The following is a 116,122-nucleotide window of genomic DNA, read 5'->3' on the forward strand; positions in this document are numbered from 1 at the left end:
TCCAGGAACAGATCACTGGTAGCCTCAGCCATTGATTACAGCGGCATGCTTGTCGGTGGTATACCATCACACGGAAGCATGCCGATCGCTGGCGGGAAGGCCTCATGGTGGCGAGAGTTGTCACGGCACTAGCAGTGCCCCGGAAGCAGCTAGGTGTAGTACGACGCCACCGGTATCACAGTGCTAGCCATGACGTTCGTCGAGGTCACGGGCGTCAACACGGCGGTAGCGGCCGGTTCCCCTGCTCCCCCTCCGTGCAGCTCCAGGGCACCAGAAGACTAGCGGCGGCATAGCGGCGGCAGTCGATTCGGCGGTGTGCCGTCATAGGTCCGCATTCGAGCTGCGATCTGAAGATACAGGATTGGAGTGACAGTGCTCATGGTTATTTTGCCCCTAAGAGCAGGTGCTCGCTGCGCCACCCCGCACTGTCGTCGAGAAAGGAGCCAGATGGGTGGAAGGTGGACGTCTAGGCAGCGGCTGGCATTTCGGCGGCCGGCTGCATCCTAGACATCGAGGTCTTCTGCGAAGCCGTCGCTTGCTGTCTCAGGTTCGGCTACGTGATTCTGTATGGCTTGTGTTGTTGTGTTCTTGGGTAATGGCACATACCTACGAGAGGGATTGACCACACATGGCTCCCCACATGAAGCAAGGTAGATCAGCACCCAACAAGGGTCCCCAGACATGATCTAGCAACATTTCCAGTTATTAGAAGCTCATCGCATCTATATCCCTTCGCAGTTCGCCCCTGCCGTAAGATACGCTCCCCCATATGGAGTATTCTTGGAATTACGAAGAAAGTTGGAACGTCATCACCTGGCCTTAAATAAAGGACATTGGATTATCTGCATTTTAAGCATAACATCATATACATAAATGCACAGATGGCTCAGTTAATCCAACCAGTTCCGCGGGGTCTGTGGTAATGCCGGCCAAGTAAATTTTGATAAAGGCTAAGACGTCATATATTACTTCTTCTACTGGTGCTGAACTAGCTGCCCTACGCGCTGCAGTTGAATTCATTTGCCAAGAACATCCACATGACCGGATCATAGATTCTAAAGCAGCCCTTCCAGGCCTGCAAGCTGCACTACGCCCCGGGTCACATGAACAGTTCGTTGGAGAACCACGGTGCCATATCGAAAGGTCACGATATTATTTTTAGTGGCTGCCAGGACACGACGGTATCCATGGAAACCACCAGGCGGACGAGGCTTCCCGTTCTGCCCACAACGACGTAGTTCCAGTCAAAATCGCCACATCAAAGGTTGGCGCAGCATGTGCGTAGCACCGCCGCCTCAGGGCGCTGGACCCTGAACTGCGCCTTCGCCTTCCCCATAAGATATTATTATTTACTGTCTAACTTCATCAACAATGATCCTGATAAATTCTGGAAGCTTATGAAGGGAAAAAAATAAACAAATTTCGCAATTAACAGTGCATGGCAGGCCTATAACTGATGACAGAAGCTTTGCACAGCAATTTAATGAATATTTTGAAGTTTATTTTCAGTATCAAATGTTATTACTCTGTCTTCTGAAAAAAGGTATATTTGATGCCAGTTTTGTTTCTTATGCTGGTATTATCAATATGTTGGCCCTGACGGAATCCCAAACATCTTCCTAAAGCAATGTCCTGAACATGTTGCGAAATTTCTTGTAAAACTTTTTCTATTTCTCTTTTGTCGGGAGAGCTGCCGGGTGACTAGAGAGCGGCCCGAGTTGTTCCGGTATTAAAAAAAGGAGTCGAAAAATACTGTAAAATTATCGCCCCATTTCGTTAACATCTCAATGCTGCAAGCTCTTGGAGCACATTGTGGCAAACTACATCAAATAATGCTTGGATGAAAACAATGTGCTCACAGAGTTTCAGCATGGCTTCAGAAAGGTTTATTCCACTGTAACACAACTGGTATCAGTAATTAATAATTTTGCGTAATCCTTCGACAGTAATGGGCAAATAGTAGTAACGTTTTTAAATTTCACCAAAGCGTTTGATAAGGTTTCGCATGAGTAATTAATACTTAAACTCAAAATGATTGGCATACCTGACATTTTTGTAAACTGAATTGTTGCTTACCTTACTAATCGAACACAGTGCGTTAAAATTGGTGAATGTAGCTCGGCTACTCTTCCAGTCACGTCAGGGATTCCCCAAGGCAGTGTTCTGGGTCTCCTGCTCTTCCTGATATACATTAATGACATCGTGAATGTTGCGAGTCCCGGTGTGCAGATCAGACTGTTTGCTGATGACTGTAATTTGTATAATAATAATAATAATAATAATAATAATAATAATAATAATAATAATAATAATAATAATAATAATAATAATAATAATAATAATAATAATAATAATAATAATAATAATAATAATAATAATAATAATAATAATAATAATAATAACAATAATAATAATAATAATAATAATAATAATAATAATAATAATCTTTGTTTAGTATATTGAAAACAGGATAGAGAAACGGAAGCGCCGAAGCCACAAGTGGGCTTCTGCGGCGGCAACCGGCAGCCGCGGCAATGTACGCGCTACATCCGTATTCCGTCAGAGGCAAATAAATAAATAAATAAAATAAAGGGAAAAAAAGGATACATTTGGCACAACATATTATCAAAACTGCACTGATAACATCACTACATATTAAAGGTTCTCTAACGCTTGAGCAGCAACTCTCAGTGTTAACAGACTCCGTATGACCATATTGTCCTTCAAACAGATTTAAACAGCATATTGAAGTGGTGCAGTGAATGGGGGGAGGTTGACATGCGCTGACAAATCAGTATTCCTCCGTATGACTCGTAAAAAAAAGCCCCGCTTATTTTTTACTGCCTAGGTACTTCACCGCTGCGCGGTACTAACAGCTACAAATACTTGAGTTTTACCTTAACTTCTACTCTGTCCTGGAGCTTGCATATTGATACAATCTGCTCCTTTGCCTTCCACAACCTCTGTTTTCTGAGACACAAACTAAAAAACGCCCCTCCTTCCGTAAAATTACTCTCTTACTTCTCACTTATTAGACCTAAGCTAGAGTATGCACACATAGCATGGGATCCTCACATTAAGTCAAATATTAACCGCCTTGAAAAACACAGAGAAAGACAATTGGTTTATATTTATTAAAAGCGCTAGGTTTGAGTAGCCCTCTCAAGCAATGATAGAAAATTCTATTCCCACACTTGAATTCCGCAGAAGAAAGCTGAGGCTTGAATTCCTTCCTCTCCTGATTAGCAACAAGCTTGAAATAAACCTGTCCTCTTATATATTTCCTGCAATAATAACACGCCACACAATACATCATCATCCTGACTCACCCACACCCTATTATGCACATTTTGACACGTTTAAGTTTTCCTTTCTCCCTCGGACAATATCAGACTGGAACAATATTTTGGCTATACAGTGTAACTAAAGTTGTATATATTTGTATTACTTTTTTGTTTGTTATTGTTTGGATGCACCATTGCCCACTGCTTGGTCTAGAGTCTGCAGTATGTGATAAATAAATAAAATAAATAAATAATATAAATAAACGTACATGCCCCGATGACGCTGGCAGCCCGGAATATCGCGATGGTGGTCTGGTCAGCCGAGTCTGTAGAACTAAGCATGGTCTTCCCAGTCCTGTCAGGCGATGAGGTCCAGGTCCTCTAGGGGAGGGTCCACCGGACAGAGGGTTAAAATATGGATGGCTTTGGCATGGGGTTCAGGACAGACGGTACATGCAGGGATGTAATAGAAGGGATGATAATATGAAGAGGATAGAGAGGGTGGAAATGTATGCGTTTGGAAACGTCTCCAAAGAGTGACGCGTCTGCGTTCTAAGAAAGATTGAGTGAGGGTAGGGGTGCTAGACATGCGCAAGCTTGCCCACTATTTATTTAAGATTTATGTACACTAAAAAAAATCACATTTGAACACTACACAAGAAAAATTAACAAAAAGTAAAAATGAGCGAATTTTTAAATACAAACACTGTCTAAATAAAAAATGTATAAAGAAACTCGACGTCAGCCCCTCCCCCCCACTCGCTCGCTCTCTCTCTCTCTCTCTCTCACACACACACACACACACACACACACACACACACACACACACACACACACACACACACACACACACACACACACACACACACACACACACACACACACACACACACACACACACACACACACACACACACACACACACACACACACACACACACACACACACACACACACACACACACACACACACACACACACACACACACACACACACACACACACACACACACACACACACACACACACACACACACACACACACACACACACACACACACACACACACACACACACACACACACACACACACACACACACACACACACACACACACACACACACACACACACACACACACACACACACACACACACACACACACACACACACACACACACACACACACACACACACACACACACACACACACACACACACACACACACACACACACACACACACACACACACACACACACACACACACACACACACACACACACACACACACACACACACACACACACACACACACACACACACACACACACACACACACACACACACACACACACACACACACACACACACACACACACACACACACACACACACACACACACACACACACACACACACACACACACACACACACACACACACACACACACACACACACACACCCGTACATCACGATGATTCCGCGGAGTCCCTGGAGAGTTTAGAAACTGTCGGATAGGCGCTCAGGATGAAAAATTTGACTTCCTTTCTTCACGCGTTCAGGCGAAGTGACTTTATTCGACACTTTCACAGAACTTTTTCTGGGGCAGACGACCGGCGACTATACGAACCATGACTGAACGGGAAATGTGTTCCGCAAGCCAACGAACGACCACATCGTGACGTGTACTCCGAACCAAATCTGTAATTTTGGTATATGTCTCGGCGTTCTATAAGCACTACGAAAAGAAACACTCCACTGTGCACTCGATGGCCGTTCTCCGTAGTAGAATATCGGGGACCGATGTTTTGGTTATTTAGATATAATATCTTTGCCTCAGTAATCGTGTACTATAGCGGACGAAAGTTAACGGCCCACACACACTCACAAAAAAAAAAAAGAAACTCTGCGCAAAGGGCGTACTGTCTTTTAGCGTGCTGTTGTAGCGCACAGCGACGCTATAAGGCTTTACACATAACGGTATGTCTTTGCCGTATAATGCCATCGCTACAGCCTCGGAAGGTATCATACACGCGTGATTCCGTTAGAATATCGCGCACTGACTTGGCCGCGAGGCAGGCGAACATTAAGCATTGCGGAGCACTGCGCGCCTCATTTATTTCACTTAAAATTCTGTGCTATGACAACGCGGGCGACCTGATTCTGATCGGTTGTAGCGGGATCTACCCTCTTGTAGAGCTCCTGCATTGTGCGTATATATATATTCGAGGAGGATTTCCTCTGGGTGCTGTGTGCGCAACGCGAGCTCCTCAAGCATCTGGCGCTCGCAATCAGGCGGTAAGAACTCGGCGCAGAAGCAATCTGTGAAGTCTGCCATCGACAGGAAGGCCGGCTGGCAGCGGCTCCATCGCGCCGCGCTCTCAACAAGTACTACGGGAATCACCTGCGCTAGTCCCACGTCGTCGGGGAACCCAGTGCCCTCTGTTAATCCTCGAAATATTGTAAGAACTCGTGGACTGACTTCACGTCTGTGTAGCCGGAAAAGGAGGGGACCTCTGCACTTATCCGCGGAAGCGAGACTGTCGTCGCAGCTGCGGCTTGGTTGGTGCTAGCCACCGAACCGAGTTTAAGGGTTAACACAGACAACATTGCGGTCATGTGTTGCATAAGAGCGGCTACGTCGGGAACCTGTGCGGTCTCTGCCGCGTCCCTTGCCTCACTCCCTGATGCACCGGCATCCGAAGGGGCGACCCTATCTGCCACGTCTTTCCTCGGCGGCATGCCTCACCGATGGTCGCTTAGAGTAACAAACTGGATTCCAAGGGAAGGAAAGCGTAGCAGGGGGGCGGCAGAAAGTTAGGTGGGCGGATGAGGTAAAGAAGTTCGCAGGGGTCAAGTGGATGCAGCTAGCACAGAACCGGGTTAAGTGAAGAAATATGGCAGAGGCCTTCGCCCTGCAGTGCGTATAGTCAGGCTGATGATGATGAGGATGATGATGCTTCCCTCAAACTGTGGCTAGCCGAAAGGAGCTAAACTGCTCGCGCGCAAATACTAGTCCGCGTCAGCAGGCTGGTCGCAAAGACTAATCGCGGTGACTTCCCTCACGTCTTTGTACAAGATATGCAAAAAAATTCAAACACAAACCGGCTGACGCTAAAAAACACGCACATAACCAAAAACAAAATTAAAACACTACAAACATCACTATACTACATTCCGTCTCATCTACACACACGATAACCCGAAACTCAAAATGGCATCGCGCCTATCACACAAAGGACGCCCGCCGTGAGCCTTGCCGTGCGCTGCATGTCGGCAGAGAAATCGTCCACATGGGTGCTAATTCAGCTCCAGTTGGGTGCCATTTTGTGGGCGATTCTTCTGCCCGAGAGAGACGCAAGACACACGCGCAGCCAGCCGTGAAATAAACGTCTTTATCTCACAGATCAGGCAGGTCCGTCAAGACAGGTCCGGAGACCAATGGGTCGTGGTCGGGAGCCAGCAGCAGGAGCACCCACACTCAAGACGATCCGGCCAGGAAGAGAGAAAGGTGACGCCGGCCGCTCCCCTTTATAGCTCCCGCGTAGGGACCGGTTATCCCGTCGACGGGAGAGCGAAAGGTAAGTGGGGCAGTACACAGGGGGTGCCGGCAAGCGACGCGCCCTTCAAATGTGGTTGGCGCGCTGCGCTGCCTCGTACGTTGAGCAGGGCCCCACATTTTATAAGAAAGGAAGGGCACAGTATCTGTCTTTGACCTTCAAGGTTTTTCAAGGTGACATTGCACCCCCCCCCCCCCCTCCAACTCAGGGCTGCCTCTCCGTTTAAGTCAGGTTTGGGGAAACGGAAGGCGCAGTATACACCTGGGGGAACTATTGTTCACCCAGGTGCATACTGCGTCTTCCTTTGGTGCCCACGATTAATCTTGGACACCCACACTTAATTAGGCCAAGGTCCTATGAACGGCAAAATCATTGTCACACGAAGACCTGCTATAAATAGCGTAGTGAAGGTTTCGCTTCCATTGTAAATTTGTTTATAAGAAAGAAACGATGCAGTATCTCAAAATCATTTGAATATGAAAACTGGCGCTACGCTGTAGGCTCGAACTATACCTCCCGTAGTGAAGCTTTCGCGCCAAAAATGCCGTGTGAAATTGGAAGTCGTAGTAAGAGCAGAAAATATGCAGCTGAACTCGAAGCTACGCCCCAAGCGTGGCCGATTAGGGGCACGGCGAGCATTCGACATGCAGTGAGCGGACGTGTAGGCGGGCGTCAGCTTCCCTGGAACGCCCCATCCGGCACATCGCGGAAGGGCTTCAGAGCCGGCAGCGCGCTCAGCGCACTTCCCCTATTCTAGCCATTGTACCGAAGGTTCGGTGGTTGCGTTAGCGTCGCCCATTTTGCCATAAATTTGGTTACGATCACATAAAAACCATAGTAGATGATAGTGGAGATTAAGGTCTCTACTCTATGGGGTGTGCCAGAGGATTGGGACGGAAGTAGTGCGATTTGTTTCGCGTAACAAGGAAGGAAGACATTTCTTATGGTGTATACATTAAAAGATGCCATTTTGTCGTTTCGTTTCGCCCCGCTGCGGTGGTTCAGTGCTTAGAGCGCTCGACCATACTGTGGCCAATGGTACCTGGTCGAATTCCGGGCGAAGAGGGCGCTTGTTGATGGAGGCGAAAAGCAAGGCGCCCATGTGCTGTGCGATATCAGTGCACGTAAAGAAATCCCAGGTGGGCTAAAATTCCTTAATACTTCATTAAGGTGTCTCTCCTATTGACTGAATCGCATAAATTGAAGAAATTGTTCATGTTTGAGTGCATAGAAGGCTTTTCCGCTGTCATGCCGATGGCCCCATTCTGCTTCCAGGACAAATTTAAAATGCAAAGGGGGGGGGGGGGGGGGGAGGGGGGTACAATTCTTACAACCCTAGTATGGCAATTCGTGAATTTATGCGAATTCTTGCATTGCCAGCCAGTGCATGCACCAGCGAAAATATGGTTAGTGGTCGGAGTCATTTAACGCGAATAAGGAACGTGTAGAAACTTCATAGCATCCATCCAGGAGTGCTTGCTGTGTAGGTTGTCCAATATTTCGCAGCGCCTGATGTTATCGTGTTTCCAGTTTACGTCTGGCACCAGAATGGCGCGTGAGCATCGCTTACGATCGAAGTCTACCACCTCTTGTCTGCGTTGATGGACAGTTTGCTTTACAAGCCAAACATGCGCTGCGCCAGGAGGTTGTTCTTGTCTATAGGTAGCGGAGAAGTGAAGTTGTATACGCTTTCTACACAAAGTTGAGTGCGCTCGATAGCGGTATACGCATATAGATTAGCCATGGTAATTTTTCTCTGGGATTTGGAAATGGATTTCATGTCTGCTGTTTTCTCTTCTTGCAGTAATGTCCAGGCGCAGCAGCATTAGTTGATACATTTCACTACACATTCTCGGGTTTCCATAGCTGAAGGTAGCAAGGAGCCTTCTGTGACCTCATGTCCCGGAGTAGTGCTACTGCGTATTGTCATGAGTACGACTGGTATTTCACTGGCATTAAAGTTTTGGTCGAGATCTCTTTTACAGTTCCCGCCGTAATCCGAAGGGTTATCGATTAGCTTTAGAGTTGCAGAAGTATAGGCGTCGGCAAGGATGTCGAATAACTTGCATCTCTCCATAGGAAGGCGTTGAGGGCCTTTCTGAGCTTATGTGGCTGCTCTCTTCGGGACTTCCGTGAATATATCAGGAAATTTGACTGCCAATATGCTAGAATCGTTTCATGAGCCAAATGTTTTGAGCTACGCCCGTAAGCATAGCCTTGTGCCTTCTACGTGAGGTACGATATTTCGATTTTTGAGGCGTTGCTTTTTCCGCCGCCATTTTAGAGTTCGGCTGGCGTCTAGGAGATGTAGCTAGACTGTGTCCGGATGTTCGCAGTGTGCGTGTGAATTTTTCCCCCGTCTGGTGTCGATGACTAGCCTTCGGGACCACGTTTCGAAGTTTTCAAATTTTAGGGTTAGGGTGTGGGTATCCGCAGCGCGGAACAGCGTCCAATAATTAGTGCGAGCTTGCCGCCAGCGTGTGCATTGCTTGTTAGAGGCGAGGCTATTGTGGAGTAGGTAATATTTGATTTCTACGGTTACCTCCGTATATTGCCACTGTGTCAGGTGGTGCGTGGTTATCTTTTCATTCCTGCAGCCTGTACCCATTACACGAAGACCGAGTTTTTAGAACTAAAATTATAAAGAAGTTTTTAGTGCGAAAGCAACTTACTACTCCCATTTTGATCCTTTCGCGTAGCCACGGTCGGTAGGCACGTGATGGCTATGACGTCATACCAGCTGCGAGAGATGGGCTACCAAGTCGAGTTGTCGGTTGGCGGCGGTCGGTAGGCACGGCGCACTGCAGCCGGAGCCGCGCTGCTACCGATTGGAGGCGCTGGTGTCACCTCTTCTTTTAAAGTAGAGAGAAAGAGGAGTAATGGACGCTTTGAACAGTGAAGAATCTTTGTCGACGTATTCACGCAGCAGTCAGGAAAGTTGGAATGCAACAAGATGGCAATGACGCGTTCAGGAAACAGAAGAGGACGGCAAAACGGCTTGAAAAGGAGCGCGGTGGTCGTGCCGCTCGACAAGTAAAGTATAACGAGACCCGGAGGAAACGGCGTGCAGAGAGACGTCGCAAGATCGAGCTGTACGTTTGAAAAATAGATGGGAAGCGTCACTTGTGAAGGCATAGGCTTGAAGGACCCTTCAATGTGTATCATGTGTTAATCGTACGGTCAACAATTGTTAACATACGCCTAGAACTGGTGTAGTCTTTAAAAATACTTAGGTGTAACCCTATCTCACGATTTGTCTTGGAGAACACATGTCACTAACATTATTTCCTCAGTAACAAAATCTTAGGTTTTCGTAAACGAAATCTGCAGAATGCCCCGGCACATGTAAGGCTACTAGCATATAAGTCAATTGTTAGGCCGAAACTCGAATACGCATCGCCCATCTGGAATCCGCTTCAAGCATATCTCTCCAACGCGTTAGAATCAGTTCAAAATCGCGCTGTAAGATTTATTCCTGCATCATACTCGTATAACATCAGCGTTTCCTGTCTAAAAGCAGAATCCGGTTTATCAACACTTCTATGTCGGCGTCGCATTTTCAGCCTTTCATTGTATCACAAGCTCTTATTTTCATCCCTTAATCAAGCACCCTACATCAGAGCAGCAACACGCATATCTTATCGAACCAGCCATCCGCTTCAAGTTGCGCGCCCGCGCGCCCGAACCACCACCTTCACTGCTTCATTCTTCTTCCGAACCGCCACAGACTGGAACCGCCACTAAATCGCTGCTACTACTTTATCTCACCATTTTTGTCAATAATTACTTACCATTATACTTACTCTTTGTATAAGAACCCACCCCTTATGTAATGCCCCTACGGGGGACTTTTAAGGTAATAAACTGAACTGAACTGATCATGGTACACAATTGGCTACACTACGATCTGAACTATAGCGTAGCCATGCCATTATTGCTTTCGGAACCTACCGGGATTAACTAAAGCTAAGCCCCGCCTAATTTTTATGCATTGATCATTTACCGTTCATACTTTGACCCTCGGTATTATGCCTCCCTTCCGTTCAAATATATCTCCTAATAAGACCATATGCGTGGTACTTTCTGTTACAAATGAGCAGATATTTCATTAAAGAAATGCTAAAAAAATTGTCACTTGGACCCCAAACGGACTAGATTTATCAAAAAAACAGAAAACGACAATTCTCGCCTATAAAAGTACAGTCGACGAAAAAAAAAAATAAAATAAACGTTACGTCTTGAAATAAGGAAAAAAAATATGGCTCCAATTTTCATAACATGAAATCTGTCTTTACCCAGAATGGCTCTGCCATGCTAAGTGTGGCCGCGAAGTGCATACATAAATTCCGGCTCCTGACAACCTATCAATCGATTCCTATAGAATCCAAGCACCACAGTGGACTGTCAGTTTCGATTACATTTTATCGAGCCCGAAGGCGAAGAACCTTGATGCTGAGAAATACCACGAAGTACTAAAAAGTGAGTTAATTTGGCGTTCCAATCGCTGCGTGGTCAATGACATGATCGCAATGTATATTATACTCACGCAATAAAACAAACAAATCAAAGCAGGTGAATAGATTTTTATTGCATTTCACTGCTTTCAAAAAAAATTTACGCTTTTGGCCGAATATCCGACGTGCCGAATAGTTTGTTAGATTTTGTATACTGGCTTCCAACCAGGTTACTGCCAATAAACTAAAATCGCTCTGCCTCAATTTTTCATTGCACCTTTGGTTAGTTACTTCTGTTTAGCTTTACGCATTCCCCGGCTGCTGGCATGAGAGTTGGAACGTCCCCGTTTTTTCCTCCCCTTCTTTGGGGCGCTGCTTTGGGAGGACACACTGGTGGAATAGTGACGGCGCTTTGCTCCGTGCTTCCGCCCGCCGGACCGCCTTGAGGATCGAGAACGGGACCTGCGACGCCTCATCATCCCAGATCGCTTTCCTGCCCGACTGTCGCGGGATGAACTGGATCCCGATCGGCGATGGGAACGGGAGCGCCCCCTCCTGCCACCGCTGCTTCGCGATCTTTTGTGGCTTCTCGCCGAGTGTCGTCTGGCTTCAGCAGGTGACCGGGACATGCTGCGTGATCGACGGCGCCTCCCACTTCGCCGTCCACTCTTGACGGTTGTAGCTGAAGAGGGACCTGAAAAGGTGCTTGGAGAATGCGCCTTTCGACGCACAGTGTTGGCCTTTCCTTCAGGGGGCGACAGCTCTGACTGGTTGTTGTCTGGTGAGTCCGCTGCCTTTTTTGTCAAACGGCCCTTGGCAACAAGGCCTGCCATCTTCAGTGGTGACTTGCGTTTAGGCTCAGCAGTTGTTTCCTTGGTAGTTTTCTTCGGTCGACCCAGTGTAAGCATGTCAACGGATGTCTTTCCTGCATCAGCCGGCGAGTCGATCCCGACGGGGGCTGTCTTGGCCGCATTGCGTGCTCGCCTTTGCTTGGGCTCCCTGGTGTCGCTTGCCGCCGTGCTCCGACTCGGCTTCTCGGCTTTCTGTGAACTTTCGCGGGCGTCACTGTCCATGCTGTCGCCAGGTGAGCCTCGACCGATGAAGTAAGCTCCAAAAGGTCTGTCTGGTCGAAGCCTAGGCCAGTCAGGTCTCAATGTCTGCTCAGCAGTGCCCGTAAAGCCTCTGACTCGAGTGCGTCTCAGAGGGGCCTGCCAACGGATGACAGCCGTTGCCGCTGGAGGTCTTTACGGCGAGCCCCAGGCTCCTCAGTCATGCCGGGCCGCTCCCTCGTTGATGCATACCGGGGATTGGCAAATCTCTTGGCCAGCCGACGCCAGACGCCGGGGAAGAGGGGCGAACCGGTAAACGCCCGGCCGAGCGTTCCAGATGATGTCGGGCAGGGTTCTGCTGCGCGTGGCAGCACGCGGGAGTCGCTGCCTTCCTCGTGCTCTTCGTCTTCTTCAAGCCCTCGTGCTAGGCCTCTGCAAATGGCATATTACCGAAACAATCAGAATGCTCGGATCACCATGTTTAACCAAGCGCATTCCACACCCCGAAATAAACTACTAATGCTGAATGGAAACGCCATGTGTCGACAGTCCCCCGAAAAAAAAAAAATTAGGGAAAAATTTCTTTTCGCCTGCTGATTTTAGAAAAAAGTTGCCTTGGATGAGACCCAGTATAAAGAACGCAAATGCAGCTTGTGCGCTTTGGCGTACAGTCTTTTGTATCTCCAATGCATCCTGGCCAATCCTTTACCGTGAGTATGAGCCATACGATTGATGATATCATCATTATCATCATCATCATCGTCTTCTTCTTTTTCTTACGCCACTTATGCGAGAAGCTACCGGCTACCTGTACAAAACATGTTCTTTCCCTATTGACCTAAATGTCATTTCACGAGTTCTTTTTGTCATTTAATTATCCACTGAGTGCACTATTCATTTCATCCAGCTCTATGCTGCGTTTGCTGCTTGTTTATTTGATAGGCTCTTCTATTGAACGAAATAACTGATATTCCTTCTGGTTATCCCGATACGTCTAACACGGTAGCGTTATTGTTGCTAAAAGCGTTTCTCACGTGAGGTATATAGGCATCAAAAGTTTTATTCTATCCACAGTTATTTAAAGTTTCAATAATGCCCTGATTTGTATTTTTAGCTAACAAACTCTGTGCATCTTGGTTAGTGTGATGGCTTGTACTTACACAACAATTGTTGTGAACTTTATTGTTGAACAATAAATAGCGAACGACATATAGATTTATTTTCAATGGTATTAAGTTTTCGCTTATCTTGATTCGAAAAAGGAGCGGTGGGGAGCCCAAATTTCCACGGGCTCCATGAAAGTCCGGAAAAAACGTTAATGAAGATCTGCAAAGGCTTTGGAGGGTGGCGGTCACCAGCCACCTTCCCCCACCTTCACCCCCACCCCCCTCCCTTAGGACCGCCATTGGGTACAGTGCACCAATATGCTGGTTAATTGTACGAAAGCGGTTTAAACGGCAATTTTTGCTTCGAAGCTCTCGAGAAACCTAGCTGAAAGTATAAGGAACGCCCCGCGAGAAATTGTAAATGCTTTTTAGGCAGCAACTTTCGTTTGAAAGAGATGAAAAAGACGTTGAAAGAATTATTTTTGGTCGCGCAATTTTCTATTAAAAGCGTGAAAACGCAGACTAAGAGGAAACGCAACCTAATGAATAACAGGTGCGACTTTCGCGTTGTGTGTGCGTGTGCGTTGTGTGTGTTCGCTTGGATTACTATATAGCGTAATCCTTTACTCAATCATATACAAATACCAAGGAGAAGAAACACAACACGCCGCTACCGGGATTCGAACTCATGACTTCCGAATTTCGCCTGGGGTGCCCTCACCATTCAGCTGAAGGGACGGATGTACAGCCTTCTACTTGTTTGGGTATTAATGTTGCTTGTAACCGAACCTTTGAGAGTACTCACCAGCGCCACCTTCTTTCATAGCGGCGGTCGTGGAACGTTCCTTATTCTTCCAAGAAAAATAATTCTTCTGGCTAGTAAGTGGTAAGTGCATGACGTAGATCACAGAGTGTTGGCCACACTCACGGTGCCGAAACACGGACCACACAGCTGGGCATTTTCTTCATCAAAAACTGAACAAGCCTGCATCTACAAAGAGACAAGCGAAACGGCCATTGGGAAAGTGACCACGCAAAACAAATGTAGCAATGCCCCGAATCCCGCATGAACAAATATGCCCCAGAAGACACGCTGCACCACACATATTTCGGTTACGTTGGGGTTAAACTCTGTGAGCGAGCAGTTCTGGCATCGCTACAGGGTGTCGCGAGTGAGTAGCACAGCCCAATCGAATCTCCAAACAGACTCGTAAGTGGTCCGGTAGCGATTACGACGCTCTGCGGCCCATTGGACGCGACGCATTGGCGAACGGCGATTTCACGTTACAACACGTAACACTATAGCTCGCCTATATAGTATCGACTGTATGGTCCTCAATAAAATTGTGTCAGGGCAGATGGACTGAACATAGCTATATGAAAGGCAACTGTAGATTTGGCGTTAATGAGTATGAAGAGAAATTTATTAAACAAGAAAAATTTTACAAGGGACTGTCACCCCTCGTGGAAACTAAATATACGACTACCTTCTCCAATCAGCAACACGTGGAATCCAGGCGAGTGTCACTACCATTCCCGGTTCTGTGTGAAATGCATGGAGAAGCATTAACGCACCTCACACACTCGCACCGCTCACATCACACCATTAATGCACACAGACACTGCTCACAGAAGTGAAATGGGTGCTGCGACGCCGCATACCAGGCATACATGTTCGACGCAGGACTGTCCGAATAGGCGCGTCCGCGTGCGTTGGGGCTGTGGAAACATGGCCCGCTGGGGACGTCCTATTGCAGTGATGCGACACCTCTCTGTCGCCATAAAACCAACGCTCCGACACTGAGTAACAGGCGAATAAACACATCACTCGGTCTTGTGCGGGCATTCAGCCTTGTTGAGAACATGCGACAAGACTCCAAAACGTCCTTGAAACATGGCAGTCAAACATTGCTGAGGGCAACGGTAGCTGCTCCTGGCCATGCGGGGCTGGGAAACAAACTGCGAGGGCTCGTTTGCCACCGGCGTTTGTACTTGCTGTGCAGGCCGTCATTGCACCCGCCGCCACTTCGGTGGTGGACGACGGCTGTTGCGACGCACGTCTCATGTCCCCCACTTTCTTTCACTCTCTTCTACTCTTTCTACACGAGGCAGTCAACAGGTTCGTGACCATTCTTTCATTCTTCCTACAGTCGCAACAATAACAACATTGCATACATTTTAGTTCCCCGTTACGGACACTTGCTCCGTAGAAAAGAGCGGTACGAGCTCTTGGAAATTTATCATATCGTAACAGCACTGCAGACCGGTTTCTTAATCATAATCTACTTAAATAGTGCAAGCCTATAAGTAAAAATAGTAGTATATATCACGACACTTATGAATGAAAATAAAGAGAAATTTAGAAGTTAACTTAGGAGTTCACAGTTTCATGTTCCTAAATCCCGCACAAATTACGGGCCCCAAATGCTTACGCATTTAATTCCAATGGTTTTTAAGCTGTTACCTACAACTTCTCTCTTTTTTTTTTTTTTTTTTTTTTTTTTAGTGGTAATGTAAGAATTACGTACCCCCGCAGACAAAAGTGGTATATTCCACGCACTGCGAGAAAACTGCCCGCCGGATTTTTCCGACAGACAAGCAGTTATTTCTGAGATATGCATTACGTACCCTCCTTGATATACTGTCCATCTAGTCCAAGCAATTATGTGAGGCCTATCTTTTATACGGAAAAAATGCAATCATTGCGATTCGCGTAGAGTATACCACTTTTGTCCGCGACTGTACATAACATGATTCATATATTCCTGCCAGTTTTTGTCTGAGCCCCTTGTCATGCGAGGTGTTCAGTTTCCGCCTGAAACACGTGGACTCAGCGATCACTTTCTTTTCGCGGTGACACTGAGGTGCACACCAGGTCGTTCCAATTAGGCAGGAAACATGGCATATGGATTTCTTTTTTTTTTCTTTTTGTGGCGCGATAATGCCAGTCTTCAAGATATTTGAGTGGCATTGTCAGTCAGTTTATCAGGTGGAAACACTTCACTCCGGATATATGGGACGCTCTGAAGGTTCAGTGGCATTCTCTTCTATGAAAGCTGGGAAAGACAGGTGTACGCGCCGCACGTCGGCTCTTAACGATGTCTTGCGCCGAATGTGCATTGTGAATGAGGGCGACACCCTAACCTTCGCAATGAAAGAATATCTGCAGATTCTTCGCCTCCGGTACGACCGCATCCTGAAGGAAGGATCACGGCCATCCAGTATTGCCGCGATCCTGCGTTTGCCTTCTTGATGTAGACAAAAAATAATGAATGTAAAATGGTCGGCGCGTGTATGTGGCGGTGAAAACAGGAAGGTTGAACATGTGGGAGATAGGGTAGGGGACCAAGGTAGAAACCTGTCATCAAGTAGAACAGAAACAAGGGGAGGAGGCTGGGGGCTAGAGCCATGGGCCTTGAGAAACACTGCCCCTAAGTTGAAAAAAATTGATTAAGAATATTCGAAAAACGTAAGAGAGAGCGAGAGAAAAAAGCAAGCAAAAAAGGAAAAGGGCTAAAGAAGCACAATTCAGAAAAAAGACTAACGCGGACACTATATTTACAAAGCGCACGCTGCATTTAAATTACACTTCAGGCTCGCCCCTGAGCGTGGGTCACCCAACCACAGATCCCGCAATAATTGTAGTAATTCATAATTTAATAATTTAGAAAAACTCCTCAATAACAAAATCACAATTTGGTTACCAGCAACACAGTGCTAAACAAACTAGGCGACGCTGCTGGCTAGAAAATTCTTGATGTTACACTAGAATACCCACTAAAAGGTGCCAAGTAAGCAGGTACTCATAGTGCTCGCTGTACCGCTCCAGAATGGGTCGGTGATATTCGTTTTCCATTCCGGCTTGAACTTTACGCAAGGCTGTTATTTTCGATTCAGAAAACGAGGTTGACCTAATCAATATATACCTTGTGCAATTTCAGCTTAAAAGTGTGAAAACGCAGCCGAAAAGGGAACGCAACCTAATGAATAACAGGTGTGACTTTCATGGTGTGTTTGTGTAAATATGGGGCTTGTTAGATACAAATCTTACAAAAGCCAGCAGAATTAAAGCAATGGGTATTTCTGCTGTTGACGGATTACTGTAGTGCAACATTTACTCAGTACAACACACACACACACACACACACACACACACACACACACACACACACACACACACACACACACACACACACACACACACACACACACACACACACACACACACACACACACACACACACACACACACACACACACGCACGCACGCACGCACGCACGCACGCACGCACGCACGCACGCACGCACGCACGCACGCACGCACGCACGCACGCACGCACGCACGCACATACATACATACATACATACATACATACATACATACATACATACATACATACATACATACATACGTACGTACATACGTACATACGTACGTACGTACGTAGATATGCCCCCGCCGTGGTAGTGCAATGTTTAGGGCGCTCAACTCCAGGGATGCGGGATCGAACCCGGCAGTGGCGGCCGCTTTTCGGTGGAGGCGAAAAGCTAGGCGTTCGTGTGCTGTGCAATTTCAGGGCATGTTAAGAACCCCAGGAGGACGAAATTTCCTGAGCCCTCCACTACGTCGTCTCTCATAGTCTGAGTCGCTTTGGGATGTTAAACCGCGAAAACCGAACCAAGTAGAAGAAAAACAACACGCCGATGGCGAGATTAAAACTCACAATCTCCGAATTTCGCGTCTGGGGCTCTTACCATTTAGCTGCAGCAACGGCTGTTCACTCTTCTACTTGTTTGGGTATTAATGTTGCTTATAACCGAAACTTTGAGAGTACTTACCACCGCCACCCTCATTCATAACGGCGGATATCGAACGTCCTTTATTGCCGCGAGTGTCACGTGAGATGCGATCGACAGGGAGAGCGACAGCTGTGAGAACCCTAGCTCTTAGTCTCGTGACGTCGCACAACTTGCCGACCAATCAGTGGACGCGTCTACGTCACCGTCGTGATTTTTCACTCACAACGGCGACGCCGACGACGTCGCGGGTTTTATGGGGAACGCGGTCTCCAACGATGTCGCCTTAAAAAAAATTATTACGAATGATGGGGGTGCACTCAGAAAAACAGTGTTGGGGAAATCCCCTTAGTGTGTAGGAAAGTCACTGGATATCGGCAACTCGCGTTTTCTCTCGCTTACTAAAGGGCGCCTGCACGTTTAGTGCACCCACTCGCTGATTCGGGAGCTTAAAAACACTGAGGCAGCACTTTCAACTGCCTCAGAAGAAGACTTATTGTGTCAGAAAGATGGCGAAATATCAGCGCCACGAGCAGAGTTCGCGAATAAAGAAAAACATGCCATTTGAAGTAGGTCAAAGTGAGCTTGTTTCATGCTGAGTTCAGTCACTTCAGCATAGCATAAATAGCATAACTAAAGTAAGCTTATCAAAGTTTTCATATTTAGCTTCACAGCACAGTTCAGTTCAGTCGTGTCCGACTCTTTGTGACCCTATGGACCATGTCACGTCACGCTTTCCGGTCTTCACAGCACAAGGTGATATCAGAGTGGCCTTCGACATAAAAGGTGAATTCAGTTTATAAAATATCTGAATCAGCATCTTACTTTGTGTATGAAATTAGAAAATACTCTTTTGTTACAGCGTTAAGTTTTTTTTGTTTTTGGTGGGGGGTTAACGCCTTAAAGCGAATCAGGCTGTGACAGACGATGTAGTGGAGGGCTCTGGGAATTTTGGCCACGTGGGGTTCTTTAACGTGCGCTGACATCGCACAGCACACGGGCGCCTTGATCGAAAAGCGGCCGCCGAGGCCGGCGTTCGACCCCGCATCTTTGCAATTACAGTAGTCGAGCGCCCTAACCACTGCGCCTTCTGGCGGGGCAACAGCTTAAGTTGGCTTTCCTGCAAAACACTAATAAGTGGTGACAATGTATGTGGCATCAAAGCGGGAATCCAGTCAATGTTATATAAAAAAACAGAGATACATCTAAAAAAAGCCAACTTGAGCTTTCAAAAGTTATTTTTTTTTTTTTCCACGTCCAATAGACCCATTTCAAAACTCTAAGTCAGCTTTCATCGCAGAAACTTTCTTTATTACGGCAGCACAGACAGTCTAAGGGGCAAAAGTTGAGTGCAGTATTGAACACTTTTATATCTTGCCTTACCTCCGGTACGATCTTCGCCAGCTACTCCTTCACAACTACAACCCAGGGAGGGTGAATGGGTACCCGCTTGGAATGGCTTGTGATGGCAGTAAAATACAGCAGAGTGTGGGGAATGGGCACATCACTATAGACGTATCCAGTGCTGCATTGAATTTCTGCCCCTTGGAGCAGGTTTGGCCACCATGGTGAAGGCATCTGCACTGTGCACATATGACTTCTAAAGAAATTTGGACACGGACTACTTCTCGAAGCGCTATGCCGATTCAGAAAACTTAAAAACTGCGCTCACCTTATATTTTGGTGGCCTTCAATTTTGCAATACTATTTTTTCGAGCCCTACACCTGAAAATAAAATGCTCATTTTAGTTCATTACTAGTCTTTTCATTGCACTCTATAATTTAAATGTTTGCCTTGGCATAAAATCAGACTACAGAGACTGCAGTGAAGTATTTGTAGTACCTCTCAAAGCGCTGAAAAGAAATATCTGAAATTTAAAACACCTGGTAATATACGCCCCGTGCACTGCTAACAGGGGCGCCACTGAAAGCCACCCAGCGGCCGGTTTCAAAAGTGCTTCCAGGACGCTGCTCACGAGTCACTGCGAGAATTGCCGACGTTCATGGCGGCGATTTTTGTTTTTCCAGCTCCTGCTGGTTCTTTTTTTCTTTTTTTTTTCACAGTGACCTGAAGCGCAAAATTAGGGTAACCTTTTGTGTAGAAGTGAAAACATTGTTGATGATGCTGCAGCCATCTGACAGAACATAATGCGTACATGCGCCAGGTGCCTCCTACAATCAAGCGCAAAATGACCAGTTGCAATGCTGAGCCCTGTGGGTGTATGCTGCATCTACTGATCGATTACTCCAACAGAATATTTGCTGTTTTCGTTTTCTTTTTCATTTGCCACGCCTTTGCTTTGCAAGCTCTCTTCATATCTCCTCATGGTAATGCGCCTTGACCCAATATATGAGACATTATGCGCCACCCGCCATTACATCATGCCAGCACCGTTCTCTTATATATTGCTACATCGGCCAAATTCGCAGGACTTTTATGGTCGCACGTCGCAGAAAATCCGGCACCGTCATTACTGTGGTTGGCTATGAACAAAAAATTACGACGGAAAATTCAGGAGCAGTTTGAAATGTTCAGATTGGTGCCAAATTTTTCAAGGAAGTTCTGATTCAAAAAGAAGATAATTAAGCATAAATGAAAACTGAGTCAACTTTGAGTGGGGGTGGAAGTCCAACCCACGACTTCCGTGTTGCGAGACAGACACATGCTCATATATTGCGAAGGCTCGCTGGTTCAAACTGAATAAAGCTGAACCTACTTAATTCCCAATACGAATGGGGTCCGACAATGCGACTGCATTGTGATGTTAATAGGGGGATGCTTAAATAAGCACCACACTGTTTAAGGCATCCTCCGTGACGATGGACTGGATTGCGGCGATGACCCGTTTCATATCCTGTGCAGTCGGAAATGGGTGAAATACGATAAGCGAGCACTTACAACCTTCGATAAATTCTAAGCCTGTTAAAGCTTATGAGCTCAGGTAAAAGAACAAAATATTTAGAGATGCGGCTCTTAACAAGCACTGCTTACAGGCCATTAAATGCATGTATGTGAGCTTGGAGCACCGTGTATAGTTCATTAAATTTTGTACCTAATGCTCATCATATCAGTCTTTACTTGCACTCAGGACAAATGGAATAACTTGAAAAATTAAGCGCAACAAAAATATTTAATACATAACTAAATAAATTAACTATTACAGGTTTACGCAATAACCAACATACGTTTCCTGTACCTAAATGTGAATGGTAATGATCGTCATAAAATTTGCGACGACGTGCCGAAAATGCTGCAAGGAAGGCCAGAGCAGGAATATGGAATTCCAAACGGCTTGTTAACGTGAAGTGAACTTAAACAGTACACTCTCTGTCATATTGCTTGCCGAGCTGGGACAAGCAAATACTACCTCCAGAGCGTTTTTTTATAGCTTTCGAACATTTATCCAAGGAAAACCTATTGCTGGAGATGCCCCATAGTTTGTGTCACAATGCATTGCCAATAGATGCTGTTTACGAAACGATGCAAACGTCGCGGGAAAACGAATTCATGGCACAATGACGTAGAAACAACGGCTAACAGACAACACGGCCGGCTCCGCTCCTGGATTTACTTATCAATTCTGCACACCAGCAGCGTGCCCGTCACTTTGCACGGGGCTTATAGGTATGGACACACTCGGCATGCTCAATTATTTGTTTACATACACATCTGTACGACGGTCTTCTGATAAAATGAATTTCCTAGTTAAAGTTCAATCCACTGTGTTCGAAAATTTTCAAATATCCCTTTTTCGAATCTTTTAAGGTTTAAATAACTGGTTAAGATTTAAATAACAATCATATTCAATTCCTATATGAAATTTTGAATATTTGCAAACCTCTAATTTTTTTGTACATTTAAACAATACGCTAAAAGCCAAAGTGTCTAGCCAAACACCTAGATCTTTTGCAGATAACCAAGCACGAGCATAGCATCATAAGCACATTAAAAGGGAAGCCATGCCTCCAACCCAAATTCCCGACCAGCTCAAGGTAGGCGAAAATTAGCCTTCGTCGCACACAAAAGAAAAGTGCAGGAGGTACATAACCAAAAGGTCTGCCCTTCCTAACTGGTGAGCCCAGTGCATGCTTGAGCACAGCAACAACTTGCCATCAACTGCTGGAACGCAAGACATTATAAACAATGCTTGCAACACGCACGAGCGTCATACAGTGTACATAAGCTTTTCTAGCCTTTCTACATTTCCAACTTGCATAAAGTTTCATCTATTCAATATGCTTAAAATGTAACACTGCCACCACCTTACTGCCTTCCCAACTGGGGTCCTCTAGCTTACGCAACAAGCAGTGCACATGCGAATGCAGCAAAAGGACAAGCATGACAGATACAAACAACCCTTCATTGCCAGTGAAAACACTTCAACACTCCAGATCACACTTGTAATCATGGCACGAATTTCTATGTTTATAAAGTGTATCTATAAGCCTCATGCATCCAAGTGATGGAAGCTGACCTCCCAACCACACAAAGCACAAATAAAACGGTATTATCACTGCATAAAAACCACAATTTATTTGTTCAAACTCAGATCGATGAGTCCATAGCTACATAATTTACTAGACAATGAAAAATTTTCATACAAAATTCATCCGGGATGCAAGTTCATCCATCAGGGCAACACCGGAGAGCTCTGCTCAAGACAAAGTACCGTGGAGTGTCCAGCCTATACCATCACGTGGCGCCCACATATATTAAGATTTTTTCTTTTCACATTGTTGTGAGCAACCTAGCACCAGGATCCTCACAAAGAACTAGAGCTGACAGATGTCACCGCTTGAATCCAAAGGCAGATGGGAATCTTCTGCTACTACTACTTAAATTTGTATGTGCACGTGTAAACAAGATACCTACGATAGCTACGTTCACATTAATGTTCTTTATTTTCAGCGGCATGAACATATGCGACAAAACCATTTTTCTACCTGTGGCCTTCGAGTGATAAGGTCCACAGAAAACATCACAAACTGAGCCTGCAATCAAACTCCCTCCAGCTAAGCCTTATCCCGTTTTCAAATAAAAGAGCAGATCTTAGACTACAACACTACGGACACGACACCAACTGATGAATGTGCAAAGATGCACTTGTTTGTAAAAAACGAGCCTGTTTTCCAGTCCAAGCATCATCTTAAGTATAATACGTACTTGAAAAAAAAAAACAAAAAAAAAAAAACAGTCATACGCTATCACAGCATGTCAACAGAATTGTCACGCAAGCGTTGAGGACCTGCATAAGGAGCACAAGAAGAGCCACTTGGCAAAAGAAACGGAGTCATGTTTCAGTATTTGTTCATGTGCTCTCCAGTCGTTTTGAGCAAAAGAAAGCTAGCAAGAACTTGCATACATCTAAAAATATGCTACAGTTACCTAGGCTCTTTGAAGACTTCACATTCACAGAATATGCTGACCTGTACGAGTAATCCAGCCTGTGGGTGCAACTGTAGCACTGTGTTGCACAACTAAGATTTCCAATCCAGTGAAATAATTGCATCAAGGCATTTTTCTTCGGTCTTCAAACAACTCATTATTGCAAGCTAATCAACCAGTGCAGCATAAGAATGTTACGTCACCACACCACCACACATACATTACTTGCATTATCAGCCACAACTGTTCTACTGACCTTCTTTAGCTTTTCTACACACACATATATATATTATTTTTTTGTTCTCCTTAAAAAGAAGTGCAAAACTGTTAATGGCTTCTCTTAACTTTCTGTTGCATCACCAGTTACCCACAGCAATTAGTCTAAAGTGCACCACAAAAGGGGCAGTTCAGTTGTCAAAGAACAGTGAGCAAGGTCAGAAATGCCAGGAGCCTATCCAAAGATGAAAAAAAAAAAGAAAAAAATATATATATATAAATGGGAAGGGGGCGCAGAAATGATACAAAGCCAAGCCTCACAGGTTTGGTTCACCACTGCATTTTCCCACACTTATAAACTTGGCTCAGTATTCCAAACCTCTCTGATGCTTAGAAACATTACCGAGATACATTATGGATGCAAAAGCACCCGTGACAAAACAGTTTTCAAGTCATTCGTTTCATGTTTGCTGCCAGCTACAACACTTGGCATGCTGTTCTGTGCTAAAGCTAGGTTATCAACTAATTCCCACCTACGCACACTGTTACCAGACGCCATTCAAAAGTCAGCACCAATTGAATTGAACCATGTTCAGGACACCCTTGCAAAGCAACTCACTGCCACTTACCACGCGAGATGAGCATGAATTTACTCAATTTTTTTCCACTCACTCTCAAACATTGTGTATCAACTCAGTAGGAAAAACTTGGCATACTATCTCAATTATGCTAAACCAAGTTCAATCACATAAGGCTTACACGCACACATGTCGCTATGAGCAGAGGCTTACCAGTCTGCAAATGTGACATGCTCAATATAGTATACAAAAGGCAGTGCATGAGCGGCCCATGGCGTTTTTTAATGTCTGCAATGCAGAAATGCCACAAGTTTACAGATGAAAAAAAAAAAAAAATGTAATAAACATGAGTGAAGCCCACTGACATAAATAAAAACTGCTTGTAGACATTTTCTCTTTTTTTCCTCAGTCTGCAAGGCCATTAAGTGCAGCTCACTGCATCGGCAGGCCTGTCGTAACCCCAGTGCCTTAAATCAGTTTCACAACCAGCTTAGCTACCAAGAAAAGCAGTAAACACAGCAAAAGAAGTGCCTAGCAGCCACCAGTAATATTACACACAAGAACACTGCATCATAGTTGAAGCAATCAGATACAGCTCTAGTCAAGAAAGAGAAGACTGTGCTTGCAACACAGCTTCTGTCACCCTGGAACAACTTCACAAAATGCAACATTGCTAAAATACATCATAACATCCGGAAATCTCTAAATAAACTTTCTGCCAACTTTCTGGCATCAACTCATTAGTACAGTAGAACCATGCTGCAGTATCAAGCCTATAACTTATTATGTCTGTGCAAGAACATAGCATTCAACCATGTGTAATGACGGTACAACATGGAGGTATTTAAACCATTCATCAGCAATACTGGAAAAATACTTCCAGGTGTTTCTACAAACTAACTTCAGCTGACACCTCTCCCTGTTCAATGATGCGGTTAATCACCTGAAAGGTGTCCAGAGAATGAATGGAAATTCTTATTAAAGGTTCAAACTCAAGCTGCTGATTCACACACAGAATTTTTTTTTTTTTTGTAGCTTCAGCAATAACCAACTCAAGATTGAACAAGAAAATTAGGAAAGCTGTATACTGTGCACATGTACATGATGCACTATGCTCGTTATATTGTTTCAGTAAATTTTCAGCTTTCTGCAGGAAACTATCTTGGTACTAGCAGTCTCCACGCAAAACACGTAAAACACGCAAATGCACGGGGCTCAATCGTTAACAAAACCAGAATTTCAGACAAGGGACTGTACAATAATGATGTCATCACTATAAAAGAGCTCACCACAGCAATGTTCTACTACAAAATCATTGTACCCTGTCTTTAAATAAAATGGCCCCAATTTCTGTCACATACACAGAGGCACCTCCAAATAAAAAATAATAATAATAAAGACCAGATGGCTGGTAGTGAGAGAACAGCACCCTACACATCAGCTGTGAATTCAGGCTTCCCAAGAGTTTATCAGTATGCAAGACGTCGGCAAAGCACAATAGGTCAGGCACTGGAAAATATCGTAAAGCACAGGCAAAGGAAACGGAGAGGTAGTGCAAATTACAGATGTGGTAAAACTGGGAGGACACCGATTCAAGAAGAAAAAGCCTGTTGTGTGACTGGCTGCTCTCGTATGCCTATTAAGAATCAAAACATTCAAGTCACACTCTACATGACTAAGATCAACAAGAACACAACAAATACTAGGTACTTATATGAAATGTACAAAATGGTACAGGGCACCACAACGACAATGACATCTTGAGGACTGAGCTTGGCAAGTGATGGGGGACAAAAGAGAACCTCTGTGAAATGACATGCTGAATATCTAAAAGGGCTAAAATAACATACAATCAGCAGCCACGCACACACGTACAAAATAAAAGGACAAAAATCAACTAATGCCTGCCTAAACAGCAGCAACGATACATGATTACTTCGAATAGCTGCCAGAGGCTCAGTCACAACCCACAGGCGTCACATAAAACTCTGGTGTAAAAGGAATGTTTGTTAAATATATACGTGTGCATGTGCATTTACATACTAATAGAGCATTCAGCCATTATATGTGCAAGCAAACATAAACAAGCAAAGACAATAATGGGAACACTCATGAGCCATTATTCCCATTAACATCTCTTTTTGCAAAAACTGCCTCAGGGCATGTCATTTTGAAATAAAGTATAAAACAAAATGCAGCATCACTTCCTACCCAGAGGAGTATGCTAGTATCAGGTAGTTATTCCTGGGGCTGCCCAATACACGTTGTGAGTGTGACGTTCGTTGTGTTCGGAATGAACTGAGCACACGCTAGCTCACATTAATCGGCCTCCAAGTAGGAGAGGGGCAACAACAGTCAGGCCATCATGGCTGCCCTTAGCCAAAGGGCCTCACTTGCGCTTTGCCTTGTCCGCCTTACGCTGAAGCTTTTCTCGGGCACGCAATTCCTTCTCTTGGGCCTTGCGCTCCTTGTCCAGCTGGGAACGAAGCTCCTTGATCTTCTTTTTCAGCAAAGACCGGTCACTCGTTGACACCACCCCCAACTCCTGAAATCCACAAAGGTTGACTTGTTCACCTCATAAAAGCAACAGCAAGTCATTTATAGAGCATGCAAGTGCATACAACATGCAAGGACCCATGCTCTTAAGGGGGGACACGGGTCTTGAAGGCGAAAAAATCGCCCAAAAATCAATTTTTAGAAAACTGAAGTATTAGAATCTACAACTATTATTCTCTGATTCCACCAAGTTTCTCACCTCTCGTGTCAATATTTGAGGCGTAATATCAATTTATAACAAGTCGGCTGGCTCATTTCAAGCTGATGTTTTCACTAAAATAGCGCATTTTCAAAAAAGTATAGCTTCCGTTCCACGGCCGCGCTCACGGCGATCTTGGTCTCTTTCGAAAGAGTGGCTTTTCACCTTCAAATTTTGCGCTCCTGCGCGTCGTTTCGCTCATTGGTTCGATACAAACAAAGAAAAGAAAAAAAGCCACAGCACACGTTCCTATTCGTTGCTTCGGTGCATGTGACAAAAAGGGACCCTGTGATTGGCCGTTCGCGTCTCGCGTCGTCTGCTGCGCGCGTCAGGGCAGTCGGAGCCGTGCCCTTAGACGCCATCTTGCCTAGTGCTGTCAGCCTCGAACGCCTCGGAGATCTCGCAGCGATGTCTACGCCAACGAGAAAGTTTGCGATGCGTCATAAATACGGCAAAAAAAGGAAAAAGTCGTCGATCGGCAATGCTAAGAAAGGTGCTTTGGTGTTGCGAGACGCCGAAAACGAGCAGATTCCTGCGTCCAGTGACCGTGTCGACGAACCTACGGATCAGCTAGGCCTAGCGGGCCCGTCAAGCGAGCACACTTCAGACGTCGTCAGCCGCGTTCGTCACGATACAACGCTTCTGACGCCTTCCGATCTGGCAAGTGAAAAGAGAAAAGCCGACGCCAAACTGCAGGAGTTGGATTCAACGCCAGCAACGAAACGTAAGACAGACTTTGCCGCCAGCGATGCCGCAATCTGCCCGCTTGATGAGACGAGCTTCGCCGTGATTTGCATCGAGTCGATCAACAGCCTTCTTGACGGTGCAAAGTGTAAAACGTGTGGAGGGAGTGTTAAAATCGGCCGAGGTGATCGCGAATACGGCCTCGCTGTCAAGCTTTTCTTGACATGTGTCAACTGCGGCGACAAGGCATCGGCGTGGAGTTCGCCGCGTGTGGACGGAAAGCAAAGTGTAAATCCTTTCGCTGTGAACATTCTGGCTGCGCGCGCGATGCAAAGTACCGGCAACCGGCGGACTGCATTCAATGACATCTTTGCCGCGATGAATATTTCCCATCGTGGACTGCACACGAAAACGTGGCAGAGCTACGTAAAAGAAAAGCTGACGCCTGCCGCGACGCGTGCAGCCGAGAAAGTGACCGTTGAATGCGCGGAGTCAGTCCGGAAGCTGTACGATGAACTGAACGTTGACAATCCTGGCAACGTAGCCGTGTCCTACGATGGGACTTGGATGACTCGTGGGCATTCTTCCCACATCGGAGTCGGCACTGTCATCGAGCTTTTTACGGGGCTTGTCCTAGACTACGTTGTCCTGAGCAATTTTTGCGCAGGTTGTGAGCGGGGACCGAAAGTGGACGACCCCACGTACCAAGAATGGAGAGCAAGCCACGTCTGCCAGAAAAATACTAATAAAAAGGCTGGTGAGATGGAAGTAGAAGCAGCCCTAATCCTATTTAGAAGATCGCTCCAGAAGCACAACCTCAGATATACAACGGTGCTGTCAGACGGCGACAGCCGGTCCTTCCTCGCCCTGAAAGATGACCAAGTGTATGGCTACGTTGAGGTCACCAAAGAAGATTGCATTAACCATGTTCAAAAGCGGATGGGGACAGCTCTCCGCAATCTGCTGTCAAAACAAAAAGGGTCAGGCTCGGAACCACTTGGTGGTAAAGGCAGACTAACTGGTGCTCTAGTCAACAAGCTAAGTTCTTACTATGGCTGGGCACTCAAGTCCCACAGTGGCAACATAGAAGAAATGGCAAAAGCGGTGATGGCTACCTATTATCATGTGACATCAAATGATCAGGAGTCGGATCACAGCCTTTGCCCAACAGGTTCAAGTTCCTGGTGCCGGCAAAATGCTGCCAGTGCCAAAGGAGAGCCAGCCCCAAGGCACCGCTACAGCCTTCCTAGTCATGTATGCAAGGCATTGCGACCAATTTATGAGCGCCTCTCTGACAAGAAGCTCCTTGAGCGATGTGCAAGGGGAAAAACCCAAAATAATAATGAGAGCCTGCACTCTCTCATATGGGCACTGGCACCAAAAGAAAGGCACGCATCCCTCTTCAGTGTTGAGGCCGCAGTTGCAGAAGCAGTCTTGAAGTTTAATATAGGGTACCAAAGGACCTCGGTAGGAATTTTGAACGAGCTGTGTTTGAATCCTGGCCAGAGAAGTGTGCGGCGTATGGTAGAAAAGGACAAGCTTCGGTCCGTTGCATCTACAAGCAAGCGCGCATCGGCAGAAAATTTGCAGCGTGCTCTGAAAAAGCGCCACAAAGGTGGTAGTGCTCAAAATGACTGTGCCCCTGGGGCATATTAACAATGTCTGGTAGTTGACATGTACATATTTTTTACTTTTAGTGATTAAAAATGACTTCCGTTTGTTTTTCTCATTTTCTCAAGATGTGAATTTTGGTCTCCTGTCAAGTTGGTGAATGCGATATCTCAACACCCATTGCAGATACAGCAATGATTTTTGTTTCAGCATTAAGCCAAATATGTGGAGCACACAATGTTGCAAGCAGATTTCTTAATTATTGCTTTAAAATTTTTTAAAATGGCACTTTTTGTGACCACTGTGTTTCCATGTTATGACTACTAAACTTCAATTTGCAATAAAATGAAAAATAATCATTAAATCAAAAATCTGCTTGCAACATTGTGTTCCTTATTCATTCTAGTATATAGCTATATGCTAATAAGAAGTTTTTGTGAAGTGGTTTTTTTCCTATTGTTTTCACAGCAAGTGCACCATTGTTCTTAATTATCTCAATGCCTAATTGGTTCAGAGAAAAACTAATTACCGTATTTACTCGCATAATCCTCGCACTTTTTTTCGCAGAAAATCGGTGCGAAGTTAGGGGGTGCGATAATTACGCGGGGAAAATTTTTGAACAATGCTTTGGAGTGCTGAAAGCAAATGTAAACAGGCTGTGAACCGGGGTTCTCAAGCCAGCTATTGTAAATTTAACCAAAACTTCAATTGCAAGCAGGACTTACGTTTGTAATAAAACCACAGAAACGACAAACACTAGCTGCAGAAACACTTTATTTGCGAAGGCTGGCCGCCCGCAACATCACCATCACTCAGAGTCCGCGGAGTCCACGTCGACATTGCCATCGCTATCGCTGGTCGCTGCTTCGTCGGCTTCCTCAGCTTCACCCTCTTCATCTTCGTCCCACACCAAGTGGTCTTCTGTCGCGTCCAGGGCGTTGGAAATGCCAGTTTTCTTGAAACTCTTCACGACCACGTCAGCGCCAATCATGCTCCATGCATCTGCTACCCAGCTGCACAGCAGCTCCACAGATGGCCTCTTTATCTTGCCACCCGGCGTAAGAGCGTGTTGGCCTTCAGCCATCCATTCTGCATACAGCCTCCGAATGTTATCTTTGAACGGCTTGTTCAAAGACACGTCCAGAGGCTGCAGCATCGATGTGAGGCCACCTGGTATTACTGCGATGTCCGTACGCAATTCCGTCAACTTCGCGCGAACAGAGTCCATGAGGTGACCGCGGAAGCTATCAAGAACGAGAAGCGACGGACAAAGAAGTGCTCCCGGTCGCCGTGCCCACACCGTCTTCAACCAGTCGATCATCAATTCTGCCGTCATCCAACCTTTCTCTTGCACCCGCACGTGTATTCCGGAGGGCAGCTTTCCTTTTGGCAGGGTTTTCCGCTTAAAAATCACATATAGTGGCAGCTTCCGCCCGTCCGCAGTCACGCCTAGCATGACCGTGCATCAATGTTTTTCGGCACCAGTCGTCCTTATGTGCACAAACCGCGCACTTGTCTGCTCCACTGTAGTGCTGCTCGGCATATCAAAATTGAGGGGCGTTTGGTCCGCGTTTCCGATCTGGGAGAGCAAGAAGTTTATTTCCTGCCGAATTCGTATCACGAAGCGATGGAAGTCCACAATCTTGTCTTCATAGGCTGCAGGTAGCCGCTGGCAAAGCGTCGTCCGCCTCCTGAGCGAAAGTCCATTGCGCCGCATGAACCGCGTGGCCCACCCGTTACTTGCCCGGAAATCTTGCGCCGAGATGCCTTCTTTCCTTGCAATTACGCGCGCCTGGTTCCGCATCAGCTCTATTGACACGGCGCAACCATCCGCCCGTAGAGCCTTAATGTAGTCCAGGAGTGCAGTTTCAACCCCAGGAAACTTTCCCGTCTTCGGACCACGGAAGGCACGCCGAGTCTTGCTGGTTGCCTTGAGCTTGTCGTGCTGCCGTCTCCAGTAGCGGACACAAAACTCGTTGACTCCGAAGTGTCTGCTGGCAGCGCGGTTGCCGTGCTCCAAAGCGTACTCGACAGCTTTTAGCTTAAAGGCAGCGGTGTAGCTTGCGTATCGCTCCATGGCGAAGCGGCACCGAGAGCACGGTGACAAAAGTAGCACGCACTGAGCGAGGCCTACGAAAGTCTTCGCAAAATGGCAGAACTATGCGCGGAACTCGGGAGAACGTGCGGCGGTACCAGCGGAACAAAACTGACGAAACACCTTGACGTTTCCTTCTCGAGGCGCTCGGAGTGGTCGGAGCTGGTGATGATGATCGTCGGTTGGGTCGGGTAGCGCCTCCTGGTAGCGCACGCACCTAACGGGGCCAGCTAGTTTCAGTAGCACTAGAAAGATGGCGCTCGCTACGCGTAGTCGACTGCCGCGGTGCAACATGTCGACTCTCGCGGCAGTGATGTTGGGGATGCGATGATTATGCGAGGAAAAAAAAAAATTCCAATTTTCGATAGGCAATGTGGGGGGTGCGAGCATTATGCGAGTAAATACGGTATATTTTTGGAATCAGCACCAGGAACTGCACACGTGTGCCAAGTTTCATCACTTTAGTTCAAAAATTAAAGAAAATGGATTTAAGACCAGTGTCCCCCCTTAAATGAACTGCTCAGTCATGACATTTTGTAATTCATGAAAACTCCAAACGGCCTTCTATATGTCAGCTAGCATAACAGACTGTCCACAAGTTGCACACACTAGTACTGCTGTGGCCTATGAGACTACACTGGGGTCAACCACCATCACCGTTTTGTACTACTACCATCACTAGACTCAGAGACCTTTAACTATCTTTATATTTCCAGTTTCATCTGCACCTAGGGTGTACCACTATCACAACCATTTCTTCAATCTTGGTTAAGATGAAGGCTATGAAATTGCAATTTTGAATATGAATCAAATATGTTTGTTATTCAGATCACATTTTTACTTCTTTTTTTACTTGAGTTCTTGTAGCGTTACTAGACACATAATTTCGTTGTGAATCGCTAGTTGCCATGCCACGTCACATTGGGATTGCACTTTGCAATTGCTGCAAACGTAGTTTGCCAACATATGCAGCTTTGGCCCAGCGACCGTGAGGCTGTTGGCCTGATTTTCAAGCTGGAAGAGGCTGTGCAGAACAGCATCAAAGCAACCATGAAGCAGACCAAGATTTACAAATATTTCAGTAGTAAATAAATGTAAGAAAGTTGTGAGGTGTGGTCAGTGTGTGGTGGTTCACCAAGAAAATGCAATATGTAAATGAAAGCTACAATAACGATTTTTGCGACAGGATATAGCCTTCTGTTTTGCGTATCACCCTTATGATGCCAACGTCAAAATTAGGTCCGGTTAGGAAATATAAATGTGATACCCTGCTTATAAGGGACCTCTCATATAAGAGACAAAAACTGCTCCCTAGTGCATGTCCCTGATGTGTATGTGTGATGTGTAACGTAGCACTGAGGATGGCTTCTGAAGTAGCGACGCATATAATTCCGCAGTGACTAGATATTATGACTGTAAACATACTCCAATCGAAGTGCAGGAGGATCGGCTATTCTCGGCAGAAAAATAATCGCTTCTTCGTCAATTCTTTAGCACCTACTTAGTTCATTTTGCACTGTTCTGTGCACTTCGGAAATGCAGAAAGGTAGCTCACATTGGTTGCTCCTTTGAAGTGTAATGCAAACCTACAGTTTACTCGCCCCGAGTAGAAAATGCTGCCGCAGACATCCCGCACGTATTCGGCGGCCCTACGTATTTTAGCGGCTCGTGCTCACATGTAAGTCAGGGATTGTGCATCAATTATATTTTTTTATACATATTAAAGCTGAAAGGTATACGTCGTCGACGTGGTGTAGAGTCAGCTTTGCGTTTCAAGAATGTTTTTGCTCGGCCGCCGACAGTCAGCAGACTGGCTTTGTCAGTGCCTCAAGGCCTGTCACATTGAGAAGACATCTGGTTTTTGGTCGTGTCAGTGTCGTCATGTTGTGCACCACCCATACCCAACATACCTTGAGCCGAGCACTGTCCAGCTGAAGCAGAGTCTCACCGCCGACGCCCTGGGCAGCAAAGGTGGCCACGTGCGCCTCCAGGCCCAGCACCACCAGCCACTGGCCTACTTGGGACACACTCCAGCGGTCCACAGGACCACTCTGCCAGTGATGTGGCCGCACTTCCTCACGCCGACCACTGGACTCCCCCTGGTTGCTGCTGCTGCTCGACCGCAAACTGCTGCTGCTGCCACACTCCCCTGCAGTTCACAAGGAACTTTTATTCCTGCATGCTAGGTCACAGTTTAACATGCTGTGACCTGTGCTGTGTTCTAAGTAAAATAATTTTGAATTCCATCAAGTGCCAAAATAGAACATAGTAGTTGCATTATACTGCTCGAGCAACGGAAAAAAACTACAACATCATGCAACATTAGCCCAACACTTGACATATTAATCAAATTCATAATCTCATGCCCAATAAACGTCTACAAAATTTTGAGCTGTTTGCAGCACGGTCGAAGCTACGATTGACCCATATCAATTAAAGCCCCTCAATAAACTAAAAGTAGCGCCATCTCCTCTCTCCTCCTCCGGCGGCGCCGCTCCTCCTCTCGCATTTCGACCGTGGCTCCACCTACGGGGTGCGCGACTAGCGCGCGCTCTCCGGAGCAGGAGCCCTTCACAGCCGTCTCGATCAGCGCCGCGCGCGCGCCGATCGAGGCGGCCGTGCGCCAGGTCTCACCAGAGCCTTGCATTTTGTCGCAATGTGTTCAGGTTAAAATATTACTCACTACTGAAACATAATTACGGAATGTTGACAGGGATTTCCCGCCAGAATAGTTTCAGCTGTGAGTGTCATACACCACATATACGCGATTTAGGCGTTGGTTCAACTCGCCGTCATCTCCGTGTGTCCGTAGTTCGTCACATTTGGCCACTCAGCGGCATGCTTTATAAAATTTGTAACTAGGCGGCGGACAGGAACAATTTTGGAACAGTCTGTGTATGGTTTCTTCGCAGTGTTGACTGGATTGCGAGCTGCTGGTAAACTTGAGAAGTGTGGCAGCAGCTGTCTTCCATGTATTTTCAACTTCAGCTGCAGATCAAATTAACTATAGGCGGCGGAAGCTGCAGTCTGTGTGGAGTCTTTGCAGCTTTGACTGACTTGTGAGCTACCGGTAAACTTGGGGAGGGAGGTAGCAGTTATATTTTTTTATATTTGGCGTTGAGACGGTGCCGTGTTCAGCTGCCATGGTGTGTCACCATACGTACACGATTTTGGCGTCGATTTAACTCGCCTTCACCTCCTTGAGTCCGTCAGCCGTTGACAAAAGTGCGCAACATGCTTGAAAAAAAAATTAACTAGGCTGCGGAAGCTGCAGTCTGTATGGTTTCTTTGCAGGTTGGACTGAATTGTAAGCTATCGCGAAACTTGAGAAGCGTGGTAGCAGCTTTTTTTTTTATATATTTTGCGCTGAAACGGTTCCGTTTTCAACTGTCAGTGCGTGACACCATTTGTACGCGATGTCTGCGTTGGTTGAACTCGCCTTCACCACCGTGCTTCTATCAGCCGCCGGCCAAAGAGCGCAACATGCTTGAAAAAAAAAAATTAAATAGCCAGCGGGAACGATTTAGTAGCAGTCCGCGTGGCAGCAAAACACACGGCGATATGTGCCGCGCGCGCGCCGCCCGCCCCGCTGGAAAGGAGGAAGCTGCACGCCCAGCAAAAAAAAAAGCGCGCGCGCGCACGTGACGACGCTCGGCCAATGAGAGGGTCGAACGACGAAGGAGAGCGCAGGAGAGGAGGCGGGCGGCAAACATCACATGTTGGCGCTACTTTTAGTTTATTGAGGGGCTTTAATATCAATAAGGATGGGGGGCACTACATAACAGTCTTCCTATGTGCTAGGCCAACCCAGTTACTTTGACAGGTCACTACACCTATGCAATAAAAGGTGTATACTAGTGTTCAACAGATGGCCTGCAGGCAATACAACCAACTCGGTCAATGACCCGTTGACAAATGGCAGTGCATCACTACCTTACAGCAGCCCTCCGCAGAGCTTTGCCTGTGTGGGCTTTGGCTGTTGATTTCAGCAGTGACTGGAACGCTCAGTGTATTTACCGACCTGAGCTATGTTTTCAACAGCAGTGTTTTTGATTGAAGAATGTACCTTCAGACTCTACCTTCCACAGCGCTGCAAACAGCTAGTGAGACACAGTATAGAAAGGAAAGAAATCCTGAGCAGTGTTTATTTTTCTGTTCATCCCGTGTCATCTGCTTTCCAGCACCTCCACAGTAAACTCCCTTAAGGCAAGGGAAACACGAAAGGATCTTGTGTAACTGTTCAACTTACCAGAAATTCAGTTAACAAATATTACGCTGTATGAGTATATAGAGGCCCATTCAGTATAACGCTGATTCTATGTCCAATGCGACTGGCCCAGTGAGGTAGTGCTCCCAGGTTCGAACTCCAGACGAGGTCATATTATTTCTCTTCCAACTATAAAATTTTTGTGGAAAGCTTTTCTTTGTAGCCGGGTGGCTGTGCTTGAGTGGATGCTAATGAGTAATTATTCCCTTAGCATAAATTTTGTGGAGAAACAATACTGCCTTTGGCTGCTTCATTTCTATTTACTCTTTTTTTTTTTTTCTTTTTTAAATCTTTAACAGTTTTCCTAAGTTTTCAATGTAAAAATGTTTCAGAATTTTGAATTTCAATATAGTGCATATTTCAGAATAACTTATTTTATTTTCCTTCTATTGTCTAGGAGCACCAGTATTACGAATTTGGCTAAAATTTACAACACCACAGCTTGCAACTCTCGCGTGAAATGGAAACCCCCGTTTCGGTGTGTATGGTCTGTGGGCTGCAGCTATCATCATCAGCCTACCTAGTGCCAGCTCCCAGTGCCCGCTCCTAGTGCCAGCTCCCAGCGCCACCACAAAGCTGTGGTTTATTATGCAGTAGCAGCCGGCCTAGCTGTCTGCCTTTTTTTTTTTTCTTTGTTGCGTGTCGTTCGCTGGTCAATCGTTCGCGCATTCGTGCGTATGGGAAGGTTTTTTTTCTTTTTGCTGCGGATTATGTTACTACAAAGTTTGTGCAAGATCTGATCTGACGATGATTGCAGCCAGCGAAGGCGCCAAAAAGATTGGAAAGCATCTTTCACTGCAAGTGATCAGCGCTGTAAAAAAGCAAATCGGCCTCTGCAGGCAGCTAGCATTGCCACATTGACCGCCGCGATCATTTTGAAAGGTCGAGACAAGATTTTAAAACTTCAGTAAGCACTGAAGATAAGGTCATATCGAACTCTGATGTGTTTTTTTGAGCAAGGACAAAGCCCGTACTTTTATTGATCGGTGCAATCACATACCCAATGAAGTGCTGCGCAAAGTGGATGGTGTGTGTGCTGTAGTGGTGCAGTGTAGTGTGTGGTCGTGTTTGATGCACGCGGCAGAAGAAAATAGCTCATTTCTTCAAATAAATCAGCTTTGAAGTTTGTGCAACATTTGCATTTGAGATTTTGCTTGTCTACACATGTGCATATTGCCAAGGTATGTCATTTTCATGCCCAGGTTTGACCACTGGCTTTTAACCGCAGATTTTTCATTACAACAGTATTTCAAATCTAACAATTTTTTGCGGTTCCGCGTGATTCATTATAATGAGATTTGACTGTACTGCTAATTCTTTATAAAAACAATGTCTTCAGTTTATCCCCTGCTTTCTACAGGCAATCCTTGCAGATCCTTGGCCGTGTGCCTGTAGTCTGGCCTCTGGAGACAATGCACCCGCTTTTCTTCCGTAAACGCTAGCTGCCAGGTATGCACAGTGGTGGCAATGCTGCAAGTGGGCTTCGAAAAGTCATTTGATCAAGTCGTACACCAAATACTTTTTTCCATCCTAGAGCATGTGAACGTTCGGGGTGTCCTATATTCGAATACACATTGCTACAAGGTAGATCTTGATTGCTATACCTCTGGGAGTAGTCTTATCAGGCCCTTCACCAAAACATACTTTTAGACGCATTCTCTGTTCACTGTGACGACCGTGGCTCATTTGAAACGATAGAGTGCGTTCATTCGTAAATGCCGAACTCGATTATGTGCCTTTAATAGAGCAGACGTTTTATCTCTTGCTTCTTTTCCAAAAAAAAAAAAACCCCTCATAATAGTCACTCTTCTTGCGTCCAATGCTTTAGACACTTTATCTTCTCTTGCCCCATACCCAACTGAGGTCATCCACAAGGTAGTAATAAATTCAACACATTAGTACAAACCAAATGCCCAGCACTAAAAAAAATACCTATCAGCTTTTCAGCAATAAACACAAGTATATATACTAAAATGTCTAAACCAACTGTCCACTGTCCATTTTATGGACTGTACCAGTGGACAACCTTAGGAGAAATAGTATTAGCAGTTACACCTTGACTTAAACTACGTTGAAACTGCCAGTTTAAGTTGGCTCCTGAAAAAGTTTGAAAGATATAAAAGAAAGGCAGCCCCTTCGTTCCACTCATGCCACTCGGGAGCGTCCAATGAGTGGGCGTACCCAGCAAACCCCAACGACGTTACATGGGAGGTTTGCATCCTATGGGAGGTGTGCGCGGGGGAAACGTGTCGCCTTAATCGGCTGCGAGCGGTAGCCAGGAGCACTTTTTAAAAATTACTTGTAAATTCTTGGCTGCATGCAAAGATTTCAAATTTCACTCGAATACTCATAAAGACAACCTCTATGGATTTCTTCCACTAGAATATTGGAGAAAGTACCGTTTCAGGGGCCCTTTAACACGAATGTCAGCAATGTGAGCCTGAAAGAATGCAGGATGGTTTTACAATCTCAAGCAGCTGTAGCAGCATAATACCCTGCTCTCTGGAAAATGATGAAATGGAATAGTAAATCTCGAACAAACTGCTAAAGGGGACTACAAGCCATGAGAAGACATATTTTTCAGTGCAGAAGCTGTAGAGCTAATCGATTAAGACATGAATTGGAATGCATAAAAAAACGTTTCGGATGCACCTCTTGACGAAAGATGAGAGACTGAGCTCGGGTATCATCCGTATACCACAGTGCAAGCTGCTGACAAGGCGTAGTTGTGAATGCTCTGATAACACAGTTCTTGTTCCTTAATGGAACAAGTGGGTCGGGAAAGGTCCGTTATTATTTTGTGTGTTTTTACATCCTATAACAAAAACCATAGCCTAAATAATTCACTGTAAGCCCAAAGATATGTTGTTTTATTAGGCCCCAAGTGCTGTTATTACTAGCAAGCAATGAGGTTTAGGTGATCAATTTGCTTTTCCCGAAACTGCTGCAATCCATAGTGCGAGGAGTGTGGAGAGAGGGTATTAAACGTAAGCACTGTTTTCTCTATTAAAAAGCCGTTTTGGGTCAAATCTGTCTACAAGATATCTTTGAAATGACAGTTGATCCACCTACCCCTAAATCCTTTTTGCTGTGGTGAGACCAGCTGTGAGCAGTGTAAAGAAGGCTTTGTACTTCACTGAGGACCAGCTCCCTATACCATTAGCATTATGTTAACTCTTGCCCCTCTCTTTGAAAGCCTTGGAGATAATTAGTAGCCAACCTGCCACTCCATCTTGGTTAGATATTGCTGGAATTTCGCTGAGGCCACTGGGGGATTTCTGTTTCATACTGTTTTCCATGCGTGTGGTGAATCTGCTTCATGCTTTACTGGACATGCATTTCTCAGGGTTTGTTCACTGCCTATTTACAAGCACCAATTCAAAGACTTCATGCCAACTGGGTTTTCAATGCACAAGCATTTTTAAAATTTGACTGTAAATTAAGAGAGGACAATAAAATTCTGTCTGTCTGATCACCGCCAGGCCCAGCCGCCTGAGCCTGGTTGCAGTGATGTGGGACCACGTGGGAGACGGACGTGGCCATCTTAGATAATGCGTGCAAGTAACACTGTCCCCACTGTGCCCTAAAAATTTGACTGTAAATTAAGAGAGGACAATAAAATTCTGTCTGTCTGATCACCGCCAGGCCCAGCCGCCTGAGCCTGGTTGCAGTGATGTGGGACCACGTGGGAAACGGACGTGGCCATCTTAGATAATGCGTGCAAGTAACACTGTCCCCACTGTGCCCTACAAATCCTAACGATCTATAAATGATTCATCAAAAAGCCTGAGGCAGCAACCAAAATTCAGTACTACCAAGAGAATAAAGCTGAGAATGAAATGGAAACCGGTCCAGCAAGCTGGCCACCGACATGCTGCTGCCTCTCATCATAGTCCACCCTTCAATACCCATGGAGTCACGTACACGAAGCCTCTTATGTTTCTCCTCGCGGGTCCGGAAGCCAGGTCCTCTTTCATCTTCTATCTATCCCTGTCACTCACACTCTGGATATTATCTCGTTGAGGCCCTCTCCATCATTCATGCAATTCGGTTTCCATTCTCTCCCACCTGTGCCTCAGTATGTTACCTACACTGATTCCCAGGCGGCTATCCGTGCCATTCAATCTAAAAACCTCACATCTCATCTATTAATGGAGCTCAATGCTGCACTTGTTTCGCTGCAGCCCTGCCCCGTCTTCCTCCGATGAATACCTGGACACTCGGGGATTGACGGCAATGAGTTGGCTAACCAGCTTGCCCGTAAAACTTGTAACCGGGCACCGTTCATCCCCTGGCCTAGGTCCTTGCAGGGCAGGTAGAGACTGTCTCTTCGCACCACCATCAGAGAATATTACAGTGCTGCCCGCCTAGACTGCAAAGCTCTACCCCAACCCTCATCCTAATATCTCCGTACGGAAGGCTCACATCCTTCAGCAGATACAGCTGAATACACCCATAACCCCTGCACGGCTATATCTGTACAAATTCCGCCGTGACCCTCCATGTCCCAACTGTCCTGTCCCTTATGCCAAACTTTCCCACTGTCTATTTTCCTGCCCGGTTGCATTGCAATCGGGTTTCAGTCCCCCCCCCCCGATACTATCTGGACCTGGCTGGACAGGCTTGGTGCTGAGGGTGAAGAACAGTGCCTGCTCATTCAACAGGCCATCGATGTATTAGGCGCCTAAGCGTTGCGCTTCAATAAAGTCTTACTACTGGTCGGTGTAACCTTAAGAGATAGGAAGCGTGCAGAGTGAGTCCAAGAAATAACTCAAGTTAATGACATTTCAGTGAAAATCAAGAAGAAATGGGCATGGGCAGGACATGCAGTGCGAAGAGAGGAAAGCTGATGGTCGCTTAGGGTAACAAATTGGATTCCAAGGAAAGGAAAGCGTAGCAGGGGGCGGTAGAAAATTAGGTGGGCGGATGAGTTTAAGAAGTTCGCAGGGGTCAAGTGGATGCAGCTAGTACAGGACTGGGCTCATTGGAGAAATATGGGAGAGGCCTTCGCCCTGCAGTGGGTATAGTCTGGCTGCTGCTGATGATGATTACTACTACAGTGAAATCTCGTTACTACGAACACCACATTAACGAACTTTTCAAATTAACGAATTTTTTAAGAATCCCCGGCAGATTTGCCATGTTTTCAATGTAAAACTATTTCAGAATTACGAATTTCAAAATAGCATATATTTCAGAATAACGAACGTATTTTATTTCTTGTTCTATAATTTTGGAACATCAGTATTACGAATTTGGCTAAAATTAACAGCACCGCAGCTTGCAACTCTCGCGTGAAACGAAACAGAAACCGCCGTTTCTGTGTGTATGGTCCGTGGGCTGTAGCTATCATCATCAGGGCATCAAGGACCAGCTCCTAGCGCCACCATGAAGCTATGGTTTATTACGCAGTAGCCAGCAGGCCTAGCTGCCTGCGTTTTTTTTCTTCCTGTGTTGTGTGCCGTACGCGACTCGGTCGTTCATGCGTTCGCGCGTGCGGGACGGTATATATATATTTTTTTGCCGCTGATTATCTCATTGCAAAGTTTGTGCGAGATTGGCGATGATATTAGCCAGCGAGGTGCCAAGAAGATATGAACGCAGCTGCTTTCACTGCAAGAAATCGACGCAGGGAAAAAGCGATTTGGCCTCTACAGACAGCTAGCATTGCCCCATCGACTGCCGCGATCATTATGTAAGACCGAGACAAGATTTTCAAAGCTCAGGAAGCATTGAAGATGGGGTCATAAAAAACTCCAATGTTTTTTTTTTTTTGCACATGGACAAAGTTTGTACTTTCATCGCTCGGTGCAATCACGCACGCGATGAGGTGTTCCAGAAAGCGGAAGGTGTATGTGCTGTAGTGGTGTAATGTAGTGCGCGGTCGTGTTTGCTGCACGCGGCAGAAGAAAATAATGGATTTCTTCAAATAAATCAGCTTTGGAGTTAGTGCAACCTTTTCACTTGAGGTTTTGCTTGTCTACACACGTGCCTACTACCAAGGTACGTCATTTTCATACCTAGGTTTGACCACTGGCTTATAATCGCTGATTTTTCATTACAACGATATTTCAAAATAACGAATGATTTTTAGCGGTCCCGCGGGATTCGTTATATCGAGATTTGACTGTACTACTACCCTACTACTACTAATACTACTAGGGACAAGATGTTAACAATAAAGTGCAGTGTCAGTAGCAAAAAGCTACTGAGGAGTAGCTAGAAACTCGAGCAATTTTTTTTCTTTTAGTGGTTTTTTTTTTCTGGATGACTGACACACGACTGAAAACTGTAATTTTCCTTATTTTTTACAACCGCTTTCCTCCACTTCAATGTTACCAACAGGCATGATAAGAAAACAACACACAGACTAGGCCTTCTTTACAGAGCAGACCTCCACATGGCAGCCTTACAGGCATGACAATACCACTAGAACACACAGATGTTCAACAGCTGTGTGTTCGGCAATGGCAAATGAAAATAAGGCAGATGTAGTTGAACTCACGGGGCAAGCTGCCATCGATCTTCTTATGAGTGAGTAGGGTAACTTTTTGAGCATGAGGCGGTGGAGTAGGGATAGGTGAGAGGCTCTGCTGGGAGTCTGTCGGTGATGAGAGTGAGGAGACTCGTCTTCCAGGAGGGCTGTCCAAGGAGCCCAGGGACCCAGAGCTCTCTGTGTGCCCTACGATGGGCAGGCACATGCATACACAAAGCATCAGCTATAGCTCAAACATCAGCAACTGCCGTACAGCTCATGTGCCATAGTCCAATATTAACAAAGTGTAAAACATCAGGCTAGTTGGCGATGACGTAGCAAAATGGAAAGATAAAGGCCGGAACAAAAAAATCACAATACAGTCCCATATTGTCGTTTCTCTGTATTGTCTTTGGACCTGTCTACCTTGATATGACTAAAGCAAACAGATGCTTACCTGTGTTCACACCACAATAAAACAGAAATGTTCTTGTTGGAACTAAACATTCAAAAGACACAATCTCTTTATGAAAAGCGAATGCGAAGAATGGAGAATTGTAATCTGAATAATCATTTTACCGTGATAGCTGTGAACAGTGATGTGGCCTGGACCCACTGCTATCTAGGTCACATTGCTACTGCCAGCACTATGTCCTGTGCAGCTCTCTATGCCGTGCATGTCCAAACATTCAAGCTGCCAGCCTCCAGCACAAACTCTCTGCCTGTTTAAACAAAGAATAAGCCCCACAGCAAGATCATCGAGCCATACGCCATCATTCTTCATATACACATACATTAAATGTCTCCAATTATTGAATTGTTTCCGTTTCAATGATGAATAAAAAGCATGGAATGGATGTTACGCAATAAAAGCAAGAAATAAAGACACATGTCCAAACAGTACAGTGTCAGCTCCTTTCAGTGTCCAAACAGCACAGTGTCAGTGTCTTTCCTAATGCCATCATGGGTGAAATAGCTGGAAAAATCACTGTGAGTACTAACCCCTATTTTGCCACTGAAGGACAGCTGGCTTGAAGTCATCACCCAGCTGTTGAGACAGAGGGCGTGTTGGTGACGAGTCAGATGCATTGCTAGTGTCAGACATATGAGATGAGCTGTGAATTAGAAGAAAAAGAGAGAGAATTTTGGTTATTGATGGCCAAATATATTTACTTCTAGAAATGGTATTTGAGAAAAATCACGTAACGCGGCTAGTTGGTTTTTTTATTGCACTGGTACTAGAGGTAGGCAACCTCTTGAGGTTTCAACCTAACCTTATGAGGTTGCCCACAAATCAAACCAGCCATTTTGTCACCTGCACAATTGTAGCCTTCAACGGTGAATAAAGTAAGGATTCTTAGAGCTACACTTACAGCTACACAATATTGATAATCCCGATATAGTGTTGAATGAAGGCAGGCAACTTTGAGGTTTCAACTTTGCGTCATGAGGCTGCCCACCCCTGAATCGTACTCAGAGCATGACAAGACATGGACAACAGAAGGAAGATCAAACCAACACTGAACATACGCAGCACTCTGTTTGCCCGTCGTCCTTTCATGCTTGTCTCTTACCTCTATTAGAGGTATGCAAGGTTCGCGCAAAATATTTGGCCTAAAATTCAAGCAAAATTACAGGATTTCAAGGGTACAAAAGGGCAATAACTAAGGAGGAAAAGAAGTCTTTTTTTAGACTACACAGGCTAAGAATTCTTTGACTTCCCTCTCCATGTCTACCGTTGCTGCTCCCTTTTCAGTGGTTATTCAGTCGAAACAGTTAGTTCTGTGGCTTTGTAGCGAAAGTTTGTCATCGTAAATCTCAGCACCTTCAGAGAGACTAGCGTTTGACAACATGAACTGGTGGGCGAGTTGATCTGACATATCTAGTGAAGCAACGCAACGACACAAGGCCAGGGGAAGAAAGGGACAAACACAGTGCTGTGTTTGTCCCTTTCTTCCACTGGCCTTGTGCTGTTGCGCTGCTTTACTAGATATAGCATTTGACTTCCACAAAAATCTGAGCATTTTTCTTTTCTTTTTTTCACGCAAGTACTTTTTTTTTTTTTTTTTTGCTGGTGTGCCTGCTGACATTCTAGTCCCTATCGCATACAGGCTTTCTGAACAATCCTTTTACAACACGCATAATATTTCAATACCATAGCTGCTTTCGAATGTCACCGACCTGGAGATATGCTTGGTAACTGAAGGTGTAGAACACAGAAAGGAAACCAGTAAAACAGATGGAGGACAAGGGCAAAGAAGGCACACACACTACACCGCTGGACTTACAACTGATTTATTCCGATGAAGAAAAGCACATTTTAAAAGAATTCCCTGCATGCACCCTACAGACAACACACTCTGCACACCACATGATGAAATGGAATTTATGATGACAAAAACTTGCACTCCCTTTTCGGTGATAATCACAGATGGATCCCCGATGCAATTCTGCTTATTCTTTTTGATCAGGAATGCTTGTAGTAGCTCATGTTCACATTAAGATTTACCCCGACTGATAATGCTAGCAGTGTGAAAACGAGGAGAACATTTGTGGCAGTCTTTTACATTTAAGGCTAAATTTAAATTGCTTCCTGTACCAGTGCTTAAAGTTGTTTGGTGTTGCCTCAGATGCTCACTTAAGCATCCTCTGGTCTGGCCGATGTAGACCTTTCCGCATGACAATGGGATTGAATAAACCACGCCCACTGCGCATGCAGTGAACATAGTCTGGTGTTTAGTTTTACAAACACCAGTTTTCCGCTGGTCTCTAGAGATTTATGCACATAAACCTAACAGTTCGCAGGGAGCAGGAAATACCATAGCGACACCAAACTTCTGAGCCACTTTTTCCAGCCTATGCGAAGTCTTGTGTAAGTAAGGGACGACTTCAATCTTTCTTCTTTTTACTTCAGCCGGGCTTGCAGCCTTTGAAGATAACTTCAATTTTTCTCCCAAGGATTCCCCCAATGCCAGCAAAACCGAGGGTGGAAACCCAGAACATCTTAGTCGTTCAACCTGCTCTGCTAGACTTTGCTGCATCAGAAGAGGGCAACTCCTTTTTAAGGCATTCAAGAAACACAAGTTTGCAATGCTGCACTTCATTAATTTAGAATGGGCAGATTCATACAGCAAAAGCGCCTTTTTATATCTGGGCGCATATTTCCAGCACACATGTCAGTTGGGTAAAAAAAATCAATTCTAAATCAAGAAATCTTCTAAGAAACGAGGTTCCTTCTGACAAGACCATTAGGCACTTCTGCCGTGTGAATCGGCCCATTCTGAGTTAGTGAAGTGCAGCATTGCAAACTTGTGTTTCTTGAATGCCTTAAAAAGGAGTTGCCCTCATGTGATGCAGCGTCTGGCAGAGCCAGTTGAACGGCTAAGATGTTCTGGGTTTCCACCCTCGGTTTTGCTGGCGTTGGGGGAAAAACTGAAGTTATCTTCAAAGGCTGCAAGCCCAGTGGAAGTATAAAGAAGAAAGATAGAAGTCGTCCCTTACTTCCACAAGACTTTGCATAGGCTGGAAGATGTGGCTCAGATGTTTAGTGTCACTATGGTATTTCCTGCTCCCTGAAAATTGTTAGGTTTGTGTGCCCAAATCTACAGAGACCAGCGGAAAACTGGTGTTTGTAAAACTAAACACTAGACTATGTTCACTACATGCGCAGTGGGCGTGGTTTACTCAATCCCATTGTCATGCAGAAAGGTCTATATCGGCCAGACCAGAAGATGCTTAAGTGAGCGTCTGAGGCAACACTGAACTACTTTGAGCACTGGCCCAGGAAGCAATTTAGCCTTACATGACACTGCTAGCATTTTCAGTCGGAGGAAATCTAAATGTGAGCTACTAGAAGCATTCCTGATCAAAAAGAATAAGCAGAACAGCGTCAGTGACCTGTCTGTGTTTATCACCGAAAAGGAGTGTAAATTTTTATCATAAATACCATTTCATCATGTGATGTGCAGAGTGCATTGTCGGTAGGGTGTGTGCACAGAAAATTCTTTTAAAATGTGCTTTTCTTCATTGGAATAAATCAGTTGTAAGTCCACTGGTGTGGTGTGTGTGCTTTCTTGGCTATTGTCCTGCGTCTGTTTTCGCTGGTTTCCTTTCTATACAATATGAACCAACTAACCCAGCAGTTTATTCTCCTGAACTGAAGGTAACTTTGCATACCCATTCACGGTTACATATAGCATACTTGGTTGGCCAAACCCACTTATAACAATACTGAAGTGCCATGAAAATATCATTGTTATAACCAATAATTGTTATAACCGGAAACATGAGAAACTTGAGAAATTTTATTAAAGAGGAAGTAGCTTACACTTTTCACTTATTTACAGGCAAAAATATGTAATCAATCAGCTTAAATTTAATTTCACTGCTTCACGCCAGTATTGTTGACATCTCTCTGCAGGGCGTCCAGCAGCTGCACAAAGCTGAGTGAATAATTTTTAGCACAAATGATGTCCCGCAGGGACTTTGTCATTCTAAGGACTTCATGATGTGGTTTCGCTGGCATGGTCGCAGCGCTTGCGAGTTTCTTGGTTTTTTTTTTTTTTTCCTTCTATGTATACACTTAGTGACCAAATGTAATTGTTACAAACAATAATGTACTGTTACAGCAAAAGCGAAAAGGACGCTCAGTTGTGGATGTGTCTGGAAGCGACCGGAAAGCCTGATGTTGCAAGGAGATATATCACATAGCAACATGGAATGTAAGATCTATGACGCAAGGTAAACTAGATGTCGTCAAGCGAGAAATGGACAGATTGAACATTGATATCTAGAGTATCAGCGAGCTCAAGTGGACCGGAATGGGAGAATTTAATTACGGCGACCATTATGTCTTTTATTTTGGGCACGAATCCAGGAGAAGGAATGGGGTTGCTCTCATAGTAAACAGAAGAATGGGCAAAGCAGTGCTAGGGTACAACCCCAAAAATGACCGAATGATTTCACTTCGAATCCAAGGTCACCCTTTCAACATAACAGTTATCCAAGTCTATGCACCAACCACTACTGCTGAAGAAGCTGACGTTGAGAGATTTTATGCGGACCTGCAATGCCTTTTAGACCGCACTCCATCATCGGACGTACTTTTTCTCATAGGAGACTGGAATGCTAAGGTGGGGAGTGAAGAAATATCCGGAATTGCAGGCAAGTTCGGTCTTGGTGAGCCAAATGAAGCTGAGCAGAGGCTAGTAGAGTTTTGTCAACAAAACAACCTGACCATAGCGAACACTCATTTTCAACAGCACAAGAGGCGCCTGTACACATGGACTTCCCCGGACGGTCTGTACAGGAATCAGATTGATTATATTCTTTGCCGGACAGATGGAGAAGCGCTATACAAGCAGTAAAAACAAGGCCTGGGGCCGATTGTGGCACCGATCATCAGCTTCTTGTTGCCAAATTTAAGCTTCGATTGAGGAAAACGCAGAAAACTAGAAGGCCTTTCAGGTATGATCTCGATCAAATTCCATCAGAATATGCTGTGGAAGTGAGGAATCGATTTCAAGAATTAGATCTAGAAGACAGAGAGCCCGAAGAGATGTGGACTGATGTTCGTGATATAATACAAGAAGTTGCTATTAAGGTAGTTCCAAAGCAAAAGAAATGCAAGAAAGCAAACTGGTTATCTGAAGAGGCTTTGCAAATAGCTGAGGAAAGGAGGATGGCAAAAATTATGGGGGAAAGAGAAAGATACAAGGTTCTCAATGCGGATTTTCAGAAAATAGCAAGAAGACATAAGAATGCTTTCCTGAACATACAGTGCCAAGCAGTTGAGGACAACAGCCGATTGAGGAACACAAGAGCTCTGTATAAGACAATCAAAGATATCAAAGGAAGCTTCTGTGCTAAGATGGGCATGATAAAGGACGAACGAGGCAGGGACCTCACTGAAGCCTCAGAGATAAAGAAGAGGTGGCAGGAATACACAGAACTGTACAAGAAGGACCCGGATGTGCAAACCCAACATAAGACGGTTGCGATTACTGATCTCGAGCCGGGCATCCTGAAGAGTGAAGTTGAATGGGCCTTAGCCAGCCTTGCTAAGAACAAAGCTAGCAGAATTGATGGCGTCAGTTTACATCCCCATCCCAAAGAAAGGCAGTGCCAAAGATTGTTCCAACTACCGCACGATCGCGCTTATTTCGCATGCTAGCAAGGCGATGTTGAATATCCTCCAAGGTAGGCTGCAGCAGTATGTGGATCGGGAGCTTCCGGACATGCAAACTGGGTTTCACAAGGGCAGAGGAACTAGAGACCAGATTGCCAACCTTTGCTGGATCATGGAAAAAGCAAGAGAGGTCCAGAAACTCATCTACTTCTGTTTTATTGATTAAGCGAAAGTGTTTGACTGCGTAGATCACAGCAGATTGTGGCAAGCTCTCCAAAAGATGGGAGTTCCGATTCACCTCATCTGTCTCCTCAGGAACCTGTATGAAGGGCAAGAGGCCACAGTCAGAACTGGGCATGGTCTTACTGATTGGTTTCCGATTGAGAAAGGAGTGACACAAGGCTGCATACTGTCGCCTTCCTATTTAACCTATATGCTGAGTGCATCATGAGGACGGCCGGTCCGGACGAGTCTTCAGCTGGAGTGAAGATTGCTGGGAAACGTATCAACAACCTTAGATATGCGGATTATACCACTTTAATGGCAGAAAGTGAAGTGGAACTCAAGAGACTTCTGATGCACGTACAAGAAGGGAGTGAGAAGTTTGGGTTTAAAGTGAACATTAAAAAGACAAAGATCATGGCGTCTTGCCCTATCAAGTGCTGGAGCATCAAGGGACAAGAAGTGGAAGCTGTGACAGATTTTCTCTTCTTGGGCTCCAAGATTACCCCGGAAGGAATAAAATTAGGAGCAGCCATGAAATTAGGAGACGCCTGCTTCTGGGAAAGAGAGCCATGGCTAGCCTTGACCGCCTAGTAAAGAGCAGAGACATAACACTGCCAACCAAGATCCGTATAACTCGTGCTATGGTCTTTCCAGTTGTGATGTATGGATGCAAGAGTTGGACTGTGAAGAAGGCTGACCGCCGAAGAATTGACGCGTTTGAATTGTGGTGCTGGCGAAGACTCTTGAGAGTTCCTTGGACGGCCAGAAGACCAACTCAGTCGATATTGTCGACCATAAACCCTGACTGCTCATTGGAGGGTCAAATTCTAAAGTTAAAGCTCAGCTACTTTGGTCATCTGATGAGAAGAGAGAAGTCGCTGGAGAAAGATTTGATGCTGGGAAAGGTTGAGGGTCACCGGAGAAGGGGTAGGCAGCGAAGGCGATGGTTAGATGGCATCCTCAAGGCGCTGCAGATGAAGTTATATGATGTTAGGAATAGTGAGAGACCGGAAAGCATGGTGTGATATAGCCCATAGGGTCACGAAGAGTCGCACCCGACTGAACGACTGAAATGAACTGAACTGAACAGCACTGTTATATGCGGGTTATTTTACCATAGAACACATGGCAAAGTTGATGGTGCTAAGGCTGTCCATTGTTATATCCGATATATTGTTCAAAGCAGTATTGTTACAAGTGCGTTTCACCGTACTTACACAGTAATAACATCAAGCGTTGTTTGGCAACTTTCGTATGTTTCCGCCACAACAGTAGTTGCAAGCCCTGTGCAGTGCCATTATAACTGTCAAGGGATGCTTGCAATCAATCACTTAACAGAAGCATAGCATCCAACACATACACATTACTCTGATACCTATGGCCTACCTCTCAGCTCACTTTCCTCCCCACAAAGTGATCACAATTTGCCTCTTCCCTGGCGCATGGATGTGACCCATGTTTGCGAGCTATCACACCGCATCCCCAGAGAGGGAGGAAACCCTACAAGTTAAAATGTCGTTCATAAGCAAAGTTTGATTAAAATTCAAAGCTTAATTTATTATCAGGTGTCTTTTAAAAAAACGGGTCTGCTTAAGATAGGGCAGCCAGCCAACGCAGTGAAAAATGCCCCCTTAAACACGACTGTCTGTTACATCCACGTCTCTTATGACAAGTTTCAACTGCAATATTATTGTGTGTCGGTATAAAGCACAGAGGGCAAAATTCGCGTTTTTAATTGGGACCGTTCGATTATTCGAACAATATTTTGCACCCAGCTCAGTACAAAAGAAACCAGTTGCAAATGTGCATAAGGCACTGCACAACTCATATTAGATAAATCCCAGCCAGCAAGGACACAAACCTGTGAACTGATGTCTCTGACCCTGTACTGTTGATAGATGTGTTGAGATCCTGCTGCTCATCAGGAGACTGGAAAACAAATAGAACACCAGTCACACAAGGAGAAAAGCAGAAAGAGAGTACAGTAGAACCTCGTTGATACGTTCCCGGTTCGTATGATTTCCCAGTTCATACGATCAAAATCGAGAGCAAGAAAAAATGCCCCATAGAGTTACATGTATTTGTTTCCCGGTTTATACGTTCCCGGATTACACGATTTCCTGGTAAATATGTTCAGACTTTAGCGAAACAATATGTTTTGCGACGAAAAGAAGAAAACGAGTTAGCTGAGAGCAGGCACACGCAACTTGAATGAGCATGGCGTAAATCGCCGCCGCGGCGGTTTTTCCGCAGTGCTCCACTCGGCGCGGTCGCATGTGAACGGCGCTGCCCCATCTACTCCTCCCGTCCCTCCGATTCCTAGCAGAGTTAGTACGTTCACTGTATGCAGCGCTCGCGATATCGCTTGGTTTCCGCCAATCAAGCGAGCACCACTCTGGTTGCTTTTATAGCCGGTAAACAGCGCCACAAGCTCTGGTTGCGTAATCGGGACGCACAAGCCTGTCAAAATTTTTATCTCCTAATCTACCGCAGGTTTGACTATGCAGCTTTGTTTTGGCCGACGCGGGTTTATTTTGATGATTGCCTACTTTTAAAGCTACCAGACACTATCATCATCAGTTCCCACCATCCTGCGGTCGGATGAATAGCTACAGATTCTCATTTCCACCTTCTTCCTGCGTCGTTTGCTGGCTGCCATGGCGTCTCGTAAGCGTAAGCCGTTGTCCTTGAAGGAGAAGTTGAACATCTTGGCAGTCGTCGACGCAAATCCGAAAAAGAAGCGAATCGACATTGTAAATGACCTCGGACTGCCAGCATCTGTCAACACGATCGTGTCGAAGCGGAAGGAGATCGAAGGCAATGCGTTGGTGTTCGCGCAGGGACAAAACAGGCCTGTGGAGCCAGGCATGGGGAGCTGGAAGAAGCACTTCTGAAGTGGTTCAAACAAGTGAGGGCATCCGGTGTCAACTTTGACGGAAGTATTCTTCGCGAGAAAGCAATGGAAATTGCAGATGTGCTTGAGATTGATGACTTCACCACCTCGAATGGCTGGATTAGCCACTTTCGTGCTCGGCATGCCATTGCGTAGCGGCAAGTGAACGGCAAAGCTGCAAGCGTCAATCCAGCTGATATCGAAAACTAGATTTCATTGCTGCCCGGAATTTTAAATGCACACGATCCACGAGACGTGTACAACGGCGATGAACTGGGACTGTTCTTCAAGGTACAAACGAACAAAATGCTGCGCCTGAAAGGTGACGATTGTCACAGCGGCAAAGTGAGCAAAGACTGCGTGACGGTCCTTTTATGCTGCAATGAAGATGGGAGCGATATGCTGAAGCCTTGGGTAATTGGGAAAGCCGAGAACCCGCGCTGTTTGCGCAATATCGCACATTTGCCTTGTGTTTATAAAAATAACACAAAGGCGTGGATGACGCAGCATTTTTGAAGTGTTCCTTCGGTACCTCGACGGACGACTCGGATCGAGAGGACGGAACGGGCTGCTGTTTCTAGACAATTGTGCAGCCCACCCGAAGGACACTTCTTTTCTTCGAAACGTCCGCGTCAATTTTCTTCCAATCAACACAACGAGTCATCTACAACCCTTAGACGCTGGGATTATAAAAAAACGTGAAACACTTGTATAGAAAGTGCACTGTGCGACGATTCCAGGCTCGTGTCTCACAACAGCAGGACCCGGGGAAGTTGTCGTTGCTAGACGCAATGCACTACTTGACCAGTTCATGGGAAAGCGTTACGAGCGAAACGGTGTGTAACTGTTTTCGCAAGTGCGGTTTTCGGCGCGTGCCAGGGGCCGAGGAGACCCAGGAGCCCAGCGACGACTATGCAGAGATCGACGAAGAGTTTCGGTCAACCGGTGCTGATGGCTTGTTTGCAGAGTTTGTTGCTGTCGACGACAACATGCTGACCTGTGAGCCGCAAAGCGTAGCTGAAATTGTGGCCGAGGTACGAGGCGGCGAAGAGCGTCTGATAGCGACCAAGACGACGAAGAGGACATCCCGACTACGTTCGCCCAGGCCGCCGCTGGACTAGATGCGCTGCGGAGTTTTTTCCATGATAAAGAGAACAGCGCTGCAGATAAAAACATGCGTGAGCTAAGCTAGAAAAGCAGCTCTACCTTTCTAATGGTCACACCCTTCATCAGCGAACGCTGGTCGACTACTTTAAGCAGTGAAAATGGAAATAAATGCCCTTGCACATCGTTCTCGAGTCTTGATTTTCGGAAATCAAGGTGAGTTTCGATTATACGTTTTTCCGGATAATACATTTTTTTCTCGCATTAAAAAAAAAAACGTATCAACGAGGCTTTACTGTACTACCTCTAACTTCAAAACAGAAAAAGATGCAATTAACCAGCAGATACTGCCCCTATTGAAAACTGTGCCGTGATCAACTGCTGTGATATGAACATGAACTAGACACTTTCGCCATTAGTCTGCGTACCCACAACGTTTCCAGCTAATTTGAGTAAACAATTACTAGATACAAAAATTTCTGAAACATGGTGGTAGGCATTACATAGTTTTGGTTTCGACTGAGTGGACTGGGTTGCGGCTGTGCGATGTGTGCGTACGGTATTTACACGCGCATAACCCGCGGCAAAATTTGAAAAACGTATCATTTAGAAAAAGTGCGGGGGATCGGCTTTGCGGCAGTGCGCGGGCTCCCAGTGTAATCCGCCATCCCCATAGTCATCGATGCTTGTCAAGCCGATAAAGAGCCAACAAAATTCACAGCCAAATCCACATCTTGAGTGCAGAGTCTGTTTTATTCTTCACGCCATTGGTCCCGCTTTGTTCAGCCAGTGGATGAACAGTGGCCTAGTCAGTGAATGTATCCGAGTAATCTGGGAACGAAGACGAGGCGCCTTGCTGGCACGCCGGTCGATGCTCGTGCTGGATTCCTTCCGAGGCCACTGCACTGATGCAGTGAAGGCTAGCCTTGCTGAGACCAGCACCGACCTCGTTGTGATACCTGGCGGCATGACGTCCATGCTACAGCCACTCGATGTGTGCCTGAACCAAGGAGGTTATATAAAACTTCTAGAGTGGCGGTCCCCCATGGACCCAAAAGCGAGCGGGTGAAGCCGGCTGAGCCAGTGGCGGCCATGTTGCAAGGGGCAAAAAGCACGCAGCACCGGCCAGCGCAAGCGCATCGCGTGCGTTTTGCAAGCCCTTGCGCGCATGTGCATTTGAGAAAATCTCAGTGAAATCATCTTGTCGCCAAAATACATTTTTGACTGCCAATTTCTTGCTTCATACGCCTTACATTGTGATAAGAATGGATGTAATCGGGGCCAAGCTATTATAATGTTCTCCACATTTTGTCAGTGCTTCTTGGAATAAAAAAACGTTCCTGCACTATTAAATAGAGCTGCGGTGCACATAACACATCCGTAAACTGAGTTTAAAAACTAAGAGCACATCAATTGATGAACACTGTTTCGGGATGAGAATTTAAATCTGCATTGCGGCACATATGCGTCGCTGATAACATGAAAATTTTCTTTCCAAATGAGCGGCATTCGTTGCCTGCATTACCAGCGCTGAAGGAACTAAATCTGTTACTTTAATGACATTAATAGTATTTGAAAACTATATTAACACTGCGACTTCTAGAGCTAGTGCAACATCCTTTAAACTCTTTTGGGTAGCACCGTGAGAAAAAATGACAGCCTTTTAATGAAAAATGTTTCAAGCTGCAAAAGTGTTAATGATGCTACAGAAATTATGAAGTGCAGGAAAGAAACGAATGATCGTATCTTCAGATGTTTCTGCCAATAGCTAACTGAGGGAACGCACCAAGCGTCAGATGGTGGTTTCTTTCAGGCGGTCAAAAAAAAAAAAAAGTACCGGGAGCGATTTTCACTTTTTACGTGTTGTGAATCCGTAAACATTGAGGCATGTATCATGCGCTTATTTTAACCAAGTGAGACTCATTTTAGTTCGCTTTTACATCGTTTTGCGTAGTTTAGCGTTAGATTTTGAATTCGACTCGTAGAGACCTTTTGGAACGATATATGACGATGTTGTAGCCTAAAGTTCAATTGTTAATGAAATCACCTAATTAAAGCTCATTAGTCAATACCTATAGTATAGTGCAATATCTCGTTCTTGATGCAAGCTATTCAACGATATATGACTCGATGCTGTAGCGTAAAGTTGAATTTAATACAAAGAACTAATTGATGATAATTAATTAAAACTTATATTATGTCTAATGCAATTAAACTTGACATAGGCTATTCAACGACATAAGACTTGAGGCTCTTATGCTCGACATAGTCAACACAGCACATTTATACACACTGTATAAATGTGCTGTGCTGCAGGTTCCAATAACGCTGCGCATTAATATATACATTATTTTTTTTCAAAACTTTTCCGCTGAAGTTTCATCTCATGCGATCAAAAGAGCGTGAAGATATCCAGACGAGTGCAAAGTAGCGTAGAGCCACAGATGGGACGTTATATATAGAACGGTCCCTCGGCAATACCTCCTTCTTGCCCGGCGATACCTCCTTCGTTGTGACATCTGATGTATCAGAAAAAAAAAAAGGAATGAAAGGAAAATAATAAAAAATGACTTACAGCCAGGTCAGTGCTAGTTTGCTTCTTGAGAGCCGACACAGAAGGGGGCTGTCGGTTCGCAAGGCTGCCCTTGGCAGCCAGCTCAGCCTTAGCTTTGGCAGCAGTGGAATCCAGAAGTTCAGTATGGGGCACCGCTCGGTCAAATGCATCGCCCGCGCCACGCCGCTCCACTGTTGATCTCCGGTGATCCCCAGAAACTTCATCAGGACTCAGTTCACATCGCAGGCAATCATCACTGTCCAGCTCTGCATTAATTCAGACAGCAAAATCATCAAAAAAATTCTATTACTCTTGCAGCCAGATACCTTAAAAGGACACTGAGAAATGTGCTCCACGAAATACATCAAGGTTTGAAAAACAAGCAGCTCCAATACATACTTAGTAAAGTTGCCATCGACACCTTCCCTAACACTTTTGGAGGATTAATAAAAGAGAATGTTTGAAAAGATGCACATACTCCAAAAGAATATCAGCCCTAATCACAAAATGGTAGTGGCCACACCTTATGTACACTCCTCTTCAACACACAGTTTCAAGAAGGTGGGAACCAAGTATATGCTAATGTTATAGTTCCAGCCGAATGGGAGCTGGACAAGATTTGTGCCACCATAAGCAATAACTGAGATCAAGCAGGGGACACCTGTGTGAACTGCAAGTACAGTGCAGCACAGGGACAAAATGAAATGCCAAAAAGAGAGGCATCACACCCACATTTTCTGTGGACACGCACACAGAGGGAGGGTGGGACATTGCGTGAACAACCACCTCGGAGAACTGAGGCCTTTGCTGTGGAACACATGTCTTCAAACCTCAGTCTGCACCCATAGTGGCAGCTTAGTGGATAGGCTGCTCGACTGCTGAACCCAAAGATGGGTTCGATCGCTGCTACAGTGGTGCCTTTTCATGCTTGTTAATGAACCCGAGGTGGTCGTCAAAATTTAAGGAGCCCTCCGCTACGATGCCCCCATAGCCCGAGTAGCTTTGGGACGTTAAACCCCATAAAAACCAAACCAAACCTTAGTTTGCAGTGCTGTGGCTTTTGCTGCGTTTTATGTTTTTTCGTGAGTGTTGAAATTTGCATGCCAGCAAAGTCAAACAGTTTGCTAATTGATCAAGCACATGAAGAAGAGTGACACTGCATGCGTGAACAAGACATCCAGAATGTGAAGGGGCTCTTTTGGTAACCATCCTTTAAAGCAGCCTTTCATTTTCTTTTTTTTTTTTCCTCCAAGTTAAGGTGCTGTGGATTGGAGCAGGAAGGCTACAGCGAAACCTCGATATAGTTAAATAGTAAAAAATCATAAAATAGTTCAATTAGCGAAAATCAGTAATGCCAAATTTTTTCACAAACTCAATTTAGCCAATGGATGCAACTAGGAAAGACCGTTTGCAATGTTTTAGAACTCTTTCAAAGTTGCTCACAGCTATTCCGGCCGCGAAAAACCAAACACCACATTCCAGTTTAGCTCAATTAACAGAGAAGCAATTCACTAAAATTAGCTAAATAACTTTTGTTTGCTTATATGTAAGGTTATATGTGGAGGCTATCAACACTGACAGCAAGCGAAGTTTCAAAATTTCCTGAACTGGCAGAGTGAGTTGAAATACTAGAGGTAAAATCATGCTATTGAAAACTTGTTAATTGCTAATTGATAAATTGGCATCATTTGAACATCTAATGTAGCAAATGCAGACCCAATATATCTATCTTATGTAGAAGATGATGTAGCATTAGTGACAATGCCACGCACAGTGACACCATTTTATAATATGTAACACTTAAATGTCAACGTAACAAGTTTTCAAAAGCATATTTTTTAAATTATTTAACCATCATTCAGATTCAGAAAACTAAAAATCTGGGCTTGCCTTGCATACTGACAGCCTTCAATTTTGCAATATGTTTTTTAGCTCTAGAACCAAAAATTAAAAAGTTACCCGGTTTGAAGTTTAGTAAACTGTTTATATGTTATTTGAACTCTATCGTATCATGTACATAATGTCTACCAAACTGTACAGTGAACGAGCACAAACCACTTCAATGCACCTCCCAGTTTTTAAATTAAGAACCTGTAAAGATTTTTAAAAAATAACGTATATCAGGTGCCTTAGCTAATTCTAGACAAAACAAAAATATACCGAGGCAAGTTAGGTGGAGGTAACTTCAACCATGCTAGTAACAGCAGCATGTAATTACCAAAAATATTTGTATTCCTTATACTTATTAATTAGACAAGCTAAAGAATTTACTCTTTAGCCACTGCATCTTCAGCCAAAAATCTAGTGCTAAACTGTAAAGCGTCCCAAACAATGTCATTCATCAGTTTTTATTTTCATGTGTGCCATAGACACACATACACATAATTATATATATTATATATATACAGTTAAACCTGGTTATGACGAAAATGTAAAATGTTCACGATTTTTTGTTATATCCAGGTTTTCGTTACATGCAGTTTTCACGTGAAGACCCAAAAGGACAAGGTAGAACGAAAACCAGATTAAGAATTGATGCAAGGGAAACCGCCTTGACAGTAAATCAGAATTATTCTAAGTCATAGAAGCGGTGAAATGTTTCGCGATCGCGCTGATAGCGCGGTGCGACTGTGGTGGCTGCCTCCACCTCCTCTGCGGCTCGCACGACGCGTCTACAAGGGAGCGGGGAAATGAGGTGGAGGAGGAATCAGTCCGGGGGAGAGCGCGCGCCTTGGCGCTGCCGCCGCGCTTGCCCACCCCCATTGCCTCAGGAAACAGACTCTGCTTTGCGGCGCCGGCGCGCTTCGCCGTCCCCGCAACAGACGCACTGCGCTCGGGCCTGCGAGCAACCGCGTGGTCATTTTTGTCGACTTTTAAACATGAACTATTGTAGTGCCATGTTCCAACAGCAAAAGCAGCGGAGAGTGCTGCGTCTGCCAAGGAGATGCAGCGCCGACGCTGAAATGCGAAGCGCGGTATCAACTGCGGTCGCTCGTTGCTATGGTAGGCGTTCCTCTCACTTCAGTTCGTGTTTTATCGTCCTTAAACTTGCGGGGTTGTGCCAAATTTCCAGTGACTCGGCACTAGCTAGGAGACAGCCGGCGTCGCGAGTTCGTTATATCAAGGTCAACCGCCGCGACATGTTCGTTACATGGAGTTTTCAAATACATGCGCTTCAATGGGGGCGGTGTTGAGGAATTGAAAAACTTTGTAATAAATACAGTCAAACCTCGTTATAACGAAGTCTCATTTTGCGCGGAAATTCGTTCGTTATATCCGATATTCGTTGTAAAAGTACACACAAATTCCTACAAAAAAAGTTCTGTTCATAAACCCAAGTAAAGGCTACCCTAAAATGGAAAGCACAGAGCTGAAAAAAAAAGCTTTTTTTTTTTCTTTAAAGCGTGGTATAAGCATGCGAAACTTTACCTTTCATTTTGCACTGCCAAGCAAAAATGAGCACACAAATCGGGATTTAGGCCACGCAGAACTGATTTATTTAAAAAACGACGTAATCTTCATTTGGCGGCACTTCACACTATTCGATAGAATAAATTTCTCAACGAAATCGACACTGTGCAACGCTTTCCCAATGTCAGCTGATTTGGCCACAGGTAGGTTCTCAAGGTACCTTCTCAATTTCCTCGCCATATCGGCGGCCTCGGTGCTGCTGAGAGCTAGCTCTTCGCCTTCTTCTTCACTCTCATCGCTGCTCGTAGCATCATCGGTAAGAAGCAGCTGATCGACAATTTCTTGGTCGGTCAATTCGGGCGCAACAGCCAAGTTGTCATCGGCAGCAATAAAGTCCTCGAACGTAACATTCGGAACCGCCAGTTGAAGCCATGTCGTCTCGTCGAAATTGTCCGCTTCACCTTCAGAATCGTGGGCGTTGTTGGGCTCAGTCTCGCTGGTGGATGGGGCTAGGCCAGCATCGACAAAGCAATTTCTTATTGTTGACTGTGCCACTTCGTTCCATGCACCGTACAGCATGTCCAGAGTAGTTTTGAGGTTTATGGACATTGATATGCCCCTGTCTATGTCATATACGAGCTGCGTAACCAATCGCTTTCGGTAGCAGCATTTTAGTGAACGAATGATGCCCCTGTCTAATGGCTGCAGCACTGAGGTCGAGTTTGGCGGCGAAAAAACTAGGCGGACCGCTTCAAGTGGTACAGACACCTTATGGGCAGAGCAGTTGTCCAATATAAGGAGCACTTTCCTGCGCTGCTCTGCCATGTCTTTGTCGAAGGCCTTCAGCCATGCTTCAAAGAGTGACGACGTCATCCACGCCTTTTTGTTCGAGCGATAGTCCGCTTGGACATTCCAGGCGTTGCGCAGGCACCTGGGGCGAGCAGATTTACCAACAACAGTTAGCCGCCTTTTATCTGACCCATCCATGTCGACACAAACAACGGTGACGCGGTCTTTGCTTTTCTTACCTCCTCGGCACAGTTCGTCCTTCGCAACGAGTGACCTTTCCGGGAGCAGCTTAAAAAAAAGCGCAGTCTCGTCCACGTTGTAGACATCGCGCATCTCGTAGCCATCCAGTTTGTTACGTTTCTCCACCGAGAAGTGGGACAGCTGACGCGGCCACCGCATAGCAACAGGCAGAACCGCGAGCGGATCGGCCATTTCGACGCCGTTCAGCGGCCGCGCAACGCTTCCTCCCGCCGACGAGTCTCAGCGTGTTCCTGCCTCGCGCCAAATGTGTGTGCGTGCGTGTGTGTGCAAAAGCTGGCCAGGCCTGGAGCTGTCTGCAGGAGGTGGAGGAGATGAGGTCGGAACACCTGCGATTGAGTCATTCGTCGTGAACCAACATGTTTGGCTCTCCCTTTCCTGTGAGGGTTTACCCTTTCCCTGTGAACGGGAAAACCTATAAAAAGCAGCGGCCGACTCCGCTGGGACAGAGACTACTTTGACGCGCCGTTGGCACGACGCTAGACACCAGCTGTGTGAGAGTGTCTGTAATCTCTCCGGGTCAGCTTCACTGCCCGTTTCTTCAAGATGTTGCAGTAAAGGTTGTTTCGTTAAAAGACGCCTCGTCTTTGCTGGCACCTTTGATGCCGTCCGCCGTCCACGGAGCCGCAAGGCCAACGCTACCAAGGGGCCGCGCGCCGAACCTAACAACTGGTGGCAGCGGTACGCTACCCCGGCACTCGCGACCCAAACGTAACAATTGGTGAACAGCGGTGGGATGACGATGACCAAGCCGTAACCGTGGTCGGAGGAGCCAGGCGATACCATCGTCCAACGTGAACAGCGGAGGTACGAGGACGACCAAGCAGTGACCGTGGTCGGTGAAACGAGCCAGGCCTGCCCGAGGTGCAACATCTGGTGGGAAGAGCGGAGATGTCCGAGGCGTGACTCGTGAATCAATTAGCAGCTCAGCGGAAAGACGGAAGCAGTGCAACGAGCCCTGTGTGATGACTGGTTGCCTGCAGCGGAACGACTGCGTTGGATTCTTGGCTGCGAGGTTTGGTGAGTGCGGGACTTTCTTCTACTGAGTTTTGCCAGGCTTTTGTTAAGTAGAGAACAGAGCTGGTAATTGTGTTGTCGTTGTTGCTGGGTTAAGTGCAGCAAGGCAATAGTGGGCAGTAGAGAAGGCAGCACTCGGAACAGGCATGAATTTGGATTTGAAGTCGTTGCGCAAACCGAAATTGCTGGAGCTTGCGGAGGAGTTGGGTCTGAATTTGTCAGGCAAACTCAAAAAACCAGAAGTGTTAAAGGCTATTCTTGCGTTGGAAGCTGAAGATGACGAGCTTTTGGAATGCCTTGAGATCATTGACGAACGTCACGAGGAAGAGGAACGTGAACGTAGGGAACGTCGCGAGGAGAGGGAAAAGCAGTCTGCCCGCGTAATGAAACTAATACAGCTGGAGGCGTCAGCACATGGAATGAGCGCGGAAAAGCTTTGCAATGCCATTAACAATGCCATGCGGTGTAACGGTTCAATACCGCGAGATGGTCTACCACCGTTCCTCATCGCCGAGGATATGGCAGATTATTTGGCAGACTTTGAGAATATCTGCAGAAGTAAACGCTTCGAGCGAGATAGTTGGGCGCAGAAGTTGGTAGCTCTTCTTTCCGCTGAAGCGTCGGAAGAAATCAAGCGATTGGTTGGCGACCGCTTGAAAAATTACGATGAACTAAAAGAGTCATTGCTGATACGATATCAGATAACGCCTCAGGATCTTCGGAAGAGATATGAGAGCGAGAAACATTGTAACGAGGCATACTTTGATTTGGCCTACCAGTTGAAAGCCGCTGTAAGCGAATGGCTAGACAGTGCGGAAGTTCCGGAGCAAATCGAACTTGCACCGGAGTGTGAGAAACAGCTTGGGGAAGCGGCCGAGCAATGTGACCGCAGTAGCGAGCCGACCGAGCCTCGAACAGAAGAGTATCCTGTTACCTTGGTCGAGCCACTAGCTGAGACGGTTAGCACAGGCTTAATCGGCGAGAAGTCCGAAGTGACGCCGTTAAGCGAGGTGAACTGCATGCCGACCCAAGTAGCTGTAGGAGATACAGTTCCATCAAATGAGTGTGGGGAACTGGTAGTAACTGAACCGCCTCTCGAGTCGAAAGCAGAAGCTTGTGCAGAGCGCGACGGAGATGGAAATCAGCTAGGAAATGAGAAAATTTCGGTTTCCGAAATCAGCTGTGTCGTAGAGCAGGGCACGCAGAAAAACGAAGTGCCGATCAACGAAACTGAGCAGCCCGCGAGTTGTGATCAGCCAGGGCAGACCGATGAGGTGTGCGCGTACGCTGTAGAGAGCGAGACTTGCGAAGGCGGCAGCGAGCGACCAGAGCAGAGTCAGAATTGTTCGTGCCCCGATACCACGCTAGGTTGTGTTCATGAGAAAAGCAACCCCAGTGCGAACGCGGACGTGCCACTTATGGCCCTCACGCAGTCCGAAGCGCCCCAGCTGTCGAAGGAGCCTGATCGTGCGCCGGTTAGCTCTGAGCGAGGCGACGCACTGAGTGGCGACGAGCCGCCAGAGCAAATGCCTAGGCGTACTGACGCGACTGACGTCAGCCGTTGGTTTCGTTCGGACTTGACTGAAAGTGAGTCCTGCGCTGCTGGCCGCGATGTAGACGCGGCGCCGCACTTTGACCACTTTGACGACACCGGTGTCCTACTAGCTCCGGTTACCGCTAGCTTGCCAGAGCTCGCGCCGAAAGAAAGTGGGACTAGAGTATTCAAGTTCTGCCACCGAAAAACGCGGAAGGGCAGGCACGAGAAAGATTGCTGCCATCGTAAGCAGAGCAAACTCAAACGGTTTCAAAAAGGAAGCAGAAGGCTAGTATTCCAGCGCTGCCGACGAAAAGCGCGAAAGGGCAGGCGCGAGAAAGAATGCTGCCATCGTAAGGAGAGCAAACTCCAAAGATTGCGAAAAGAAAGCGCAAAGCATGTGTTTCAGTGCTGCCGCAGAAAAAAACGGAAAGGCAGGCGCGAGAAACAATGGAGCAAATTGAAGCTATCGCGAAAGAGAAAGCGACTACCCCAAAGGCACAAATGCGCCCGTGCCGAGAAATCGCGTGACTGGTGTGCCACACGTAAGGCGAGGGATAGGTTGTTCAGAAAAGTGAGTGATTCATCCTCATGTGTTTCTTTGCACAGAAACAGGAAGGTACGGTTGTTCCGGGAAACGGACAGCCGAAGCTTTAGTGAAAAGGGTGATCTCAACGGTAACACCGATGGCTAAAGTCGGAGCCCATGACGTGAGAAGAAGCCTGTATTCACTAGTTGGTGTTTTTCTTCCTGGCATAGGATTTTGAACAGATTGCATTGTATTATTTTTGTTAGCAGTGCTGTTTTGAAAATGCGATTTTCAAATTTGTGGACGCGTTCCAAGTGCTGCTGAGCTGCCCTTTAATGTAGATGGGGGCATAGGAGGGAAATAGTCTGGCAAAACTTGGTGAAGTTTGTGCCGTGCTTGCTGGCTGACCAGTTGGAGTTTTTAGCGTGGTTGTGATGCTGTAGGTTGTCAGAAATCTCTCCTGAAGACAAGTTGCAGAGTGCCTTGGAAACCCGGACTTGCCAAGGAATTCTTCAGGCTGACTGGCTCAAGAGAAACAGAGTCAGATGATCCCGGCTAGCAGCAACATCCCGATCCCTCCGGACAGCGGATGCAGTCCCCTGCCCTTCGGGATCTCCCTCCCCCGGCGGGGCAGTCTGTTACGTTTCTCCACCGAGAAGTGGGACAGCTGAGGCGGCCACCGCATAGCAACAGGCAGAACCGCGAGCGGATCGGCCATTTCGACGCCGTTCAGCGGCCGCGCAACGCTTCCTCCCGCCGACGAGTCTCAGCGTGTTCCTGCCTCGCGCCAAATGTGTGTGCGTGCGTGTGTGTGCAAAAGCTGGCCAGGCCTGGAGCTGTCTGCAGGAGGTGGAGGAGATGAGGTCGGAACACCTGCGATTGAGTCATTCGTCGTGAACCAACATGTTTGGCTCTCCCTTTCCTGTGAGGGTTTACCCTTTCCCTGTGAACGGGAAAACCTATAAAAAGCAGCGGCCGACTCCGCTGGGACAGAGACTACTTTGACGCGCCGTTGGCACGACGCTAGACACCAGCTGTGTGAGAGTGTCTGTAATCTCTCCGGGTCAGCTTCACTGCCCGTTTCTTCCTGATGTTACAGTAAAGGTTGTTTCGTTAAAAGACGCCTCGTCTTTGCTGGCACCTTTGATGCCGTCCGCCGTCCACGGAGCCGCAAGGCCAACGCTACCAAGGGGCCGCGCGCCGAACCTAACAACTGGTGGCAGCGGTACGCTACCCCGGCACTCGCGACCCAAACGTAACAAGTTGCATGCGGAAGCTTTCTGCCCACTTCTCGCAGTTCTCTACATCGACGGTTGCTTCTTCGCCCGACAAGGTGTGGCAAACAATCTGGTGGCGGTCTTTAAATTGCTGCAGCCAGCCACTGCTTGCATAGACGTCATCGTGGCCTAAGACGCAAGTGAGCCTTCTTGCCTTCATTTGAAGCACGGCACCAGACACAGGCAGGTTGCGCGCTCTAACGTCCTTGAACCACGCGAACAAGGCATCTTCAACATCCTGGTGATGACAATACCTGACGCGCTTCCTGTCATTCTTAACGGCGCCTGCAGAGTGCACGTTTTCTATCTTCTGCCTTGACCTCAGTATGGTTGACAGAGTGCTAGGCGCAACGCCGAAGTCTGCTGCATTCTCTTTCTTCTTGCGCCCGCTGTCGACCGCCCTGAATATTTTTACCTTTGTTTCAAGAGAAAATGCTTTGCGTTTCGGCGCCGCCATGCTGCAAGACGACGGCACGACCTCGAGGAAAGTGAGCACACACGCGGGTCGGCAAAAAGTAGGGGCAGGGGCACGCGGGCGGTGGTTCGATCACGTGCAGGTCACCTGCCAGGCAGCCGTTGATGCTAGATACACTCGCGGTCCCTAGATGGCGTGGCGTGCGAAAGCGCGGGTGATTCAAACACATTTTAGGTGGAGGTGACGCGGGCGGTGTTTCGATCACGTGCCGGTCACATGCCAGGCAGCCATTGATGCTAGATTCATTCGCGGTCCCTAGATGGTGTGGCGTGCGAAAGCGCGGGTGATTCAAACACATTTTAGGTGGAGGCGATTGATAAAACCGAAATTTAGCGTTTTGAAATTTATTTATTTTTGGCTTCTTTGCGAATTTTGAGTCGTGTGAATACGAAATATGCTTCGTTATAACCGATTTAGTGTCAAATTTTCAGTTTTTCCTTTCGTTATACAGATAGAACTCCCATAGAAATAAAGCACAGCCAACCAAACTTTGCTTTTACTTCATTATATTCGATAATTCGCTGTATCCGTGTTTGTTATAACGAGGTTCGACTGTATTGAGGAATTCGCCACATGGAGGTTTAACTGTATATCTTTTTTTTTGGGGGGGGGGGGGGGGGGGGGGGGGGGGGGGGGGGGGAAGGGGTTGAAAAGAAAGCGTGCGAAATATGAAAACCTCCCATGTGACAATCAATACTCTCAAATGTGCAGTTTGTGAACGCAGGCATCTTCAATGGTGCCGCAAATGTAACAGGGCAAATAAAATGGCAAAAATGACAGGGAGAAAGCAATGAAATAGGTGCCGGCAGCAAAAATTGAAAGTGTGACCGGGCCACATTGATTGCAAAAGGCAGCAGGGATTACTGCGAACGAAAAAAGGGAAGAGCAAGAATACGATAAGAAAGAGTCAGAGCCATCGCAATGGCTTCTCCACTAGGCAATGCTATGGGGCGAATCATCTGGAAACGAGGGAAGCAATAACAACTGGCTATTGCCATCCCAGTATCGGATGTGCTGCTAATCTATTTCACGCTAAAAACAATACAAGTGTGAACTGAATTCTGTGAGAATTAAAGCACAGGTCTTCAGATCTTAAGCAAATAAATGGTAATGTACACTGTTATGAGGTGAAAGTGTCATTAAATGACTTTGAAGGATGGAGGGAGGACACAACACAGGCAGCCATTGGCATGCTGCAGTTTTATTTTCCTATGTCTCATCAACTAGCCTACACATACACCCTCCCAAGTTAATTTAACAGTTACAGTTTTCAAAATGATACAGTAAGAATCATAAGTTTTCCCAGATATGCTTTATTGTGAAAGCAATACTATGCCAGGTCTAACCACTCGTCGCTGTGTGTCGTGTCCGTGGTCTCTCATAAAAAAAAACAGCCTGCCATGACGTTTGAATTCATGTTAGCCCTATGCCACGGGCAGGAGCTGCCCACTCGGGTCGCTCCTTTCATACGGGAGGGTGATATCAGAATCAGCCTGCCAGAACCGTTTGCATTCTCATTATCCCGACACGTAGGCACGTAGGGGAACAATGTAGCAGGTAAAAGCTTCCGCTGCTGCTTTCGCAATTCAACTAGGGTTAACCAGAGCTAAAACACAACTAATGTTTTTTCCCACATTTTGTAAAAAAGAAAGAAGAGTAGAATGAAGTTTCACCATATCTAGGTTCAACTGTACTTTATTGTAGTGGAAATTTCGTTCCTGAAAAGTGCATAAATGCAATCCAGCTTCTTGAAACAACTATTGCAACAAATAACAATAACAAAAAGATTAAAAAAAGAACAAACAAATAACAATTTTGTTCTTTTTTTAATCTTTTTGCAGTTAAAATTGCAGGCTGGTTGCTTTCATGTCCACAAAATTATTGAGGGTGACAGTGGTGCCACGACACCTTGGTGCGAGATTACGAAATCTATCAATAGCGATCAAGTTTGCTGTCACGTAGCAGCAGCACAGCTGTTTAGAGTTCGACTGTGATTCACGATTTCAAAGGCTCTCGATTGAATGGCCGTGGCTTTGTGATAAGTATAAGAGCTATACAGTGAAAGCTCGTTAATTCGAACCTTGATAGTTCGAATTTTTTTGATAATTCGAACTACACTACCTGGTCCGGCCAAGCTCCATAGAAATCTGTGTACAAAAAAGCCTGTTAATTCGAACGAGAGTTGATAATTCGAACTACGTACCGCTGCGTCAGGGCGGTTTAGCGCACACAGCGCGGCCAAAAAAAAACACATCTACCAGGGCAATTCCATGAAACTCGTGCCTTAATCAGTCGTTACTAGAACCTATATTAACGGGAACCAACTTCAAGCTGGTTCTGGTAATGTTGATCACAAAGACGTTTGTGGGACATTCTATGGCGATCCATTTACCTCCCTGTGTCGAGCAGCGCGAAAACAGACAAGCACAAGAGACGAAGCAAAAATATGAACGCATTGCTGTGTTCACCAGTTTCCTTCATATCTTTTGCTTCTCTGCGTTCGATACAGGATGCTTAATTAGCCCGCCAAAACGTTTCAGCGCCTTGTTCACAACTCCTGGGCTTTCATCGGCTGCTGCGACTGCAATCATGTTAGCTTCAAATGGACAGTCAGTCTGCACACTCTTCATAGATGTTGTACAGGGCGCAGTAAAGTGAAATAGGAGTACCTGAAAACTCAAGCCTCTGGTGTTACCACATTCGCAGTACTCCGGCAGCCGATTTGGTGCGGCATGTAAGACTGGCTGTCTATGCCGCGAAAGAGCGGCATAGTTAGAGGCTACACATGTCCAAAACGGGGTTAGAAATTAAACCAGGTAAAGCTTTAGGCAAAACCATAGAAGAGTGGGTAAAGCCTAAATGGCGCGGTGGCGGTTGGCGGCCTCGGCGGCGGCTGCTTGCTCTCTTCAGCGCAACCTCTGAAACTCGCAACTAAATGGTCGTTAATCCGAACCCTGTTAATTCGGAAATACAGATAAGTACCAGGCCGTGGAAAGTCAGCGGCCTGGTACTTCCACGGCACTTCCGTCCCGCCCAATTCTCCCACGCGGGAGCAAAAGGAGGAAAGAAAAAGATGGGAGGAGGACTTCTCCCTCGCGCCTAGATTTTCCCCTCGCACTGACGGCGCCGCCGACTCCGCTGCGTGGCTTGCTTCGTCCTCGCGTGAACCGCTGCAACCGTTACGACTCCACTCGTTTTGAATTAGAACCGTCGTCTGCGTCGGTTGTCTGCGTAGCCTAGCGCTCTGAATTCTCTGCGTGTTGGCTTATCAACCAAAGTCGCGATTTTTCGTCGCGGTTTTTTTACTCTGTGAATCTCATTCCTGCTGGCTCTTCGCCCCTTCATGAGACGAGAGACTTGTCTGCGTGCAGCTCCAGTTCCATGGACCCATTGTGCTGATTGTGCTGGCCATTACAGTCGGCAATATCCGCTGTGATTCGTGTTGTTGAACTTGTTACCTTCATGTGCTGTGGAGAGAAGTATGTGCGTTTCGAAGAAGACGGTTCTACCAGGAAGGATAGCGTAAATTTTTAATCATGCATTTTGGTTATGTATAGCACAGTGACATGTGATTACCTGCATCAAATACCAACCACTAGGAAACTCAAACGCAGGTATTTGCTCCATGTTTCTAATCAACTGTACACATGCTGACAGAAGCAGTGCCGGCAAACTGGATTCTTTTGTAGTGATAAAGCAAGCATGCAAGATTACAATATTAGCACAGAACACTACTGTAAACTTTTGGCTATGTAAAGTGCGTGTGCGTGTGTGTGTGATACCTCGTCGCATCTTTTCGTTTTCTGTTTCACGTGCAGTTAATAAAAATGGGAAACGATATCTGCTGTTCTCTGTGCTATTTCTTGCTGCGGTCGGATACGCTTGCTCGCGAGCGTCTGCGTCCTCGAGAGCGCTATGCTTGTGATTTTTCTTTCCATCACACTGTTCCTGCCGCAAGCTGCTTGAAGCAACCTACCGACACCACCTTCAGCGCACCGTTTTTTTGGACCGCTCCACTATACGGCCTCCCCCATCAAGTCCATTTTTTACACGCCCCCTCCTGCTAGTTTGGCGCTAGGGTCTGTAATTCGTGGCCGCTGGGAGGTATAGGGAGTTTCACACCCCTGTAAGTACTGTCGGCGCGGTTCCAGCCAACGCCCTTGAACGACTATGATTTAGGACGGGTGCTACAAGTTACCAAAGAAAAACATTTTATTTTTTTTTTGAGAGTCATCCATCCTTCTCTCCATTAGTCGCCAACAAAAACATGTGGATCATGATGCTGGTGCGTTTGCTGCTATCTCGCGCTCCAATCATTGAGTAGCATGAGCAGAGGGCACCCACCTTGCCCATGGCTGGCACTTCGCTAAGTGTGCTCTTCCTCCCCCCCCCCCCCCTTTGCTAGAGATAACATCAAAAGGTAAACACACACCGCGATTTTATCCCTAGGCACCATCTTGGCGCACTGCCAAGAAATGCGTTGTGGACCATGAGGGCGTGAATAGACAGATGCACTAACGACTGATGCCTTTATTTTTTTTTCTTCAAATTCTTATATAAAAATCGGTGGTAGGTGGGTTCATTACGCGAGTGGGTTCGTTGCACGAGTAAATATCGTAATGAAAAGTTCGGATTAACAAGCTTTTACTATATTTCTAACAAAACTGCTCAAACAATTGGAAACAGAAGGGTCACCAACCAGAAAGAGGAACAGCAGGAGGTGGTGGCCTCCTCTTTTTCATCTGAGGTGTAAGAAGCTTCATTGTATTGTCGTAGGGCAGTTGTACAGGAACACCAGCCGCCTTCTGGGTTTCTGTGAGGCAGTTCTCAAGTAGGATGACCTGCATGTTTTGAGAAATTGGGAAGAATGATATCCCAATCCCTGCCAAAATGTCACATTACTGACCACCTGACGAATTGACTACTAGCAGTAAGATTACTACTGACTGACTATTAAATGCATCTCTACTACAGAAGTACAGTAGAACCTCGTTGGTATGTTACCGGTTCATACTATTCACGCTCAAAATCGCGGGCAGTAAAACATCTCCCACATAAATGCTAATCTACACTTTTATGCAGTGAAAGTCTCAATTCTAAATGCCTTTGTACCTCATTCAAAAGTTAAAATTTTCAAAATTTGGCAGCTCGGATCATACGTTTTCTGGACAATATGTCTTTTTTTTCCTCTCATTTAAAAGAAGACGTATTAATGAGGTTTTACTGAATTCTTGGTTCAGTTTTTCTACTTAAATCCACACCTTCCCCACACAGTGGACAGTGATCTGCCATGAAAAGACCACCAGCTAATGAAGCATATATTCTTACTTTAATATAAGTAGGTCAGCAATAAATGTGCTCCTTTCAAACACAAAAAAGAAAACCCACATTCTTCTGACTGATGTCTCAAGATCACTGAATCAGCACTGCCACAAAATAGTACAAAGACATTGCACACTACAGTTGTAGCCATATCCATAAAGATCAAGATTCAAATTTGCATGAAACAGCAAGCCGTGTACTGCTGTTCCATAAAAGCCAGACTATTAACACGAAATCGCCAGGTTCCGTAGAGCAGAGTGCATCATGTAGTGGAATTGCCACTAAGCATTCATGACACATACAAGGCCTGGAAAGCGAGCTAGTAACTTACAAGACATACCGCCGTATTCACAAACACGCCTTCACTCGAACTTCTACTCCAAGCAGCCCTCGAGGCCTGTTTTTCGTTTCAGAAAGCAATCTCCACTCGAATCGCTCCTTCAGCGGCGAAGAAAACTTGAGTTTCCTCGAGAATCTCGAGTCTGCGACGACACTGCCTTGGCCGCTCCTCGACCGCCACTCCACTTGTAAACATGGCCGACATCGCATCGCTCGCTCGCTGTGTGGAATTCATTCTACCGGTATACCAAACTTTTCACGAAAGAAGATACGACAAGGATGCACCGAACCTTTCTTTAAAGCATCAGCTGAAAGTGACAATGACCCGGGATGTCTGGCACGCTATCGTTTTACGAATGCGGCCATGGCTAACCTCCGTCCATCTCTGCCGCTCACGCCGAACATGGATAACCGTGATCAGCCACCGACGTTTGTGCTGTTTGATCTTCGCATCATCGCATTGCGCTTGTGTGGCGCGGGAGCATTCCAAGTCGTCACTGAATAAATGGATAACCTTTTCGGAGCCCACCGAGTGCAGAGTTGAGGCGCGATTTGACTGTAAAATGGTGAGCTCGCCCGCGGCCGGAGTCGAGCAGCGGCGGCGCATTCTCCGTGGCTCGCCTCGCGCGCTTCCGCAGACGCCGCCGAACTTGTGGGGGAACAACGTGTTGTGCGCAGTAAGCTGGCGAGCACCGGAAGCGCGGTGGGACTCTGCGGACATCTGTGCTGCACCCCGCGCATCAATGGCTTGCATGTCCCCCAAGGGTACGTAGTAAGTCTTCGGATGCGGGCGCTGTCGAGGGAGCAGGTTGGTGTGCTCGTCCTACGGAGAGATATTCGCGGATGAAGAAGAGCATGGCTTTTCAAGCACGTTTTCAATTAGGACTCCCTACTTGTTTGGAAACCACACGCGGCATTTTCTTCTGGAGAGTCGAATTGAGTGTGCATGAGCTGCAATGCGCTGCAAAGCAGCACGCATGTTCAGCAGTTTAGCTCGCCTCCGAGCAGGCCAGAGCCATGCCCGTAGGAGTTCGCGGCTTGTACTTTTTTTTTCCTGCAATATATTTTGACGTCTGTCAAAGCCCCACAATAAAAAAAGTCTGTCAAATCCTGGTAATAAAAAAAGTCTGTCAAAGCCTGGCAATAAAAAAAAAGGCAAAGCGGCAAAGGCAGAGCGTAGACCTCACACCAAAAAATAAACCGAAGTATTCACACCATTTCTCGAAGCCTACGTCACTAGCAGCGACTGTTGCCAGATGCAAAAACATTTTCGGCCATTTTTCACAGCGGTCCTTTTCATCCAGCTCACAAAACAAGTTACACTATGCTGTTAACGTCGAACTCGCTTGCGAAAGTTGTTTAGAAGACTTGACATGAAAAACTGAGCATGTTACACAGTTCAGCACGCAGTTTTCGGGCCAAAAGTTCATCTTAATCTCGTCCCTATATGCCACTTGCGCTGCGCCGAGTGGAGGAGGTATTCTCGAGGAGAACTTGTCGGAGGAAACGCCGAGGGGCGTTCATGAATCCGAATCGGCCATGGAGTGGAGTAGCGGCTGTATTCTCCGCTCCAAGGAGTGGAGGTGGAGCATCGAGTCGAGGCGCGTTTGTGAATACGGGCGATACAGTCACCGACCGTTTTTTCGAACTTGGCGGGACCTAGGAAATGGTCCGAATAATCGAACAGTCCGAAAAATCCGTGAACTGGAAAAAAAATCACTTTTCCGCGAAAAATCAACTTACAAATTACGAACTTCACTGATCCCCATGTGTAAGGCCGCGGTGGCCCTTTTTTTAATGTTTCGGCGCGCGCGCCGCAGAAAACGGCGATGGAAGGTTCCCCGAGCTACGAGAAATCGACGCGACCGATTGCGTCATCTCTGCCACCGAGCTGCGCCTCCTCGCCCTCGTCGCCATGCACAGAGTCAAGCGTGCATTCCCCCGCACGGTCCCGGCCCCCCCTCCTCGCTTCGCGCGGGAGGGCTGCGCGTGTTAACCATGTTTGTTCGAGAAAGTTCGAGGCCTCTCCAGAAGGCCAGGGGGGGAAGGCATAGCTTTGGCAGCGCTAAGCTGTTTTCCGTTCCTCCTCCGCATCTAGAAGATTCGGCGCTGGCTATTTAAGAGCGCGCCGCGCAGTCACCGACGGTTCTGGTTCTTGTGCTAAGGCTAGCCGTTGATGGAGATAGCGTAGCAGGCAGGCCCCGACTGAGAAGTCGTTAAAAAGAGCGATGCGCTCGTTTTGCTGTTAGTGTTTAGCTCAGTCTCTTTTGTAAACTGTGTCGCCTCTCTGTCTCGTGTGAATAAGTTTTCTGTACCCTGTGCCTTGCGTTCTTGTTATATAAAGTTAATGTTCGTTTTGTTACTACAAGTTCGTTGGCCTTCGTCTCAGTGTGTTTGCGTGTGAACTGCACGTCGCCTGCCGAATCGAGGAGCACCTAGCTTGGAGAGGTGCGGAAGATTTAAAGAAGAAGAGACAAGAACCTTGTGTGATTTTTACTGGCGCAGTCGACAGGATGATTCGGCAACTGCAGCACTCCGCAAGCCCAGCCCGTTACTCGAGCCGTCGCAACGTTATCAGCGCTCACCGAAGTCTGCCGGCCGTTCAAGGTGGAAGAGCTTCGTCGTGTGCAAGGACCTAGGGACCCCAAGAGGAGACGGTCAGAGGCAGCGGCGAATAGGAGTGCCCACCAGCGAGGAGCGGCGCGGCAAGGAGCGAGCAACCGTTGCTGAGGTGCCAAGATCTCCCGGTCGTTCGGGGTAGGAGCTTCGTCGACGCGTGCAAGGACCCAGGGACCCCCAGCGGTGACGGTCAGAGGCAGCGACGATCGGAAGTGCCCCGCAGCGAGGAGCGACGCGGCGAGAAGGGCGCAACCGTTGCTCAGGTGAGCGGGATTTCTTGCGTCCGTTGGTGTGCGTGGCTCAGGCATTAGGAGCGGGAGGTGCGCGGTGTCGACGTGTAGTTAGTTTGGTTAGCAAACATGAACACCAGAAATTCAGTGTTTTCCGGATGGACCAGAGTGTCCGTAAGAGTCCCCATAGCCTCACTGAGACGGAAGAATTGCGTAACAAAGACGAATAGTAAGGACCTAGCGAAGCGTCGAGAGACAGAGGCGAAAGCAGAGACGGAATTAGAAATTAGAAGGATGGAGATGGAGATGGAAATGAGAAAGATAGAAGCCGAGATGGAAAAGAGAAAGATAGAAGCCGAGATGGAGAAGAGAAAGATAGAAGCCGAGATTGAAATGAGAAAAATGGAGGCAGAATTGAGAAAGTACGAACTGGAAACTCAAAAAGCGATAGCCGAAGCTCTAAATGTGCCAGCAGAGGTCCAGTTATTAGAAATAAGACAAATGCCCTTCGGACGCAAAATCGAAACAAATATTAAAGCAGAAGAAACTAAAAAGAGCGTTTCGAAAGAGCGGCCCCGAATAGTACTCGAAAGGAGCGCGTCAGCTGACGAAGAGGCCTTGCCGGCCGACACTGCCGCGAACACTACGCCGGCAGAGGCAACCTTCGCCGGAACGAGCGATGCTGTCGGCGTGCGCAGTGCGCTGCCGGCCAGCGAAGTAAACAACGCCAAAACATCGGCTGTAGTCTTCCCAACAGAAGCGCCCGCGTGCGATCAGATTACCGAAGGCGTCAGCGTTCAGCCAGGTGCACCGGAAGGCGCGCGGCAGCAGACGACCGAACTGAAACTCGCTGTAGATGAGGTAATCGAAGAACGTAAAGCTGCAGCGTGTTTACAAACTGATCCTGACGCGTTGAATGTAGCAAATGCGGCTGAAACAGCGGCACCGGGCGCGAGCGCTTACCAAGAACAGGGCGCCACAGTTGATTCAGTGAGAGCGGACGCGAGCGATGGGATAGGCGAGATCCGCGATCATGCGTTGACCGCAACAGATGCTGTTTGTAGGGCAGAAGTCCCAGCAGCTGTCGCGAACATCAAAGTCAACGCCGCAACAGCCGCGGAATTGGCCGCCGCTACCACTTGTGATCACGAGATGCTCATTAAAGCGACGAGTCTACCATTCGGAGGCGAGTGTTTTGCAGGCTGCATTGTTGCAGACCTACACGAGCCGCATGATGCCGCGCCCCTCCCTAGTTCTAACGAGTGTCGAGATGAAATAAATTCTCCACTTGTGCCTGAGCAGCGACGCGCCGGCGGGCGTGAGCGGTCCTGCTCGCCTGTGCATGAAAGTGTGTGCGATCGCGAGCACGGAGTGACAAGCGAAGCGCGCGAAGAACACCTGCCGGACTTGACCGCATATAATGTGTGTGGACCCCCAGGATCTGGGACCTATCGTGAACGTTTAGCATGCTGTGCAGTGACTGTGCGCGAGAGAAGTGCTTTTGAACTTTGTGCTTGTGAACTTTGTGCGCCAGGAACTGCGACTGGCTTTGAACATCATGCAGGCCGCGAAGCGACTATGAACAGAAAGTGTGCGTGTCGATTGTGTTATAGCAGAAGGAAAGCCGCGGCCTTTAGTGTGTATTCGGTTTGGCTGGGCAAAAAAGCCCAGCAATCCTCTTATGGTGGGGCGTGTAAGGCCGCGGTGGCCCTTTTTTTAATGTTTCGGCGCGCGCGCCGCAGAAAACGGCGATGGAAGGTTCCCCGAGCTACGAGAAATCGACGCGACCGATTGCGTCATCTCTGCCACCGAGCTGCGCCTCCTCGCCCTCGTCGCCATGCACAGAGTCAAGCGTGCATTCCCCCGCACGGTCCCGGCCCCCCCTCCTCGCTTCGCGCGGGAGGGCTGCGCGTGTTAACCATGTTTGTTCGAGAAAGTTCGAGGCCTCTCCAGAAGGCCAGGGGGGGAAGGCATAGCTTTGGCAGCGCTAAGCTGTTTTCCGTTCCTCCTCCGCATCTAGAAGATTCGGCGCTGGCTATTTAAGAGCGCGCCGCGCAGTCACCGACGGTTCTGGTTCTTGTGCTAAGGCTAGCCGTTGATGGAGATAGCGTAGCAGGCAGGCCCCGACTGAGAAGTCGTTAAAAAGAGCGATGCGCTCGTTTTGCTGTTAGTGTTTAGCTCAGTCTCTTTTGTAAACTGTGTCGCCTCTCTGTCTCGTGTGAATAAGTTTTCTGTACCCTGTGCCTTGCGTTCTTGTTATATAAAGTTAATGTTCGTTTTGTTACTACAAGTTCGTTGGCCTTCGTCTCAGTGTGTTTGCGTGTGAACTGCACGTCGCCTGCCGAATCGAGGAGCACCTAGCTTGGAGAGGTGCGGAAGATTTAAAGAAGAAGAGACAAGAACCTTGTGTGATTTTTACTCCATGCTTCGTTTATATGTCGATAACAGGGAGTTGTAGCATAACGCGATCTGCTACTGTGATTGGCTTCTGCGCGCCGCCCATGCGCACGCGCTCGCATGATTCGATATGGCGGGCATGGCCGCCAGTACGCTCGCGCTGGCTGGTGCAAACGCGGCAGGTGTGTGCGCCGCCGGGAAGCACGCAACTCGCTCAAGGCGGTTACCGTGTGTGCAGTGGTGCCCCACAGAAGCAACTCATGCTAAGCTGTAACCGCCATAACCTTCCAGTTAGAATAGCTTAACCAGTCATGCTTTTGTCATGTCCATGCCACCTCACGCTAACTGCGATGCAGTCGATCGTGCAAGCGAAGCAATAACATTAATTTTCCATGGTTAACGACGATAGCCAAGACCGCGAGATGGAATTCACGGCAAAAAAGCGAGCGGAAGGAGAGCCTCCATGAATCACGAATGCAGCAGAGCTTCCCCCCCCTCCCAATTTCCTCACGGGTGGCGACAGCAGAGCGAACTGCGATGGACGGTGCTCATTTTCCATTTTCAATCCGATTGCATGCTCTTTGCAGGCTGCTGCGATGAAAATGTCGAGCATTCGCTTACTGCTACTGCCTCAAATGGCAATGATGAACAAAGAACCCAAGCTAGTCCGTCCAAATGACTGTTTCACCTAGCTTTCACGGCTGCGCAGAACAGGTCGTTTGCAAAAACGACACCCACTCGCGTCTAAGTGGTGCTGGAAAAACGAGCCCTCGGCCAAAAAACACAACCTCCACAGTACTGCTTGCGCCAAATTTGATTCAAAAAATCTAACTTTTGGACACCATAGGGTCTGAAATATTGCTCTAAAAAATGTACACACTCCTATGGGCTGCGTGATGGTTCCTGAATGAAGTCCGAAATATTGCGCAAGTCCGAATTATTGGAGTCCGAAAAATCGGTCGGCTACTGCATTAAAAATTTCTGTTTTCGTGCCTCATATTGGCCCGTGGTATCAGGCTTTTGCTTTCATGGCATCGTATAGCACACATGCTGTCAACAGCGGAGTGCTAACACTCGTTTGCCAGTACCGCAGCGGAGATGGCTGGGTGATTGCCTGGCCCAACAGAAGACCACCAGTACATCTCCCTTTCCGCTCTCTCTCCTGTTTTCTATCCGCAGCAGGAGAGCAAGCAGGGGAAAAAAAAAGGTAAGCAACTGAACCAGGTCGGCTATTGATATTTGTGGGCAGAGCATGAATTTTCATATTTTTCTCACTTCTCCCTGTGTATTATGAGTTGAGAGAAAACACAAAGGGCGTCTTTGATTGCCAATATCTCTGGTGCTACATATGCTAGATAAAAAAATTTGCAGGAGGTTGATAGGCTATTCAATACTTATCATCATTTAGGTTTTTCTTACCCTTAATGGACCCCTTTCAGTGACTCTTCAATGGTAAAACGTTTGCACCGCTGGCAAACTGCAATAGTTTACGGTTGTTATTCACAAATGGACAAAGAGGAAAACTCCGCTGAATAAGTATTCGCAGTAAAGCGTCATTCTATGGCTCTCTTTGGGTCTGTTAACACTCATATGCACACTGACATCACCCAGTACACGGGCGCCTCGCTTTCCGCCTCCATCGAAAAGCTGCTGCAGCAGCTGGGATTCGATCCCATATGTTGGGTTCAGTAGTCAAGCGCCGTAACCGCTGAACCACCGGGCAGGGTCCAACTCCAAAAAGACACGTACAGTAAAAGTTTATTACTTCAAACTTCGAAAGAGTAAAAACATACAAATTATCTAAAGTTTGAATTATCGAACAACAGAGAAAAAATCAGTCGGAGTTAAACTCCGCTTGCTTAAAACCGATTAAGACATGCGAAGGCACTGTTCGGCATGGTTCTGCTTGACAGCTTGGCATTGAGAAACTGGCATGGCGATGTCAATGCACGCAATATTTTGTTTCCTTTCCTATATGCCAGTTTGCAATTTACGCAGAGCTTGCAAAGTGCCCGTGTACTGTGCAGTGCCAGTGCACGTTTAAAAACCCTAGGTCAAGTTTTCACAGCCCTCCACTATGGCGTTTCTCATAGCCCGAGTCACTTTGGGATGTTAAACCTTACAAACTAAACTAACTAAATTAAAAGACTTTAGTTCATTTGCTTCACCTCAGTGGACACCTACATGAAGTAGACACGCAAGTGTTAGACGATTTTGTTAGGCTCTGTACCTCCAGAGTGGTGCTTTCGCACTAAAGAGTGACAAGAACTGTGACAATCATGAAAAATTTATTTCATGAAATAAACGATCGCTGCTTTGAAAATGAGCACACCGCAGCAATGACTATTTTTCACATTTCCATAAATCCTTTACGGTATGCAGACTTCTGGGAGCGACGAAGCAAAACAGGTCTATAATGATAAGGGCTCCCACAACATCCTTCACAGTGCAACGTAATAGACATGGAAGTCCTTCAATGAACTTTCACAAGGGTATGCTTTTTTTGTCATCCTTAAAGGGATGCAAAGGACAAATTGATGTTTGTCAATATCAGTTGATTGCTGCACTATAAAAGCATTTTAACTGAAAACAGAGTTTCCACAATCTAGAAAGAACCCGGATATGAAACTGAAGGTGTCATCAACACAGAGTGGTCTTGCAAGTAGTGCGTGCTCCAATACAGATGTTTGAATGTGGATCCCAGTGGCCAGGTTACATCTCCACTGACTTAAAAATGGCTGATCCAAAAGTCTTTTTTGGTGTAGATGTCAAGTTTTAATTGAGCTCAAGGAAAAGCTTGGAATGCAATTTTTTCCAGCAACAAGTGCACCTTTTGCTGCTGGAAAAATATCAATCTACCCAGCGCTCATACTTGTCCGCATCATTCTCTGTCCTCATTATTTCAAGTGCTTTCAAAATGTCATTCATGCACCAACTAGCCCATTCCTCCACCCTTCTACATCCAGAATGATAGACAACATTGAATTTTTTTAGAACAACAATTGGATGGAGTTGCCTTTGCTTCCCCCCTCTAAAGCCTGCCCACACACAACGGGCATGGCTGTTGAAGTTGTCACAAAGAAGGGTGGGGGGCAGGCAGGCAGAAAAGGCATACCCTGTCTTTAAGGGCCTTGACCAGAGCATTGTATTCATGGTCCTTCTCGTGCAGTTGGTGCAGGTGGTATTCCTCACGCTGACGTGCCTCGTGGGCGCGCTGCTGCAGGTCTCGCAGCAAGCGCTTGGCACGTGCGTACTTGGCCTCAAGGGCGGCCAGGCGCTCACGCAGCTCGTGTGCTGCCTGGCGCTGCTGGGCTACTTCCAGGCGCAATGCCTGGCCGGTGGCCTCCGCCTCCTGCAGCCGGCCCTGGGCCCCCTCCAGCAAGCGGCCCAGGTCCCTCCGTTCGCCTTCAGCCAGCGACAGCCGCTCGCGAACTGAGCGCGCCTCGGCCTCTGCCACGGCCAAGCGGTACCTGTTCACATACCACATGCATCAGAGAGGAAGAGGCCCCGCCTGTATTCTGCACACTGCGACAGATGTGACGGAAGTGCAGATCACAGGTGCAAACTTTACAAAGGATGACATTGGGCATGTGGTGAATCCGAAATCCGCCACAGCTAGGCCACGGAGCTGCTAGCAGAACGTAGCCGGTCGACTTCAGTCAGCTACGGCTGGCAATAGGCATTTTATGCAGTTTGTGTCATCATAAAGACATACAGTGTAATCCACTTATAATGATACTAAATATAACGATATATCGCTTATAACAATCAAACTCTTGGCATTTATCAGTTTTCCCATTGCTCCTATGCAAAAATAAATTCTATATAAAGATCATTTATCGCCGGAATATCAGATACGACAATAACTTTCTGGCTACCCGGAAGATTTCTTTTACCGCAAAAATTGGTCTGAATTTCTGGTAAAAAATGTTGCTTAAAACTCGACATAAGGGCTGCAAACGAACCAGCATGGCTAAATCCGCGACGGGCCAATCACTGCCTGTCCCACGACTGAAGCCGCGCAAAGAACACGGTTGTATTGCTATCGCCATCCCCTGACTGTGCGTCTGTGGAAGATGGCAATGACCAAGAATATGGCGATAGCTTTCAAGGTGCAACAGCAAATTCATCAAGATTTCCGCCAGGGTTTCAAGGCTGGAAGCTTGAAGAAATAACATGGGCATTCACACTCTACTATTTGAACGAGCATCAAGGCTGGGGATGTCTTGCAGCTCATCCAGTCGGTGATCCGTTTCATGCACGCAAGGACTGCCACTAGTATACTTGCTACTGGTAGCGATGCTCACACGTCAAGCTTCAGCTGCTGCTCAAGTGAGCGCAAATTTTAGACTTAAGCCTGCTTAAGTTATTTTATGGCTATTTATGCATCCTGTAACAAAGTGCTCAGCGCTCTTTACGATGATTTGCACTGTTCCACCCGATTCACTCATCGCTGGTAAGTAGGCAAGCCTACATGCATGGGAGAATATGTGGGTGTTCTTTTTTTTTGCCGGTCCAGATATAACAATAACGAGTTACATAAAAATCGGATCGTTATAAATGGACTGCACTATACCTGCAAATAGGGCATAGCATGCAGTGTAAGCAGTAGTACAATTTCTTCTTCTTCTTCTGTCAAAGTTGCGTTTACAACTAAGCGTAGCATGTAGTATAAGCACAGTTTTTTTCGTGTGCCAAAGCCACCTTTACAACCAAGCATAGTATGCTGTATAAGCAGCCACACAGTTTTTTTTTTTTTTCTTTTGTCAAAGCCATCTTTACACACACACTATTCTGCATGCAAGTAAATGACAATAATTTGAAGTGAATCTCTAATTACATAGTTACTACATAGCTCAACCATTAAATAGTGATAAGCCATTACAGAGCTAACAGTTATGTACTGCAAGGCATCTGTAAAGCAGGCATTCCAGATGCCAAGGAAATGCAGTAAAAACACAGAAAGCTATGTGGTACCATATCACATTTGGGCACATCAGCCTGCAACAGCTATAATCACCTCCCTCAAATTCTAGCACAAACGTCTTCAAACACTCCTGCACTCATTCGACAGGTTCCGAAATTTATCATAGTACATATATAACTTAAAAACTCCTTTTTCATTTTCTTTGTATGAGCATAACTGACACCAAAGCTTTCAATATAGCATCGAATGAGCCATCTGCTACAATCAGATCTTATTAAATAAACACTTATACTATAACAAATTACCATATTAAATGCAGTAAAGATTCGGTTTGCTTAGTCCATGCTTTATGTCAATGGGAGTTCTACTTCAGTAATAAAAAAGAGAACGCAACAACTGATCTGGCATTCAGCCATAGCAAAGCAGCTTATTGCATTCGTATGGTCAAAGAAAAGTAAACGAAGAGAAAAACAGATCATCGAGAACAAATACACCCTTCAAACGGCTTGAACTGCCCACTACATAAGATTGTTTGAATCACCCCCACTGGTTGCACACTGACACTACTACCTAGAGGAATCAAAAGAAACTGTCACCCCAGCAGAGGCCAAATGACACATGACAGAAAATACTTCCACATCCTGTTATTCAAAACAGCAGCCTCGCGTGAGCTGCAAGCAGAAACTTTATGTGTCAAAACACGAGTGCAACGCGACAGTTACAGCTTAAACTGATGCGCTGATATGATGGGATAGAAATCTACACTGTTCACATCTGTTGCTCACCGAGAACACCTTAGAAATAACAGTGCCAGGAACCATGCAGCCAGCAGTCAAATGCACCTTGGCTAAGCCAGCAATCTCATAAATTGTTACAACAGCCTGCTCAGAATTAAAAATGCCATCCCCAGCACCAAAAGTAGCTGGGATGCAAGCAGCTCCTGTGTTGCACCAGCTTTACAGAACAGTTCATACTTTCTAATGCCCTGAAATATCATGAAACCAGGGCCATATCATTATTTAAATAATCTGGATTATGCATATGGCCTTGATTATGTCATGTGTTGAATGCTGAGCTCACTTCTGCTGCATCACTGCAGGATGGAAGGCAAGGTCTCACATATTCACAACAACATCCAGATCCAAGGATGGTGCACACCTGTAACTTTACGTTCTCCATGTTTGAGCATCATTTTGTCAGGCTTGATGGAAGATGTGCTAGCACAAATTTAAATGCCTCCTTCCAAGATAAATACCAGATGTAATGAATATATTTTGCCTTAAAGTTTTGATTTGTTATGAAGAGGTCTACACTTCTTCTGAAAAGTGGAATAGACACAAAAGGCGCCGAATCTCTGTTAATTTAGCGGAATTGCAAAATTGGGCAAGGAGGAATCCATGTGTGTAAATAGGCCACTGATGATTGTTCAAACCTATGAAGTGGACTACTTGGATGACTCTTTTGCAAGTGGCATTCATTGAATGAAAAAAGAAGAAAAAATACTTCATGTTGTTTCAAACAACCAATCAAATAACAGCAAGCATTTATAGTAGTTTGTTCCTACATATGTCATGCCTTTTGAGCTACAAGCTATGAGTCCCATTTACTTTTACAAATGCTCTGCCCAATTTTTATAAACAGAAACCAAAAGGTACTGACTGTGTTTCTTTGAAGCGCAGTCGTATGTTATCAGGGTCAGCGTCAGGTGAGAGGGAGTCACTGCTGTCGTTTGAAAGCTCAAAGCTGGCACCAGGGGCTAGTTCATCCACTTCGTCATCAGGAGTCGAAGCAAGGGAGTCCAGCCCACCGCCAGGCACCGCCTCCTGGGCTGTACCTTTGAGCCGGGCCTCCCGTTCCCTGTCTGCCTGAATTGACTGGTAGATAAGCTGCGCTATCTCACTGTTGGTAGAGTCCCGCTCACGCCCTATCAGGAACCTGCACACAAAGACCATTTCAATGAAACAAGAGCTCGTTTGCCCTCACCCTATGCCTCGCAACCCGTAATATGACCATAGACTTTTAAACAAAAGAATGTTCATGTTAACAACCAGCTAAATAAACAGCAACTCTTAGAAACCCAGAAAGCAAGCTTTCATTTCCTACAAGACAGTAGAGGAAAATGAGTCGGTACAAAGAACTCTTGAGTGTGACCCTACCACCCAAGTTTTCCCACGGAATGAGAAGTTCAAAAGTGTGACAGCTCCTCTGTAAAGCCCGAAATATCATGCACATCTGAAATAGTAGAGTCCAAAAGATTTATCGGCTACTTTAGATGACGCCACAATATTTTGAATTTCTTAGATGTGCACTAAAACTTCAGCAGACAAGGAATACACCCCTGTGCCATAACAGCTTTGAGCGTGGAAACTGAAATGGCTGCTACTTTATCTAAGAATGTCCTATTAGTTATTACTGTCTGATGGGCGAGATATGTATTAGTTTTCAGTACATCACGTTTGCCAATGTACAATCGTCATCGCACTTGCTACTCATGGTTTCCAGCATCTGACTACACAAAAACGGATGCACGCACAGATCGAAAAAATCTTCGTAAGAATTTCATACACCATTTCTAACAAAATCCACTGTGGAATCGATTGCACTAGACAGCAAGCTTTCCATTCTACTGAAAAAAATTGGATACCCAAAATCCAGTGTTCGGTCGGTCCCTTTAAGGGCAATTCCTAAATTTTTACAATCTCCTTGGATTTTACTGAAACTTGCACGGTATGTTCTGGCCAGTTTTCTCGTAATTTGTGCTCAATTTTGCAGCAGTTCGTTTTTTGTTTTTTGTTTTTTGCAGTGCAAATGAATATTAATTTCCCATTTCATGGCCACAATCGTGGAGATTTCGATATGCAAACTTGAGTGCGTGACATCACTGGATACATAGCCGTCTACATTCACCCTGTGTTTGCTACAGGAAAAAACTTAGCTTGCTTTTGGTCATTTCAGGCAGTGACCCCAGCTGTGACTTTTAAGTCCCCAACTTAGCCAATCCACAAGCACACGACAGGTTTTGCAGCCATACCCCAGACATTATAGGCTAGTATGTCAAGACATCACAGATTGGCTGAAACCTACTTTCGGATTCAATTACCTGAAGTTCACATTTTTAGAATACTCCTGCTTGTATCTTTAACCCTTTCTTTGTTACGAACATACAAGTACGTTTTCGCGCTTCCCCCCCACGGTGTCACCGACGTACCAGTACATTCTCTACCATGCATTCAAAACTTCGCGCCTGAGTGCAAAGCTGGTGCACTTGGACAGGCTGCACCATCTGTCAAATCTTTCTACAAGTTCGTATTTTCGCCCCGCATTGTGTTAGTACGTATACACTGAAGGGTAGGGCGCGACCGTGCCCACCCCCACCACCTTCTTTGCTGGGGGCCGCGCTCGCTCCGCGCGCACTACTCTATCGCGCTAAGCGATCATGCGGGCCACGCGTTTCGCGGCCCGTGCGTGCGGTTACAGGTTAAAGGGTTGTTCTGCCATATGCCGCAGGTTTTCAGGTTTTTATTTTTATTCTGTTGGCATGTCTGCTACGACGCGCCACGTTCAGGGGCTCGCGCCATTGCCTCTCCAATAGGTAGACATATGACTCGATCGCTGCTTTTGCTGTCTCTTGCCGCGCCCTTGCTTGCCGCTAGCAGCAGCAAAGGAGGTTGTTTTAGCCTCTTTCCATCTCTCTCTGTCATCTTTATTTCACAATGTGCCTTTTATCTCTGTTGTGCAGGCTACCAAAAGTGCGCCCTCCGTGCGCGGTTACTTTCGGATGGCTGACCCCGCAGGACCTTCGACTGTGGATTGGAGCGATGGATCTTTTGATTATAAATACGAGTCGAGCTTGGATTTGATCTCTCAAGAAGTATCGATCAGTTTTTTTCTTATATTATCCTCCTTTATCTATTTATAATCACGCTGATAATTAACAACGCCTGCAGAACACTGAAATGTGCATATTCTATTGACTATGTTATTTGTATAGCAATCATAATAAAAAATAAATCGCCATGCTCGTTTCTTGATATGCTCTTTCCCTGAAACCAAGCCGACCAACATTGGGGGTGAGTCACGGCCAGAAACGCCCGACAGCGAAAGGGTTAAAAGCATTTTTTTTTGTACCAGAGAGAGGGAACTCCAAGAAATGCGATAGTATTATGAACTTGAAATGTTAAAAAAAATCCCGAGCTATCTTTTTAAGGCTGAGGAGTGATTCCAGACTGCTGTTGGGCTATTCATGTCGGAAAACGTAGCGTGAAACTCAATTTATCAGGCAAAATAACTGGACTACCATTCACACATCGGCTTATATTCATTGAAGGCTTGGTTTGGTTTGTGGGGTTTAACGTCCCAAAGCGACTCAGGCTATGAGAGATGCCTCCGTGGAGGGCTCCCAAAATTTGGACAACCTGGGGTTCATTAACGTGCACTGACATCGCACAGCACACGGGCACCTAGCTTGTCACGGCCGCCAAAAAGCGGACGCCGAGGCCAGAATTCAATCCCGCATCCTTGGACACAGTAGCCGAGCGCCCTAACCACTGCGTTACCGCGGCGTGGTTTATTCATTGAAGGCACAAGCAATTTCATAAAAAAAAGAGGTGCAACCAATAGCATCCAGAAATGATGACACTAAACCTCATGGTAACCAATCTGTCATTGAGATGAAGGACAAAAAAAAACTATTTAACTTTTATTCTGCAAAAAACAAATTCAGAAACAGGCTGAGTAATAATTTTTTATTTCTCAAACCAGCAACCTGCACAGTGAATACCTATGAAACGAATCCTCAAGATAGAAACATCACAGCTGCTTTCATCATGAATGAAGACAGTGCACACTCACCGAACAAGACCAGATGTGTTTCGCAAAACTGAAGCTGCATAGGCCTGTGTCACACCAACCAGAGATTTTCCGTCCACTTCAATTATCTGGTCATTGACACGAATTCTGTAAAATGTAAGTTGTGCATTGCAGGCCTACATTAGTAGACCACCATGGTCACAATAACAAAAAAAAAAAAAACGTAGCCATGCACAACTTTTTTTTTTTTTTTTAAGTCACGATAAGCTGACCTTAGCTATGCGATGTGATAATAACATACTACAACAGTATACATGCAGACTATATAGTATACATAAAAACTGTTTACTTATGAAACAGCTTATGACGCAATCACATGCCACTTAGTTCAACTGCAGTTACAGGACCATGTAACAAAGATGTTGGTCTGCTTCAAGCAAGCGCTTAAATATGCGCACTAATAGTTGGCGACATAACGGCCAAACATTTACTGAAGTAAATAAACAAAAGGTGTGGTAACACATCATTAATGACCACCAATATCCTTCAATAGAGCAAGAAGATGCTTTGCAAGAAGAGCCGTAGAAATAGCAAAATTTTTGGTGCAAAGCGAACTCATATCCAAGAAAATATCTTTCAAATACAGTAAAACGCATTAATTTGGCCTTCAAATGACCAGGAGAAATGTTCAAATTATCAAACAGCCCTAAAAAACTGTCACAAACCATTTGCATCCCAGCAACTTTATTTAATGAACACCTGGAACATGGTCGTCGATACACTTAAGACGAAAGCTAAGTGACGGCGACAATTTTTCACGGTTTTAAGCCCTTCGTTCTGCGCGCACTGTCGGGGGTGTATGGGAGTTATCCTGAAATTGTGCCTCCGTGACCCTCTTCACAGTGAGACGCAGTAGAAGGGGTGCCACTCTACAAACGGCTCCTCGCGGTTTGAGGATGCTTCACTATACAAACTGTCGACATTGCGGCGAAGTGTCCTCAAAACACAATGGTTCAGCGTACCCGAAGAGCGAAGGAAGCACGTGGATTCAAGCGAGAGTTATATGAGTAGGCTTAAGAACGGAGAGATGGCATCCCAAAACAAAACTAAAAGGCCAGTGACACACACTTCTGTGTCTGAAACGCGCAGCTGGCTAATGCTCACGGCTCATGGCATCAGCAGGATGGCGCGAATTTAAGAGAAGCACTGAAACTATGCTGCTAAGACATTATTTCGACATTGGGAACTTCCGATTCGTAAACGCGCCTGTTCCAATGAGAGCAGGCACGTGAAGCATGCTCGCGTGAGGCACAGTAAGATGGATATAATATTAATGAAAGATGTCAGTAGGGATTTAACGGTGAGGCAAGGCACTGATAAAATGCAACAAGACAGCTTGCAAAAACCACAAAAGCAGCAACCTGAACAGCAATGTTACCATCCCCTTCACACCGCCTCACGACAGTTGAAGACAACAGTATTAGCTGTGGAATGACGCCTGAAATGCAATGTTCACAACATCTAGCCAGCTCAGCCTCCATATATCTGTTTCCTATGATAAGCATCAACCATGCTGTTATACTGCCCTGATGCATGTGCCGCACTGTATGCAGTGCTGCTATTCAGGCTGGCTTCAAACCAGACGCTTTTGTCAAACCTTTTTCTTGACCGCTATGGCCTAAACTGCATAGTTTTCAGGTCCTGGCCAAAAATTGAGAACAATCTAAATTGCTGCCCCGAAAACAGCTGCATGAACGTATATGGGCTGCAGTTTTGTCCCTTTACACTGTCGGCATAAGCAGGCCACAACTTAGCCCCTGCGCGCGCGTGCACCATGGCTAGACACACCATCACACTGCGTGGTGCTGCACTTAGTTTTTCGATCTGCAAGCGCACAGCAGCAGCTCTTGATGGCTGTCACTGCATTGTCACGCGAGTTTTTTGCCCCGTGCTTGCGGGCGCTTCTATACGAGGAAAGAACTAAGTCACGTGATAAGTGCAAGCTATTGCTGTTTGGAAATGTCTCGACGTTTACCTACTAATTTAGGTCAACTAGCAATTCATAATTTCTGAACATTGAGCTCGACAACCGCACGTTCACTATTTGAACTATTCACAAATAGTTTGAATATTGAATGTGCAGCCCGAACTACTTTAATGAATAGCCAATACTATACAATTTTTTTACATTTCGAAATGTTAGTTCACGATAACAGTCCTGCATACTACAGAAACTGCTTTTTTTTTTCTTTTGCCCACATTTCCTGCTACCAGTCTCTTAGTGCACAGCTGCCCATACATGATGATGAAATAAATGAACAGTCTTTCCATACCTGTTGTCCTTGTATGCAGCACCGTTCTCCGTGATAGTCTTCACGAAAATGCCCAGCTTCTCTAGCCCAGCATCAGCCCCAACTCCCATGCCAATGATGCTGAGGCCCAGCCCTTCAGGTCCTGCAAAACAAAGAAAGCGTCGGCATGGCTACAGAGGCCTTTAATCATTTCACATGCCAAAACAGTTATCACGAATCCAAAATAATACTCAGCATAAATGAAAAAGGAATAAAACGACCCAGTCTACAATGCACCCACTGCACAGAAGCTTTCAATGTCTCAACGTCATTCAGTTCAAATCAAACTGAACGTGCACACCTATACTTCAGCAAAGGAGATAAACTCAAAAATGCAAAAGATAAATCTACCAACTTCATGTATTTGAACTTAAACTGAACCAAAATACCAAGTGCTATTAGATAGAGAGAAAAGTACCTCAAGGTCGCATTTGAGCAATTTTTTCCTGAGAATACATATGTTCCTTGTAATGAAAGACTTTCAATGCAGTAACACAAGACCTCATGCTATGATTAAAAACCTCATGCTATGATTAAATACAATGTGGGGGAAAATGTATACAGTATGATACAAACTGCCTAATTCTGAAAAAGAAATTCATACTGAATGAGGCAGAAACACATTTATTTAATATTTCACTTCGTAATAATATTGACTACCATTTCTTGGCCCAAGGTCTGAACACCTCCTTTTATACTGAACCCCGAATTCTGCTCGAGTTTTCATGTCTCAAATGCAGAAAGTGAAGATAAATAAAAACATCACTTTTGCATCAGTACTGGATGCTTCATCCCTTGCATTTATGCCCTACGGGGAAAATTACCACATTTTCGAGCTACGCCCCAAAGACCCAACCTACTCGTGTGTAAGCGCTTCAGATGTTTTGCCCCGAGGCATTACAAAGAAGCTGCCGCATCTGTCGTATTTATGCCACATCTATGCAAGGCAACGGAAAGACTCAGAATGTTCCTCTACAAACTGACAAAACGGCAATGCCTGCCCCTCCCACATGATGCATAAGTTCTAGAGCTATACGTTAAGAGGCCAATTACAAAAACAAAACAACTGTTAAAATCACTTGAATTGACAAATTTTTACCATTCCTCAAGAATTACACAATGCATTATATGACAGATACACAGATATTCTTAAAACATCTACCACTGTGTCACAATGCTACTCCAAGGCATCACCCATAACGACCATCGTTAAAAGGCCACTGTCCAGGGCATGACTATTTAAGCAAAGGATCCCAATGGTTCGATCAGGCACCGGAGCTGGTCTGTGCAAAATGCTACAGCGATACACGCGCCACAAAGCAGCAAAAATACAATCAAAGCTCTCTCATCCTCCCCTTTGGGAAACGAGCTTCCCCGTTATCTACGCTGGCCCATTGGGCCACTAGGCTGACATCAGAAGGCAACCATATCCATTGGTCCGTCTCTCTGACCAAAGGGTGAAGGATGGACGTACATGACTAATTGTGCGCGCCGCTTGCTGAGCGCTAATTGTATGCGCCGCTTGCTGCGCGCTTTTCCCTCTCCACGACCGGACTGAATGCAATGAATGCATTGGCGCGCACTCTCTTGCCCGTTTCGTTTTCACACACGCAGAGCGCCACGCCCCACCTCCCTCCAAATGCAGAGGAGGAAGGGGAATTTGTCTTGCGGAGGCTAGACGACAGGGCAAGAGAGTGAAAAACCTTTGCGAGGGAATGGGAGGAGAGAAACAAGACAGAATCGTGTGATTGAGGTGGCTGTAACTGCGTTATTAATTACTCTTTTCAAAAATATTTTTTCGGCCTTGCGTTCTGGGGGCGAAGCCTCACAGTCACGAGGGAAGAAAATATTTTCGACCAGAGGGTAGACAGTGGCCTTTTAATGCAATCACTGTGAATCCGTCCTGGTCACGTGCTTCACAAAAAAAGTGCTTTCAACACACGAGGAGATGCCAATTCAGAGATATGCAAACTTCGAGATTTAATTCTCCTCTCACATAATCATCAGGGCCAACAAATGACGTCTATTCAATATCACATTTTGCTAAAAAAAGAAAAGAAAGTAAGCTCAGAACAAGAAATTTACTCCAAACCATACACACAATTAAGGCCAGCAGTTCATAAAGGTATAACTGCTACCCTCAACAGCTAAAGTACAGTCAGCATTTCTGCATATGAACTGCACAAAAAGCAACAAAAAACAGCATACAAGTACCTTTCACAAGTTCAACAGGAAATACATCCATCTTTTCAATTCTCTTTTCAAGTTCGTATTCCGCTGATGCCGAAACTGGGTCAACTTCATCATTGCGTCGATCATAATCATCAACCGAATGTGTGCTAAATACCTGAAAATAATGTATCCAAAAAGCCAATGTCACTTAAAAAGCAGTAAACCAAATGACACTCAACTTCTAACACTGCACTAGAAGAAATCCCAATTGTTTTTTTTTCATACAGTTGTTTAAACGTCAATGAACTACATAAAACTGTTCATTCTAGAACAACCAGTTTCATAATAAACAGTGTCACAAAGGGAACCAACATATTCAGCTGCTGAGAACACACCGTGTGTTGCCAGCGTCAATTATACTTATTAAAATGTTGTTTCTTCAAATTCTGAATATACTACGCTAAATCCCAAGACACTACTTGTGTTTTTATTCCTCACAAATAAAGTTTGCAAGATTTGAACAAAATTCCTGCCATGCTTGGAAACCATGCTCCACCAACAAGTAAAGTCTCTCTAATTCAATTAATTAAAAAATCCTAATAATTTAAACTAGAAGCACGATCCCGACCGATGCTCGTGTATATCTACGGCGTCAGACAATCGTTAATTCAAACACGGGTCAGCTCGCACCGGTTAATTCAGACGGGCATCGCGTCAAGGTACGACCTGCACATCTAGCAATGACCAAAATAAACTTCCTCGAACCTCCATGCATGTTATGGCAAATAAGACGACGATCAGAAGTTCATTTTTGAAATGTCGTGCAGTATCGGACGCTGCTCGGCGCATCACTATTATTTCATTTTTATTTTGGGTTGGCGTCGCTCTGTTCCTCGCATGCATTGACATGCTCATTCCAGTACGCTGAAACTGTACACGGGTAACATGCAATTTCACCCAATTTCAGGCTTCACCGAGATGTTTCACTACATTGGGGTGAAGCATCCTCAAAATGTGACTGGGCTATTTTTAGAAGTTCCACTGTTACTTCATTGCGCCGCACAAAAGGTGTTTGAGGCCTTGACACTTTTGGAGCGCTTAACTTCAACATTCCCAACTGTGTGCATGAAGCAAGGCACTTGATGAAACGAGGAAAAACTGTCACTTGGGTTTCACCTCAAACACAGACAACCATCACACAGGTGTTCACCACATAAAGCTATTGTAATGCAAACGGTTTCGGCAGTTTCTTCAGTTCGTTCAATACTTCCAGTTCATTTGAAGGTTTTTTCGGGTTCTATGAAGGCCAACTTAACAAGAGTCTAGTATTCAAAGCATGCAAAGTTATGCATAAACTGTAAAAGATCCAAACTTGTAAGACTGTGGTAAAGGCGTTTCAATAGAGCGAAAGCTGATTGGATTGAATTTGGAGAGAAAGCTGATTGAATGTCGATTATGCAAAGTGCATCAACATGCAATCACCTTTTTGCTTGAAAATGAATAGTTCTAGAGTGTACACATGATTGTGAACAAATTACAGACCTCATACAATCCCTACCAGTGTACCCAACAAAAAAATTGAGCTCTAAGCTCATTATGATTCTGTTCATGCATGCAAAAGACAGGGTTGGCTTAAAGTAGACTTCTTGTAAGAGAAAAAAGGGGCAGTGGAAGGTGAACAGAAGTTTGAACAAACTGAACTAAAACTTGATGCCCAGACAGACCTCAGATGGTTGGTTATCACTGTTACAGTGACCCCCATTCAAAAAATGTGTGGGCAAGAACAGATTCGCTACTCACATTAAAAAAATTCCCATTCTACAAGGTGAACGAGTTAAGCCATTTCACTGCAATAAATCTGTCGAGTTGTTTCACACACACTACTGCTTTGTGACTAGCTCATCAACTTTACTAGTTCTAGGCAGTTTGAATAAAGCATTTGACCATCAAAGAGACCGCATGTTTTATCTCAAATGCGGCCCGTCTGCGAGACTGATATTCTTTGGGCACATAAGCAACACTTCGGCAATAAGTTCAGCCACTGGTTTGAAGGTTCTCAAGATCCTTTGCTTCGCAGGGGGAAAAAAAAAAATGAAACAAGGTTTCCACAGTAATTTGCATGCAAAAGGAAGGCTTGCTAAAATAAATTCTTGCCACACTTGCATAAAAAGAACAACATCACATATAGCGAAAGCATCAATTCTGCCTTTTTTTACTTTTTTATTCATTCAAAGAAGTTTTAAGAGATGAATGTGTTAAAAACATATTAGTAATGCACATCTCTGAGCACTTTAGGCATGCTTGTCTTACATCATCATATCAGTCTGAAGTAGAGCTAGTAGAACAGTCAATATTGAAGAGAACAGCATGCAGAGACAGGTCCAGTCTCTACAAGCTGTTTTCTGTAATGTTTATAACATCATGAACAATATTAACTTACCACCTAACATTACCAAAAAGAAGAAAGCATGAGTCAGTTCAAGCTTAGCTTATGCAAAAATGTTTCCACCAGAAAAAAAAAAAAAATCAAGATGCTGCCTCTACCATCAGCTGGCACAAGTTTAGTCCCGCAGAAATATGAGACTTCCAATTAATCCTGTTTACGCAGTTGGCTGGTAACCCACAAATTCTAGGGGATAAATTTGACTACAGTCCACCCCTGCTCAGAAGGTACCTTTATCGGTTCTGTGCTGAACTTGACACGTGCAGAGCGTGGTTGGAATGGCACTGGATACGGTTCCTCTTCGTCATCGCTCCCTAGGCCAGGCCGCTCAGTAAAGAAGTGGCCGTCTGGCAGCACATGATAGGAGACACCTTCCTCCTCGACCACCACTACGCTCGGTGGCCGGCTCTCCTCCTCGGCCACAGTTGGTGATGGTGTACGAAGCACAAGCAGCCGCCGCACCTCCTGGGCCTCTTCGTCGCTGAGAATCTCTTGCTGCCGACTGAGAGGAACCCAAACTGGCTGTTCAAGATTTCATTGCCAACTGTGGCAACTACATGCTACGAGCACACATCTAACCTAGGACTAGTTAAGGCTGCTTTGACGGCTTTGCTAGCATAACTACAAATGCACTAAACCCAATATGTACCCCTAAAAGGAAAGGTGATGTGATGCAGCACACACATTTGGCATGGACGTTATTGTAGGCTAGTTGGTGCATTTCTTAAAGTATGTTTTAAGCGTGGAACAACGGGAAAAAAAGAACAGGAAGAGCCTTGTCTAGTCTATTCTGGTCACTGTGTCCCGTTGTTCCACGCTTAAAACATACTTTAAGAAACATCTGGTGTGCTATGCTACTAAAGCTAGCATGCACAGTTGCATTGGTTATGCTCATAACAAAAAGACTGTTTGCAATCAGTTAAAAGTAGACAAACCAAGAAGTCGGTTAGATCGCCTCCGCCTAAGAGAGCGCAGTAACAAACACCTAGCTGCCTTAAAGTAAGTATTTTGCTGTGACAATGTGTGAGTACTACCATTTCTAACGTTCGTAATTACATTTTCGTTCTAACCTCTAATGTGGCCTCAGGTGTATGAATAATATAATACTTTTGTGCACACACTACTCACAAAGCTTCCACAGCACTGTAAGCTAAAAGTAAAAAGGGGAATAGCTCTCCAAAGATTTTTACAGTGTGTGCATCGGCTTGAACCTAGCATTTCTTTTCCTTACCTTGAGCTAAGTAGTTTGTCCGCTTCCTCCTGTGTCATAAACTCTACACCACTGCCATCTACTTGGGCATCCAAATTGATATCTCCAAATGGATCCCCCTGCAAGAACAATTACAAAAAAAAAAGTACCAAACACATATATACATTACAGAAATTTGCTATTCAAAACATGCATATGCCTAATGCAAATTACATCTAGTGTCACAGCAGAGCAAGCAAATATGCACACAGTAACCTTCAAACTAGTGTTTAAACATACTTTATGAAACTGAAACTTACTTTGTATGATCGAGAATTTATGACCGCTTCAACATTGAATAATTCATGCTCTCGTGTCTCAAGTTCAGCCAAAGTTTCACCGGCAGCATGCTTTAAGCCACTATTGTTGCTGTTGCTGTACTTGTCATGGCAGACATTATCCTGAAACACAAAAAAAGAAAGAAAAAGCTGATCAGCACATGTAAGAACAGAACGAATACGAGCTTAAATGCAGAGAAGCCACAAGAATATGCTAAACGCAAATAATTTTTAGCATGCTTGGCCCGTAATGACATTCAGTCAGGTCACAGTCAGAGCAGGCAGGCCACTATACAGACATATGGCCACACCGACATTTCTACTCACTATTCTACAGTCAGTGACTCAAGCGGCCATGGCCCTATCAAATGCCAATTTCAACTACACAAGCTGTAGCAGCTCGGTACCTGTTGTAGAAGCATAGTTGACCTCCCTGATGCTGCAGCCAGTGTGTAAAGGAGTACACTGTTCGAAGGAGGCTCGCTGATTCCATTATGGCCAACATAGTCTTGTTGAGGCCAATGTGGTACATCTTCCATTTCAACTGGTGGACCTAAACAGCAAGCAAGGCATTTTATTGCACAGACACCAGAACGCTTCAATTTGCAAAAAAAAAAAGATCAGTAGAAGTCAGCCGCTTAAGCACAAACATTTTCAAACAAAGTAATATCTGGTTAGGTAATAGGAGAATAAACTAGTCGGGCTACTTCAGCCGCAGTGATCCTGGACTGTCTCTCCAACTCCCCATTCACCCTACTGCACCCCTATAGACACCAAGTGAAGCGGACAAAAGCCTGTAGGCTGGAAAGGCCTTTTTCAGCCTACACTTCACTTTGTGGCAGAACCACAGAAAGCTGCTCGCAAATATAATCTGCTAAAGAAAGTACATTTGGTAAGAATGTAAAAACACATTTTGCCCTGACAATTTAAAACACCACTTTTTGATATGCTCATTATCTACCATACCAAGGCACCAACAAGACAACATAAAGCAGAATTGAGATCTGTGTAGATTAATTTCCAAATCAAATATATCTTGAATTGAAATTCACCCAATATTTACATGCCAGTGTTCCCCATGAGCTATAAAATGAAACTGGGGACTTCAAGCTAATTTTGCCTAGCTGGGACTGACAAATGCTAGTACGCAGGGTTTAGTTAAGTACACAGTACACGGATCAGTACAAACTAGATTACTAGGCAAAGCAAGCATAGCAGGGGACTGCAGGAAGTTAAGTAGGTGGATGAGGTTAGGAAATCTGTGGGGATCAGTTGAATTCAGCTGGCAAAGGAGTGGGTTATGTGGAGGGATATGGGAGATGCCTTTGCCCTGCTGTGGGTAGAGTGGCTGATGATGATGATGGGTTAGTCATCCAAGCCCCATGTATTTCACTTACCAAGTGGGGCTCGGGTAAAAATATTGGCATGCAGGTGTTTCACCTTCATCAATATGCCATTAATTCAGCCAAGAATTAAAATAAAAGTTTCACACACCTTAGCCATGAAGACCTCCTATTTCCCTAAATGAACTTCAAACAAACTGATACAATCACAGTGAACCTTTTAAAATGTACACTTCAGCAAAGCAACTTACATTTAAAAAACAACATTCTTCTCTAAAAGCCAGCCACTAACTTTGCATTATTCACTTACAGTACATTGGCCACAAAAGTTTGCAGTGCACAAGAGCATGAAAAAAAAAAAATTCTTTTTGGCTTCGTCCTGCAAACCAATCGCCTGAAATGTTAGAAACCATGAGGAGACGCTTGTATCCGGCAGGCGAGTGGGTTGTAAGGCAGCACTGCAATAATTTTGTTCCCAAACACACTTACACAGCCTGTAAACTTTTGCCACTGACTATGCAAACCTTATCTTTCTCTGTAGTGGGCTGCAAGCACCAAGCATTGACCACAAAAGCTAGGACAATATCACTGGACTGGGGTTATTCATATGATGAGATTTCAGGGAACATTACTCTTGCAAAGCAACATCCCCCCCCCCCCCCCCCCCCCCAGTGTAATCTTTACTAGTAAATAAAGCAATGCAGTTTAAAAACACACAGTGCCTGTGAACTGGAAATAGCGCGGATTCCAACACACTGACCGCACATGAAAAAGTATTTATGAGTTAGTCCATTTCTGCAGCCCTTCAGTTGTCCAACAGAAGGGCACCAGCAATGAAGCATACAAAATAAAGTGCACGATGCTTTTGCTGCATAAAAAGACGCATACACCAGAATTCTTTAAACAACAAGCAAATCAAATAAATAATGAAGCAGTTTATAGTTTTTACACCAAAATGAAGCAGCAGCTTTCAAGCTAGACAATTCTTCAGATGCAACACAATGGCTAGCTACCACACTCATATTTGGCTAAAGGTGACAATAATTGAACCATCTGTACTCAGTGTCCGCAAAGAAGCCTCCAGGTAGGAAAATATTACATTCTAGCTGCTACTGTGTTGTATGCGAGAATGCTATACAGGACAGCCAATAAAGGACTTACAGGAGTCATGCTTGGATGTTGCATGGTGGAGCACCGGGGGTTTGGAAGGCAAGGGTGGCTTGCTGTTGTTAACTCGAGCATATATACTGCCCAGCTGCTGTTTGGCACTGTCAGTTCCTTCTGAAGGTCCCCAGCTCTTTTCGTCTTCTGTAGATTCACCGGGGGGGTCAGTACAGAGTGGGCTATCTTCTTTTAAGTGCACTGTGCTATGCTCCAGCTGCGGGGTGCATAAGGGCACAGAGTTTTTTGGTGGGAGCGCGTCCAATCGCTCATTTGCATGGTCTACATTACGCGATTCCCCAGAGTCCAATGAACAACTAGAACTACTTTGAGCAGATGAGAGGGTCGGATGTGCTTCTTCTTCAGCCATAGGCAGACCATGTGGAGGAGGGACCGGAGGCATGGCTTCTTCTGGCGGCCGAGGCAACTCCCCCCCCTGCAAGAGGCCGTCCTCTGATGACCGCCTCAGTGACTCGACCCGTGGTGGTGCGGAGGGCTTCTTGTGCTGTGGCACCTTGACAGGAGGCTCCCCTGGCTTTGTAACCCCGTTGGAGATGGCAGAACTGGGCCCATTTCTGGCAGGGTCACTGAGTGTCTCAGTGCTGCCTCCTTTGGCACTGTCCCCATTGACCAGGCTCTGGGAATTCTCATCAGCTGACCCCTCTTCGTTCCATTTGGGGAATGACGTGGCAGGAGTGGCCGAGGATGGGGAGCTGGCCGGTGAGCTAGCCACACTTCCTTTGCGCCCTGACACAGGTTGGGGCTTTTTGGATGCCTCCTGCAACCGCTCAAACATGGCGCGCGCATTGTAAAACCGTGCAACATGACTGTCACTCCGTGTTAATGTTGGCGGCCCCGACGGTCTTGCTGCGTCGGCTGTATTAGGCTCTAGGGGGGACGTGCGTGCGAGCGATTCATTGGAGGCAGTTTTGCAATCATCACGAGCTTGAAACATGTTGGCAATTGAGCTAACTTTGGAACCTGTCTTGGTGCCTGTTGGTGCCACACGTCGCCGCTCTGCCCCATCTTGCGTCTGGTTCGTTCGGGATTCAAACGTTGACCGCAGACTTGAGATAAAGGGCTTTGCTGGAGACGTAGGGGATGATGATGTAGGAGGGGGTTCATCAAGCCATCCCGTACGGGAGCGTGATGCGGCCAGAACTTCCGAGCGTCGGACTTCAGCCATGTTGCAGCCAAGGAAGGGTGGCACCAGTGAAATAGATGGCTCTCTCAGCCATCACGTACCCTGCAAAGGCCATATGCAGTGCTTTTATGCAAGATCGAGACTAAACAAAACTCAGCAACAGAAACTAAACGGGCAGTGTTAAAATGAAAACGTGCATCAGCAATACACCTCCAAGTACAGCAAAGGCCTTGTTTACAGTGTTCACAGCATCAGGAGAATGAAATTACAAGCAGACGTGCCAAGAACGACTTGAAACAGTGGCATTAATCACATGGCTTCTGGCATTAACCACATGGACAACTGCTAAAGAACACAAACGAACAGCCTGCCAGAAACCGTGCACCTTATGTACAAATCAGCCTAGGTTAAATTCAACAATGTATTTAAAATCTGAACTGTAAAAAATTGTCAATTACATAGACCTATACTCATGCACTGTACAAATAATCGTGCAATATCAGCACGCAGCAAAAGGCCCAGTTTGCCATCGTCTCTGCCCGCAGAAATTAACTGTACAGGTCAGTGTGCGAACTCGGCTTACAGAGAGGTAATACATTACATTCAGAAAAATGTATGCATGTACAACTAGTCATCTTTGTTGAGTTGGTTGTGCCTCAATTTGGCACGTTTTAAGCACATCCAGTTCAAACGTACTGCTCCTGTCCAATGCACACTGCACAACAAAGAACATCTCTAATTTACCCACCTGCAAGTCTCCACAGTTTGAATTATACAACACTAAACTTTTTAGGCTCAAATTACCAGCATTAAAATGCCCGGACTACTGCAAATCCAACATCCGTGAACTACATAAACAATCCTGAGGTTTGGTTACCCATTGTGCTACTGAAGGACTGGGTAAACTATCAATAATAAGCAATATGAAATAAAAATGCTACTGCTGTTGGAAAGACAACAGCAAACAACTATTGCTAACACCATACAAAAATAGACAATCACAAGAACAGAACTCTAAAAGCCTGTTCAGTGCCCTTTTTTGGGAAAGGTGTGCACGAATATATTACCACACTAAGGAAGGTTCAGCATAATCATTTAGCAACAGGCTTGGCCCCACTACCAGCAATGAGACTAGAAACATCAGCAATATACAATTTCAACTCAGAAATTAAAGACTGCAATAAGTGTCATGTGTATGTCAAGTTCAAGTGATACTGCATGGTTGTTTGGTCTGTTTTCCACGTAAACACTGCCGACTTTAGCTGGCTGCAAGCTTTTATTCTCTCTGGGCGTGCTGTTACTTTTTTTCAAGACCGATACTAAAACATCAAATAAGTCTGGCTAAGTCATCTGTAATACAGTACACAAAACGGAATATGTAGCAAACTATCATAATATGGTCATGTTTTAAAGAGCTTAAAAATTAAAATATAAAGACTTGAAGGCGAAAAGTAGCAAGACAGTAAGTCCCGATTTCTAAGTTCCTAGGTAGGCAACACAAGAATCTTTTGACATTTCACACAAAAGCTAAGCCAACATGGCTCAAAACATAAATAACAGCAGTTGCTGGACGGGCCAACGACTTTACGGCCGGGCAGAAAATCGATTTAACTTTACTTCGTGCGAACAGCTCAAAATTCCAGTAGCAAGCCCCAAGACAGTGACAGCAGGCAGACATTAGAGGCCAAAACCCGACGTCTTGCACGCGCGTGACATTAAAATACCGCCGCTATTAGAAACAAAATGCATTAAAGTTCATTGACGGGTTCAATGCACACACGGCACACACTACTCCCATAGCTCCCTCGTAAGCACGAGCACAAACAGTTCTGGAACGTGAAAACATCGCAAGCAAGTAGGGCTGCAGGAAGCAGCTATGAGAAAAAGATGCCCTATTTTACCACGGAAACAACAGCGCGAGCTAGATAATTAAGAAAAAAAAAAAAAGATTCCCCACTGTCAAAACAAGTGAGCCGATTCTGAAACTGCACTCAAAGCGGAACCACGCATGCGGACCACGAGTCCAGCAGACATATCGTGCCGGTATTCAGCATGTTTTACAGAATAACATTAACCGAAGCATGAGGACGAGGGAAAGGCTTTGCACACTCAACAGTTCCAAATATATAGGCACGTAAATCCACGGTTCAAGGCTGCCTGAAACCCACGCGACAGGCTGCAGTGAAACGCTAAACGCACGACAACGCGATCGTTCGCACCACACACGACGCCTGCCTTGTTTTTTCTCCGGAACTAAAATAGAATGCACGTAACGCTGCTGCAGCACAACCCGTTGGTCCTACCGTAAAGTTGCTGAACGGAGTACGCTCCGTAGACTTTGCTCGAAAGCGTGACCGGGAAGGCCAGCGCATAAATAATCCTGCCGATGAGATAAGAAGCATAAAAAGAAACTGCCCTCATAAACGCAACAGCACCAGCAGCTGAGTCATGGATATCCGTTTAAAAATCAAGCGCGGTGAGCGTAGCAAGTTATCCCTGCACCGCTTAATGCAATGTAGTAACCAAAATAAACATCGACCTGAACGATGAAGTGTACTACTACATACACCAGCGATCGCGAGGAGCGACTCCAGTATCAAGTGGGCGTCTGCAGTCTCTTGGCAGTGTGGCTAGGCTAAAGATGAATAATATCGAGCAGGAGTCACATAACAGCACAGAGCACTGGCGCAACACCTCCACTTGGTTTAACGATTGCTCTGCTAGCAACTGCAGATGCCTCCTCCCCCGGCACACTTCTTTGTCGTTGACACACAGCTTCCGGACGTGCCGCGTCCGTAAGTTGATAAGCAAACCGTTACGCGCCGGCATATAACACTCAGGACCGTAATTTACACTCCAATAAATCCTCACAATGCTTAAAACAGAGGGAGCGAAGAAAATCATGTACCATTTAGCCGTTGCTTGCAAAATGAGAACCCGCCGATAACGCACGGCGCTGGCCCGCCGCCATGTTTTGGAGCGTTTAAGACGAAGGCGAGGAGGACGAAGCAAGCAAGGGTCTTCGCCCTCCAGCGGCAGAAATCGAAAGCACTGTTGACCTGCGTTGGAGTCACGGGATCCCCAAAGGCTCCAAACCATGTGCGACAATACACAAAAACAAAGGATCAGCGTCGGCAGCAGCGCTACTTCGACGAGTGCTTAGCGCTCTGGCGACCGCCGCCACACTGTTGAGCCGCAAGGGGGAGGGGGGACGAAAAGAAACGGGATCGCTATCGGAAGATCTTTAGAGGGGGGGCCTTACAACGAACAGGAACAATGGCGCGGGCGGCCTTAGACGTGACTATTCACGTGACGTTTGTTTCCTTTTTTTTATCGTCTGCGTTAAGCAAGCTTTATTTTGGTGCCAAAGCTTTCAGTCTTTTACACACTGCAAACCCTCTCAGGGAGCCAGCCACCACTTGCACATTTCGCCACTCAATAGTTCACTTTACGAAAGCTCGAAACATAGCTTTTCCTATCTTGATACAAATTCAGTAGGGGACAACATATTTTGAGGCACGCAGGATCGAGCGCAACAAAAATTTATTTCTTAGCTGAAATTCAGATCATTTCATTGAAAAGAGGAAGCAGGAAGGGGTATGCGTTACGTTTTCCATTCGCTGGGACGGTTACCAAGTGACCGGGCAGGGATTTTCTTTTCCTTTTCTTTTTTTTTTTTTTTTTTCGGAGACCCGGCACCACGTAATACCTAGTCCAGGACAGTATACATGTCACGCTCGTCACTGACGAGTTTACCTCATATGATTAACTAATATCATTAGGATGTCTCTAAAGTAATTATAAAGTTCACTAAATGTCTAAACAAGACTAAGGCATTGAGCCTTCGACTTTAACAAAATATACACATCTGTTCTCTAAAAGTCACCCTTTGATGGAGGCGAAATGCAAAAACGCCCACGTTCAGAGTCTTCAGCGCTCGCTAAAGAAAAACTTCAAAGGTGCATTCAGCTTTGGCATATGCCCGCATGGTTGAAATTTGTTCCGATCGAGTTCTACGTCGCGACTAATTGTATCGGGGTTCTAGAGAACACATATTTCTCAGCGGGAAATTATTCCTCTATTTTTTAACTGTTATCGACTCATTATTTCGTACAAAACCTTATTTACGGGGCGGTGACGAAAATGTTCGGTGTAAGTGGCATTCAAAAAAAAAAAAAAAAAAGAAACGGACGTATACAGCAACTTTATTTTCCGGCTGCAACGATCTGAACAAAGCGATTCAATCTGAACCAGGGGCGTAGCTAGGGGGAGGGCTTAAGGAGATTCAGCCCCCCCCCCCCCCCCCCCCCCCGTAAGTGAAAGTTTTTCGCACTGTCATACACCACAGACCAAAACAACCAACAGAGCCGGAAATCAATCTGGACTTTGTCTCCAGTATGTCATTTTCACGCTCAAAAAGAGATTTCGGCGGGAATGAAAAAAGCGAAAGGTGCATTTAGCTTTCTGAAATCGTTCATCGGACCATACAAAGGAGACGAGCCATACTATCAGACAAGCTGGCAAAGCACGCAGAGATGGAATGCGTGGAGAAAAAAAATAATAATAACTAGGAGGGAGCGTGACGCCACATGCGCAGCCTCCACAGGCCAAACTCGATCTTCTCACGCCGCGCTGTCGTCTCCATCTCGGGCCTCTTGTTCGCACTGAATCTCGGGTGTTTTTTTTAGCCGCTATGTATGCTCCGTTGGAAAGTCTGTCGAAGTGGTCTGCTGAGAGTCCTCGTCTGTTCGTAACAATACAGTTCGTTAAGAGTGCAGATACTGCATTATAATCAAAGTTATAGGCACACTGGAGAAAGTGCAGGCAACTATTTCATCTGCGGGTCCGACAGGAAGATTACGTATTCGAACTAATGTTAATTATATGGCTGGAAAACTGGCTATGATGAATTTTCAGTGCTGCATTTGCTGAATTAAACAAATGATTTTCGTCTGAAACAATACACGCGCATGATACTCGATGGAACGAAAGCCCCGTACGGTACTATTCTTCCGTGCAACCTTTGCACCCCGGCAAGGAGAATTTATGGCGCAGTTGAGAGGTGACAGGTTGGTGATAGGTATCTTGATACGGAGGAGGCTGAGCAGCAACGTCAGCCCCCTTCGAAAAAAAATTCCGGCAGACACGTACGTACGCTACTCCTAGACCAAGCAGGCATGCTCGTGTACGGCTCCGTTAAAGCGGCGGGACTTTATGTCGGGTAGTGTTTCACACAATGTAGTAGATTACGACTATTCTGCGCCCTGGAGCATATATCCCTGCGGCCACCACAGCGGATAGATATTGTTAAGGACGAGGAAGAAGAGCTAGGGCCGAGGCGCGGGCAGGAGCGCTCGCGCTGGGCCCGCCGCGATTTATTAAATCATCTCACAGTCATGGGCCACCTCTGTGTTCTCTGCGTTCATCGGCTTGCCGCCCCGTCACAATATTTATTTTTGCGTTCTCTGGAATCAAACGTATCCGATTATGCAGCCCATGGTCAGCACAGTCAGCACGTCTTGGTTGACGAGCTCGTTAATTTCTCTTCGCGCATCTCTTCAGTTGCTGAAATACGCCAGCATTTCCCGTCTCACACGCCACGTGCACTACAGGAATATAATTCTGCGGTGCACGAGGCATAAGTGAGTTCCGCTCACGCGATAAGACAGAAACACCGTTGCAGTACTTATGCATTTATGTATGGGTCTTTGAAATCACGACGGCTCTTCAGCAAAGTGTTTCTCAAATTCTTGCGTTGTAGTAGAGTCAGTTTTTTTTTTTTAATTTGTTTTTTCTAGAAAGTTCTACGACAATCGGTTGAGGCGCTTTTAATAAAGAGATCGGATAAAAAACGTTGTCATCCTCCGTATAAAGGTGCCTCAACGGTGCTAGTAGAAACTATCGTGCTATCGGACTATTAGAATAACGGCGGGGAATTTGCGGTGACCAAGGAAAACCTGCAGTAACAGCACATGGCACGCAAGCGAAGAGATCTCGCAACACGTATATACTATATACTTACATGAGCTTTGTTCGCAATCAAGATCTCACGACGTCGTGCGGAACGCGGATGTCCATGCACTGAAAATTTGTTGAATTTATGAGGGCTACACAACGCTGTAAAACAAATGTTAATGTTCTTCTCACAGCAGAGGTTTTTTTTTTTTATTTATTTATTTATTTATTTATTTATTTATTTATTTATTTATTTTTGGCTGTCTTTCCCGTACTATGTTATTAGGGCAACAGTGGCATGCTACAATGTGGCTGGAGAACGGGTTGCCCGCTCTTCTTTCCTTTCACCCTGCCTTCTTTCTTCATTTCCTTTACCATGGCTCTTCCTCCATTTCACTCTTTTCTAATGGATATTTCAAATGAAAACAAAGGAGAGATGAGGTCTATTAAATGTGAAAAAAAAAAAAAAAAAAAAACGATTATGCCGGCCTTCCAAGGGAGCGAAATGCGGTGTGCTCGCCCGCAGGAGTGGATTTATGAGCGGCTTTTGGATGCAGGAGTTTGGGAAAGGGCAACGTAAGAAAAATGCGCATTTTTCGAAGGGAAAAAAATGAAACACAATGCCACTTATCAGCAGAAAATCAGCAAATTTATAGCGCTTAAGAACTAGGAGCGGAGAAGGGCCTAATTGTGACCACTGCATAAACCTGCCGGTGATTGAGGGACACTCCTGGTGCTTCTATCTACTCCCACTCAATCCGCTCGCCTTCTTTTGTGTTCCCCTCCCGTAGTTTCCGCCTTGCACCATGCTCCTGGTCTGTCTCCCCGTTCGTGGCTTTCCGTTAGTGACGGCGGGCTTTCCTCTCTCTCTCTAAGCCGCTTCCATCGTTCCGCGCTCCCCAGCTTCGCACTCTTGCCGTTCCACTGCCACGCTTCCTTCAGGGCTTCTCGTTCACGTCCTAACGAGCGTCATACTCTATCCTCACGCCGCATTTCGGCTTCTGTTTCGTTATCTCCGCGCTTCCCGAAAGGGAAATTTGTCTTTTATCTACGCCTCGAGTCTCATGCATATACCTCTATACCGAATGCTACATCTAGGATATTGACAGCGCCGTCTCTCTTTCGAGGCGCCGCCTTACCATTCGTTTATGTCAGCTCTATAATAAAGCACAATGAAATCTAAACTCTGCCATGGTAGATAACCCGGTTGTGTTTTCATTTTCAACTTATTTTGTCAGCTATAGCGTAGTGCACGAACATGAAAACTGCTGTGAAACACCGTTCCAGCTGAGAACTATTCACAGTGCATGTAAGGTTACATCGTGTCATCTATACGATAATAAACAACCAAACGAGCTCGCAAAGCATATAGCAGACGACAATTAAGCAGTCGAACCGTACCGCAGCCGCGCTTTGGCTCAGGGTCACACACTGCATCCACGACAAAGAAGGAATTGAATTACATTGCTATTACATTCCTAAAAGCCATGCGAATGTAGTTAAATTACATTACAGATTACTGCTCCAACAAGTTAATGGCATTACGTTACAATTAGTTCAGAAGAGTAATGCAATTACTCTTTAATTACTTTCTGGTCCTCATGCATTTATACAAAAAAACCAAGTAAACCAGTAAACAAAACAATCTCTCTGCAGACGCGACACACACATTATTTAGTCTGCCCTTCGAATTCCACTTCAGACAACTATTCCCTTCTTATCATCTCTAGCAAGCGCCGTTACAGAGATAAACAACGGCAACAAAATAATGAAAACAAAAACATGTTCGAATTTTTGTTGCTTCATTGTGCTCAAAACGTACTGAACGAGCAGCGAACCCAGCGTCCTGCTGACCACGAGGCGTCTCCAAAGCTCCGCGAAGCAAGTAGTTTATAGCTTCAGTTGTCCAAGAAATCGTTGACAATCCCCCTCCCTCCCTCCCTCCCTCCCTCCCTCCCTCCCTCCACACACACACACACACACACACACACACACACACACACACACACACACACACACACACACACACACACACACACACACACACACACACACACACACACACACACACACACACACACACCTCCCAGTGGCAGCCAGTGTAACCAGGCCGTCCTTAGCCGACATTTAGTGCCACTGCATGCTCCTGATTGGTTTCAAACTCCATCTTGTGCCACCTGCATCTTCGGTGCCGCGGCCACTCGGCGCTTTACATTTTGCTGCTAGGGAAATTCTTCCGACTACACATAATGATGCTCGCAGTAAGTGACCCGACTACAAAGGAGGCAGGCGGACTCAGACTCCCAATCATGCTCAGTTCTTCGACGATCCTTTATGCTGGCCCGGGATTGCCGCATGTCGTTCATGCATTCTAGGCGACATAACAGGCGCAAAAAGTCTAGCCTACACAAGCAGCACCTGTGCATTTTAAAAAAAGTATTTACGAAAAGAACTAAGTACTCCTGCTGCAAAATTACTGCCCTAAAGTAATTCGTTACATTACCAAATTACCGGACCAGCAATTATATTAAAATTGCCGGGAAAGTAATTAAATAACAGTAATTTACTGGCAGTCCTTCAATTACTGCCATGTCTGCATGAGAGCAGCGCAGTTACCCAAGATGGGTCGACGGCTGCCCTGGCATCTCCAACCTGTTTTAGGCGCTGGCATGACTGTAAGGAATCAGCCTGGATGTGGATGCATTAACATGTCGCCTTGTTTGCGTTCCATATCTGTGTGGTTGGTAGAAAAAAAAAATATTCCCTTATACTCCTAATATTCGTCCCTCGTGTAGGGGAGTGAATTTTACATACACACACACACACACATATATACATATATATATATATATATATATATATATATATATATATATATATATATATATATAAGAAACACAAAGAACGGGAGTAAATAAAACCTACTAATCTGTGTGCTCTTGAGTACATGCCACTTCCACTAAGACGTCTGTTTCTATTTTTAACAGTGTACAGGGTAGTTCACTTTTAGTTTGAACACACGGTCGCTGTCTTCAAAGCGCCATTGCGTCCGACACGGCCCCGTATTCAGAGTTTGCGACGTTATCGCAGTGTCGCTATCTCACGTGACCTCGAGTCATCTGATTGGTCGAAACTCCGGAACCGGAAGAGGTGGCAACATCATGTTCCGGCGTTGCCACCAATCAGATGACTCGAGGTCGGGAGATAGCGACACTTACGATAACGAAGCAAACTCGGAATACGGGCCCATGGAGGCGGTCATGCGCATAGACTGCACACCAACTTCAATGCGCGGCCGCGTCAGACGCAACGGCGCTTTGAAGAGAGCAGTCGTGTTTAAACTAAGAGTGGACGACCCTGTACCTCACCTTGACACAATTTTCAGCATAATGAGGTACAGAAGAAATGCTTTGCGCGAGCAAGCTGCGTATCGTGTTGTGTGAAGCATAAATTTGAGAAATGCACTGAATGAACTTTCTTCGAGGTGATAGGAAGAAAAAAGAAAACGCCGAAATCATGTGACGCTATCGCGCTTTGCCAACTCGCGTAAGAATCTGAGCCATCTAAGAGCGCGCGTGTAGCCATGTTTGCAAGTGTTCACCACGGCGTTTAGCAATGTACACGACGCTTTCAATATCCCGTCGGAGGTAGATACTCAAGTTTTGCTGGTCCCGAAAAACTCTAAGCACGGTGCCAGCAGGTGGCAGCTGTGTGTTTCATGCGTCATATATGACGCACGAAACACGCAGCTGCCACCTTATAAGACGAAGACAGCAGCGCACGCACAAGGCTCACAGCTGACTCTACCGGCCGAAAAGGAGCAGACTCGCTTTATCGAGCGGAATTTCGGCGGTTCGTGAAGGCACGACAGTACCGCGACCAAAGGGCGTCGGCGCGCTTTCAGCGACATGTGTGCCATTCACATTGGATATGGTCGCAACGAGCCTTCGCTCGATGCAAGAAAATTCAACAACTGGTACAAGAGACGCGCAGCTGTGTCTAATAATAATAATAATAAATAATAATAATAATAATAATAATAATAATAATAATAATAATAATAATAATAATAATAATAATAATAATAATAATAATAATAATAATAATAATAATAATTGGTTCACAGGAAGGGAAAAGCGCAGTATCTGTCACACTTGCTATGTGGACATCTGAACCGCGCCGTAAGGGAAGGGATGAAGGGGGAAGTGAAAGTGGAAAGACAGAAAGGGGAGCCGTAGTGGAGGGCTACGGAGTAATTTCGACCACCTGGGGATCTTTAACGTGCGCTGACATCGCACAGCACACGGACGCCACTTCGTTTCGCCTCCATCGAAACGCAGCCGCCGTGGTCGGGTTCGAACCCGGGAACTCCGGGCAGTAGTCGGGCGTCTTACCACTGCACCACCCAGGCGGGGAAGCAGCTGTGTCTCTTGAGAGCAAAAACTTGCCAGCAGACTGCATCTACCAAAAACTTTTAGAGGGCACTTTGGACCACTAAAGTGCGATGAGGCGAAAGCCATTATAGCGCGGTGGATAGAAGCCCTCCACTACGGTACCTCTATCTCTCTCTCTCTTCTTTCACTCCCACCTTCCTCCCTTCCTTTACGGCGTGGTACATGTGTCCGCGGAAAATTACGAGATATACTGCGCCTTTCTTATCCTGTAAAACGATTTAAAATGCCGCTGATGCCTGCTGTACTAACGCCTCCTAGTCATCTGGGTGTGCTTCTGTTGGCTGTGCGGTGCAGCGTTCGAGGAAGGACCAAATGAAAGGCGCCGCACAGACGTCTGGATCGGACGCCCGGCGGGGTCAGCTTCGTCTATGCACGAATGGCCTGGTGACGTCATGATCAGTCGTGACGGTACATGGCGCGTCCCTTGTCGAACACAAGCAGCATTCCATTGAACGCATCAAAGCTCACCGGCGTTCTATAATTCGTTTACGGGAAATTAAAGGCGCAGTATCTGTCACTCGCGGAATCCCGTTGTCCTCACGGTAGACATGGATGAACGTTTCACGATCCGGGGCGTGGCGCAGTTGATAAAGCGCTCGGCTGAGGATCCAAGGGATGGAGATTCGATTCGCGGTGGAGACAAAGTTTATTTATTTATTTTCAACTATCTTCCTCGAAAGTGCGACACCCTCTGCCGGCAGCTCCTGCTGACAACGATGAGACATTAAAGGCTTTCGCCTTAATATTCGAGCCAGCACCGACTGCAGAGCGCACGACTCCGTCCCGTCGTTTTCACAGATACGGCTACTCAAATGTTCAGGGTGCACGAACATGAAGAAGAAAACGGTGACAGCACCATGAAGATCAAAAGCGTCACCTTTATTCCTGATCTGCTGAAGATCTCCGCTGAGGTCCTGACCAATTGACGAATCCGAAAACAAGCAGCGGGATAATAATGTGGACTACCTATAAGGACTGGCATCCTCCTTGAGCCAAACTATATCTCTGTATGGAACGACGACCAGGGCAACTAGTTGGGAGAGCATTTCGTCGAGATAATGTCCGTTATGTCCCTCATATTCGCTTGTCGGCTTGTATCTTCTGAGCACGACGAACGGAAAGATATTCTCAATGGTATACATGGTTTCGGAACCATGCAGGCTTCGCAACTCCAGAGCCAATGTTCGCTTGAAGACCTTCTCACAGCCAAATATATTCCAGAAGGTAAGTAGAATGCAAAAGGCCATTGAACCCAATCTCCGGGCGGGACTCGGTGAGGATGAATTATTAGCCTTCATATTCCATCCTGAACGAGCCAAATTCAAGACAGAGAAGTTGAGTACCGGCGTAGTGCGCTGCTACCCCACAAGGCTTAGGACGTGACCGGGTGCATGAATAGAGTGACCGTGTACTTGCCAGGCAAAAGGTCACCGGTGAAACGTTACCAAGGCAGCGCCCAGCTGTTTAGGGAACATCAGCACTAAGCCGCTAAACCGCTTGGGGTGAGTGGCTTGCTAAGCTGGCATGTAGCTGTGGCTTTGAGCGCGCCGAGAGGTGAACTGCACAAATGGTGTTTACTATGTCGTCGCAAATTTCCAGAGCTCCCTGGAAAGCGCCCAGAATAAAGACGAAGTCGGCAAAACGACCTAGAACAAGGCCAGCAACTCTTTTAACCTCGCAATTAAAAGAGAGATTGACTCATTCCGCTATGATGTTCGCCACAAGGCGTGAGTTTGGTGTAGTGTAGCCTGCCGCATCCTTTGTGAACTTCAAGGCTCAGCTCGACTAGAAATGCTTGTTCAGAAAGAGCTCCAAACTGAAAAGGAACCAAAAGCTGAATGACATCACTGACTTCGGCGCCAGGAACTCTGCTAATTGCACGCTCACTGTCACCGGCATTTAGATCATATCGGGTCTCCTGGTAATGGGCCCCCAGTACGATGTGTTCTTCCTCAAGGTCGGGATCCTCAACGTGCGCGAAGCCCTCGGCAAGAAGATCTAGAAGAACGCAGAGATCACCAACGTCAAAATCGATAGTCTCCTATACGATAAAGAAGACGACTCTTAGTAGTCTCTGGACGACCTGAATGCGCCGCATAACAGTAGACCAACAATGACTTCGGGCCAAGAGCAGATTTACTCGCGTGCCAACGTTTTTCATAACAGGCCTTCATTGTACAAGTTACCCTGTTTCAAGGAGTTTGTAACAACCATCGTTAAGTCCAGTAACGGAAGAACAAGATTACCCTTCCGTCTTTTTTAGTTGGAAAGCGGCTGCCAACGACAGGTACCACTGGAAGATGAAGTTCAGCAAGCTTCCTGGCCCCAGCACCATCAAGGTGGCGAAAAAATACCTCGCGGACATGCTGCGGTAGTAGGGTAGTCATCAAGAGCATAGCATCGATCCCACCTTCAGTGACATGATTGCTCTGATCGAGGAACGGCAACGCCGTTGCGCAAAGGACCTGCCCGAGCTCTACCTGCACAGCGAGGATAAAAATAACGTGACCTACCACCACTTCTTGAATAAGGCACTCATCACGTTCAGCACCGAGGTGCTCTTCCAGTTCAACACCAAGGTGCTCAACCCTGTTCAGCAGCAAGGAACTTATCCTGTTCAGTGACAGGAGCTCGCCCTGTCAGCAACAAGGAGCTCCTCCTGTTCAGCAGCATGGAGTTAAACCTGTTCAGCAACACGGATGTCATTTTGTTCAGCAACAAGGAGCTCAATAACATGGACTACAAGCGTTCATCTCAGTTCAGCCGAAGGCTCTAAGTATGGATAGCGTGAGGTGGTGTGCCATACTCGACAAATGCAATAGCGGGATTTCTCAACTGGCCAAACCTGTTGTTCACTGAGGTCTCGCTGATGCCAGCCATTGTAAGCCTGCGCAAAAACGCATTCGGAAGCGACATAATTGTTGCCAGAAGTCCATTTCGGTACTCGACCCAAAGTCGCCAAGAGCGCGCTATTAGACCTCGATACATCTCGGCATGCCTCGCGATCCTCGATCCTCGCTCTTGCCGTCGTAGGTGCAGCGCTCCGACGACAACCAGCGAATCAAGCCCGAATTAAACGTTCCGGTGTCCCTGATAGTGCTCGTTTATGGCCTGTGAATGTTTATCATGCAAACGCTTATACTTGTGTTTATCCATACTTATGCGTGCATAACCCTGAAATCGTTGGTGCCAGAAAAAATTCTCACGAAATGGTTTTGAGCGTAACTCGGCAGCTGTAGCAACAAATATAACGCTGACTTCCCTGCAGACGCGCGAACGTAGAGCAGCGTGTCTTGTACCGCCAGCTGCCAGCTTTCGGGCTCCAGCTGTGACTTTGCTCGTGATAGCAGTTGACGTAATCAGTAAGCATGCACGTCACATGAACCTGCGATATTTTATGTGCGGTTCTTGGGTATCCTACGCGGATGCCACGAGAATTGTTATTTGACCTTTTCAGCTGTTTTCAATGGAATATATAATAAATGACGGCACCTAGGTATTCAATAATACAGTTAGTTGTTGGGCTAGTTGATATTCTATATTTAAGGACATAGTTATCGGCGCAAAGGCACGTGGCCAAAGGAAAGAAGAAGGAAGACTAGGGACGAACACAGCGCTGTGTTCGTCCCTATATTCAACAAAAAACGCGCAAAATGCCTCTCATATTGTTCATCAAAGGCTTCTGTTGTCGTTGGATACGGTAGAGATAAGTCCAACTTCCTGGAACACAGTTTTTGTTTTATTGTGAGGTGACTGTGTAATATTGCAAAGATAAAATATTCAATGAAATATTAATAATATTGATAACAGCAGTCTCACCTGCCAAAGCGGCGTATAAAAAATAAAGCGTTGCAAAATATTTCTGTTTCTCCCGCTCCTGCCTCGAGTAAAGGCTGCAACTAATGGACTGCGTTTATGCATGCAGCGGCATCTCGCAATGAAACGCCGTGAATTTCATTTTCCTCACCTGGCGGAACGCACACTGAAAGTTTTATCACTACCACTTTCTTTCAGTTTGCTATAGGCGCTTGTTCTCTCGTATGGACCTGACAAAAGTAGAGAGCCACGGCAAACAAATGAAGCTGGACTTTCATAACGGCAATTCTATGCCTCAAATTCAACCTAACGGCCGGTCTTAGAAAACGCAGCTTTAACGTCAAATGTTTCAGGTGAGTTTCTGGCTAGATTGCGCTGAAATTATTGTGGCAAGAAGACTACTCATTCTAGATAAGCGCACAAACAGTGAGCATTTATTGGTTTATTTATTTGTTTGCAACGCACCGGTTGCTTGCAGATCAAGCAAAACGACCGAAATTTGGTGCCTTTTATGCATCTTCTTGTGTTCACTCAAGACGGTATTTTTTATTGTTCAATAACTGAAACTATATTTACAAGCAACCCTTGACTAACAGCCCCTGGACAATTTGTTGGGGTATGCGTGTTCCTTCTAGCACGCTTTCTAAGGACTCAAGAGACGTTCACTGTGTTTACTCATTTGCTGATAGTTTTTAGTTGAACGATGGCTCCAGCAACCGTGGAGAACCTGCATAACCACACATGGACTGCATTGTCGCTCCCATCCGTTTCGAAAAGCTGTCGCCGTACCTTCGGCTCAAGTGCTGGGAGTTGTCGGAAATGTCGGGGAAATGGCAGGAAAAATGGAGACCGTAATTGATCGTTAAGTGTTAGGTAATGAATTGGTGGTTAATACGAAAGTCATTACTGATTGATTAATTACTGACAATTAAAAATAATTAATAAATAAACTCAGAAAAGGTTAAGAATAAAAGTAATAATGAAAAACAAAATTATAAAAACAAAATCATTAAAAAGGGCTTAGTCACCGCGCCGTAGTCCGTCGTAGCTAAAAAATTGAAAGTAGCGAGTCGTAGTGTCGTATTCCGTCAAAACTAACGAAAAAATGAAAGTGACTAATCATTGTGGCGTAGCCCGTCGTAGTCTGTCGTAGCTAAAAGTAGATGAAGCGAGTTAACGCACGCTATCGTGTTTGCTCTTATTGCGAAGCTTAAGCGTCGATCGAATTTTTTTGTTCGTTTGAATTTTATTTTCAGTGTCCCGAAAATCTTATACAAAGACTCCATTTTACTCCTCTTCCCTCCACCAATTCACTGTTCTCTATATTCTGGGTTGCCTGAACATGGTGCCTATGTATGGGTTTGTAAAATGTCGGTTTCGCCGTACACAATAATAATAATAATAATAATAATAATAATAATAATAATAATAATAATAATAATAATAATAATAATAATAATAATAATAATAATAATAATTATTATTATTATTATTATAATTATAATTATTATTATTATTATTATTATTATTATTATTATTATTATTATTATTATTATTATTATTATTATTATTATTATTATTATTATTATTATTATTATTATTATTATTATTATTATTATTATTATTATTGTGTACGGCGAAACCGACATTTTAAGAATATATTTTACGTGCTGCACACAGAGAACTTGCGTGTAACGACATGGCTTCGGAAAAGGGAAGTTTTTGTGTTAATTATTAACTACTGCCTTGATGACGTGCCGGAAAGAAGTGAGTATTGCTTGACTGTAAATATGCAACATTGTTTGGGGATGAGCGGACATTGAAGAAACAATTTATTTGATTTCCCACAGTACATAATGTCCTACAGCGTTTTCATAAGTCGAAAAGCATCTAGAAATGTTATTTCTCATCGGACTACACAGCACATATACCGACATACCGACGAAATTACATTTCGGCCAAAAGATTCTTTATCTTCAGAAAGAACAACGCAATCAAAGGGACTTCGTATCGGAGTTGCACACTCTTTCTTGGTGGCATATTCAGCCTTGCCACTCTTCTTAGTGGTTGTTGCTTTGAAATGATGTACAATCTTTGTCAAAAGTTTAGAGCCTAAGGGGTTTACTCCCGAGCCCCACCGTCATGCGTGTTCCAAATCTCCCGAAGGAAAGAGGATATTTGTCCTACCCTCTCCGCTGGGAAGGACTTCCACGAGTGTTGAAGGAGTGCCACTACACGACTGAGAAGCAGACCCTCTGTGCTCTAAACGTTTGACAAAGACTGGGCACAGAACATTGTTTCGGTGTATCAAATACCGTGTTTAAAAGAGGGAAATGCGGCGATGGCGTATTGCTCTTGCAGTGGTCAGCGCAGCAGATCTGTTCGCGCCGCCGCGGGACCGAAATGCAGTCGCGGCCATACTGATTTGGCCTTCAAGATAAGAGGGAGCTCACAAACTGGCAGACAACTGCTTTTCGGCTAAGTGGAAGCTTCCGTGCTCCGCTCTAAAAGCCGTTATGTCGGGATGAAGCCTCTGGCAATAAGTGGCAGCTGGCAGGTGACATGGTCGGACGCTGATTATTCGATGGTTTGTGCGACTTAACGAGACCACGTTACGTTACAAATTTGGGAAGAGTTGCCAACTCGAGTTGCTCACTGGAGGTGGGAAGGTGGAATAAGAATTAGGCCCGCTATACTCCTAGGCTATGCAGGCACGTTTATACGACTTAGCTATAGCGAGTGGTATACGCTACGCTATCATATCACACCTTTAAAGGCGGGGCTTAAGTGTCTCTGTGATGTCCCCATTATAGGGCTCTTTTCGGGGTGGAGAGCAGGAATCACACACGAAATAGGGCCATGCAGTAGCAGATTTAATCAGAGCTGGATGCCACCGCTCCCCCGTAGGTCTTGAGGCTGCGTCTGGACGCCACTGCGGTGATCCGATGCTTGAGCTGGGAGATGATGACCATAGCTGCAGACAGCGCTGATGATGACGGTTTACATGGCGAGCTCAAATACGGCGCCGGCAGGACAAGCGAGCCATCTTCATATTTTCAAGCACAAACGTCCCTCAGGGAGGCCCGGCTGGGTCGACCTCCTTAGCGCGTCTCTCGTTCCTCTCTGCCCCGCCCTCCTTCTGCGGCTTTCCTTAATTGTCACCTCGGGTCCTTTCTTCCCGTTCTCAGAACTGTCGCCATCCTCGCAACAGCTTCCGTGTAGCCGTTCATAGCCTCCTAGTATAAAGGAGGCTATGAGCCGTTATTAGCACGTCATCCCCGCATTTCAGCGTGTCGTTCAGCGACCCTTCTTCGCATCCGGTTTTCGGATAAAAGGCGACACGAGCAGGCAAAATTGTGGAGAGGTCGGTAGCTCCCGGCTCACCGCACAACCCGGACCCCAAGTTCCCGCACAGGTAGTTAGCCATCACATTCGCTCAGCATAGTTTTTTTTTTTTTTTCGAAGTCTGTGCACCGCCACATCAATTCTTGTGTCCACACGTCGTTGATCTTGAGCTGTATGCGCACTGCCACGAAAGTACATAACAATGAGTCCAACCGCATCACCGCCCGCACGAGAAGTCCACATTCCACACACAACAGCGAGGTCATCCAGCTCCCTAACATCTGTTGACAATCAACTGGCGACTATTTTACAATGAACAAAAATGCCTGTACATTTTCTTCCCTTTAGCAAAGCATTGCAGCGGATACACATTCTAAAAAAGGTCTGAAAATGGTATCATACAGGTTGATATACATAAGATTAAACGGAGTTCATACCATTCGTACAAGTAAAACTAAACACATGAGTACAAGAATAAAGCTTAGACAACTGAACAGTGTTCAGAAAAGGGTATCATACTATGTTTTGTATACATGGATGAAACTTGAGTAGCAGGCTCACAGCGTTATTAATGAAGACCCAGGATTGTACATACCCACATATTGGAATGCGCAATCAGCTCACGGCCTGGCTCTGTCGGCAGTGCAGAATTTTCGTCACTGTTCTCTTCCAGTGCCTGCGACCCTGTGGCCTGTGAATTATCTACGTCACCCTCAGCAGTGCTGCTAGGTTGATTATCACCGTCTACAGCATTTTGCGGCGGTAAATGTTCAGCATGTGTCAGAATGCCGTGAGCGATTTCGAGGTCTATAGAGCTGGTCGCCGCAGGTAGGATTGAGCCATTGCAGTCATTGCAACTGTTCTGAGCCGGTGTGCTCCGTGTGCAAACTTCGATTCTGTCCTGCACTGAATCACTTTGAGGGACCCTTTCTTGGTAGCGCTTCAGTCTGTTCGCCTGCACGGTGAAAGTCGGATGCCTAACACGAAATGTTGCGGGGCATAGTTTTTCCACGATGCGGTAGGGGCCCTTCCATTTTGCCGCCAGTTTATGTGACAGCCCCCTTTCAACGTGCTCAACTTTGAGCAAGACCCGATCTCCTGCCGTGAGCTCTGCTTCCGCGGCTTTAATGTCATGTCTCGCTTTCCGGACCGTGGAGGCGAAGCCAAAGCTTTCTTCGCCACCTCGTGAGACAGCTGCAGTCGCAACGCCAGTTCTGCCCGATAATCGTCCGTGACAGAGCACAATTGGGAGTAT

At 45.9% G+C, this 116,122-nt stretch overlaps 2 protein-coding genes across 4 annotated transcripts; one reads left to right on the plus strand and one right to left on the minus strand.

The window, feature by feature from the left end:
- Positions 1–22,761: 22,761 nt before the first annotated feature.
- On the minus strand, positions 22,762–100,362 carry Spn (protein phosphatase 1 regulatory subunit spinophilin). 3 transcript variants are annotated; one of them, XM_084590796.1, is made up of 18 exons: positions 100,206–100,362; positions 96,154–97,399; positions 94,057–94,202; positions 93,632–93,772; positions 93,354–93,451; positions 92,354–92,624; positions 89,722–89,854; positions 87,490–87,610; positions 85,199–85,303; positions 82,007–82,282; positions 78,536–78,890; positions 69,213–69,354; positions 55,245–55,489; positions 50,534–50,601; positions 43,323–43,435; positions 42,351–42,527; positions 33,489–33,727; positions 22,762–26,978 (listed from the first exon to the last, which is right to left on the minus strand). In XM_084590796.1, exons 2-18 carry the CDS (start codon positions 97,337–97,339, stop codon positions 26,823–26,825), a joined length of 3,972 nt encoding a protein of 1,323 aa, XP_084446922.1. In that variant the 5' UTR covers positions 97,340–97,399; positions 100,206–100,362; the 3' UTR covers positions 22,762–26,822. The 3 variants fall into 3 exon arrangements, with proteins under 3 accessions (XP_084446922.1, XP_084446923.1, XP_084446925.1); XM_084590797.1 differs by lacking the exon at positions 100,206–100,362 and adding an exon at positions 99,865–100,011; XM_084590799.1 differs by lacking the exons at positions 22,762–26,978; positions 33,489–33,727; positions 42,351–42,527; positions 43,323–43,435; positions 50,534–50,601 and adding an exon at positions 53,390–53,669.
- LOC146206169 (uncharacterized) lies at positions 27,392–29,528 on the plus strand. The gene has a single exon (XM_084587557.1). The coding sequence runs from the start codon at positions 27,597–27,599 to the stop codon at positions 29,526–29,528; it is 1,932 nt and encodes a 643-aa protein (XP_084443683.1). The 5' UTR covers positions 27,392–27,596.
- Positions 100,363–116,122: the final 15,760 nt, after the last annotated feature.

The sequence above is a fragment of the Amblyomma maculatum genome, chromosome 1 (genome assembly GCF_055883805.1).
Source record: "Amblyomma maculatum isolate TAMU_Amacu chromosome 1, ASM5588380v1, whole genome shotgun sequence".
Lineage (NCBI taxonomy): Eukaryota > Metazoa > Arthropoda > Arachnida > Ixodida > Ixodidae > Amblyomma > Amblyomma maculatum.

What these genes read in the sequence shown, in the direction of transcription:
- LOC146206169 (XM_084587557.1), top strand. Translation starts at nt 27,597, where the DNA reads ATGTCTACGCCAACGAGAAAGTTTGCGATGCGTCATAAATACGGCAAA.
- Spn (XM_084590796.1), bottom strand. Translation starts at nt 97,339, where the DNA reads ATGGCTGAAGTCCGACGCTCGGAAGTTCTGGCCGCATCACGCTCCCGT. An exon ending in CAACTATGCTTCTACAACAG is followed by an intron (nt 93,773 to 94,056) that starts GTACCGAGCTGC and finishes TTTGTGTTTCAG; the next exon opens with GATAATGTCTGCCATGACAA. An exon ending in CCTTCAGTGGCAAAATAGGG is followed by an intron (nt 42,528 to 43,322) that starts GTTAGTACTCAC and finishes TGCCCATCGTAG; the next exon opens with GGCACACAGAGAGCTCTGGG.